Source organism: Schistocerca nitens, chromosome 9 (genome assembly GCF_023898315.1).
Source record: "Schistocerca nitens isolate TAMUIC-IGC-003100 chromosome 9, iqSchNite1.1, whole genome shotgun sequence".
NCBI classification, from domain to species: Eukaryota; Metazoa; Arthropoda; class Insecta; order Orthoptera; family Acrididae; genus Schistocerca; species Schistocerca nitens.
Window position 1 is genome coordinate 10,006,281 of NC_064622.1, and position 144,179 is coordinate 10,150,459.

The following is a 144,179-nucleotide window of genomic DNA, read 5'->3' on the forward strand; positions in this document are numbered from 1 at the left end:
ACAGATGACACCGTCATTGCTGCTAAAGGCAAAACATTTGAAGCAGTGGAAAGAAAACTGACAACTGCTTGAGGATCTAGCTGACTACTATGACGGTATCCACCTCAAGCCAAAACCATCAAAAACCCAGGTCTGCACTTTTCACCTGCACAGTACAGAGGCCAGGAGAAAACTCAACATAACCTGGAGGGGACAGCACCTCTCTCATTGTGACAGGCCAAAATATCTTGGAGTCAAATTCGACCACGCTCACACCTTCAAGGTACCCCATTTGGATACAAAGATGAAAGTGAGTGCCAGGAACATCATCATCCTCAAGATTTCAAATTGTAGATGGGGAGCACAACCCACAGTTCTGACATACATCAGCCCTAGCGGTATGTTTCTCCGGTTTAGAGTACTCAGTACCTGTTTGGCAAAAATCCACCCATGCAAAACAAGTCAATACAGCACTGAATGAGACAGGATGCATCATAACAAGATGCATCCGCCCAACTCCCAGAAACCAGCTGTACCAACTCATGAGTATATCTCCTCCAGACATCAGAAGGAGAACAGAAATCGAGTAAGAAAAACAAGAAACAGATCCCAGGCACCCAATGTTTGGACACTACCCCGATCCTAAAAGACTTAAATCAAGGAATACTTTCTACAAACAAGTGATCTATCACCTTTACCACCTCAAGCACAACGAGAAGAACTGTCGCGAAACTCGGAACACGGGAGAATCTACAGCTGGCTTCGAACTTCCATAACCACGTGGAAAGCGTTGAACAGATTAAGAAAGGTGTATCACTATGCAAAGTAAACGTGGAGGAATGAGGCTATATCAGTATGGAGGAACTCTGCAAATGTGGAGACCTGCAAGACCCACAACATCGACTAGTTTGCAGGAAATTGGACGAATTTTGCGTGATACAGGACCTACTAACAACAAATGAAAGGGCCGTACAAGCTGCAACATACTGAGCTTGGCGTGCTATATAAAGATTTTAATCCCAGACGGAACCATACCAGCACTTTTAAATGAACGGTGTTTTCTGTGTTTTTGTGTTTTACTGTATTTAATCTTCACTTCTCTCACTACCATGTATAATATTGCTTTATGTTTTCTCTTTATTATTATCTTAAATATTTTGTAAAAATGATGTCTTGGATATGATAAATAAATAAATAAAATCAAAACTGGACAAATACGGGCAAAGGTATTGGATGACAGTAGATAAAGGCTCTAAATATATTCTGAATACCTTCCCTTATCTAGGACAGAATGACACTAGGCCGAGTGATGAACAACTTGGCGATTTTGTTGTGAAAAAATTGATGCAACCTTACCTCAATAAAGGAATAAATCTCACATATGACAATTTTTTCACCTGCTTGACTCTCTGAAATTTTGGAAGCATATGCTATAAATCTAATGGGCACCATAAATCTCACACAGAAATTCCGGTCTGTATCAGGGAGGCAAAAGAAGTGCTATACAGCACGGAATTGCTGAAGAAGAATGATACTGCACTGACAGTTTACCAGGGAAAAATCAACAAGAATGTCCCTATTCTCAGCACTATGAATCCTTATGTTAAAATTGAAGATGGTTTGTAAAAGAAGCCAAGTAGAGTTACATTTTATAACGCCTCTAACTATGGAGTGGACATGGTTGACTAAATGGCTCATAAATACTCTGTCAAAGCACCATCGAGATGTTGACCTATTCTCACATTTTACAACTTACTGGATTTGGCTGGACTAAATACCTGGGTACTGTACGATGTTCTAAAGGAGAAAAAGTTGAAACGTAGAGACTTCATACTGCAGCTGAGGTAAGAGATTACTGAGAAGTACGCAGCAACTCGGAAGACTGGTACCTCCATCACACCTTATGACGAAGCAATCTGGGATCTTCTTATTTCCTATCTTGTTTTGCCATCTACCTCCTTAAATTCATTTTTCATTTTTGACTAATTACCATTAACACACATGAGTATAATCTGCATTTCCATAAAACAAAAAGGTTGATCCTCAGTCTTAAAGAATATAGCACTGGGTCTAATTTTGTGCTGAGTTTTGTGTAGGTAATTAATTTACTAATTTATTTTGACTATTCCTGCTTAATATATTTTGTTATAGGGTGAAATCAGTGATTGTTTCGTGACATAGATTCTATTGTTGACTTACAAACAAATATAAATTTTGTATTAATTATAAACATTTGGAAGAAGAACTACTAGCATTCTTTATGTATTTGGCTCTATCCAAAAAAATGTTACCAAAGCCAGCCCTTAATTAATTCCAAAGTAATTACCAGGTTTGTCAAAAGTATTGTTTGCGTAGCTATATCTGTTAATTTCATCATTTAAACAAATAATTTGGCCTAACCTTTGTGGTAGAAGGATTTGTTCAAAAGGAGTATTTTTCTATATATTCAGTTAATTGAATGAGTTACGGTTTAATTGTAATTTCTGTAACTTAATCGTCGAACAACGTATAGTTTCAGCGCCTATTATTCTGAGGATATACAAAGGCTCGATTTTTGGTCCCAAGACAGTCAGTCCATAGCCGATTTTTAGATGAGAAACCGGTATTGCTTAGGTCAACAACAATGCGTGAAATACGTGTAACACAAATAGGCTGTATGTTAAAATGATGAGTGCCTGTTCAATAGTGCCACACATACCGTCTTATTCTGCAAGAACTGTGTGGTTAGGTTTTTATTACTCATAGACGTTCAACAGTAAACTATTGTAGCAGTATGTTGACATTTGCCTGCAAACTACTAATGAGGCTTATCAAAAGTTAGCTAATAGTGAACTGGCCATATTCACTGTGTAATATTGGGGGGTTGTGAACACTGAAAGTAAAGAACCGTGAAGTGCTAAATGGCTCTGAGCGCTATGGGACTTAACTGCTGTGGTCATCAGTCCCCTAGAACTTAGAACTACTTAAACCTAACTAACCTAAGGACATCACACACATCCATGTCCGAGGCAGGATTCGAACCTGCGACCGTATCGGTCACGCGGCTTCAGACTGTAGCGCCTAGAACCGCACGGCCACTCCGGCCGGCCCGTGAAGTGCTACTGTGCAACTGTTGGCTACATCATTTACAGTAGTCAGTGTAGAACTTCCACCCCCCATTTTTCAGCCAGTATAACAACGCAGTACGTCGACACCAAGGACTATCAACGAAGAAATAAAGCAGGCAAACGTCACAACCTGAAACATTCCCGAGAGACAAGAAAAGCGAACACATTGCTCTGTAAAGTCTAACCATGAAGGAGAAAAATCATTTGACAGTAAAGGCACCCATCAAATGTGTGTAAGTTTTGCAAAATAATAAATTATAATTTGTGAAATATACTTTATTTTAGTTGATTTCATAATCAATATTCCAGCACCTCAGATTCACTAGAGGTAACAATATAACCCACTGACACAGGATAATAGAAAGGGAAAGATACGTAGGTCATTCGTGACCCAGCCACGGTTCTAGCTATATCCAAATATCCAAATATCGGCAGTTCTGGTGTTAAGTTCCTGTCAGAATGTTCATCAAACCATCTTCACAATGATTCTCTATTATTCCACTCTCTAACAGCGCCCGGAAAAACTAACACCTATATCCTTCCCTGTTAGCTCTGTTTTCCCTTATTTTGTTACGATGATCGTTTCTTTCTATGTAGGTCAGCGCCAAAAAAATATTTTCGCTTTCCGAGGAGAAAGTTGGTGACTGGAATTTCATGAGAAAATTCCGTCGCAGCGAAATCTGCCTTTGTTTTAATAGTGTCCATCCCAAATCCTCTGCCATGTCCGCGACACTCTCTCTCCTATTTCGAGGTAATACAAAACGTGCTGCTCGTCGTTGAACCTTGTCGATGTACTCCATTAATCCTGTCTGATAAGGACCCCAGACGGCACAGCAGTACTCCAAAAGTGGACGGACAAGCGTAGTGTAGGTAGTCTCACTAGTAGATCTGTTACATTTTCTAAGTGTTCTGCCAATAAAACGGAATCTTTGGTTTGCCTTGCCCACAACATTTTCTATGTGTTCTTTCCAATTTAAATTTTTCGTAATTGTAATTCCTAAGCGTTTAGTTGAATTTATGGCGTTTAGATAAGACTGATTTATTGTGTAACCGAAGATTAATGGATTCCTTTTAACACTCATGTGGATCACCTCACACTCTTCATTATACAGGGTCAACTGCCAATTTTGGCGTCATTCTGATATATTTTCTAAATCGTTTTCCAATTTGTTTTGATCTTCTGATGAGCTTACTAGGCGATAAACGACAGCCTCCTCTGTAAACAACCTAAGACGACTGCTCAGACTGTCTCCTAAATCTTTTATATAGATACGGAACAGCAGAGAGCCTACAGCACTATCTTCGGGAACGACAGAAATTACTTCTGTTTTACTCGATGACTTTCCGTCAATTCACGCCCTGTGTGGCCGAGCGGTTCTAGACGCTTCAGTCTGGAACCGCGCGACCGCTACAGTCGCAGGTTCGAATCCTGCCTCGGGCATGGATGTGTGTGATGTCCTTAGGTTAGTTAGGTTTAAGTAGTTCTAAGTTCTAGGGGACTGATGACCTCAGATGTTAAGTCCCATAGTGCTCAGAGCCATTTGAACCATATTTTTCCGTCAATTACTACGAACTGTGACGCCCCTGGGGGAAAATCACGAATTCAGTCACATGACTCAGAAAATATTCCATAAGCATGCAATTTCACATTAAACCGCTTGTGTGGTACAGTGTCAAAAGCCTTTTGGAATCAACTGAAATCCATTGTCAATAGCACTGAGTGTGCAGAAAGCTAGTTGTGTTTCACAAGAAAGATGTTTTCTAAATCCGTGTTGACTGTCAATAAACCATTCTCTTCGAGGTAAGTCATAATGTTCGAACTCAATATAAATTCCAATATCCTGCTGCATATCGACATTAACGATATGGGCCTGTAATTCAGTGGATCACTCCTATTGCCTTTCTTGAATATTGGCATGACCTGAGCAACTTTGCAGTCTTTGGATACAGATCTGTCGTCGTGCGAGCGGTTGTATATGACTTAAGTATGGTGCTATTGTATCAGCATACTCTGAAACGAACCTAATTGGTATACAGCCGGGACCAGAAGGCGTGGTTTTGTTAAGTGATTAAGTTGCTTCACTACTCCAAGGATATCTACTTCTAAGTTACTCATGTTGGCAGCTGTTCTTGATTCGAATCCTGGAATATTTATTTTGTCTTCTTTGGTGAAGGAATTTCAGAAGGCTGTGCTTCGTAACGCTACTTTAACAGCACTGACGTCGATAGTATTTTTATTGCTAGCTTGCAGAGAAGGCATTGACTGTGGTTTGCCACTAGCATACTTTACTTACGACCTGAATCCTTTGGCTTTCCTGCCAGGTGTCGACACAAAAATTTGTTGTAGATGGTGATCAATCTTGGAGATTTTGTGTTCATTTAAATTTGGCAATCTTTTTTCATTGTTTCTGCAACAGAGTTCTGACCTGTTTTGTGTACTGTCAGGGATCCGCTCAGTAGTTTGTTAATTTATTTGGTACAAACCTCTCAATTGCTTTCGATACTATTTCTCTGAATTCATGCCACACCTGGTCTACAAGACCATTGTTAAATTGTAAGGAGTGGAGATTGTCTCTGAGGAAGGCATCAGGTGAATTTTTATCTGCTTTTTTGAAAAGATACATTGTTTGCTTATTTTTGGAGTGTTTGGGGGTTACAATATTCAGTCTCACTACGAGAACCCTGTATTCACTAATCCCTTGTGTCTGCTTTGATGCTCGTTATTATTAGCTCAGGGTTATTTGCCACTAAGAGGTCAAGTGTGTTTTCACAAGCGTTTTCTATTTGCATGGGGTCATAAACTAACTGCTCGGAACAATTTTCAGAGAATGCATTTAGCACAATTTTGTATGATGTTTTATGCATGCATCTGGGATTAAACATGTATTTTCGCCAACATATCGAGGGTAAATTAAAGTCACCATCAACATAACTGTATGAGTCACATACGTGTTTGAAATTAAACTCAAGTTTTCTTTTAACCTTTCAGAGATTGTACCATCTGAGTTTGGAGGTCGTAAAAAGGATTCAGTTATTATTTTTTTCCAGTTGCGAAGGATGAACTTTGTCCATATTAGCTCACAGGAACTAACTGCTTCAACATCGCTACCAGATAAACTACTTCTAATAGCAACAAACATTCCACCGCCAACTGTGTTTAATTTATAGTTTCAGAACTCCGTTAGGTTCTTCGCAAAAATTTCAGCTGATCTTTTTTCCTCCTTTAGCCTGCTTTCAGTGCCTATGACGATATGAGCTTGAGTGCTTTCTATTAGCGCTTGGAACTCTGGTACTTTCCCAACACAGCTGCGACAATTTCCAACTGTTATACTGAGGGTTCCTGTGTCTGCATTCTTCCTATGTTCGACCTGTGCCCTTTGAGACTGAAGCCATGTCGGTCAACATGTCAGTTTTAGAAAAGATAGCGAACCTGTGACTATCCGTGTTGCTGTTCTTTGTATATACATATTCAACATCCCCTGTTAGTCCTCTCAGCATGGGTTCCACACACCTGAGCAGTGTTCTTGGCTAGGTCATACAAGTATTTTCTAAGCAATCTCCTTCTTAGACTGTATTTGCCTAGTATTCCACTAATGAGCTGAAGTCTGTCACCTGCTTCACCTTTGACTGTGTCGATGTGATCGGCACTTTTGTATCTGTACTGGTTGTTATATCCAAATACTTGTAGAAGTTGACTGTTTCCAACTGTGACTCGTTGAGACTAAAGTCAATTTCATTTTGTGAAGTGCTAAATTTTATATTTCTTAATATTTAATGCAAGCTCCCAATCTTTGAACAACTTTGAATTCTTGTCAAGATCTCATTGAATAGTTGTGTAGCATTTTTAGGTACTATTTCATTATAGACAACTGCATCATCTAAATAAAGTCTTAGGGTACCATTTACATTGTCCACAAGGTCATTAATATACAACATAAACGGCAAGTGGCTCAACATACTTCCTAGTGTACACATGAAGTTACTTGTACATCTGGCGATGACACTCTATCCAAGGTAATGTGCTTTGTCCTTGCTGCCAAGATATCCTCAGTACACTCCAAAATCTCGCTCAGTACTCCATGTGATTGTACTTCCGGTAATAACTGCATGTTTGATACCAGCTTAACTGCTTTTCAGATGTCAAGAAATACTACATCTACCTGGCACTCTTGTTCAAAGCTAACAGGGTGTCATGAATGATTTCAAATGATTGATGTTTTCGACATCCATGCTGGTTGACAAAGAGGAGATCATTTTGTTCGAGATACCTCGATACTTCTAAGGTTTTACCATAAACATATATCAAGGATACTGGATATTAGTTTTGTGGATTGTTTCTGCTGGCCTTCTTTTAAACTGGTGGTACATGTGCTTTCTTCCAGACACTTTTTTGTTCGAGAGATATACATTATATTGTGACTGAAAGAAGGACTATTTCAGCTGCTAATTTGATGTAAAATTTAATCCCATCAAACTCTGGTGCTTTCTTCAGTTTAACGATTTCTGCTGGTTTTCAAAGCCACTGACTCTAATATGTAGCCATGTGGGGTAGCTGTGCAGTCTGAGGTGTCTCACCACAGTTCGTGTGGCTTTCCCCCGTTGGAGGTTCGACTCCTCCCTCGGGCATGGGTGTGTGTGTTGTCATTACCATCTGTTAGTTTAAGTTAGATTAAGTAGTGTGTAAGCCTAGGGACCAATGACCTCAGTAATTTGGTCTCATAGGAGCTTACTAAAAATTTCAAAATTTTACTAATATCTATTTCACCTACCTTTTCAGTGGCACAAGAATTAAATTCGACCTATAATACTAGATTTCTTTCTCAAAGGAACTGTTGCAATAAATACACTAGCAATTCAATAATTAACATATAAAATAACAATAATAATATTCAGTTAGACAGTGGAGTATATCAAACCAACAACATCCATGACTATTGGTAGTCACAAGCTGCTGCTTGTGTTTTCACAGTGATGCCAAACAGGTGGCAGCACTTGTGCATGATGTTAAGATTGAACATTCACAGATGTGTACACAAGGTTTCCATTTATAAAAACATTTCTATTGCAGCTAATACACTCTAAAAATTAATGTACACAATTGTGTCGCAAAGATATATACTATTTAATTTTTTTAAGAAAATGTTATGCATAAATTGCGTAGCACCCAACGATGCAGACTAGGAAAAAGCGAGAGGCTACAAGAAAAACACGATTAATAACAATAACAACTTTTTCAAGATAGGAAAAGAAAGAACATCTATAAATTCTAAATACTGTGCTGTTTTGGGAGATTTGTAAACTACTGGCCACATTAGGGATTTTTTCAAAAACGTTTTTAAAAATTCATGGGAAATGGAAGTACAGCAACTGTAACATTCAAATATTTATTTATAGCAAAAAAGTAGTAATTTGCAGAATACAATACTTTAATGCTTCAAATAAATAAATAAGAAAATTATCAAAAATGACTATGGTGAAAGACCATCACCCAGTATTGGACACTTTACAAACTCATTAATTACACCTGTAATTATAAATTTTTTGGTTAACAAATGATACTTTTTATTTATTTATGTGTCATTCTAAATAAACATAACGTGAAATAGATAAATGGGTAATGATTATGCATGGTAGTTATCACACTTATAATAAAGGAGATTTTCTTGATCCATGCAAGTCACGTGTTCCCACCCCTTGCATGATGTGCACTGAACCCAGTTTTCAATGGTAGGTTCCCAGCAAATAATACACTCTGTGGTGCTGTCTTCTACATTAGTGTCAATTTTAGAACTTCTGTTCTGTGGAATATTTGACTACAAATGCGTTTTCGATTTATTTTCACTTTTTTCTTTCTTTTCCTGATCACTCTTCTTCTCTTTCCTTAGGGCTACATATACAAGCTTCTCTTTGCATTCTTCTAATTTCTTCTCCAGCAAATCTTCATAGGGGCTGTCACTAAATATTTCACTTTCTTCACTACTTCTCTTCCTACTGACAGCTTTCATTCTCGCTTTCTGTGACACTGGAGAAATTTTGTCAGTGACTGTTTGGAATGAGGAAAAAATGTAGCTTCCATGTCCACTGAAGCACCCAGACGTGCTTGGAGGGGAAGTGGGAGCAGAATCTACTGTGCAAAGACTTTCTGATGCAACGAAGGGCAACGGAGAGTATTATGGCATAGCTTCAATCACTGAAACAGAAGAAGTTGCAGTTACAGCGCCTGGTTCTTCTGAAGAAGCTTTTAGGCCTACAGCACTAAAAATCACGGGTCTTGAAAGAGCTGTCAGACTTTCCTCAGACAAGTGAATCGCAGTAGGAATTTTAAATTTGTAAAGATGTCTTTCTTCAATGAGTGAAGCCCAGTGCAGGAAAACCCAGAAGTTGCGAAGTCCATCCTGGAAATAGCCTTGAATGCAGTCCCAACGAAATAGACAATGTCGCTTTGAGTTACTGTAAGAGAGCAATATTGGTTCTTCCATCCAGCACAGACTTCATTGTAAGCCACTTTGAAGGGTCACATTACTGCACAGTCTAACAGAAATATGTGAGGCGGAATGTTTATGATATGCACACTGTCATTCCTGGCACACAAAATCACTTGAATTTCCATCTGTGAGCTATGGACATCTAAAATTATAAGAGCAGCACTTTCCTTTGTTGGGTTCATATGAGCAACAAATATCTTTATCCAGAGCAAAAATTAATTTCCTGTGATCCACCCACTTTGTTCACAACCAAAGATACTCCCCTCTGGTGCATCCTTTTTTAGATCATCAACCATTTTCGTTTTCACAAATACAAATAAAAGTGGTAGGAATACATCACCTGTGGCGTTGGGCAGTCATGTTGCTTCCTCTGTCTCCTGACATGATTTTATTAACTTGTCTTTTGCTTTTTTCGGACAGAACTAATGTGGAGTTTTCATGAACACTGACACACCACGTTTGTTACAGTTGAAGATTTTTGAGGGATCAGACTTGCATTTTGGTAACGTTGCCTCATACTTCTTATAAAACAAGTCAACTTGTTCTTTGTTGAAACCGGCCCTTTGGATACTTGTTGATTGAGATTTTCATAAAGATAGTTCAGTATGGCAGTCTACAACTTCATAGTAAAATTTATCACCTGCCGTTTTTCTCCTTTATTGGATCGGTACAGGATTTTAAATTCCACAGCCATTTCAAATACAAATTTTAAGAATTCTTTTTTATTCATTGGAATCATTCTATTATCTAGATCTACCAAATCCTCAACTAAGCTTGATTCTAATTCTTCTGAAATGACCTGCTTGAAACAACAAAGCAGGGACTTCATTTAAGCATTCCTGTCATGTTTTAAAAGCTCTAGTGTATCTACCAAAGTGCTTTTTGGGACAGAAAAATGAATCGAAGCCTGTCCTATTCTCATTTTGTTGAATAGGACTTGCTCAATAACAATCTTCATGTCATCCTCGGACTGAAGTCCCCTTTTTTCTCTTTATCCACAGAGTGAAACATTCATTGAAAGGGAAAAATGATATTAGCACAGTTTACATTTTTACTAATACTGAGTTTAGATGTCTGGTACTGAACAAGTAACAGGCAAATGAAGCACAGCAAGAATATAAATTTATCATCATGAACTAACTTTTAAAACTGAAGTTCAGTTACCTCTATCTCTTCACAATGATAGGGATGTTATCAAAAAAAATAGTTGAACACATTCTACTTACCTAGTAGGGTGAAACCGTACAACGGGAAGCCGCTCCTTGCACGCAAACACATCTCCCACTCACTACTCAGACAACAGTCGCACGAAGCTGAAGAGAACAGTATTGAGACCTTCAGTGACAAAGAGTTCATCTGCCTGCCATTTATCAGAGTTTTTGAGAGAAACGCTCTGTCCAATACTGAGCAGTGGCCAGTACTATTTACAGGCACTGATGCAACTTCCTAATGGGTATGTGTCAATTGAAATTATACACTTTCAGTTTAGCAATATATTACTTAAAACAATAATTCTTATTATTATTTTGTATGAAACTAAGGAAACAGCCGCCATGGGTCAACGTTTTAGGTATTCTATCTTTAAATATCTGTAAGAGACAATGAAGATGAAAAAGTTTGTTTACCCAGACAACTGTGTGCAGGGGAAACAACTGTAATTGCATGCCACTAGATTTTTGGGCTGGGCTCAGTTAGGCTTAAGATGCTAATTGAAGACCATGTGCATAATGTGGATGATCCTGCCTGTTCTTTAATAGAGAAGAAGATAAATTCTATTCTACAAAGTGGATGTATCTGCTAGACTTCTTCCACTCTCCAGTTCAGTCTGCAAGAAAACTTGAGAACACTTTGTATCAGTAAACTGGGCCATGAGGACTTTTGTAAGTTGAAAGCACTGGCTTGAGACCTAGGTCCCTCAATCGGATATAATTTGAATCCTCACTAACTAAAAACTTCTAGTGTTAAGAGATCTGTCTTTTGTTTTCTATAAATAACCATATCAAAATAGTTTTAAAGAAGCTGTAGTAATAAAAGGGGAGACGAAAATTCTGAGTAGTAAAATCACCAGCTTGTCCTCAGCTTTTAATTCAAAATTAGCAATCTTAAAAACCAATGTAGAGGACTCTCATTGGTGAGTAAGCATTCACTTACAAGGTATTCCATTACAAATCATCTCTTAAAACTCATGAAGTTTGAGACCTTATAGAGATAAAACTTAGATGACAGTTATAAATATGTCGTCTTTTTTTGTTTTTAGTAATAAAAGTAATATGGGTTATATACTGTCTCTTGCAACTGTGCTTAAGCATTATTAAATAAGATTTTTATTATAGTTGCATATAAAGGATGTGGCCCATAATACTATATAGCTATAAAATTTTGTGATGCGATAAAATTTAGCTGAATCTGAAAAAATTATTCAGTTTTATAAAATTAGTTGATGTGGTGGAACTCAGTTGACTGTGATGAAATTACAATATTCTGTTCCTGAATGTGAATTCCAATTCATAATTTTTGTTTTGCTTTTAAATAAAGTTTGTACAAAGATATTTTCTCTGAAATACGTCATATTATGAAGTTCATTTTCAGCCCTTCTAATAATTTATTACCTTTCTATACAAGTATTTGATGTTTGTTTCAACATTTCATTTTCCTCATTGATAATTTTTACGAATTTCTGTCTTTTCCCCACATTCTGAAGCAAATTTTGATAAACTGAAATAAATAAATATATAAATTGTCACCCAATACACAAAATATCAGTAGGGTGTAGCAGACTTATAGCATTGAAACTCACTGTAGGTCAGTACCAGGAGAGAGTAGAAAGAAAAGAGTCTTGTTGTTAGATAGTAGTGGCAGTGGTGTAGGCCAGTAGTACAGTACAAATTAGGGACATTTTACCAGGTCACAAGTACAGTGAAGCCAAGTGCTATTCTTATCCAGGTGACAGAGGACATAGGAAAATGTGCAAAGCTTTTGGCAAAGAGGATCAGGTTATTGTACTTGAAGAGGACTAAACAGCCTGGCTAAGAACAGTAATTACAGCATTAGGGGTGACCTGGATGGATCAGGGATAGCAACCACACAGATAAATATGAGTTTTGTGGAGGTCCTGCAGCATCATGACTAGCCATATGAACACTGAGATGAGCAGGTGATGATCGAATCATCCAGATGCAAGCCATCCCCTTTCACTCTGGTCATCGTTAATCAAGAAATGGTCAAAACAGGGGAAGGAATTCAGCGATCAGTCATAGATCCAATGTGTATTTTATTTCAGATCTGCATTTCATGTTAGTGAACAGCTACCCTGAGTTTGTTTAAACTGAGTCATATAGACTTGTCAATCTAGTGACAACACATGCTACTGAATGAGTTTAACACATACATAGCCAGATTCTAGCTAAATCTGGCTATCTATGTGTTAAAGTTGTATAGTAACATCAGTTGGCATTAGCTTGATGAGTCTTTATGACTCGGTTTAAACACACTTTGTACAGCTTTCAACAGCTGAAATCTATATCTGCAGTAAAATTAAGTTTGGATTTGTAGCTGGTCTGACTGATTATCAGTAATCCTTCCCATTTTTTAAAATATGCACAGTCGCAAAATTCATGTGGAGACTGTGTAGGTCACAGCCTACAGACCCATGCCACAAATGGACCAACACTACAAATATTTCAAAAAATAGTCTTCATTTCAATATGGTGATGTGGGCACTCTTACAACTGTAAAAAGACAGAAACATTTTGTATGTGCTTATTTGGCTAAAATTGTGAGTGGGCACCTGATATGAATTCCTCGCGGCCCTCATTCGGAAATGAGGCATTCCAGTAGGAAAAATCGCTAAGATTTGTAAAAGAATCGTTAAGGTAATTTTGGGCTTTTTAAGTGTGTTCAATTTTGCAGAAAGCCAATGTCTCACACTCCTTATCTCATACAAACCAGAAGCCATAAAACTCTTTTAATTCTCGACAGTAGATGTAGATTTCTAAGTTTTTGAAGCTGGGGGAAATCATTTAAAGATAACTATATTCACTAACAAATACACTGAGACACATAAAAGATCCATAGTGTCTGACAGATAACTTCCTAACTCATGATGTCACAGTAAAGTCATGTGGCCATGATGAGAATTTTAATCAGATATTCAAAAATCAATTTAAGAAGTTTGTTTTGTTAAAAAATACGAACATTTTTTTTTAAAAAAAGCGTATTTTATTCATAGTAGTTGTATTACTACAAATTACTTATGATTCAAATATGTTATTTTGAAAATTGAAATACTGAATTCTAAAAAAATTTAGCAATGGTTATAAATCATGTTGAACACCTTACTGATTTCGAATATTCTCATTTTTGAATCTGATCACCTCATTAAGTCACATAATAGCGCAGAAAATTTTAATACAATTACATAATAAACTTTAAATTCTGCTTTAAGGGCTTTTTGTTCGAATATTGTTCTGAAATGGTATTTTTGGTAGTTAGTTTTCATAACATTTCCGGTGCTAGGCTCATACCACAAGTTCAGCCTAATGATGTGTAAAACCAGTATATGGTACTGTGTGAATCTCCTTTCATTCCCATAAAAGAAGCGATTTTCTCCAAAATTTAGAAGAATATGTCAAGAATTGTAACTCTACTAAGCCGCTTCAGTGCACAGTAATAAGTAATATCACTATTTCCCCTTACAGATGTTGCAAAAAGCCTCTGAAGTAGCCCTAATTGACACTGTGGTGTGTCATAAACTCGTTTTCTCTACCATGAGCTTCATAATGTTGTCATATTGCTTACTTTTTGCCCACACAGACTCCTCATGGAGTGTACTTCAGTAGGGAGGCTGTGGGTGTCCATAGTTTTTAAGGACATTATGTCTGCATCATGAGAGGCCAGGATGTTATGGCCCCCTTCCCTCCCCCTACTCTCCCTTGATTTATGACCCCTCCTGAACCCTCTCTCCCCCTCCTGCTAGGCCAATTTCTTTATCTATAAATGTTGGTTTTACTATCCTATTGGTTGGGTTGCCAGCCTTGAATTTCTTGACACTATGAAATCCAAACATCCCTCATTTTCCCTCCCCCTCTCCCTCTCATTCTAGGCCACTTGGTTGTTATCTGGGGTTTATTTAGAATGAAATATACTACCCATTTACAACAGGCAGTTATCCTATTCATTGGAGAGTAAGCGAGGGTGCTTATTTACGATACAAATTATTACTCAGTTAAGGCAGGCTATGAGTGTTTATTTATCATCCTTATCACCATAATTTATTACCCTGTATATCACCCAAAATGGCTTCCCAAGGATCCCCCCCCCCCAAAAATTAAGTCACAGTGGACATAATCTAGAGTAAAACGACAGGAAAAAATCCAAGTTAGACAACCTGTCTGACAGTTGTACATTGCATGCTCTATTTATTTAAACATTTAAGAATGTTTTTGTGTAATTTAATATAGCACTCCTTTTAAGGACATATGGGTAGCTATCTTTTTTTTTTTTTTTTTTTTAAAGTGTGCCCTTGCTATGAAGCAGCAACATTGTGTAGGTATTGGGTTTCATCTTTTTAAACAAAGTAAACTTTTGTTATGTAACAAGTACACTGTGGAGGTGTTGGGATTCATTTTTTAAACGACATACACTCTTCCTACGTGACAATTACACTGTGAAGTTGCAAGCTTCATTCTTTAAAACAAAATTCTTTAAAACAAATTGCACTGATGGCCTCTGGTTCCATGTATAACAATTACCACAGGCATTTTTACGCAGGTGTCCTGTACCATCCAGTGTAGTAGAAAGCAAGGGAACAATTACAATGTTTCTATTATGTAAACATCCTTGCAGCATGCCTGCCACCAGCACTCAGCAAGCCCAAACACCAGCCATGCTGTCCTCCGTCGTCTTTGCCATACCCTCCTGTGCTCTGTTCGATATGAGTGATGCCACAGGGTTGCAGTGTGAGAGAAGTAATCCAGACAGGGCCAGCACTAGGAACTTTCTCAGTTAGCACCTAACACCCCACGCAAAGGACGCCTTTTTTCGCCCCTGTCACCTGGCAGGCCATGGACTGCAATGATTCTACATGTTGGCGGCACAATGCACAGCTACTTTAATGGTATGAAAAGTTTCAGGTGTTGTCTGTACGAAGACTGCACTGAATATCAGATAACATCCACATGCCACCTTATGGTGTATGGTGGAGAGTACTTCTGCTATTTAACCCCTGTTCCTTCCGTGAGAAACCAATATGCTGACCAACTGTTCACAGAATATAGTCTCTTCGATTTTCAACAACCTGTCCATGATACACAGTGCCTCTCACATACCACCCGCCATCTCCGTAACACTCTGATACATGCTAAATGATCGCATACGTGCTGTCTATGTCGGATCTTGTCTACCTCTTTTGTTAATGTGATCTGAAAACAGTGCGATACTGGTGAGCAATGCTCAAAAATCAAACAAGTGCTTTGTCAGCTACTTCTTTCATTGATGAATTACATTTTCCTAAGATTCCTCCAATTAATCCGAGCCTGTCAATTGCTTTTCCTACATTTTGTTTTATGTATTTGTTCCACTTAAAGTCCCTCTGTGTGGTTACCCTCACATGCTTTATGTTGTTACTGCTTCTAGCAATTTGTTGTCAATAGTGTAATTGTACAGCATTGGATCTCTAGGCCTATTTATGCACTCTACACTACATATTCAGTGTCAACTCTCAGTCCCTAGACCAGTCATCGATTCTCTGCGGATCTTCCTACTATTAGCTACAGTCTTCTGGCATTTATGTCTCCTTACAGACAACTACAACATTGATGATCAACCTCATAGAGCTTCTGATGTTATCCACTGGAACATTTCTTTTCGTGTGGATCTTCACAGGTATGCCACAACCAGTCACGCAACAAGATTTTATCAGTAGTGCCAAAATATGATCCATGTGTATTTTTTTACTGCTGTAGCACAAATACGTTACGACACCAGTAGCACTAGGGAGATGGGGATGGTGATGCAATTTTGATATCAAATTGTTACACAACTTAATTAAATTTAACAATTAATTAACCCCACGCTCCCCCCTCTACCACTCGCACCCCCAACCTCCACCCACCCCCAACCCCAGATGATGTCATGTGATTTCCTAAGCTTGCACATGGGTCCCTGCTTCCTCCCCCCTCATCCACCTATTCTATTGGCGGGAATTTCGAATTTTGGGGGGGATTTCTACACCAAGGGCTGTGATGACATCCCACCAGGGCATTGGCGCTACATTAAATGAGAGGAAGGTTACGTTAGTGTACTTTATTTATTTTGATTGGGAAACTGAAGTAAACATCGCTCCTAACTGTGTAATTAATGATAAAGATCGGTCCTAATTACACAACTGTGTGCATTGTACTACACAAGGAGTGCCTAAAATCACAATACAGCTAAAAAATTAAGGATGTCATACAGTGTTATACCACTGGGAGAAAAATTCACAGTACCGTTCGAAACTAGTGGCAGGCATACTCAAATTCTGCCCTTCACCTACAACCTGGCTGGAAAAGGCTGAAGATACTATTTTTGCTATTCTGTGGGAAATATATTCAACTGAGAAGATGCTGGACAGAGGGCAGTTTAATAAGTAATTACACACAAAAATTGTCCTTAAAAGAAAAACAGCACTCGTAATCAGCCAGGTCATAATGCAACACATGTACTGGGGATTGGGAAAAATCATCAGATAACACAACTACCACAGAAACCGGCCCCAGAAGAATGCAGAGGTGCGACAGTTGCAGCTATGTCCTCCTCGATGGATGGTCACAAACTAACCATCTTAGAGGCAGTCTTACCTTCCCAGCCCCCACCACCCCTCATCCCTCTCTCCCCTCACCGAAGGCTGGGAAGAGGGCTGTTCCATCTTGCCACTGATTGTCCACAAAGAGATCCTTCTGGTGGCATTGATGTACTGTCTCCAGTCTGTAGAAATCAGTCACAGATAGACAAAAGACAAGAACACAAAGCCTCATGCAATCTGTTGAATGTGTTTCTCAGAAAGACAGGGCCACCCTGAAACAACAACCAATTGCCAGAGAACTCTCCAGATCGCTTTTTCAAACAGCCAACTCATACTGCTTCTGCGTGCTATGCCCTGCTTTGCTGCCTACCGACATCCGCCGGTGGACGGATTCGCTGTCGCTGGCCACCTCCAGGCATCGGCTCTTCGCCAGCACAAAAGGATGTAAAGTCAACTAAACGGTATGAGATAAATAGGGCCTCCACAAGCACAACTTATTTGTTTGTGTGAAATGTAGCGACACCATACCGCCCCACACGCCACGCCCTGACCTGCGCACAGCGCCTCCAGGGATCATTTACGCACACACACACACACACACACACACACACACTGGAGCGTCCACCACACCACCCCTGAAAGAGCAAGCCGTTCTGAATGTGAAAACACTTCACTGTAACAACTGTATTTAACGTCAACGCGCGTGCTATAAGCGAGCATCTATTAAAAAGAAAAACACAATTGCGGCGATAATAAATGTCCTCTTTCTATGAAAATAGGTGCATTCTATTTTCTTTTAGTTTTATGAGCAAAGTCGGTATAGTTTTTACGTTCAACTGAAGGATACAATGCACATCTCATTATCTGCGACATCTAACAAGGTGTAAAAAAACTACAGCACCGCCATTGATTATAGATGATCAAATTGCTGAGGCCTATACATTTCCACCCTACATAAAACTAGGAAAAAAACTTTCCCTATTTTGCTGCGAAAGCTACTGATCATCGCAGAATGTCCTCGTTATTTCGAAACCGTCATCAGGGTATAGAAAAACGAGAATTTAAACTCTATGTTAAGCAATTTATTTCAGGTTGACGGGCAAATTACACGACCTGAGAGCGTCTGTCGCATTCAAATCAGTGTCTTTAAATTAACTGTCATGCACGTGTTTATTACAAACATTTCAGACACGTGAAATAACATTTAGAAAACAGCCTTTCACGCCATTTGCTAACATGTTGGAAGAAACACAAGCATTTTACATTCCACAACAACAAGCTATAATTTAAAAGGGCGTTGCTGTTTTGTACACTATGGCAGCTCCCATTTTACCAGTGCCATCCTATATCACACTGGCGTTTGTGAAACAAATCGGAGAGCCTGTCTTGTAGAACTTCCTATAAGAAATTACCGCGTCGCTCTCTCCCTATCGATACATCAAGAACAAATACCATATGTGTGCTTACATTTGACATTTTTTATCCATAACTCCCCTCTGCAGACATGCGTGTAATATTTCTATCATACACCAGACAATCATTCGCAATAACAGCAGATTCTCGCGTTCTAGTTTTGTAAGCAGTTTGATCACCACAGCCTGTTTCACGCATTCTTCTCATAAGTTGGGAAAAATACGATCAAAATGGCTCTGAGCACTATGGGACTTAACTTCTCAGGTCATCAGTCCCCTAGAACTTAGAACTACTTAAACCTAACTAACCTAAGGACATCACACACATCCACGCCCGAGGCAGGATTCGAACCTGCGAGCATAGCGGTCGTGCGGTTCCAGACCTTAGCGCCTAGAACCGCTCGGCCACCCCGGTCGGCAAAAATACGATCATTTCTAGGTTCCACAATGAGCTATAATTCAAGTGGTGTCTACTTTATAAATAGCTGTTATGAAATAGGAAATAACGCACGACGTGCGGTAACAATCTTGACGATAACAATAAAAATGATTTCACGAGAATAGATACAACCGATTTCTGTTAACTTTATGAACAAAATCGGTAAAATGTAAATGCCGTGTGGCTAGGGCCTCCTGTCGGGTAGACCGTTCGCCCGGTGCAAGTCTTTCGAGTTGACCCCACTTCCGCGACTTGAGTGTCGATGAGGATGAAAGGTTGATGATAAGAAACACAACACTCAGTCCCCGCACGGAGAAAATCTCCGACCCAACCGGGAATCGAACCCAGACCGTTAGGTATGACTGTCCGTCGCGCTGACCACTCAGCTACCAAACAAAATCGGTGTATCCAGAATGAGATTTTCACTCTGCAGCGGAGTGTGCGCTGATATGAAACTTCCTGCAGATTAAAACTGTGTGCCCGACCGAGACTCGAACTCTGGACCTTTGCCTTTCGCGGGCAAGTGCTCTACCATCTGAGCTACCGAAGCACGACTCACGCCCGGTACTCACAGCTTTACTTCTGCCAGTATCTCGTCTCCTACATTCCAAACTTTACAGAAGTTCTCCTGCGAACCATGCAGAACTAGCACTCCTGAAAGAAAGGATATTGCGGAGACATGGCTTAGCCACAGCCTGGGGGTTGTTTCCAGAATGAGATTTTCACTCTGCAGCGGAGTGTGTGCTGATATGAAAGACAAAGGTCCCGAGTTCGAGTCTCGGTCGGGCACACAGTTTTAATCTGCCAGGAAGTTTCAAAATCGGTGTAGTTTTGAGATGACTATATGCATCCAAACTTCAACCAATTATACCACTCCTTATAATAGAACCACCTACAAGAATTTACTGTGTCTCTCTCTCTTCTGATAAATCGAAAAACAAATACCATCAGCATGCTGACATCGAGCATATTATGGATACAAGTACCGCTCCATTGGAACCAGTGCCCAGTGGTCGAAGTTGCTTGCACAGACCAGCATAAAGGCGGCCGGAGTGGCAGAGCGGTTCTAGACACTACAGGTTCGAATCCTGCCTCGGGCATGAATGTGTGTGATGTCCTTAGGTTAGTTAGGTTTAAGTAGTTCTAAGCTCTAGGGGACTGATGACCTCAGCAGTTAAGTCCCATAGTGCTCAGAGCCATTTTGAACCAGCATAAAGCTTTGTCGACTGTACTGCAGGAAGACCATATCTAACAGACTGTCAATCACATGAGTGGTTCCCTGTTTTGTTCGTTCATAAGCAGTTGCGTACATTGTTTTTCAGCTGTAACACATCTAAATAGTGTATGACTACAGCTTTTTACACTGTCATACACTTTGCTTTTCTACCACGACTTCAAGGTCTGTGTCACTCCAGATCTCTCCTGCTTCCTGATCTGACTTCCAAAGGACACAAACAATTTATAACTTTCACTAATCAAGAGTGCAATTCTTCCATAAAATTCTGTATCCATGTTCTGTGACATTCAAAATATATGCTCTTAAGAGAATAAAGATATTGTGTAACTGTTTTTATGCTTTTATTGATCTTAGATTTTCTACTTTCTAATTCCTCACTAGCTTTCCCCATTTTACAATTGAATTATGCTATAAATTTTAACTGTTCTGCTCTATAGCTTTCAATATCAACAACTTTCCTGCCTGATGCTTCCATTTCCAACAGAAAACCTACAAACTGACACATATCTACACTTTCAACACCAGTACTGAACTTATTAATCTGTTTGGCTGCCTCTGCTCTGCTGCTGTTCCTGAAAGTGAAATCACAGACACCGTCGAAGCCACTGCTGATGCCAACGCTGAAGGCCTTGGAGTCGCTGCCATGGCCTCTCCATGTCCTAGCTGCTGCCATATGGGTCTCTGCTGCTGGCTGCTGAAATGTCATACTCAGGAACCCATTGTGTTGCCATCTTATTTCTTGCAATTCCGCTCTACAGCTAATTCCCCATGCCTGATTTCTTCAACACATTTTCATCCATGCAATCTTTAGCTCCAAGTTCCTATACAAAACTGCTTATTGTATTTCAGATTCAGTAAGTGGATCACGAAATATTAGTAATCCATTAGAATCACACATGCAATTCTAAAGGATTCAATTTACATCCTGGATGGGAAAAAGCCCAACTGAGACTTACACCAGTACTACTGCTTTTCACTAAATACAGTTCCTGACACAAGATTAAACATTAAAGGCATTTGGGTAATGCATGACTTCATTTAGGATTTTGGCTTGATGCAGTCAAAGGGTCAAGCCGATCATGTCTGTTTTCATGCCCAACAGCTAAATGTGCTGCAAAAATGTTATCTTTCAGTCTAATTCTCCAAGTGTATACATGTAAAGTGGATTTTTAAGTAAAAATATATTTCAATAAAAATAGAATGATAATAACAATGAATGATAATAATAGTGAAGAAACCGTTACATTCTACTACATAAATTATGTAAACAACACCAAAAGATTTGGTTGAATGAACTGGTTTATTAAGTCACTCAAACAAAGAAATTGTTTATGATGGTGCTCCTACAGTAACTCTTTTACACATAAAGTAAAATAATAATAATTTTCAAATGCAGTAAAGCTTGTGTATTTGCACAATTAGAATGGTAAAAGATCCCCAAATACCAGTTAAACGCTACTTGTATCCAAAAAACACAAAATATTTCCTGATCTTAAATACATAAAGTCCACTGTTTTGCTCATCATATTACAACTCATGAAATCATTAGCAGATCCCTGCTCAATATCCAGTATTAATTCCCAAATGCAACCGAAATAAGTTAAAGTTCAAAGTTGCACATCACCCAGCGAAATGTTAAAAATGCCAGCCAACACTCAGATGCTTAATCCCACTTGGTTCAGAATGTTTTTCAGTACAAATGAATGTTAACCTTTTCGTATGGTGACTTGCCGCCAAAATTCTATTTCTTTTGGACCACCAGTCAAAATATAGCAAAGTTACATATACTATGTATATACAGAGTGGTCCATTGATCGTGACTGGGCCATACATCTCACGAAATAAGCGTCAAATGAAAAAACTACAAAGAACTAAACTTGTCCAGCTTGAAGGGGGAAGCCAGATGGCGCTATAGTCGGCCTGATAGATGGCGCTGCCATAAGTCAAACGGATATCAACTGCATTGTTTAAAGTAGGAACACCCATTTTTATTACATATTCGTGCAGTACATAAAGAAATATGAATGTTTTAGTTGGACCACTTTTTTCGCTTTCTGATAGAAACAGTCACAAACATATGGCTCACAATTTTAGATGAAGCGTTGGTAACAGGTAGTTTTTTTAAATTAAAATACTGAACCAAGGTACGTTTGAACATTTTATTTCGGTTCTTCCAATGTGATAAATGTAACTTTGTCAACTTATCATTTCTGAGAACGCATGCTGTTACAGCGTGATTACCTGTAAATATCACACTAATGCAATAAATGCTCAACATGATGTCCGTCAACCTTAATACATTTGGCAATACGTGTAACATTCGCCATCCATAATGATCGCACATGTATTGACAATGCGCTGACGCAAGTTGTCAGGCATTGTCGGTGGATCACGATAGCAAATATCCTTCCACTTTCCCCACAGAAAGAAATCCGGTAACTTCAGATTCGGTGAACGTGCTTTGGTGAACGTGCTTCGACTACTGTGGGGCGGCGGGTGGAATAATTGAATAAATGTTTTGTACTTAGGCTGTTGTTTGCTGTTCTCAACACTGGCTCTCTAACTACAATATTGGCAACCAGAAAGCTTATAGCTCTGAGGAATTAGGAGATTGTCTGGGATTCATAATCAAAAACCATTCTCTCTAAAATGTTCACTATATTCTGAAAGTCACAGACCAAAAAAAATCCACACAATCCAACTACCAGAGCAGTTCAGAGACTAATGCGCTGATGCCACTATAACTGTTCAAATTAAATGTTTAAGTGAATGCTCGCCATAATTTGATGTTAATGTTCATCAAACACCACGCTAATGATGGTAGAATGTCTGTCCTGCGGCGGCACGTGAAAATACGACATACGCAAACTAAAGATAGATCATTAACATCATACCAAAATTAACACTTCACTCGAAAACGATTTCATGGTTACGCGTATCCCGAGTAACTTATTACTGCATCCGAGGCTGTTTATATCAACAATACCGACGCGACTCGACTCCCGGCACAGGTGGTGCGCTAATCAGCGTCTGGAGAGAACTGGGGCCTTTTTCTTCTCATGCAGCGTTCTTACATCTAAAGCCACGGTGCGGACGGCTAAGGGAACGCCTGATCAAATCTGCTCTCCCGACTAGCTGCTGGGCTAGTAATGCACCACTTTAAGTTATCGAATAAATCATTGCTTCCTTTGCTGATGGCCGATGAAGCTCTCAATTTAAATGTGCAATCAGAACACAGGTAAGTAATCAGAATAAAAGTCTGACGTGGCTAAGTCAAATATTTTGGGCGAGATAATTAATTTAATTACACTACACACAGTAGACGAGCTCTGAACTTGCCCTTTGAAGATACGCTATCGCTATAGTTTTATAGTTATTCAGTTGAAACTTCTCACATCTTTATGATTATACCGGATCTCCCTTCTACTTAAATTTAAACATCCTATCTTTATTTATTCGCCTACTTGATCTATCTTGCTCCCTTAATTTTTAAGATAAAAACCAGACAATCATGAATTTCAACTAAAATTTTAATTTGTGAGATCCAGAACACTGTTTCTACTAAATTATTAAGCAAAAGGAATCTAAATATAAATTTTTAAGTTTCTAGCTCTTTTCTGTTGCGCCAATGATTTTTACAGAAAAACGTCCAAATTTCGAAAATGGTTAAAGTTATTGAACTGATATTCAACACATATTGATTTTGTATTACTCCTGACATGCTAGAAACGTTTCAGGTTATTTACTTCATTTTAAAGTATTGCGCAATATTTATGACGTCAGAGCTAGTTACAGCGGACTAGTCTGGCACACAATGGAAAGACTGATGTGAATTTTATAAGGCTTGAGTATGCTGCTTCCCTACATCACCCTCTACTTAATTTTTTGAATGTAAATGAAAAAAAATTAATTACAAAAAGGGAAGCAAGAGTACAGCTTAACTCCCTATGAAAATTAAAATTGAAATGTAAACATATAGAAATATTAAAAGAAAACTTATTACCTACTTCAATTATTTAAATTGCTGGCATGTTCACTGCCTCTTAAGCAACATTATCACTCAAAATTCAAGCAAAATCAATGAAACACTTTGGCATACATATTGCCTTAGACAGACAAACACATAAAAATATGTAAAATTATGAAAATCTTAAATCCATTAAATTGTCTGTAAATATTTTTACATACACAAATTCAAAGAAAATAACGCAGTTATTCATGATACATAAACAGATGATTATATCTTAGCAGTCTTTTCTAAACCTGAAAGAAAATTTCACAAATCATGACAATTTCATTTTTACACACTTGGTTGTAGCTAGCGTTCTACACTTCCATTCACAAGGGTAGAGGAGGGGAAGTTGCTATGGTGTGTGTCCTTCATGTTCACTCTAAATTACATGGGGAAAGGGGAGGCGTCACTGTGAGTTGTGTCCACGTCACTCCACGATTTCACGCAGCTACCAGGCTGCCATTATCTGGTTTGTCCTGTAGAACAAACAAAAAGAGTGCCTCAGACCCTGTTCACTTAATATCCAAGGGTGGGTCACAATGAAATGGGGATATATACATTTTATCTTTCAATATGTTACTGGAACAAAGCTAACAGAACTTTTTCAATTTTACTCTCGCAGTTACTTAACTGTCATAAAATCGGTAAACAAATGGCTCAAAACGCCGTTAGTCATGTACTACAGAAAATCTATGCTCAAGGCATACAATCGTGAATCCTATTTAATTTCGATTTATTATTTCTGGGCCAGAACACTGAACCAATGCTCGGTACATTCCTGACAAATCTGTATTTTATTTACTTAGCTGACTCATCTTCGATTACCTTATTCTTAGAGATAGTAAAAGTATATTTGATTAGTAGTTGTCTTCTCAGCTTCTTTGTACATGTGAGTAACTTGTAGTAATAGTACAGTTCTGAGTGTTCAAAACACTACGTTTAGTTGACTACTAAATCCACTTATTGGTCCTCTGCTGCTGTGTCAGTTCCACATCTGCAATTATGTACTTACTTCATCAAAGTGTATTTATGCTGAGCTATAAATAATGTTTCACATCTGCCATTATGTTACTCAATTATGTTGCTAGTGTATGTTCTTATTTAACACTCACTCTATTAACATTTATCGCATAGGATAGCACACTTATTTCATATCTATAGTGTATTGCAGCTGATCAGTTTGCTCACGTTGCAATCCATTTCCACTTCATTGGATGCTGAAACCACAGGTAGTCTCTCTCGACCTACCACTAAAGTGCATTAAGTAATTATGGCCGAGCGTAATGCTAAATTCCTTAAACCTATAGGACACCATGAGCTGCTCTGTCTCATCTAACATAAGGGTACCTATGGTCGCATTCATGCCTCCAACTCGTAACCTCAATATGTGTAGGTGTGTCCTGTCACACACTACACCAAATAACGGCCAGCTCCAACCTTATAAATATTTCAAGGACGTGTCCTTCACGTCTCAATCACAAACAATGTTCAATTCCATTACACTGTCATTCCTTGCTACACAAGGTGAGTTCATTCTTACAACTTATCTGCATATTTTTCATAACACTAAGCAATCTCTTCTACTATTAATTAGTTAGCTCTACAGCATACAATAGGTTTCACTGCCACTTCAGATCCTGCTTGTACACGAATTTGTATATCTTTTTAAATTACTGTTGGTGGACCATTTCCAATAAAACAACAACTTTGTACTTATAATATTTCCAGGGTTCTATACATACTTGTTACTCAAATACCTTTGCATCTTAATTACATCATACTTCTCTGTTGTTTATATCACTGTTAGGTTTGTCACATTAGGTATTTTCTTCACTAATCGGTGGATAGAATGGTTACAGAACTCATGGCTTGATAGCCATGAAGGAAAATTTTTGTATTGCAAAGAAGGAGTCGAAACTTTGGTGGATAGGAAAGATTAAGAATGAGTGAGACCTGAAAAGGAAAGAAGATCTCACACAGCTGGGACTGCACAGCTGCCACACTGTGTAGAGGTTACAGAACAACCTCCTCCCTACAGAATTCATTAGCTTAATGCTGGCTTGATAGTCATACCAGAAGATTTTAGTATTTGGTATGGCTTCCTGAAAAACACTTGGCCAGGTTTCACCTTTAATTGACATTCACAAACCTTTGACCACGCCAGGTCGATTTGAAAATACCTTATGATGCCTTTTTAAAACCTGTTTCAGTTCTTCCTTCTGATTAGCTGAAATTTTATCGTTTTCCAGCCATTTAGTTTCTATTTTGTCCAAAATAATTGCTTCTTCTTCTGTGTTTAGCTTACTTTTACTAAGATTAACACCTTCGTCCCAATATCTCCTATTTTTCAGAACTCGTATAGACAGCTCCCAAGTTTCATCATTAGTTACTACATGTCTATCAATAAAAGGTACCGTAATTACTCCGGTTATCGGCAAGACCAATTTTAACTGGCTTCTTTCAAAGTTAACAACACTCTGATATTTCGACAAGAAATCTATGCCAATTAAAACCTCAATACTGAGATTGTTTACAATTAAGCATGGATGATCAATTAAATTCCCATTAATATCAAAGGGCAGTAAAGCTTCTTGCTTTACCGTTTTTGACACCTTGCCAGTAGCACCAATTATTCTTAGTCCTGATACCCTCATTACTGTAAGCTTGTCTTTACCAAGTAATGCATCAAAGAAGGACTGAGATATCGCACTCACCTCACTTCCACTGTCTAAGAGACAACATACATTGATACCCAACATATTCACTATTATTATAGGGTGGCTTATTCTAGGTTGTACAGGTGGTTCCTCAAACTCATCCAATAGTTCCTTTTGGATTTGTCTCCAACTAAAGCGATCAACATCTGTCTTCATTACATTTAGGTCAAAGTGTGTAGGGGTTTCCTGAACTACATTTTCAGCTTCCTTTCCAAGTCAGTCTATTAATTTCAAATCGAAACACCGCACGACTTCATTACATTTAGTTTTCTGAACATGACCCAAATTACTGTAGTCTGAGCGATTCGTCGCCTCCAGACTGGGCATAACACTAGTTACAGCTAAACCACTTTCACTATTATCGTCGGGTTCCTTCTCCAGTGACAACTGGTCACAGCTACTGGGTTCATCGACCCCCAACAGGCTATTCTCTACATTCTCATTTACCTCCTGTCCTAAATCTATTAGCACAGTATCAACATCCTGCACAGGCATTTTAGATAAGAGCACATCATCCTCATTGTAAAGATAAGTATGAATTTCTTCTGCTTCTTCACCTGACAATTCAGTATCTTGTAGCTCTTCCCTACCATTACACTGCTGCGCCTTCTCTTTCTCTTCCCACTTAGAAAGCGTCTCTAACATGGTATCTATTAAATACTGTGAGTGATCTAATATTTCTGCTGTATCCTTAGATGCTACCGACCCCTCATCCACATGTTCAGTCTGAGCATTCTGATCTGTCTTACCAATTACTGTAATTACTGGCTTAGGAAAAGTAACCGCCTGGTGAGCGCCAGTGTTCTCATAGACGGGAACTAGTTTTCCTGCCTCGGCCTTCTACTGTTTCCTTTATTTCCATTATAGTTAACTGGGACTGCATTGCTTTCCGCACTGTTGTTTACCTGCATAATTTTGATCAGAACAAAATTACTATCATTTGGATGCCATTGTTGGTTCTGATAATTATTTCTCCAATTCCTACCTCTCTTAGGATGGCGAACACCTACTGTTCTGATGTTTACATTGCCATTCTGTTCGTTCTTAAAATTACTACTAGTGTTATTAGCATTTCTGTTATTACGTGCTTGCTCCTCATTGGCAGCCACAGGATCTACACGTCCCCAATATGAATGAAACGATCCATATTGTCTCTAGGGGCAGGTATAATTCTAGTTTGCCAATACCATGGCAGTTTGGCTTCAAGACCTAGTATTATCATTTCAGGTTTTAGCTTTTCGGCCAAATGTGACAAACGTGAAATCCATGACCTGGCAAACTCTTTAATAGATTCCTTGCCTACATTGAAGCGTTTTCCACTCCAAAATTCTCTCAACACTTCATTTTGCTTATTGCTAGACCAATACTCATTAATGAAAGCTGTTTTAAATTCCGCTAATGTTTTACACTTCAATATAACATCAGCTGACCAACGCATGGCGTCACCTGCTAAATGGCTTCTAATAAATGAGATTTTCTCTCGTTCAGACCAAGTTGATGGAATCACATCTTCAAAATCGTTCCAGAAATCTAGCGGGTGGATATTTTTATCTGGATCGAACCGCAAGAACTGCCAACATCCGATAAATGCGGCGTTTGCAGCTACAACTTGTTGTATACTACCATTACCAGAAGTTACTGAAGCTACTTTACTCTCAATGTTAGCAATGTTAGTACTAATATTTTCTACTCCCATTTCAACATTATCTACTCTTTGCACAATATGAGTAGTATCAGTTTTGACTGCGATTACGTCTGCTTGACATGTGTTTACTTTTATATTAATATCTTTAAACCTATCTGAGCACAGTTCAGATTCCGCCTCGATCTTTTCTGTTAAATTGTGCTCCAGCTTCGCATCTTCCATTTGGAAGTCTTTGCGAACCTCAGCAACTTCGGTTTTTACTATTTTATACATCTCACATAACTGTTGAGCAACCTTTTTCTTAATATCCTCATGGTTGTAATCAATTTTAAATTTAAACTGTCCACATCCTCTTTCAACTTATTGCAGCCAGTCTTGAAGGAAGTTTCTAATTCAGCTTTATTGGATTCTAATTTATTGTCCATTGCCTCAAACCGTTTATTAAAATTTGTTTGGCTGGCGACAATCCTGTTATTTACTTCAATTATATCAGATTTTAACTCAGCTGTCATTCTAGCATTACTGGCTGACATTTTTGCGTTACTGGCAGCTATTGCTTGTAATATTACATTTAAATCAATAGCCCCAGTATCTTTGGGTTGCTCACTAGTTGGCTTTTTGTCACACTCAGGTGACGAAAAACTAGCTCCAACACCAGAATCATCAAAACTAAATGAAACTTCTGATTGATCAGTCATATCTAACTTCCCCTTTTTAAACTCTACCATCTCTGATGACTGTTTCGTTTTTAATTCATCAGAGAAACTATCATCCAATTACTTAACACTTTCTGATTTCTGCTTTACTACAGGGGTCTCTACTATTGAATCGTTGCCCTTTTTCACACTACTGTCAGGAGACACTAGTTCGGATTTCACTTTAACATTACTATTTTCATGCATATTTACACTTGAACCGTTGTCTGGATTTACAGTTCCTTCAACAGACATAGGTTCTGATTTAGGTTAAACTTCTGTTTCTTTTTGCTGTTCCATCGCCGACAGTCTTTTAGTGCAGGTTAGTAAAAGTTTTAACAGCTTTCACTTAACTTAGTTCCTTCTGCACGGCGTATGGCGTTGCTGGCGCGGCGTACCAGGATTACTGATGTGACGCGGCGCATTGAACTGCAGATGGCACCTTGACAACTGCTGTGTTGCGGGCGTAGCCTGCAACAGCAGACGCGGCTCCGGTCGCTCCGACGGATGACCGCGGTGCAGCGAGACTGACTTCTCACGATGCCAGCAGTGCAGTTAGACTCAGCGCCAGCTCCATCAATCCAGATGCGTTGTCAATCCAATTGCGTCGTCCACATGCACACGTAACACTGTCTATCACTGTTCCATTGCTCAGTTGCGTGTCGCATTTCACTTCCGAATCCGAATATTTAAAAATCACTTTCAATTTTACTCAGTTTGTTTCCCGGCCGATTAGAAACATATGCGGGGCGGCGGGTTGAATAATAGAATAGATGTTTTGTACTAATGCTGTTGTTTGCCGTTCTCAACACTAGCTCTCTAATTACAATATTGGCAACCAGAAAGTGATTAGCAAAACTTTAAGCCTGTAATTAGAATTTCTAGTGCCCACTTCATCTGAGAAATACATTTATAGCTACAGCTTATAGCTCTGAGGAATTAGGAGATTGTCTGAGATTCATAATCAAAAACCATTCTCTCTAAAATGTTCACTATATTCTGAAACTCACAGACCAAAAAGAATCCACACAATCCAACTACCAGAGCAGTTCAGAGTCTAATGCGCTGATGCCACTATAACTGTTCAAATTAAATGTTTAAGTGAATGCTCGCCATAATTTGATGCTAATGTTCATCAAACACCACGCTAATAATGGTAGAATGTCTGTCCTGCGGCGGCACGTGAAAATACGACATACGCAAACTAAAGATAGATCATTAACGTCATACCAAAATTAACACTTCACTCGAAAACGATTTCATGGTTACGCGTATCCCGAGTAACTTATTACTGCATCCGAGGCTGTTTATATCAACAATACCGACGCGACGCGACTCCCGGCACAGGTGGTGCGCTAATCAGCGTCTGGAGAGAACTGGGGCCTTTTTCTTCTCACGCAGCGTTCTTACATCTAAGGCCACTGTGCGGACGGCTAAGGGAACGCCTGATCAAATCTGCTCTCCCGACTAGCTGCTGGGCTAGTAATGCACCACTTTAAGTTATCGAATAAATCATTGCTTCCTTTGCTGATGGCCGATGAAGCTCTCAATTTAAATATGCAATCAGAACACAGGTAAGTAATCAGAATAAAAGTCTGACGTGGCTAAGTCAAATATTTTGGGCGAGATAATTAATTTAATTACACTACACACAGTAAACGAGCTCTGAACTTGCCCTTTGAAGATACGCTATCGCTATAGTTTTATAGTTATTCGGTTGAAACTTCTCACATCTTTATGATTATACCGGATCTCCCTTCTACTTAAATTTAAACATCCTATCTTTATTTATTCGCTTACTTGATCTATCTTGCTCCCTTAATTTTTAAGATAAAAACCAGACAATCATGAATTTCAACTAAAATTTTAATTTGTGAGATCCAGAACACTGTTTCTACTAAATTATTAAGCAAAAGGAATCTAAATATAAATTTTTAAGTTTCTAGCTCTTTTCTGTTGCGCCAATGATTTTTACAGAAAAACGTCCAAATTTCGAAAATGGTTAAAGTTATTGAACTGATATTCAACACATATTGATTTTGTATTACTCCTGACATGCTAGAAACGTTTCAGGTTATTTACTTCATTTTAAAGTATTGCGCAATATTTATGACGTCAGAGCTAGTTACAGCGGACTAGTCTGGCACACAATGGAAAGACTGATGTGAAATTTATAAGGCGTGAGTATGCTGCTTCCCCACAGTACCAATCCACCTGTCATGAAATATGCTATTCAATACCACTTCAACTGCACACGAGCTATGTGCTGGACATCCATCTTGGAAGTACATCGCCTTTCTGTCATGCAGTGGTACACCGGTAGAACATTATGTAGGAAATCAGCATACGTTGCATCATTTAGATTGCCATCGATAAAATGGGGGCCAATTATCCTTCCTCCCATAATGCTGCACCATACATTAACCCGCCAATGTCACTGATGTTCCACTTGTCGCAGCCATCGTGAATTTTCCATTGCCCAATAGTGGATATTATGCCTATTTACGTTACCGCTGTTGATGAATGATGCTTCGTCGCTAAATAGAACACGTGCAAAAAAATCTGTCATCGTTCTGTAATTTCTCTTGTGCCCAGTGGCAGAACTGTACACGATGTTCAAAGTTGTCGCCATGCAATTCCTGGTGTATAGAAATATGGTACGGGTGCAATCGATGTTGATGTAGCATTTTCAACACCGACGTTTTTGAGATTCCCGATTCTCGCGCAATTTGTCTGCTACTGATGGGCGGATTAGCCGTGACAGCAGCTAAAACACCTACTTGGGCATCATCATTTGTTGCAGGTCGTGGTTGACGTTTCACATGTGGCTGAACACTTCCTGTTTCCTTAAATAATGTAACTATCCGGCGAACGGTCCGGACATTTGGATGATGTCTTCCAGGATACCGGGCAGCATACACAGCACACACCCGTTGGGCATTTTGATCAAAATAGCCATACATCAACACGATATAGACCTTTTCCGCAATTTGTAAACGGTCCATATTAACATGGGTAATGTATCACGAAGCAAATACCGTCCGCACTGGCGGAATATTACCTGATACCACGTACTTATACGTTTGTGACTATTACAGCGCCATCTATCGCAAAGCGAAAAAAGTGGTCCAACTAAAACATTCATATTTCTTTACGTACTACACGAATATGTAATAAAAATGGGGGTTCCTACTTCAAACAACGCAGTTGATATCCGTTTGACCTACGGCAGCGCCATCTAGCGGGACAATATAGCGCCATCTGGTTTCCCCCTTCAAGCTAGACGAGTTTCATTCATTGTAGTTTTTTCGTTTGATGCTTATTTCGCGAGATATTTGGCCTGGTCACTATCAATGGACCACCCTGTATATTAAATTAAAAGTCCTGCTCTCTTGATCCCCCTCAGTCCATTCTATATCTAAAAGTTAAGCATAACAAATTAAAATTTAAGCTTTGCACATGCACACTTATAACAAATGACAAAGAAATATTTGTTAAAGTATTTTCACTTTCAAATAACAATTGTCTTTAATGTACACTGAATTAATTTTTAATTAAAGACACTAAAACTCAATTGATAGTCAAGCCATATGTTGTATGGTTAAGTAAGGAGAGGTATGGAGAATACTGTGCTGTGTTCATTTGATGTCTAACTGTGGAGACTACAATGATCTGAAACATTTACATAATGAAAAAAGATATTAAAAACGCAATAACTCAATAAATAAAATAATTGTGGCTATCACGGGTGATTGCTAGTGTCCTAAGTTATCATCCCAAACCCTGTTCGTCAAGACAGCATGAAGTTTGCGACGATTATTAACTTTTAATGGATTTTGCAACAGTATTCATTTACTGTGAGTACGTGACTTCTTTAGTTTTCATGACATTGATAAGCACTTAAGCGCTGTGAATATCCTTATGTGATTGATTTTGTGCTATGATGAAACTGTAAATTATTACTAATTTCGAAGTATTTCAAAGTAGCTATATTCTATAAGTTGCAAGTCGCCATTTTGAAATCCATTTACACCGCAGACCATGCTTACTGATGGCGAACTGCTTGCCACAACTCCTGCCACCAGGGGAAACTGCCAATTAACTGTCACTGGGTGCTCGCCTGTATATGCCTGCGTGACTTATCGTGAAAGCCTCAGCCATCAGCGATCATCCTGCCCCCCCTCCCCCCCCCCCCGCCCAAACACTTTAAATTCCATGAATCAAAATTCAACCTGATAAACAGCTTCCCAGTGTATGCACTTCGTTATACCCTGTGTATTGTGTATAATGCTCTGAAAAACTTTAGACTGAGATAGATAAACAACAGCATATAAACAACTCGATGGAAATGAATGAAAGTGCGGAAACATGTGACTAGAGGTCTCCCAGCCGTCCCCAGAAAGCTGGACGTCATATGGCGTGAGGTCAGCGTTTCTATAGAACCAAATGGGGCTGGCTCTGCAATGTGGAAGCAGTTAAGGAACAGAAAAAATAGTTTGTGTCAGCCAACAGCTACAGTGCACTGTGAATGTATTTGTCGTTACAATATGACCCATAGACAACGTTTGGATGATTTCACATGAGGTTAATTTCATTGGGAAACTAGAAGAAAGACTAAGTGTGGTGAGTGTAGGCCAAGAGTTTGGTATTGCTCTGAGCATTGTCTCATGTGCATGAGGAATTTTCTGAATCACAGGAGCTCCTACCCAAAGGAGTGAAATTGGTCGACCATGGTCAGCAATAGAAGCAGATGACCGCTATGTTGTGTGACAGAAGATAAGGGATCCATATCAAACAGTAAGTGCAATTGCAACCATATTTAATAAGACTGCAAGGCAAACAGTCTCATGCTCCACAGTGGCACAACGACTGCATGGGGTGATCTCGTAGCAAAACACCGGTACATTGTGTTCTGTTAACAACTACACATTGGTGGGGCCACTTTTGATGCTGGCAAGAGCATGGGGACTGGACCGATGAGGAGCTGGGTTGTGTATTCTCCCCAGGTGAGAACAGGTTCAGTCTGAGTCGTGATTTTGGATGTCCCCTCGTATGGCTAGAGACGGGAACACATAAGGCACACAGGAACATTGTTGAAGATCACCATGTTGGTTATGATGTGGAAAAACATTATGCTGCATGTGCATACTGACTTCCAAATAGTTCAACAAAGTATGCTCACTAGTCAATGTTATTGTGACACTGTACTCTTTCCCCATAAGCATCTTTTCAGGGGTGCGTTGAGCCTTGACTTCAGTTTTATGGATGACAATGCGCAACTGCATCAAAATGCACAGGTGGACTTGCTCTTGAATGAGATGGTATTTAGCAAATGGATTGGCTTGCCCATTCCTCTGACTTAAATCCTATCAAGTACATGTGGAAAGCGATGTGGAGATGTCTTGCAGGATGTACAAATGCACCAATGATTATCCAGCTGATGTAATCTGCACTGGTGGAGGAATGGAACACCCTATCACAAGATCTACTTACCAACCTTGTGGCTCGCATGGGAGCACATTGAAGAGTATGCATTGCCATCTGTGGTGATCATACACCCTATTAAGGCTCATGTCATGCCTTTTGTGATGTCCAGGGGATTATCATAAATCGCCATGAGGTTAGTGTAATTATTGTCTTTAAATAAAAGTGTCATTTCTGTTTGTCTCATTGTATATTTCTTTCAGTTGCCTTTCGCACTATACTGCAGAGACCTTTTCTAAGTATAGTGCAAGTTTCATCAACCTATGTTACTTGACAATGACATATCATGTAGAAGTTGCTTTCGTTCTTACATTTTGCACACCAGTTTATTAAACTTTGTAGACAAATGTGAAATGTATTAAACCTTTGTACATAAATATGACACATATTAATCTTGCACATAATATGATTTTTGCAGAACTAGTAATTTGATGACTATACAAAGTATATACAGTATAAAAAAATTTAATATCAAATAAAAAACTAAAATGCCCTCTATGTGGAATTCTATTGGGTGACTTATTATTTCATTTTTTTCACTGTCCATATTCTTGGACTGTTTTTATTTCTATTTCTTATCATAATATTAAATTCCTGTCTCTCAGAACAATTAAATCATCATTGGCTTTAACGATTTGAGTTATTTCTTATCCTTTATCGTAAGTTATTTCACTCTCTTCATCATCAACAGAGGGAAGACATATAATCTTGTACTACTATGGTGGGTGATGTTCTGTGCAGTATTTGTTAGATTGACATGATAGATTTGTGCCCCATAAACAGCTATTACAAACAAAAATTGCATTAATAATATACACTCGAACAGACTGGTTGTGTTTTTTCTACATTCTGCATGCATTTGCCAAAACTATAAAGGTACGGATTGTCAATGATTTTCCACTCTGCTCCTTGATGCAGTATCACAGATCATGAGTAACTACTGCATTTCCTGCAGAAATGAGTCTTTTAGCAGAAGGTTCTAGTATTGCCTGGAGGGGGGAGGACAATGGGTAATTTTGAGGGAAGATATCTTATTTCTTGCACATTGAGATGAGCCAGTGAGACCATCAAGACACAGCACTAATATGAACTATTAATAAATTTGCTATCCTATTCTGCCAGATACTAATAATCACTGAAAAATGACTGGGTTTTAATTAAAATATTAGAAAACCGAGTAAGTACTTGTGCTGATTCATTTAGAACAGAAATTAAATAGAGACAACTGATAATAGTCAGAGAAGCTTTTTCTTCCTTAATTAATGACATCTTATACATGATAAAAACTTTGAATGTTATGCTTCCCTGCAGTGTATCTCGTTTTCTTTTCTAAAAGTAATCAAACTAGTTACTCTAGATCATTTTATTTATATTATGGAGAGGTCGTTTGCAATCTTATGTCATCAGTGCAGAAGATAACAGAAGAGCAGACTTTTTCTTGAATTTTAACAAGAATGTGAAATTTTATTATGGACAACAATCTGTATATTTCTATGGATGTGCCTTATTCTCATCATGTTCCATATACATCTCTGATTATTTTATGACTGTTACTTTTACTTTACAATGTTTTATTGTTGTATATAGTTCTAGATGCCATTCTCTATGTTTATGTTGTGCAGCCCTTTTTCACAATTGACATTCTTATGGAATACAGTTCATCTTTACTCTCGTTTTTTCTTGTTGTTACCATTGGCATTCATTGATACAACATAACAGCTTTTACTTAGAAAAAAGGAGTAATTAATATAAAATATAAATTGACCTTTCCAAAACTAATGTCGTTTTTCATTATAACAATACAGGAATGTGTAATGATAGCTGTATAGGAAGGGTAAACAAGGCTGTAGGAGAGAAAATCAGGGGACTTGATTGTTAACAAATACACAGAACATATAAATGAAAAAAAATTTCAACATTTCAGGAAGCAGTATTCAAACTTTAAATGATCAACTTGTGTTATAATAAAAACAAATACCCACAACAGATTTGTTATATAAACTAATTAGATGCATTTATTACATATCAATAGCATTTGTAAAGTGCTTCCTTTAATGTGAAAAAATATTTTAACGGATGTGATACAACTCAGATTTTGTCTATAAATGGCAACTTAAGTGTTCTATTGACAATACTTCTGTCATACAGTTTTATAATTTATCAGATTTGCATATGCAACATTGAATGTAATGTTGTGTATGGTACTAGAAATCTTTGTATGGTGTAGGAAACTATATGCTCTTCTATTTTAATATACTATATATGTTCTGGCAAAATCCATGCAGTATATACAGTATCTTGATAAAGAAACTGCTACTACCTCTACCAGTAGTAGTAGTAGTAGTAGTAGTAAATAAACTGTTACTACTGCTGCTACTACTACTACTACTACTACTACTGCAACTACTACAACTACTAGTACTACTAGCAGTAGTAGTCGCAGAAGAAGAAGAAGTTACACCACTGCCACTAATGCTTATTTAGTTTATCTTTTAGTGCTACAATAATTAAACTGTGGAAGTTCTCCTGGGTTTTCCTTTGTAAAGGAATGTTTCAGAATGGAGTTTAGCATTTCAGCTTTTGTTTTGCTATCCTTTCAGTTCCTGTCTCACTCACTAACTTTGGAGTCACTAAAAGACTTTACATATGACCACAATTTCTTTGGGTTCTGTGAAGATCACTTGACAATATTCTGCTATGGTAGTCATAGAAGGCATCTCGCATTACTCTCCTGACAGCCAAATGTGTTTCATTCAGCATCTCTCTATCTATAGCCCTACGCTTTGTTTTATACCTATTATGCAGTAATCACTGTTTCGGTAGATGTTTATTTATAGTGACTGTATACCATGGAGGACTGTTCTGCTGGGTACTTGTATACCATGGACGTTCCCTCTCATTATGAACTGTTCTACTGAGTACAAATCTATCCAGTGTATGGTCAGCTGTTCTTTTAAACTTGAGCCAGAGTTCCTTTTCGCGGTGAAAGTTTCAAGTTCCTCATTGAGATATGACACTACTAATTTTTCACCTACTTTATTGTATATATCTTTCTGCTTCTTTCAGTTGTCCTTCATATTTTGGTAATCATTGTTGCCACAATTTCATCATGATCACTGATGCCAGTTTCAATGTGAATATTGAAACTGGACACAGGTCTAGTTGTTGCTATTACATCCAGTATATTCCGGTCATGAGTGGGATTTCTAACTTTCTGTTCTAGGTAGTTTTCAGAGGAGGCATTTAGTAAAGCTTCATGGGATGTCTTATCATGCCCACCTGTAACAAAACTGTAATTTTTTCAATTAATTATTGAATGATTAAAATCTGCACTGATGATTACAGTATGATTTGGGTACTTATGCATAAGTGAATTGAGGTTTTCTCTAAAGTTTTTGGTTATATCAGGAGACGAGACTGGCTGGCAATAGAAGGATCCAATTACCATTTTATTCCCACCCCTGATACTGAGTCTTGTCGAAACAATCTCCCATAGAGGTTCAGTTTCTGTCTCAGTGTAACTGAGTTTCTTGACTTCTGCAACAAATACAACACCTCAATTTCTGATTTGTCCACCCTTTTGTTATACACCTTAGTTTTCCCTAAAAATATCACTGCTGCTAATTTCGAGTTTCAACCAGCTTTCTGTACCTAGGTATTATGTGAACTTCACTGCTTTTCATGAATGCTTCAAACTCTGGCGCTTTGTTGCGATTGCTTGGGCAGTTTACCATTAGGATTTTAATAGTCTCACCTGTCAAAAACCTTGTTTTCGTGTAAAAATCAAAAATATGGTGGCCCCTTATTGCACTCCTTTCGGACAAGAGGTAGCTTTAATGATAATTAATACAGAAATATCTTCTAGTCTTGTTCTTGTGAACATCTGTTGCAACATAGCCATAATCAGACCCATTGGCTCCCTTGGGTTGGTAGGTGGAACTCCTTGCTGCTGCACAGCAGCAAGGAGAGCTCCACCTACCAACCCAAGGGAGCCAATGGGTCTGATGATGGTTTTATAGAAAAAACCGAAACCGGTTACTCATTAAAACAGACATAACGTGATCAAGACTGAACTTTAATCTAAATATAGCCATAAATTTGTAACATTTCAATTGACATCACTGCGTATTGTTAATGTACTACATTCGTCATTGTTGTTATTCCACTGATTGTGTATAAATAAATGTGCTATGGGGTTTTTCATCAAAGCTATGAGATTGGCAGAGAATGTTTTGGCTACTCTTCAAAAAACATTAATGACACTTTATTTTATTTCTGTCCCTTTTGCAGAATTATTTGTGACAAATATGAAATCTGTCGAAAATGATCTAATTCTGATTGAAGTATTAATATGAAAGGTCATTCACACAAATAAAGAACAATGGTAAGACTTAGAGTCTGTAGTAATTTTCTCCAAATACATCTTCCTTTCGTATTTACTTTTGACTCTGGTCCAAAGTAGTTATTTGTTTGTGTATTTACTAATTCCAACAATCCAAACTTTAAAATCCACACAGTCAGATGCTTTGGACAGATCATAACGAATACATACCTCTCACTTCTGGCTTCTAATAAGTGGAGTGGAGTGGACAAATTTCGTTTTGACTGGGACAACCTTTCTTGAATCCAAACGCTATCGCTTAAAGTAAATTAGTTCAGTTTATTTTTGTGCATCACTGTCGTTTTTTAATTTTAATGTACAACAAAATTTCATTAATATAACCTAATCACTTCAGATGTCTGTTCAGAAATTCGCCTATGGAGTGGAAGGAATTGTTAAGCAGAAATGATTTCAGTCAGTTTTTAAATTTTTCGTTATTTGCATGAGCATATTTTAGTTCACAAGGAGGGTGGTTAAATTTTTTTTTGGCTGTTGCTCTATAATCGTGTCACTACATTACTATGTCGAAAGTTTAGGGAATAATCTCAGTAACGAACTTAGACCAGTATTATTTACGTCTTGCTTTTACTTTTCATAAGAAGAAGCTTAACTATAGCACATCGGACTGTGTAGCTTCCCGAGGTTTCCGACGTTGACACTGATTGGCTGGAAAAATTTCGTGTGCTAATGACACATTGCATATGTCACTATTCAAGTATCAGCAACTTATATATTAGGAATAACATTTCAGAATCATGTTCGGCATTCATTTGATAGTTTGCGAAGCTTTTTTCTTGCTAATTTTTCTTTGTGTTAATTCAGTCAGGGACCCTCGTATTTAAACCATATTCGGTTTGAATACCATATTGCTTTACTTTCGGAAACTAAATACGAAAAACATTTGTCACATTGCAACATGATGGAAGGAGGAAGTTGTAAAGGAAAAGCGACTTAACTGTGATTGGAGGTAATATATAATCATTTATTCCATTAATCTGATGCGAAAGTATAAATGAGACAACAAACACACTTTAATTTACGATGGCTTTATTATATGAGTTTACCTTCACAAGGTAAATTATTTATCTAATACTTTGTAGTAGTTGTGCCGATGTCAATCCAACGGATTTTGCTGTTTTTTTCTGATTTTGTTATAAGGAAAAAATTGTTGGGGTGAATGCAACGGATGTGCTCATTAACGATGATACGGACTAGAATTCTGTAGATGGACAATTACCTAAATGTTTTGTAAGCTGGACGTTGGAAATTTCTGTAGATTTGCTTGACATAGAAACAAAATAGAAGGGAATGGAATTATAGTCTACGAAGTGACATATTCGTATGTCAATTCGTATAGAAGGCCACGGAATACTAGAAGTGCCTGAAGTTCCCGGTAGAGAGCTCAGTTTGTCGGAAGTTTTGTAGAAACAAAATTCTCATACATGTAGCAGCAACTGCCGGAAGTAAAACTCTGTGGTAGCGCATGCGGCCTTGAGATTACTAAACCTGAGCCATTTTCCAAGGAGTGATTGTTTGCCTCTTTAAATTAAAAGTATTCTCTCATTCATGTCAGAGCCACAGTCAGCTCTTTTATTACGGAAACAACTAGCAGGTAAAGGAAGATAAATTTCTGTATTCCTTATAGTCAGGAAATCTTTATTATTGTCATAGCAAAACCTCTACTTATTTGTGTTGTAGATCGGAGATGTTGCCAGACGAGCCAAATCTATATTTTGACACTCTAACAGCTGACACATTATTAGATTTTCTATAACTCTAAGATATCTAAATGTATTAATGACGAAGTGTGGTGTATCAAAAGTATGGGATTTGAAATTAGTTTTGTTGATAACCTAAAAGTAGACTTATTTGCAAGTCGGTATTATTGTTAGAACACAACGACATACATTTAGGAACTTATTTTAGTCTCGGTCCGTACATAAAACCTATATTAAGCGTATGTGAGCCAAATTAAAGTATGTTAGTAGGAAATGTTAAATCGATCGACTAGTGTTTGACGTACCTAACCTCAAATAGTGGTACTATTTTGGGCTTACTTTGATAGTTAAGTTTTACGTAGCACCAAAATAGTTCTATTAGCCATTTTAATAAAGACATGTTATGAAAACTCGTTAGCTAACTGAAATTTTAATTAGGGACTGCCACCTCGAACGACAGTTTATACTATATTTAATTTTTTTCCCCGTAGAACTTAATAAGAACCCTGTTGAAGGGTTTTCCGCTGGCCTGATTGACGACAATGACATATACAGATGGGAAGTCCTCATCATTGGACCTCCAGACACCTTATAGTAAGTATTATTAGACTGTCATTAATTTAAGTACATGCTTACAGTATATGTTAAATGTTATTTCTCCATATAGTCTGTAACCATTGATAAGTGCATGTGTATTGTATGGGTGTGTAAATGTATGAAATCTTTAGTATGCAAAGACATTAATACATTGTTGAGTTTGACAGCACTAGTGCTTAGAAAGTAAAGATTGTATTTTGCATTATTTTGGAGAATGCAAATTTGTAGTGTTTACGGTATTTCAGTAAAATGTGAGAAAATTGTAGATTGAAGGATGGGACGAGTTTTAATTATCTACTGTATTGTCGAGGAATGGTTGTCAAAATTATCGGATTATATTAGTTTTAATCTCAAAGCAGATTTCTAAAAACCGTAATGATTATAAGAAGTCTTGCTGCTGCCAATAAGTTGTTTTAGGAAATGGATAGCATTGAACAAAATAATGGAGTTACTTGTTTTTATTATTCCACTTTCTTCAAAATGAAATAAACTAAATACAATAAATCCATAAATATCTTTGTATGCAGCATGACAGTTTAGAAGTAAACATTAGTGTTGCAACATTCCACATATTAAAGAAAGACGACATTCAACTTTTATTTTCTGTACAGGGTATTATTTCACACATTCACATTAAATTTCACTGGTTTTCTTACTAATAATATCTGTCTGGGCTTTTTGAGTATGTAATACTTGGTAATCAATGCAGAATGTGCATGTACAACTGCAAGACAAAAACAGAAAAGTATATAGCCACTAATGACAAACTTTTAATTGACAAAACATGTTATAGAGCAAATCTTGGTTCGCTGATTTTTAAACTGAAAGGCAGCGTGCCCTTTTGTGACCATTGTTAAAGAACCAAAAGTATGCCCAATCTGTTTTTGTGCTTAGGCGTGTAGCAGTTGTTTTGAAATTTATTTTGATATTGTGTAAGTAGGCTAATTAGTAGAAGATGATCTGTTGTGAAAAATAAACTTCCTGTAAACTAATGACCAAATCAGTAAAATGACAGGTTCATGATTACAGGATTATGTTGCCCTACATACCAAAGACAGTTGTATGAACCTGAGTAACAAGGTCGGTAATTGCAAATTTTGTGCAGTGCTTATCAAAGACTGATGTTAGCAAAAGAAAGGTCATTCACTGGTAAATGTCATTTGATTTTACTTATTTGCTGTACACTGTCCAACAGTAAGTGCTTTTGTTATTGGATAGTGCACTTTTGCAGTAGACAAAGTCATTGGACTAGAATATTTTCTTTATCCTCAGTTGGTATAGTGGAAGGTCCAAACTTGACACAGTTTGGAACTTATGTCACTTACTTTGTAATTCAGTCACTCTTGCCACAAATCCCTGGGTGCATTAGCCTTTACTTGTTTAGAAGCTTGTGTAAAAGCCATTTGTTCGGACTTGTAACTTGTCTTGGGCCCAAACCTGGAACAAAATATTCTTGTGCCATTGACAGTCGTTTGTTCCAGTGATACACCCAGTCAGAGATTGGATGTAGATTCACAGAAACGAAATTCCAAGAGTAACTCATAACATTCTCTTGAAGTAAAGGTAACAACTCACTGAATGGTAGTGGTGTTGAATAGTGGAAAGTTTTTTAAATAAATGAAAACTGTCTTTAGGAACAAATTCATTTTTAGCAAGAAACCACAAGGACTTAATATTAGCAAACTTATAAATTAGGTAGTCAGATTGCACTGGTATGTTTTGAACTTGATTGGTACCCTCATTTTATTTTTATGTTATGAGGTATCAGACCAGATTGTCATAGAAAATGGCCTTACACACCCCTCCTTGATATTTAACAGATGAGATTGATCTTATTTTTAACATTTCACTTAACTTCCTACAATACCATGGATCAGTGCAATATAATACTAAAATTGTAGAGTTTAACTTTCTAATGTACACAAAACTTTGTCAACAAAGAGCCTTACCTTAACACTTGCCTTTATGAAAATAGTGAAAATTGCTCTCGACACACGTAAGTTTCTTTTCCCACCAAACATAATTGTTTTCAGGACCTTCTAATGTACAGTTTTGCCATGCAGTATTAATAAAATTTCCTGTACTAGAGAGAATGGTTTTACTTTCCTTGTTCTTTAAGAAAACAAGTGTCAGGCTGGAGTACTCCCAAAGAATGGTGCTGCTATCTTAGTTTGAATTATTGTTCTACCTTCCTCTCTCTCTCTCTCTCTCTCTCTCTCTCTCTCCAGAATACTCTTCATTCCTAGTTTAAGAAAAGTTTGAGGTAAATTAAATGCAAGTATTTATTCTGCTTTCAAATGTGAAACAGTACTGATAACTATTCAGCACAGGCTTCATCATCCATTTGTCTTGCAGCTTCATCAAACAGATGAAAAAAACATTTAATCAATATGATCAGCTTGATCATGTGCTGTGTAGAACTTGTTCAGTCTATAGGTAGATTGGTATTGCCTTAATGAAAGCTAAAATACAGTGTGAGCAGCCCTGTAGTAACATTTAAAAGCTAAAATGTTAATATAATGCTCCTCATGACCACATATTTGTACTTAAATGGCATAAAACAGAACAAAGATAAAACTTTTATTCAACAGGGCACACTTAACAGGTTCTCTCTCTGTGGTCATTGATCTGCTGATCTTCTAAAAGCTATTAGCGAACCCAACTATGGTTTGCCATTGCAAAATTTGTGTGGGAATCAGGTATATGTCCAAATCTTGTTGGCCCCATTCTCTCTGCTGTATCCTTCCTCTGCCCTGTCACTATATCCTCCTTCCCCACTCCCTCTCTGCCCGCCTTGTCCTTCCCTTCTCTCTCTCTCTCTCTCTCTCTCTCTCTCTCTCTCTGCCTGGCTCATCCTCCCCCATTAAAAAAAGTAGCCTATACCCATCCCAATGCTCAATAGAGTGTTGTGTAAATATTTGAAGTAAATAGGTCTGAAACTACTTTTCAGGGTTTTTGGTACCAACAGTGTCTTTATATGATCACATAATAATTCATATGTCAGTGTTTAAATTTCATTTAGATACCCTGTAATGCAGTGTCAGTAACATTGTAGTTGTTTGCACTGAATAATTTCGAATAGCATCAATCAAAATAAACATATCTTGTCAGTGAATCTATGTATAGTGTTTATTTTATGGTGTAATATCAGTGAATGATGCCTTTGACAAAAATGTGGAGTAGCGTGATATCCACATATGCAAAATGGCATTAACCTCAACTTTGGCAGACTTGAAGCTCCTGTGTGGTGTAAGACCACTTACATATTCAGATAAGAGATATTGACAGGAAGTGTGACATAAAATTAACTAGCAGTAATTAATCACATTAATGTAAATTACTATTAGGGTAGCAATGCTCGGTTTGCGAAATTGTGAAATTTTATTCGATGATTATTAATGAAATGTAATTTATCATTTACTGGTTCAATCTGAAACACACTCAAATGTAACACAGTATCAACATTGAATTCGAGAGAAGTGGCTTCTCTTTGACAGATGAGAGGGTAGGACACTACTGGGAGACAAGCCACCAGCATATCACAAAGATTTCTCAAGGTGCTGTTTATTTTAATGTGTCCCAAGGAACAAACATTGTATATCTGCTACAATCAATAAAGCTGTACTTGACCACAACTTCAGTGTTGTTGCAGGGATTACATATTAGAAAAATCATTGCTGGCACCCATTATGATAGCCTGAGCAAAGATGTGTGTGGGAACAAATCTGCATCCAGCCTCTTTTCTGAGGTCAATAAGTCACCTCCTGCCATCTGCAGCATACAGTGATCAATCATTTGTAAAGTTCCTTGTCTATTTCAGGTGTGCCGACATTTCATACTCTTACTTGCTATTGCAAAGGGAACCAATGGGCCTGTGTTGGTGGTTCAGTTTGTAACATTAGCATTGACAGTCCTGTCTACAAACTGCTGTAAATTCTACACACAGCTATTGTAGTACAAGCAGTGATACATTTTCCACATCACGTGACAGTGCCACAATGGTGTCAGATAAATTGGAGTTGTTCATGAGGAGTGGGTGTGTTTACTTAGATTGTTCAAGTGGCCCATATTTGATTTACTGAACTGTTTAAGAATAAGACACTGTTCTGCAGGTGTTCAGTCCTACTTTTAATGTCACTACACTGAGGTTGGTTAACCATTAAAGCAAGTGATAGTTTACCTAAGAATTTCGAAAGTATCTCTGTTCCAGTACTGCCAGATCGAAATGGGGAAACTTATATTACTTCATGCATACTGTGTGCGTGGAGGGTACTTCACCACACCATGATGCAGAACCTCTTGTAGCCTCTGCCACTGGAGTTGGCTGACCATCTCTGTGAAGCTTTTGTGCTCACCTGTAACAAAACATGCTGCTCTTCTTTGAATCGTATATTTCGTCTTGTCAGTCCTGTCTGGTAAGAATCTGATTGATTGAACAGTATTCAGACATTGCTCAAAAAAGTGCTAATTCCTTTTTTGGACTAAATTTCCGGAGGTTTTTTCCAGTGAACCTGTCTGACGTCTGTCTTACTCGCAATTTTGTGTGGTTGCTTAACTTCAAATCTGTTTGTAAACATACTCCACAATGTTTACTGGAAGTAAATGCTTCCAGTGATTGTTCTGTTGTCATGTAATTATACAATACAAGATCTTTGTGTGAGTGCATGCTTTCCCGGCATATACAGCTGGTGAAAAGTTCTCAGGCTTCCAGCCAGGTGGCAGTGTCTTTATATCTGCAGCGTGCCCCCCACAACCTGGCAGCGGGAGGCTGGATCCAGAGGAGCCGGTGGCGCTGGGTGGAGGGGGAAGCGGGAGCGCCATTCGTGTCTCCGTCAGAACATTCCAGTCACGTCTCGCGAGCTGGGCGGTTCTTGGTGTGTACACGGCGTATTGGGGCTAATGCTGGATTCCAGGCCACGCTAAGTTGATAACCTTCATCCCTGTCCACAATTGGGAGGCTACTGAGAAAATTGATCATAAATAGTGTCTGACCACTGCAGAAGACGAAAGAGATGCTGGGCTTAGCTAAAGACACACTCAAACTCCACACACCTGGCATATATTGCATTGCCTGTGAGTGTGGTGTAAGTACCTTGGACAAAAACAGCGCTGCCTCTCGAAAAGGTGCGGGGAACACATCAGACACGTCAGACTTGGACGGACAGAGAAATCTGCTATAGCTGAACATAGTATCAAAGATAACCTCACCTTTGATTTCGATAACACCAGGGTGCTGTGCCGTGTTCAGAGCTATTGGGACAGTGTCATTAGAGTCTATAGAAATACCGGTCCACAAGAATGTTATGAACAGGGACAAAGGTTATCAACTTAGCGCGGCCTGGAATCCTGCAGTACGCCATGAACGCACAAAGAACTGTCCAGCTCGCAAGGTGCAACCAGAATGCTCGGACAGACATGAACGGCGCACCCGCTTCCTCCCTCCACGCTGCCTGCCGGCTCCTGGATCCAGCCTCCCGCGGGTGGGTGGTGGGGACACGCTGCAGGTATAAAGGGACTGGCATCCACAGTCTCGGCACTTCGCCAGAAGATGAGTATATCACTTGTCAAAACGTCGCTGTCTGAAGACTCTGCCACCCGGCTGGAAGCCCGAGAACTCTTCACCAGCTGTATATGACACCTCTACAGGGAGGAGATGCTCTGCATCTTCAGTCTGCTGCAGAAAGAATGCAACTGGAAAGCCAAACTTCTCAACTCATTGGTTTTTCTCTAATGTTGGCGAGACAAGAATATCTTGCTATGATTTGCGCAATTAAGACATCCTGTGAAAGCGAAGAAAACTGAAGATATTTTACGGCAAGCAAGAATGGCCATTGTCAGGAAATGCATTCAATACACACAGCAAGAATGCATGCACCCTGATCACATGCCACCTGAAGATGGCAGAAGCATTACCGGCACATACTTGGGAGTGGTTTGACTGCAGATCTCATGCCAACAATGAGGGGCAGAAACAGCATGCTTCTGCACAACAGATTGGCAAATACGACACTTTCTGTAGTTCAGGCAAATAAGACACTTTCTGTAGTTCAGTCGACTCAGAAGGTGACAAATAGCACAAGAGCTATTGTAAATTTGGCAGATAAGGTGCTAGATGCAGCCATAACTTCTGTCCTCATGAAAGGGTTGAACTTTGTACCTGTACCAAAGACATACCGAAATGGGACATTATCAGCGGCATAGGGGAAGAAATTTGGGGCCTACCCAAGGAGGAAGCTGAGCAGATCCGAAGGGAGACCTGCAGGATCATAGACAAGACTCCCGAAAACAAACATTACTGCGCAAGAACGAGAGGCTATCCGCGCACTGAGGGATGATGCTGACACCATGGTCCTCCCAGCAGACAAAGAAAATGAGACGGTGCTGATGTGCACGTCGACTACAACAGAAAATCTGCTCTCTGCTGCAAGACCCAGCTTAAAAAAACTCAACAAGAACAATACCTTGACGATGACCAGAAACACTGTGGTGCTACTGAAGGACTCAGAGCTACCAGAGGCAGTGAAGAAACTGCTGTATCCCCGAGTGCCAACAACACCGCGTCTGTATGGATTGCCCAAGATTCACAAAGATGGGGTACCTCTACGGCCGATTCTGGACACTATCAACTCACACAGTTGTGGACTGGCCAAATACCGGGCGACACTATTAAAGCTACTGGTGGGGACACTGCAGTCACCACATAGAAAACTCTGCAGATTTTGTGAGAATACCGAAGGACATCCGAATACAGAGAGATGACCTACTCATGAGCTTAGACGTCACCACCTTGTTCATGGAAGTACCTCTACAGGATGCCTTGGCACTCCTTAATCAGCACATCTAGCCTTAAACAGTCAATATGCATTTACAACCACCTACTTAAAGTGCAATGGAGAACATTATGAACAAGTGGCTGGAGTCGCCAAGGGATCTCCCCTTGCTCCAGGGATTGCAAATCTGTATATGGAATACTTTGAGGTGGTGGCCCTACAAACTGCTCACTGTAAACCCAGGCACTTCTTCTGCTATGTCGACAGTACTTTCATGATTTGGCGGCGTGGCACAGGCACCGGAGGAGTTTATGGACCATCTAAACAGCATACATGAGAATATCGCCTTCATGATGGAAGTAGAGGAGAATGGCTATATTCCTTTCCTAGACATATTGATTAGGAAGAATGCGGATGGCTTGCTGGGCCATTCAGTGTACAGAAAGGACTCGCATAGAACTGCACCTCCATGCAACCAGTTGCCACCATCCGGCTTAACCCTTTCGTGAGCCATGGGAAACATTCTCCCCACTACAATGAACTTGCTCCTAGTCCCGTGGGATTCACAGTTCCCACCTCTGTACGGTGCTACCACCTTGTGAACAGTGTAGGGTACTACTACCAATCGGAAGTTCCTGCCGTTTTTGCTGTACCTTCGTGCAGAGGCATTGTATAGCTGAGTGTTCCTCTGTAGAGGAGCCTTTCAGTGCTGTTTGCGTGACATTTTGTGATTTTTTTCTTTCTTTTTTTTTTCTTTTCCCCCTCAAAGCTATAGTATAAGGTAAATACTTTTGATTTATCCAAATTTATGAAGGAAAACGTAAAATTGGAACGAGGAGAATTCCAGTTTGAAACAAAAGGAGCCATTGCTGCAGTAAAATAGATGGATAACAGTCCAGTCACTTTCCTGTCCTCAATTCATGACCCATGAGAAACAGCCACAGTGAAAAGGAAAAACAAGGATGGTACTAGTACAGAGATTTCGTGTCCTGAAGTTGTGGCAGAATATAACAAAATAATGGGTGGTGTTGATAAGTTTGATCCATACAAGAAAGGTATGCTATTGGCAGATGTTCTGTAAAATGGTGGCACAGAATATTTTATTTCCTGGTGGACGTTGCTGCAGTGAACAGTTTTATCCTGTGGAAAATAAGTAAAAGAGAAAGTGGACAGCATGATCAGCTCACATACAGGATCCATCTACCCAGACAATTGATTGCTGGCTTCTCATCCCAAAAAGGCATGGATAAAAACCTGTCTTTCTGGCAAAAAGGGGTAAAGTACCTGAAGATTTTCGTCATGTGGTTGTAGAGGAGCAGCAACCCATTTTAGGAGAAACCTACTGTACGTGCCGTCATTGTAGTACCAAAGCTGCGGGAAAGAGCAGTCGCTGTGTTTGTACATATGGTCAAATATCACTTTGCATAGACCCATGTTTCAGAAAATTTCATGGCAAGTACTTGTGAACAATCATTGTAACAAGAGAAGTAAATTTATCAAATAAATATGACATATATTGAAAAAGTTGTTTTTGTCATTTAACTCCAAGCAAGGGCGGTGGGAAAAATACTTCCAACCTTGTTGTGTGACCTCACTTTCACAGTTGGAGCAAATTTGATATTCTGAATGATAAATATACCTATCTGTTAACTACTATCTGCTCTCCATTCATTTAAATAACTACGCGATAATTTTGCCCACGAAAGGGTTAATGCCAGTCAGTACTGACCACCTTTGTACATAGGGCGTGTGTCATTTGCGACAAAAGCCTCTCAGACAAATTACACCACCTAAGACAGGTATTTCGTAAAAATGGGCGTCGACGACAACATGCCTTCCTGGGTATATTTGGGCCCCCTGTCAGCCAAAAGCGGGAGGCTGCTGAGGATATCAAAAATAAATACAGTCTTCCGACCACCACCGAGGACAAAAGAGCTGTTGGTCTCAGCTAAATACCCATTCAAACTCAACACATCTGACATACATAGCATTGCCTGCGAGAGTGGTGTACAGTACGTTGGACAAACGCAGCACTGCATCTTGAAAAGGTGTGGGGAACACATCAGACACGTCCGACTTCGACAGATAGAACAACCTGCTGTAGCTGAACATAGTATCAAAGAAAACACACCTTTGATTTAGAGAACACCAGGGTGCTGTGCCGAGCCGGGAGCTGTTGCGGCAGCATCATTAAAAAATCGATAGAAATACGGGTCTACGAGAATCTTGTGAATAGGGACAAAGGTTATCAACTTAGCATGGCCTGGAATCCCGAAATACGCCGTGAACACACAAAGAACCGTCCAGCTCGCGAGATGTGACTAGAATGCTGTGACGGAGACACGAATGGCGCACCCACTTCCCCCTCCACCCTGCCCGCCAACCCCTCTGGATACAGCCTTCCGCGGCCAGGTGTTGAGGGTGCGCCGCAGGTATAAAGGGACTGGTATTGACGAAGTCTCAGTACTTTGCCAGAAGATGAGTGTGTTACTCGTCGAAACGTCACAGTTTGAAGACACTGCCACCTGGCTGGAATCCCCAGAACTCTTCACCAGATCTTTCGATGTATTCGCAATATGATACATTTATGTTGGGTCGGTTGCTGCCACTCCCTACACAAGTGTCGATACTCAGTGAGTCTTTCTGCATTTTGCTAAAATTTTCCAGTGTTGACTTCTCTGTACAACTTCCTCTGAATTTTCTCTGTTGAGAATAACATGCTTTCACAGAAATGAATTTGGAGAATTTTCAGATAAGATACCTAGTCCACTTGGACTACAAAACCAAGATTATAGTTGTGGTGCACACAATTTGCAGTTGTACTGACAACTCGATTAGCTACATAATTCTGCAACCTATCGGCTGATGCAAATATTTCCAGTGGTTGTTGAATTCAGCCTGCTTGGCTCACTTTGCTCAGTAATTTTGTCAGAACATTCTTGATATGATAAAATGTATTGTGATTACTGTTACATTGAAATGACCTTGAACATGAACGTGACAAGACATATAGATGTCACAGCATACTAAAATTTATCTGCACATATTTATTTTTAAATGAATTAAGCAGAACAAAAAATAACTTTCAAACCACTGAAACTTGCTATGAAAGATACTTTTGAAACAACACTGAAATACTGCAGACCAAGTGACAAACTCCTCACAATAATATGGAATCGAAAGCAAATTATTTCAGTGTTCAGACTGTTTTCTGTCAGCATTAAAATGAGATACCTTCAAAGAAAAGAATACTAGGCTTGTGGCCTGTTGCTATGCAATTGGCTGTTGAGTAAATCTTCCAAAGGAACAAAATTTTATTTAGTTCTTCTAGTCCCTCTCTGTGGCTTCACTCAAGTACATGTTATAAATATTACACACATCTCCTCCCCCTGTGTCCACTTCTACCTCCCATTTCTATCTGTCCATCTCCTCCTCCCAGCTCATTTGCACATGTGTGGGATGCCCAGCAAGCAAGTCTATAAAGTAGGCTGATACTATTCCTATGCAACATACATACATACATACATGCTGCTTTACACACACACACACACACACACACACACACACACACACACACACGGTTCATGTTTGATATTCAGTTATGCCTGAAGGAATATTTGAATAGGCATCCTATCCCCAGTTATTGTGTTCTATGTCTACATCTATACTCTGCAAACCACCATGAGGTGCAAGGGTATACCGCATTGTACCATTTATTAGTGTTCCTTCCTGTTTCATTCACGTGTGGAGCATGGGAAGAATAATTGTTTAAATGCCCCTGTGCATGCAGCAGTTATTCTAATCTTATCCTCACAATCCCTGAGTGAGTGATATGGAGGGGGTTGTAGTATATTCGTAGAGTCATAATTAAAAGGTAGTTCTTGAAACTTTAAGAGTTTTCATCGGGATAGTTTACATCTATCTTAAAGTATCTTTCAGTTCAGTTCCTTCAGGATCTCTGACACTCTCCCATGGGTTAAACAAACCTGCGACTGTTCGTGCTGCTGCCACCCTTTATATATGTGAAATATCCCCTGTTAGTCCTATCAGGTATGGGTCCCACAAGCTTGTGCAATATTCTAGAACTGGTCACATGAGTGATGTGTAAACAATGTCCTTTGTAGACTGATTGTGTTCCCCAGAATTCTACCAATAAACTGAAGTCTGCCACCTGCTTTACCCATAACCGAACCTATGTGATGATTCCATCTCATATCGCTACAAAGTTTTCCACCCAGGTATTTGTATGAGTTGGCTGATTCCAACATTGACTCATCGATACTGCAGTTTCTTTCGTTTGGGGAAGTGCAAAATTTTAAATTTTTAAATAATTAGAGCAAGTTGCCAATTTGTGCACCACATTCTCTCAGTAACGAGTTTACCACATGCAGTCTACTCCAATACACAGCACTGTTACAGGGAAATTGCTGTTATCACTATTCACTGGGGTTTAAAATTGAAAATTACTAGTCACTCTCAAGTGCCAATCTTAGTCTCATGATCCTGGCATTGTCAAGTCAGTCTCGTGATGTTGATTGTCAGAAACAATGATCCAAAACTGCAAAACTGCTGTCTGGTTTTCAACAACTTGCTAATAGTGTGCAGTGACACAAACTGTTATTAGTTTCCTTCTCTGCCTATTGCAACCGACGAGTGTCAAAGGCACTTGAGTACTGCATGGTGTTTGGGTTCACTCTGGCTTGAACCTCCTGCTAATGACACTTCCAGTGACCAAATTCTTTCTCTGTGGCCAGTGATTACACACATCAACACATTTTGGTCACTGCGTGTAGAAGTTATGGGCATTTTCTGATTGTTATTTCACGATGCATTATTTGAGCAGTGAAAAGATAATTGTTCGATCTTTTAGTACTTTGAAAAGCTGTTGGAGGATGATCCTGCTTCCACAAAGTTCCACATGACTTGAAAAACACATTACAGGTATGATCATTTCCTGAACAACCATTGGTCTAGTGATCTTCCACGATTCTCCTGATCGCAAAAGTTTGTTGTAAAGTAGGGGACAGAGCGACTCAACTTCGGTAGCTGCTTGAAGAATTTGGTTCTGAAATTGATGGAGGTGGTTTTAAAATTGACAAAAGTATTTCTGAAATGCCTTTGTCATGCAATAGGATTTCCGGGATTATTCTATGATATTAGGTTGCCTTAATTCTGCAGTTGTGGGTCTGCTGATGCCTGCGCTGTTAACTCCCCACATATGCCAAGGGGTAGATGCCCATCCCCCTGGGGCATCGGGACTCCTGGCAATGACCATCCTGCCAGTTGGCCTTTGCTGTGGCTGGGTGGCACCCCTGGGGAGGGCCCCTGGTTGGAGTGTGTGGCATCAGAGTGGATGACACGCGATGAAGCTTAGTCCATCATCTCTTGCTGGTTGTGAAACACCAGCAGTCTCTAAGTGATAAAGAGCTCAATTCAACACACAGAAGTACGACCCCAAATAATTCCCCTCCCTGGCCACACCATGGGAGGAATGTGAGGCTAAGGATGGCAGTGGATCTTATTCACCCCGGTACCTTGTATGTTAGAGAGCTGATGGGGAATCTTTCATGACGATGAAGCCTCAGTTTCTTGTTGAGCATTTAGAGGACAAGTTTGGGGATGTGGAGGGCTTGTCCAAAATGAGATCTGGGTCAGTCTTGGTCAAAACAGCATCCTTTGCCCAGTCAGGGGAGTTAATCACTTGTGACAAACTGGGGATGTTTCTGTTACTATCACTCCCAATAAGAGCTTAAATATGGTCCAGGGTATCATATTCCACAGGGACCTTCTATTGCAGTCTGACGATGAGCTGCGCACCAATTTAGAGTGCAGAGGTGTAAATTTCGTCCGGCGTGTCCACCAGGGTCTGAGGGATAATCAGGTTGCCACCGACCTTTGAGTGATACATTGCCTGAGAAGGTCAAGGTGGTGGACTATCGCTGTGATGTAAAGCCCTATATCCCTCCCCCAATGTGGTGTTTTAAGTGCTGGTAGTTCGGCCATATGTCTTCCCACTGTACTTCCAGCGTAACATGCAGAGATTGTGGATGCCAATCACATCCCAATATTCCATGTGCCCTGCCTCCCATCTGTGTCAACTGCAGAGAGCACCATTTGCCTTGCTCGCCAGACTGCAGGATTCTCCAGAAAGAAAGGAAAATCGTGGAATAAAAGACCCTGGAGTGACTGGCCTACACTGAGGCTAAGAGAAAATTTGAATGCTTGCATCCTGTGCGCGTATGACATTGTCTTACACCGCCGCTGCAACAGTTCTGGCACCAACCCAAGTCACCTCTGAGTCGGAAGACTACACCTGCCCCATTGATGGTGGGGGGCATTTCCCTCCCTATTGCTCCTGCACTACCTACTTCGGGAGCAACACCCCTTCCCCAACCATCGAGGACGTCCGTCCCCATTTCTAAGCCGGAGAAGCGTAAGTCTTCTTCGGCTTCTCTCGCTAGGAAGGGGTCATTTGGATCAATCCTTTCCCAGGCTTCTGCTAGTGGGAAAGACGATGCCCACCAGTGGCTGAAGAGTCCAAAAGCAGCTGGTCATAGGGCTTCACGCTCACCCTCGGTCCTGGAGACTGAGCCAGTGAAGTCCTCGCAGCCAGTGAGTCCCAGGGAGCAGTGAGAGAAATCCAGAAAGAAAATGCCCAAGACAAAGGAAATTGCGGTGGCACCCACACCACCGCTGCCTACATGCTGTGTCTGAGGATGGGGTGGAGATCTAGGTGTCCACTGAGGACCTAGATCTCGCCGGACCCTCAGACACAATGGATATGGACTGCTCAGGCAAAAAGTCTGTGGCAGCAGGTGACCCTGAGATGTAAACTGCCTCATTGTATGTTCCATGCCTTCCCAATCTTACAATGTCATCCTCCAGTGGAATTGCTGCAGTTTTTTCCACAACCTGGCAGAGCTACAGCAGCTGTTCAGCTTTACACCTGCTTTCTGCATCGCCCTCCAGGAAACGGGGTTCCCGGCAATGTGGACCCCTGCCTTCCACGGCTATAAGGGATATTACAGGAACCGTAGCAACTATAATTGATTGGCAGGGGGAGTTTGCATTAATGTCCTAAACTTCGTCTGTAGTGAAACTGTGCCTCTTCAAACCCCTCTTGAAGATGTGGCTGTCAGGATAAGGGCGACTTGGGAAATACTTGTATGCAATGTATATCTTCCTCCAGATCCTTGAATGTATTAAATGCACTGATTGATAAACTTCCTAAACCTTTCCTACTTTTGGGAGATTTTAACACCCATAACCCTTTCTTGGGTGGCACCATGCTTGCTGGCCAAGGGAGAGATGTCGAAATGTTAGTCTCAGTTCGACCTCTGCCTCTTAAATACTGGGGCTGCCATTCATTTCAGTGTTGGTCATGGTAGTTACTCGGCCATTGATTTTTCAATTTGCAGCCCAGGACTTCTCCCATCTATCCACTGTAGAGCACATGATGACCTGTGTGGTAGTGACCACTTCCCCAACTTCCTGTCACTGCCCCAGTGTCAGGCCCATGGACGCCTGCCCAGATGGGCTTTAAACAAGGCGGACTGGGAAACTTTCACCTCTGGTGTCACCATTGAATCTCTCCCACACGGTAACATCGATGTGGTGGTTGAGCAGGTGACTACAACAATTGTTTCTGCGGCAGAAAACGCGATACCTCACTCTTTAGGGTGTCCGAGGCTTAAGGCAGTCCCTTGGTGGTCGCCGGAAGTCACTAAAGGAATTAAGGAGCTTCGGATAGCTCTACAGCAGCACAAGTGGCACCCTTCCCTGGAGCACCTCATAGCCTTTAAACGGCTCAGTGCCTGTGTTCGCTACCTTACCAAACGAGTGTTGGGACAGATATGTGTCGACCATTGGTTGCCATGCATCACCTTCCCAAGTCTAGGCAAAGATCAAACGTGTTTTCACGTACCAGAGCCCAACAGGTGTCCCTGGTGTTACCATAAATGGCGTGTTATCTACCGATGCAAACACAGTTGCCGAGCACTTTGCTCAAGCCTCTGCTTCAGAGAATTACCCCCCAGCCTTTCGCACACTCAAACGGCGGCTGGAAGGGGACGTTCTCTCATTAACTACACGCCACAGTGAATCCTACAATGCCCAATTTACAGAGTGGGAGCTCCTCAGTGCCCTAGCACATTGCCCAAACACAGCTCCTGGGCCTGATCAGATCAACAGCCAGATGATTAAACATCTCTCATCTGACTAAAAGTGACATCTCCTCGTCATCTTCAACCAGATCTGGTGCGATGGTGTCTTTCTATCGCAATGGCGGAAGAGCACCATCATTCTGGTGCTCAAACCCAATAAAAACCCGCTTGATGTGGATAGCCATCGGCCCATCAGCCTCCTCAACATTCTTTGTAAACTGCTACAACATATGGTATGTTGGCAGTTGGGTTGGGTCCTGGAGTCACGTGGCCTCATCAGGGCAGCTTCCGTCAGGGTCGCTCTACCACTGATAATCTTGTGTCCATCAAGTCTGCCATTCGAGCAGCCTTTCCCAGACAGCAACACCTGGTTGCCATCTTTCTTAACTTATGTAAAGCATATGACACGACCTGGCAGCACCATATCCTTGCCATATTGTATGAGTGGGGTTTCCGGGACCCACTCCCAATTTTTATCCGGAACGTTGTGTCGCTCTGTACTTTCCGTGTCCAAGTTGGTGCCTCCCATAGTTCCATCCATACCCAGGAGAATGGAGTCCTGTAGGGCTCTGTATTAAGTGTCTCTATTTTTAGTGGCCATTAACGGTCTAGCAGCAGCCATCGGGCCCTCTGTCTCACCTTCTCTGTATGTAGACGACTTCTGCATTTCATACTGCTGCTCCAATACTGGTGTTGCTGAGCGGTGCTTACAGGGAGCCATCACAAGATGGTCATGGGCTCTAGCACATGGCTTCCAGTTTTCAGCTGCAAAGTCGTGTGTCGTGCACTTCTGTCGGCATTGTACCATTCATCCGGAACCAGCACTTTACCTAAATGACAATCCACTCACTGTAGTGGAGACATATCGAGTCCTAGGATTGGTTTTTGCCACTCAATTGACTTGGCTTCCTCACCTTCGTCAGCTTAAGCAGAAGTGCTGGCAGCACCTCAATGCCCTCCGTTGCCTGAGCAACACCAATTGGGGTGCAGATTGCTCTACACTGCTGCAGCTCTACGGAGCCCTTGCCCAATCCCAAATTGACTATGGGAGAGTGGTTTGTGGTTCGGCAGCGCCTTCAGTCTTACATTTACTCAACCCTGTGCACCACTATGGGGCTAGTCCCTCCATTGCAGATCAGACGTGTGCAACTGCTCGCCAGTTACGCAGCACACATTCGTAGTTACCCTGAGCATCCGAACTACTGTCTCTTCCCGCCTGCAGCAGACCATCTCCCTTATCGCCAGTGCAGGTCGGGGCTAACAATTGCAGTTTGCGTGCGGTCCCTTCTCTCCGAACGGGAGTCCTACCCTTCACCACCTCTACTTGCGGTCCGTTCATGTACGCCTCGGCCGCAGCTTTGTCTGGACCTTTCACATAGCCCTAAGGACTCAATCCTGCGGCTCTTCACTGTCACTTCCTCTCGATTCTTGACGTGTTCTGGAGCTCTGAAGTGATTTACACCAATGGCTTGATGGCTGATGGTCGCATTGGCTTTGCCTACATGTACGGTGGCCATATTGAAGAGCATTCCTTACTCGATGGCTATTTCTCGTGCACTTCAGTATCTCCGTTCACGCCCTGGGGAGTCTTTTCTTTTATGTACTGACTCCTTGAGCAGCCTGAAAACTAATGTTACCCTCGTCATCCTTTGTTTCACGTCGGAATCCCAGGAAATGAACTTGCTGACAGGCTGGCTGAACTGGCTACATGGAAAACACTTCTGTGCATCCCCACAACTGACCTGTGTTCACTATTACATCACAAGGTTTTTCAGCTTTGGGAGATGGAATGGCAAAATCTCAGCATGCACAACAAAGTGCGAGCCATTAAGGGGACCACGAACATGTGGAAGTCTTTGATGAGGGTGTCTCACAGGAACTCTGTGGTTCTCTGCAGGCTCCGCATTGGCCACGCATGGGGGACCCAAGGCTGTCTCCTGCACCCTGAAGACCCACCTCAGTGTCGGTGTGGTGCCTGATTGACAGTGGCCCACAATCTTCTGCTATGTTCTTCTTTGGCTGCCCTGTGACTTCCTCTATGGTTGCTGGACTCGTTATCATTGATTTTAGCAGACAACGCCTTGCCGGCTGATTTAGTTTTAAGTTTCATCCGTGAGGGTGGGTTTTATCATTCAATCTGAGTTTTAGTGCCTATCCCTTGTCCCTCAGTGTCCTCCACTCTAGTGCTTTTGGGGTGAAGGTTTTAATGTGTTGCAGGTGACTGGCTTTTCCTTTTTGTTTTCGTGCTCGGCCAGCCACTGTAATCTGCTTCCTTGTTTTACTCTCTTGTAACTGTTTTTTGCATCTCTCTGTTGTTCTCTTGTCCTCTTTTGTTCCTTTTAGTGTTTGTTGCCTTTCCTCTGTTCTAGTGGTCTTTCCTTTCTTTCCGTTTTGTGTTATATGTCTGGTCTATTTTATTCTCACACTTGTGGCATTGTTTTATTAGGGACAAGGGACTGATGACCTCGTAGTTTGGTCTTCTTCCCCCTCTTTTAAAGAAACCAACCAACCCTACCAGGTCTTCCCCCCCCCCCCCCCCTCTTGTAGCATTTCATTACACCAAATTGCTATCACCCCACTTATGCCCAGTCTATTACTTGCTCTGTTGATTCACTCATCTCTCCCCCCTGCAGTGGACCCACGGCCCTTCCTTGCCTGTCACAAAAAGCAACTAAAAAGTCTAAGTAGGTCAAGTTTTTTACCTTTGTCTTGTGACTATTCTTCAGAGTTTTGAAGGTTTTTGCTTTTCACTTCTTTAATGCTTTTTCCCCTCACATATTTTGTGTTTTAAATTCTGGTCCCCTTTTTGGGTTTGACCACTTTTCCAAATTTTACCAAAGTGCGGGCCATTTGGGGAAGGACTCCTTACTGTGGTGCGTCACCTCTCCATTGTCTGCTGTTACCTATTGTACCTGCCAATCAAGTGGTCTACCTCTGCATCTGAAATCAACTGCAGTAGACAGTCTGTCATGATGAGGTTGTCATGTATCCTCTCAGTAGCAGCCCCCTGACAACGCAGGGATCGCACTGCAGTGCCTGAGCTGTGACCTTCCTGTGTCAGCCAAGGAGTAGATGCCTGTCCACTTCGGGGTACGGGAACTCAGTGCAAAAGCTACTGTGCCAGGTGGCCTTTGCATTGGGGGGGGGGGGGGGGGGGGGCACAAATGGAAGAGCCTCAGATTAGAGTGAATGGTGTGGGGGTGGATGATCCTCAGCGAAATAAATCAAACCTTATAGTAGCTGTGCCAACATGGCTGTCTCATCAGTCACGAACAGTGATTTTAATGCTGAAGTTTACAATCCTGCAGCATTGACCATACCTCAAGACTAGAGCCAGGCAAGGAGAAATTGCAGGGGACAGTTTGCAGAGTTCTTGGTTTGTTCTCACACTGACGGTGGCTCTTTCACTTCAACAAAGCCAATGTTTTTCATTAAAATATTGAAGATCGGTTTGGGGAAGCTGTGGCGGCAGAGAAGATAAGAAATGGATCTTTGCTAATCAGAACCTCTTTTGCCAACCAATCACAGGCACTTCAGGCATGCATCAAGTTGAGAGATATAGCAATCACCATTTCTCCTCACATCAAGCTCAGTAGAATTGAAGGTGTTACTTTCCATCAGGACCTAATGCTACAAACTGATGAAGAGCTGCGTATAAGTTTGGCACGCTGTGTGGAGTCTATTTTGTTTACCACATCCAGAAGGAACCCAAGGATAATAGTGGACAGTGGAGCTTTTGTTCTAGCCTTCACATCAACATTTTACCTGAGAAAGTTAAGATCATGGTTTATAGGTGTGATGTTGGGCCTTACTTTCGTCCTCCGGTGAAGTGTTTCAAATGCCAAAGTTTCGGACACATGGCCTTCACTTGTTCTTGTGAGGCTATACGTAGGGCACTTGGACGGGTATCCCTTGAGAGCAGCCGTTGTGACCAAGCCCCTCAATGCGTCAACTGTCCAGAACTGCACCCTCCTCGTTCACTACTCTTCTGTGTTAAAGAGGGAGAAGAAAATTAGAGTATAAAACACTTGATCACCTTGTCTTACCAAGAAGCAAGGGAGAAGTTTGAAAGACTTCGTGCAACTATTATGGCCTCCAATTTTGCGACTGTTGTCACATTCCACACCTCACACGATGACAAGGTCTCGCACGACATCTCCTGGCCCTGGTTCTATGCCAGGGTGTGCCCCACCTTTGGGGGAGGAAACATGAGCTCCCTCATCCCCTGCACTTACAGCACCAGTGTTTCTCCCACCATCAGTGCAGCCACAGATGCATAGTCATCCTCTGGCATCATCAGTGAGTACACATGTCAACGTGTGCTCCTCTCAAGACAAGGACCAGCAGCCACAGGCCGCAGGCCAAAGAAAAGTACGGTCATATTCTCTCCCAGAAGATAAAATGGGGAAATCTTCACAGAAATTGAACTCAGTAAGATAAGCTACTATCTGAGGCTTTGGATGTTCTGCTCCCCGGCCCTGCAGCAGTAGAATCTATGCACACAGACAATGGATCACACAATCAGATGGACCACTATCTAGTAGTGGAATAATTACATCCAGATTTTCCATTCGCCACTTTCTCAGACCTGACTCAAACAGCTCCTTCAATGGAATTGTAACAGCTACTATTCCCATTTGATCGAACTCCGCCATTTAATGGCTACTTACTCGGTATAATTGGCGTAGTGATTGAGGAAAAAAGATTTACAGCAACACACCTCCCTGCTCTGAAAAACTGTAAACACTGCTGTACCAATCGTGTTAATGTTGATTGTTTTCAGTGATCAGGTGCCCCTTACCACTGCACTGGAGGCTGTGGCCATTAGTGTCATACCTGTTTGTATGACAATATGTACCCGGGTGGGCCCTTTCATTGTCACAATATGTTAGTAATCAACAAATTGGTATGAGACCCTATTATTCGTGCTGCAGCAGCAAAGCTAAAAAACTCCTCCAGCTCATCCCGATAACCACCCGTGCCATGGTGGCCTGAAGATACAGCCACAGCTATCAAGGAACGCCCCCAGGGTACTTAAACACCACAAGCACCATCCCTGTACACCTACATCTACATACAAACTCCGCAAGCCACAATACGGGTGTGTGGGAGGGCACTTAAATGTGATTTGCAGAGTATCCATGTAAATGTAGATGTACCCTGTACCACTACTTGCCATTTCCCCTCCTGTTCCAATCGCAAATAGAGCGAGGGAAAAATATGTATGTATGCCTCCGTATGAGCCCTAATTTCTTATATTTTATCTTCGTGGTACTTGCATTGCAATGTGTGTTGGCGGCAGTAGAATTGTTTGGCAGTCAGCTTCAAATGCCAGTTCTCTAAATTTTTTCAATAGCGTTTCTTGAAAAGAATGTCGCCGTCCCTCCAGGGATTCCCATTTGAGTAACACTTGCGTATTGTTCGACCCTACCAGCAACAAATCTAGCAGCCTTCCTCTGAATTGCTTCCATGTCTTCCTTCAATCTGACCTGGTATGTATCCCAAACGCTCGATAATACTCGAGAGTAGTCGCATCAATGTCCTATATGTAGTGTCCTTTACAAATGAACCACTCTTTCCTAAAATTATCTCTATAAACCAAACTGACCATTTGCATCCACTGCCACAGTTTTCACATGGTCGTTCCACCTCATTATCGCTTTGCAATGTTAAGCTCAGCTATTTAAATTGCTTGACTGTGTAAAACAGGACATTAGTAATACTGTCTGAACATTACAGGTTTGTTCTTCCTACTCATCCTCATTAACTTACATTTTTCAACATTTAGGGCTAGCTGCCATTCATCACACCAACTGGCAATTTTTTAAAGTCATTTTGTCTCTTCCTACTGTCCTCAACACCTTACCATACATTGTGGCTTCATCAGCAAAAAGCTGCAGATTGCTGCTCACCCTATTTGCCAAATCCCCCCCACCAGGGGCTCACGGTTCTTTGAGTTCGTGTGTGGCACACACAGGGTGCTGAGCTGTTGCAGCCCATTCTTCTTTCTGTGGCTGCATTTCCTTCGCCCTGCTCTCCCTCCCTATCCTCGCACCTTCCCCGTTGCCCCTTCCTTTCTCTCTCGGTGTTCTGATTTATCTTGACCTGCCTGTCCTCCTGGTTCCCTATATTGCTTGAAATTTTGTTTCTTCTGCCTGTTCCTTCATTCTTTTTGGCATTTAGGTCCGTGCTTGAGGTTTGACCTCCACGTGTAAATTTTCTGTTTTTAGTGTTAGCCGTTCAGGGAAGAACTCCTTCCCTTGCATCTGTGGTGTGGATTCCTCTCCCCAATTCCTTCCCCTCTTCCTTTCCCACTGTAGCCCCCTTCCACCCTGCTAGGTCAACAGCACGTGCAGCCATTCCGTGTGTTTGGGCTGTTATGTACCTATCTGGCTGATCCTCCTGAAAACACAGGGATCACACTACTGATACCTGAGCTGTTCCCTCCCCATGTGTGCCAACGAGTGGTTGCTTGTCTTCTTGGAGCATCAGAACTCCCAGCAACATTTGCTGTGCCACGCAGCCCTTGCTTTGGCTTGGTGGTACCCATGGGGAGAGTCTCAGATCGGAGTGGGTGTATCAGGGCAGATGCTTGGTGCATGAAGCGTATCTAACTGCAAAAATTAGCAATTCTTACAGTCACTTTGAATGGTGAAGGATCATTCAGTGCTGCATAATATGACCCAGCAGCCGTACCTTCCCTTGCTACACTATGGCAGGAGGGCCATGCTCGCTGTCTTGGGATGAAACTCTCCCTGCTACCTTGCCTATACTAGGATGGATGGGGACACATTCACCACCACAAAGCCATGGAGAATATTGAGGACTATTTTGGTGAAATGGAGTCACTTAGTAAGAGGTGGTCAGGCTTCCTGCTTCTTCTGTCACCCAACCTGCAGCTCTTCGTGCTTGTGATTGTCTTGACTCTTTACAAGTATCTGAATATGGTTCAGGGAGTGATTTTTTCATAGGTACCTCACCCTGCAAACTGATGAACTCCAGGCTAATCAGGAGTGGCGCAGCATTCATTTTGTTAGACGTGTGCAGAAGGGTCGCAAAGACAACCGCACCAGATACCAGTGCCTTCATTCTGGCTTGAGTGGGACATCCCACCACCCAGGAGGTGCTTTTGGTGCTTGCATTTTGGGCACGTCTTCCTGCTGTATGGTGGACACTCATTTTGGTGACTGGACACCCACTTCATGATGTAAGCCCCTGTGTTCCACCATCTGTGTGTATCAGTTGTTGTGACCGCCATACTGCTCACTCACCAGATTGCCCAGCTTGCAAGAGAGAAAAGAAGGTCCAAGAGTAAAAGTCTGGATCACTGTCTTATGCTGAGGGTCACAAAAAGTCACACTCCATCTAGTGTCAGTATCTTCAACTTTTGTCTGTTACATCATTTCCCTCTCCTACCTATTCCTTACCCCAGCTCAGTCCCCCCTCTCCCCTCCCTCTCTAATTCAGTTCCCACGACCTCCCGTCCGGGAGCCACTCCCCACTCCCCGGCGAAAGAAGTGCTCTTCTTCAGCACCTACCTGTGATGAGGCTCCCCAGGTGGACCCTCTCCCAGGTGTCTTTCAGGGCGGAGGCCTCCAACAACAACTCGGCCATGAGATGCACTGTGTGTGCGCCCCAAGGTCGTCTGCTCTTTCACTTTCGGATCTATCAGATGCCTGTTCTCCCTCTGTGCCCTGACCTTCTCCACCTCTGAAAATAAGAAGAAACGTAAGTCCCACGACAAGGCACCCGGGCATCCTCAGAGGTCCATCTCCCCCCTCTCAACCTGAGTCTTAACATCTTATTTATGGATGTCACTCCATTCTCAGTGACAACCACTGAGTGACATGATCACCTCCTGGCTTCTTTATGTCCAAACTGGACTCTTTCCACACGATCATCCAGTGGAATTGCAAGAGATACTATAGTCACCCATCGAAAATACGTCTTGTCTCCTCCTACTCTGTCTTGCTCTTAAAGCAACGCACTTCTGTGATGACCACTCTCCAACGTTTTGTGGTTATCAGGCATTCTGTTGGAACCATGTTAGTGCCAGGGTAGCATTTTCTGTTCACTCCGATATCATTAGTGACTTGATCCCCCTACGTACCAACCTGGAAGCAGCGGTGGTTAGAGTGCAAACGACTCTGGCAATAACTGTTTGCAATGTCTACCTCCCTCCAGGTGGGCTACTTCCTTATGCTGAACTGTCTACCTTAAGACAGCTACTCCTGCCCCTGTTTCTCCTCCATGGGGACTTCAGTGCCCAGCACCCCCATGCGGGAAGGCCAGTTAAATGCATAGGGGTCTCCTAATTGACTAACTTATTACTGATCTCGATTAGTCTTCAGTGATGGTTCCCCTACTCACTTCAGTGCCGCTCATGGCAACTTTACTGCTATCGATCTCACGATCTCCTCCCCTGTTCATGTGGCTTCCCTGCATTGGTCATCCCATGATGATGACCTTTGTGGCAGTGACCAGTTTCTGGTGATTCCCATGATGGCCTTTGTGGCAGTGACCACTTTCTGGCAATTCTATCATTCCACTGCTGCCTCCAGGCAGACAAGTCCCCTTGTTGGGCATTCCGCAAGTCCAATTGGCCTTTGTATACATGTGCTGTGTTACACCTCCCTCTTGAATTGCATTGATGCGGTCATACAAGGCATCTCTGCCACTATTCTTCATACTGCTGGCACTGCTGTCCCCCTATTCACAGGTCCTCCTCATCGTCGACTGGTACTGTGGTGGACAGAGGATGTAGCAGTTGCTGTTCAGGACTGCCAACAGGCGCTGCAGCGATTTAAACGCCATCCTTCCCAGACCAACCTCACTTTTAAGCTTCTCTGCGTTAAGGCTTATTACAGGGCTTCACAACATACATGCTCGCGGAGCAAGCTGTGAGCAGCAAGGCGCGAGCACGGAGCAGCACGAGCACGCTACCCCCACTACCGGACCAGAGCGGAGAGTGGGGAGAGTCACGTGGGTCACACAACAGCTGCCCGCCAATGTAAATCCACGGCCACCTGCAGGGATATCACTCACGAATTATTACTGCGACAAATGAAACAAATAAAGGAGAATGTACACGTGCCACATAAGTCTATTAGCTTAGTGTATGCCTCTACATTCGTATTAATTTGTGAACTGTTACACAATAAAAGGTGTCACTGAAGTGTGGGATTCTCGATTATCTTGTACTTTTTCCCCCTTACAATTGCGTCTATGTTCGGAGTAATTGTTCTTGTGCATTGTAGGTGCAGTGTGCAGTTTAAATTTCGATCAGACAATGTGTTTCTCAGGCACGTCTTGTTACATTTCATTGCAGAGAACAGTTGTTCACAAACATACGTGGAACCGAACATTGATATTATTGTAGCCGCCAGTTTGTGCAAACGAGGAAATCTATCCTGAGGGAAGTGTCTGTAGAATTCCAAAATGTTTTTCTTGTTCTGAAATTTGTCTCTGTATTCTCTGTCACACTGCAGTCAATAATTTCTAGTTGCAGCTCAGGACGAATCTCATCAATATTCGCTGAATATGGAGAGGAGAACAGATCAAAATCACTGTCTAGTGCTGTCAGATCTTGAAAGCGTTGATCAAATTCTTCCTTAAGGCCGGTATTACACTATCAAATTTCTTTGTCCAATATCTTTGTCAAAGATATTTGATAGTGTAATAGGGACTTTGTCAAATGTCGTCCAATATTTGATCAAATCTAGGGCCTCGCTGTATATTTGATCAAAGAAACCGCTTGTCTTCTGTTCACTGCAATGTGACATGTTACCACATGGAGCGCTAGCATCGCTGCAGTGTTCTGTCGTCTGTAGTGTTTTTATAAACATTGCCGGTAAATACAATTGGTGTGTGCCGACAACTACAAAATTAATAGAGATGTCTGAAGCTGATGAGGCGCTTTACAACGTGAGGCACCCTGAATACAAAAATAGATTAAGAAGATTGGAGACCTAACCTAACCTTCTCCTGTAGCAAGGAATCGGGGTGTTATAGTGAGCCTGTCTTCTGAAGATGTAGCAGTTCTTAAGTGAATATTGTGCTTTGTGATATGAGGATACACTTCATTGAGCACATACAGAAATGTATGCTCATCCATTCTTAAGTAATTGATGTACGACTTGACGTCTTCCACTGTAAGCTCACGTAACAAGTTTTGTTGAATGCTTTTATCGTGTCGTCGTAAAACCCACAGCTTCACCCAGATTAGATTAGTTTTTTGTTCCATAGATCCGTGCTGAGGAGATCCTCGTGGATGTGGAACATGTCGATATTTTTTAAAGCTGAAGTAACAATACTAATAGTATGAATAAATACTACATCATTTGTTTCTATTAAAAATTTTGCCAATGGAGTAGGAGGAGTTGGCCAGTAGTAAGTCTTTCAGGCTCCTTTTAAACTGATCTTTATTTCTAACTAAATTTTTTTTGTTTCCTGGCAAATTATTGAAGAAGAGTGTTCCTGAGTAGTGGACCCCTTTTTGAACTAAAGTAAGTGCTTTTAAGTCCTTGTGCAGATCATTTTTGTTCCTGGTATTGTATGTATCAACTGAGTTGTTTGTTGGAAAAAGATATATTATTTATGACAAATTTCATTAAGTAGTAAATATACTGAGAGGCAGTAGTTAGTATACCCAGTTCTTTGAAGAGGTTTCTGCAGGAGGTCCGTGAATTTACTCCACAAATAATACGTATTACACGCTTTTCGACCTTGAAAACTTTTGTTTGACTTCAAGATTTACCCCAAAATATTATCCCATATGACATTATGGAATGAAAGTATGCAAGCTTTTTCATTTTTATGTTGCCTATGTCTGCTAACACTCGAATTGCAAATACAGATTTGTTAAGGCCTTTCTGCAGTTCTGTGGTGTGCTCCTCCCAACTGAATTTATTATCAAGTTGTAATCCCAGGACTTTAAAGACTGTCAACCTCGTATGTATGGTTCCATTCCCCCCCCCCCCCCCCCCACTTCTTTTCCGCACGTGCACACAATGCAATTGGAGTACGTAGAACTGTTGCGGTTAATAACAAGTTGTTGTCAGCCATCTTGAACTTTGACGAAAAATTTGATGACAGTGTAATACCCCTTGTAGCGCTACGTCAAAGATCTTTGTCAAATATATTGGACGGAATATTGGATCACATCTTTGATCAAATCTTCGACAAAGAAATTTGATAGTGTAATACCGGCCTAAGGGCAATTAAACTATGTGAATAACGTTCAGTCTCTGTGAACATCTTGCACAGATGATAGTTTAGGAAAATGAGCTAGATTTCCTGTTTCCAGCTGACTCACCCAAAGTATCAATTTCATTTTAAAAGTTCGTATTCGATCTATGAAATGAGTAATTAGCAGATCTTTACCTTGTAGTGAAATGTTCAAAGCATTCAGATGGCTAGTTAAATCTTCTAAGAACGCGAGATCACATTTCCATGAAGGCTCTTTCAATTCAGAAACACACATGTTATTTATTTCCATGAACATATTTATCTCATCTAATAGGCAAAAAACTCGATTTAATAATTCGCCACGACTAAGCACGCGGACCTCTCTGTAATAAGGCAGGCTACCATACTGGCTTTCTACATCCTCAAGAAAGCTTTTAAATTGCCTGTGTTGCAGCCCATGCTTCCTTATATAATTGGTTGTACGAACAACACTCATCACATTTTTTACAGTGATACTCTTTGCACATAAGTTTTCCTGGTGGATCACACACTGAACGCCCCTTATTTCATTCGGCACGGTCAGTTTTTGCATTTTCTCCTTCAACAGCGCAACGAAACCTGATTTTTCCCTGTCATCGCTGGTGCACCGTCTGTAGGCAAGAATTCCATGATAATCTTATATTTTCAACACTTTCTTCAACACTACTTAAAATATCACCTCCGGTTGTAGTGTTCTTCATGGCTACTACATCGAGGAGCTCCTCCCTCACCTGAAGATCTCTATTAACACCTCTAATAAATATGGAAAGCTGCGCTGTTCCAGTGATATCAACACTTTCGTCCAGAGCTAGAGAATACGCCATAAAATCTTTACAGATATTTGCAAGCTTCCTCTGGACGTCGTCTGCCATGTCCTGTATGCGACGCATAATGGTCATGTTAGATAATGACACAATCCGAAACTGTTAAACTTGAGATGGACACAAATGTTCCGCTGCAACAACCAAACATTCTTTTATTAAATCGCCATCAGTGAAGGGGCGCAGGGATTTTGCTAAGAGCAAATCAATTTTGTAACTCACTCTGAGAACTACCTCAGTTGATTTTTCTTTGTCGTTCAGATGTTCTTCGGATAGCTTCTTTTTAAGTTTAATAAATTCCTGTGCACGATCTGGACCATCACATTTTCCACTTCCGTAGTCTTTCGCGTGGTACGACATATAATGTCGCTGCAAATTAAATTTCCTAAAAGAATTCGGCGTTTTGTGACATGCTAAACATTTTGCAACACCATCTTTTTCTGTAAACAGATAAAATTCCTCTCAATGGGGGTTGAACTGTGAAAGCATGGTTGGGGTTACACAACGGCAACTTGACATGATTCTTAACCAGCGAAGTGGCTGTTTGAGCTGATCGTAGTACTTTAAACGTTACACAGTCGGCGCGAATTCAATAGGCATGATGCGGCCCTATTCAAACGTGCGCGCGCATTTCCCATCCCCTCCCTCCATACTCCGCGAACTTGCACCTGCTCGTGAGCACGTGCCTGAGCAGACGCGAGTACTCGCGCTCAAAACCGGCCAGTTGATAAGCCCTGGCTTATTACCTTATTAAGCAAAGTAAAAAGCAGTGCTGGGAGTGCTGTTTCCTCCCTGAGGATGTATGCCTTTTCATAGCAGGTTTGGTCAAAGCTCCATAGCCTTCTGGGCCACCAGCAACGGTTTGCTGTCCAGACACAGATAGCATTCGTGTCCTCTTCCTACCCTGCTACCTCTCTCCGGGAGAAACAGAGTTGAACAGATGCCCCTCTGTTTCACCCTGCACAGCGTGGTGCCCTATAATGAACCATTCACTGAATGATAATTCTTACAGGCTCTTACCTCTTCACGAGACATGGCTCCAGACCCAGATTCCATCCACAACCAGATGACCAACACTTAGACATTTCCCAGAGTGGTGGGCTCGAACGTAGTTTTCTGATTTATTGACCTTCTTCCATAGATTGTGAAAATCTTCTTTGGTATAACATTAATGCAAGGGTGCTGATGATATAGCTGTTTAGTGCCCTCCACCATAAATAATATGAAGCAGTGGGTGTCAGGTGTGGAGAATTTTACTTAGAAATTCCCTCCCCCAATCACAAAGTATTGCAATTTAAGATTTGTGTGTCCATTCATAGGAAACCCATTAATTATTTTATTACCATGTGTACTGTCTTGGGAATTATTTAAGACCAATTTAAAGTTCCCACCAGGTTGGAAAAATAATATGAGCCTTTTTCAATGTGTCTGTACTCTTCTGGTAATTGTAAAGTGACAAATACTAACTTTCTTATTGTTCTTTGTAACTTTACTGCTTAACTAATTCATGTCTGTTAAGTATGTGCTTCTCTTAACTTGTGAAAAACTCCAAATCAAAAGCTTCATAAACACCTGAGTTACGGGCATTTATGTAGATAAGTACTATTTTGCATTTACACGCTTGTAGAGCCAGTTATCGGAATATCACTACATTTAAAATTAGATATACAAAAGTTTTAGTCAGAGAAGAAAAAGATTTTGTACAAGTTCTTATGTTAAAAGTACCGGCAAATGTGCAAAGTTTCATAAAAATCTGAGATGAGTGACAAGAAGTGTGTAATTGGAATGGAATGACCCTCTTATAACCCCTGTGTTCATAATTTTCTTGTTGCAGAACTACTGACTTGATTTTACAAAAGTGCTTACAACTGAAAATTAGTTTAATTTGATGGTTCCAGTTCATACACAATTGCAGAGTCGAGGAATAGAACTCTTTCGTGAAGAGCTTAATTTGTAAAACTTTTACAAAAGATCATTGCTGAGAAACAAGAGACCATTGCCAACAAAAATATTAGGTCACAATAATATAATACCAGTAATTTCTGCTGATGACATGGTGGTCAGTCAGTACTGTTGGGCCTTCAGGGCCTCTTCAGGAGTAGTTTTTTTTTAATTGCTGCTGCTGCTTCTGCTTCAGTCCAGACACTAGTTTGCTCTGTGTAACCACACTAGTCTACCTGTTGCATATTTATTTTTTAATTTTAATTTCTTGTTTCTGAATTTAAATTCCTTTTCCAAATTTCTCCTTGATTTCATCTGCAGCTTGCTCTATGTGTAGATTGAATTACAGGGGTCAGGGGAGGTTGGAGCTAGAACTCGTCCTCACTTCCTTCTCTGCTACTGCCTTCCTTTCATGTCCTTACTCATAGCTGTTGTCTGATTTCTGTGCAAGTTGTAGATAACCTTTTGCTCCCTGAATTTTAGCCCTGCTATCTTCAGAATGTCAGTCTATTCCAGTGTACAAAAGCTATAAATGTAAGTTTGACTTTCTTCAGGTTATCTTCGAAGATAAATTGTAGGGTCAGTATGGCCTCACATTTTATGTATGTAATATTTAGAGTGTCCACATCTGCTTCTAGAAAAACTTTGCCATTGAAAACATGGTTTTTAAAATCCTGTCTTACCATTAAACAATCTGACTGAAAAGTTGAATTTCCTCCAGATCATCTTGTATACAACCTCCTTTTAAGATGGAGTATATGGCTCTAAGGTCATTGTGTACAACCTCCTTTTAAGATGAGTATATGGCTCTAGGGTCAGCAGACCAACCAGGGAAGCCTGAAGACTCAATTGTTTCACAATTCTTAGAAGCATTTTCAAGCACTAAATTGTGTCAAAAAGTGAAATTTTTGCAGGTTCCCATTCTGTTTCCTACATTCCATGTTCTCCTACTTTCTTTTCCCAGTGGCAAATTCCAGTACCACATGATAGTTAATTTTAGTCTCATTAAAAGTACTTAAATAGTTCATCTTGTTTATTTTAAAATTAATTTTTATAGTGGTTTTTATCTTTTATTCGATTTTTTCATTTAAAAAATGTATGTTTTGATTTTCAGCGAAGGTGGTTTTTTCAAAGCACACCTTCATTTCCCAAAGGAATATCCACTGCGGCCACCCCGTATGAAATTTATCACAGAAATATGGCATCCAAACAGTGAGTAGCAATTAAAATAAGTTATATATTATCTTGCATGCTCAGTCATTATTGCTAACAAAATTAAAGTACTGGTTTTCAGTTTCTAAAAATTAGTGTTAAATATGCACTCTGAAATCATGAAAATATTTGCCCTCGGTATTGAAGGTACTTCTTCTGTGTTAGGGCAGTATCAGTGTGCATATTTGGACAATATTGTCTGTATCGTTTTCATATGATATACTGTAATACTCCCTTTTTATACTTTTCAGTTGATTGACATAAAAAAGTATTAAATGCAGGAAAGTGTAAAATATAGGAAAACAAATGAAAATAAATTACTTGTACTGTCATTCTCTTTGTGTTGTTCAAAATATGAAATTAAAACAATTTAAATTTTGCCTATTTTTTAAAAAATCTGAACTTGTTTTTATTTCTATCTAATAGCAGTTACCTTTACTTACTCTACACAATATACAAAGCATCAAAACAAATCACTACCACCAGATGCCCTACTAATGTACTGCCTCAGAATGTTGATAGCTTCCATGGCATCTCTGTTGCTTGGCCCAACTGATACTTGATCATCCTCCTCTTCACCAATCATCTTTCTCTTCCCTTCTTCAAAATGTTTGGTAATAAAGCTGTTTGCACCTGTGAAGTGATGACTGAAGCATCAACAAGGCATACTCTTGAAATGTAGATAATGTGCCTATCACAGAAAAATCTGTAGGCTCAGGCAGATCTTCCAGTGGTTCCAGTTTGTTTTCTGTGAACTTAAATCCCGCTGTCATGAAACAGTTAAGAATAATTAAAGGAGTCGTGTCCATCCCTGCTTTGGCTGCACAATACATAGCATCCAAAAGTGATAGTCATTGATTATGTCCATGACATTATCATGCATAAATACAGCCTTCTGGACACGCATTTTATTCCCAGATCTAATGGTCGAAGCTATCATACAATTGGAAGGCAGCATCACTAACTTAATATTTCTGAGATGGAGACTGACAGGGTGTGCTGGACATCTGTCAAGTAGCAGCATTATTTTCCTATTTTTGCTCTCATTTTAGCATCCAGTGCTTGCATGGTGGATGTGAAAATGGATTTGGTCATCCATGCAGTGTTGTTGGAATCATAATCAGTCATTCACATTTTTTAAATGTGTTGGCTTTTTAAGTTTACCAATTACCAAAGGAGGTAATTTTTCACATCTGTCAGCCTTAAGCTCAAGTTAAACAGTTAACCTCAGTTTCCCACTGAGGCATTTATCACCTTTAAGATGTATGATATTACTTGGTTTGTTGTTGTTGTCTTAAGTCCTGAGACTGGTTTGATGCAGCTCTCCATGCTACTCTATCCTGTGCAAGCTTCATCATCTCCCAGTACCTACTGCAACCTACATCCTTCTGAATCTGCTTAGTGTATTGATCTCTTGGTCTCCCTCTATGATTTTTACCCTCCACGCTGCCCTCCAATGCTAAATTTGTGATCCCTTGATGCCTCAAAACATGTCCTACCAACCAATACCTTCTTCTAGTCAAGTTGTGCCACAAACTTCTCTTCTCCCCAATCCTATTCAATACCTCCTCATTAGTTACGTGATCTACCCACCTTATCTTCAGCATTCTTCTGTAGCACCACATTTCGAAAGCTTCTATTCTCTTCTTGTCCAAACTATTTATCGTCCATGTTTCACTTCCATACATGGCTACACTCCATACAAATACTTTCAGAAACGACTTCCTGACACTTAAATCTATACTCGATGTTAACAAATTTCTCTTCTTCAGAAACAATTTCCTTGCCATTGCCAGTCTACATTTTATATCCTCTCTACTTCGACCATCATCAGTTATTTTGCTCCCTAAATAGCAAAACTCCTTTACTACTTTAAGTGTCTCATTTCCTAATCTAATCCCCTCAGCATCACCCGATTTAATTTGACTACATTCCATTATCCTCGTTTTGGTTTTGTTGATGTTCATCTTATATCCTCCTATCAAGACACTGTCCATTCCGTTCAACTGCTCTTCCAAGTCCTTTGCTGTCTCTGACAGAATTACAATGTCATCGGCGAACTTCAAAGTTTTTACTTCTTCTCCATGAATTTTAATACCTACTCCAAATTTTTCTTTTGTTTCCTTTCCTGCTTGCTCAATATACAGATTGAATAACATCGGGGAGAGGCTACAACCCTGTCTCACTCCTTTCCCAACCACTGCTTCCCTTTCATGCCCCTCGACTCTTATAACTGCCATCTGGTTTCTGTACAAATTGTAAATAGCCTTTCGCTCCCTGTATTTTACCCCTGCCACCTTCAGAATTTGAAAGAGAGTATTCCAGTTAACATTGTCAAAAGCTTTCTCTAAGTCTACAAATGCTAGAAACGTAGGTTTGCCTTTTCTTAATCTTTCTTCTAAGATAAGTCGTAAGGTTAGTATTGCCTCACGTGTTCCAACATTTCTACGGAATCCAAACTGATCTTCCCCGAGGTCCACTTCTACCAGTTGGTAGTGTGTTATAAAAAGACCATTTTCGTCTACATTAAAAATATTTTTAGGACATAATCTTTAAAGATATATTGCAGTTTGTTTTTCCATTGGTTCACAATTCCATTATTAACACTTAAACTTTCACCACACAGCTGGCTGTAGACAATGTTCTGTTGAGTTTTAAATAGACTGATCCAACAATTCAATGCTGTGAAGTTTGTGATAACCCATTTTTGCAACAAACTGAACTCCCTTTTCTTTCAGTATGTTGCCATCAAGTGGAGTTCTTGACACTCGTGCTAACAAACCACTCTGCAATGAGTTTGGACAAACCATCATATGCTGATGGCCAAATGTATTCACACTTTTTTGCCATGGAACCAGGCTGCCTCACATTGGCTTTGATATAGGTCCTTCAGTAATTGAACTTGCAATCCAAAATGTGAATCTATCCCGTGGAGAATCACCATTCTTTCTTCCTCAGAAATACATTTATTTTTCTAATCATGACACTTGTAGGCACTGATTCAAGTTACCACAGAATGTGATTCGTACCCTAGTGTTTGCTTATTATTTCAGACATGGTAAAATTTTTTAGAGGTACTGTTAGAATTGCAGCTCCCGTTCTCCATTCAAAGAAACAGATAATATATGTATAATGTAGAATATAAAATTTACTTACTACCGTTAGTGAAAATTTAATGGTGCATTTTGTTTCAGAATTCATAATTAAATACGCAGTAATCATTTCTATTTTTTTAGTGATAAGAAGACTTCTTGCCTAGTTAGTTTCATTACACATTGGCATGATTCAGAACAACTCCTGTCGACTGTCTTCTGTTTTAAATTGTGGCCACGTATACAGTCAGATGGTAATGACTAGAGACTGGATTATATGCATTTGCATATTTGGCTCCTTTTCACTGGTTATTTTATATTTTACCTAAAAACTAGTGACAATCATTTTCCAACCAAAAACGTCGGTTTAACATAGATCTATGTGATGCATTCATTGCAAGCAGTATTCCTCTTCACAAACCCTGTCCTCAAAGGCTTCCTGCGCAAATATTGCATAATTCAAAATATACTAGATAAACAAACATTGCGTAAAAGTTACATACTGCAATTTACGTAAATGTTCTGGAAGAAATAAGCAATGAACTAGATGACAGCACGATCTGTATTTCAGTTGACGAAAGTACATACACTTGTGGCCTTTAAATGGCAAATTTAATTATTGGTGCTTTAAGGGGAGCCTTCTTATTTAGCAACCCACAAAGAACTTGAAAAAGTAAGTCATTCTACGATCGCCACATTAGTGAATGAGGGTATTACAAAAATATTCTGCAGATGAAAGGGTGTTTGTGTTTTAGATGCTGCTCCCTATATGATCAAAGCAGGAAAAGCTTCAATTTGGTTAATGTGATGTGCTTCGTTCATGGAGTACATAGTCTTGCTCAAGAAATACATTGTATGTGTGTGAATGTCAATAAACTGAGTTCATCCACAAAGAAAGGGTTTCTAAAATCTCGTGCTGGCATAAAGACCTACAAAGAAAAACTACCAAATGTGCCTTTACCCCCCAAACCAATGGTAACTCATTGGGTTATGTTGGTCAAAGCTGTGTTTTTACAATGAAAAATGTAAAATGAATTGCAAATGATGCTTTGGCCCAATAGTATTAATTAAAAGTTAATACTGTTAAGATAAATTCATGATTGTTGTTTTTTAAATAAAATATTACGGAGTTTTTGAGTGGGCTCCTTCGTGTGCGATATATATCTCAAACTTGGTCCTGCACATATAGATTGTTTCACTGAGACTCACTCGCATCACATCTGCTTGTTACTGACAACAATAGCAAAGAAGGAAGAATTTGTGAAGCACAGTATGTGTCCCCATTTTGCAAATTTTTAGAAAATACTCCCAGAAAGGCTCCCTTCATAACCTATATCAGAAGTATTGAGAAAATATCAGCATTCTAAGTGTACAGATTTTTCGCATGGCCGGCATTCTTCCTCATAATTGATATCCAGAGGTCAATGTTAAGTATCATGCAAGTGTCAAAGAAAACTTAAAATGTAACACAGAATCACTGGCGGGAAAGTTTTGTATTAGAGAATAGTACTTCTGTGGGGACCAATAAAAATGAACGTAAGTGGGTAAACATGAAATGGGGAGTGGGGGATTAAAACAGATGAGTGAATAACACTAATAACCACCAGGGGAGGAAGGTTTGAGATTGCTTATGGAGTTTGTCCATGTGATTGATGGACTCGGAAAGGATGTCGGAAAGTTTAAATCTGCATAGTTCAGGGAAACCATACTGTTCAGATGGTTTTGGCCCTTCCACTCAGAACTTTCACATTCTGATGTGGAGGTTGATCATCTGCACAAGCATGCTCAGTATATTTTAATCCTACATACACAATAAGCCCCCCTGCGGGTCCGGGGTAAGAATAGGCCCGAGGTATTCCTGCCTGTCGTAAGAGGCGACTAAAAGGAGTCCCTCCCCCTCACGGGGGTAGTTAGCGCCTGCGTCCGGAGACGGACGGTTCCACGACCTCTATTTGCGGTCATTTTGCTTTTTCACTTCTCGTTTCTACCTTCCTTTGGTTGGTTCCTTTCTTTGCTCTTCTCCACCTCACTGTCTTCCTTATTCTTTCCCCTGCATAATCTCCTTGCCTTCTCATTGCCTTCTTCTCCTTGCCTTCTCATTGCCTTCTCATTGCCTTCTTCTCCTTGCCTTCTCTGGTCTCCGCCTCGGCGTTTGAGACACTGTCCTCTCTCTCTCTCTCTCTCTCTCTCTCTCTCTCTCTCTCTCTCTCTCTCTCTCCCTCTCTCCCTCTATCTCTCCTTTTTCCTCTTCTTCCTTCCTCCCTGTGCGCGCCTGAAGGCCGACCCACGCGTTCGCACGCGTAGCCGGTGACGGGGTAACGCGTAATTCCCCGCCCTGGGTAGACATGTAAGGCACGCGCGTACCCCCTGGTACAGGCCAGGCCCGGGGAGGGGTGATTGCCTGAGCTGATACCTTCTGACCATGCCGATTGGTCCCTCCGTCTGTTTCTCGGGAGGTGTGACCTGAGGTGTAACCATTCACCTAAGGCGGGAGTGCCCTCTGAGAGGGTCCCCACAAGGAAGGAGCGCGCCATCGGAGACGCTGGCAATCATGGGGGATTCCTCCGCAATGGATTTCAATCCATCTCTCTCAACTTCTGCCCAAAAACGGAAACGTGACCAGCTACCAGTGACAAAAGTACTACCGCCTGCCCCACAGTTCCTCGTCGTTTCTCGATCTGAGGACGGAAAGGATTTTTCCTCTGTCAACCCTTTCGTTATCCAGAAGGGCGTCGATGCCATAGCCGGATCTGTCAAATCTTGTACCAGGTTGCGCAACGGTACCTTATTACTCGAAACTGAGAGCGCCTTTCAGGCACAAAAACTGCTTCGGGCCACACTCCTGTACACATTCCCTGTCCGGGTGGAGGCTCACCGAACTTTGAACTCGTCTCGTGGTGTGGTCTATACTAGATCCCTCGACGGCTTGACTGACGAGGAGATTCAATCTTTCCTCGCTGAGCAGGGCATGACGGCTGTCCACAGGGTCATGAAAAAGGTCAACAATGACCTTGTACCGACCCGGACACTTTTCTTGACCTTAGATAGTGTTCAGCTGCCATTGCGCATCAAAGCGGGCTACGAGGTTATTTCTGTTTGCCCCTATGTCCCGACACCTACGCGCTGCTACCAGTGTCAGCGTTTCAATCACACTCGCCAGTCTTGTTCCAATGCGGCTAAATGTGTCACTTGTGGCAGGGATGCCCGTGAGGGTGACTGTCCACCTCCGTCTCCTCGTTGTGTGAACTGTCAGGGTGACCATGCCGCATCCTCCCGCGACTGTCCTGTCTATAAGGAAGAACGCTGTATCCAAGAAATTCGGGTCAAAGAGAGAGTGTCCACCTCGGCTGCTCGCAAGCTATTGGCTAGTAGGAAGCCCACGCTGCTCCCAGCGGGGAAATACAGTACTGTCCTCGCCTCTCCTCGGACTACCAGGGAGGTGGCAACCCAGACCTGCGATCTGACCTTCAGCACCACGGTCGTCCGTTCGGCCAGTGCTAAGATCGCGCGGTCGACGTCTCCTCTTCCTCCCATCACCCCACAGACACCAGCCACTTCATCAGCTTCTGCTAAGATGAAGACCCAGAAGTCAGATGCACGGGCCTTCAAGAAGGAACCGTCCCGTGCAGACTTCCTACGTACCTCAACCTCCCAGCCATCGACCAGTACTTCCACCAAACGACCTTCCAAGAAGGCTAATAGGAAGCACAGTTCTCCTTCTCCGCCACGGCGCATTTCTTCTCCTGCGCCACCCAGCGGTTGCCGCCCCAGGCCGTCATCAGTTTCGCCTGGCCGCACCGCTGGTAGCCGAACATCTGGCCGTTCACCAGCGGAGGAAGCTCCCCCTCCCGGCCATCCTCCCAAGATGGCCGATGAACCTATAGACCCAATGGACGCTGACTGTCCGCCTACTGATAGCGGCGGCAGTGCTCGCTCGAAGCCAGGCCCTCAGCGGCCTTCGAGGTGACCCCTTCTTTCATCTTCCCTTTTTTTTTTTTTCTTACGATGGCACTTATTCACTGGAATATTCGCAGCATTCGCTCCAACCGAGAGGACTTGAAGTTGCTGCTCCGCTTGCACCGTCCGCTCGTCGTAGCCCTCCAGGAAACGAAGCTACGCCCATGCGATCAAATTGCCTTGGCACACTACACCTCTGTGCGTTTTGACCTACGCCCTGTGGTAGGTATCCCAGCTTATGGAGGGGTTATGTTGCTGGTCCGGGATGATATTTACTACGATCCCATCATGTTGCACACCGGCCTGCAGGCAGTTGCCATCCGCATTACTCTCCCCACTTTTACATTTTCCATTTGTACCGTTTACACTCCATCGTCTGCCGTTACCAGGGCAGACATGATGCAACTTATTGCTCAGCTACCTGCACCGTTTTTGTTAACTGGAGACTTCAATGCCCACCATCCCCTTTGGGGCTCTCCAGCATCCTGCCCGAGGGGCTCCCTGTTAGCAGACCTTTTCAACCAGCTCAATCTTGTCTGCCTCAATACTGGCGCCCCTACTTTTCTTTCGGACACATCTCACACCTATTCCCATTTAGATCTCTCTATATGTACTCCCCAACTTGCACGCCGGTTCGAGTGGTATGCACTTTCTGATACATATTCGAGCGACCACTTCCCGTGTGTTATCCATCTCCTGCAGCGTACCCCCTCTCCGTGCTCATCTAGTTGGAACATCTCCAAAGCAAACTGGGGGCTCTTCTCTTCCAGGGCGACCTTTCAGGATCAAAGCTGCGATAGTCAGGTCGCACACCTCACGGAAGTCATTCTCACTGCTGCTGAATATTCCATCCCTCACCCTACTTCTTCTCCACGTCGCGTATCGGTCCCCTGGTGGACCGCAGCATGTAGAGACGCTTTACGTGCTCGTCGACGTGCTTTACGCACCTTTAAACGCCACCCTACAGTGGCGAATTGTATCAAGTATAAACGATTACGTGCACAGTGTCGTCGTATTATTAAAGAAAGCAAGAAAGCCAGCTGGGCTGCTTTCACAAGCACCTTCAACAGTTTTACTCCTTCTGTTGTCTGGGGTAGCCTGCGCCGGCTATCTGGCACTAAGGTCCACTCACCAGTTTCTGGCTTGACGGTCGCGAATGACGTCCTTGTGGCCCCTGAGGCTGTCTCCAATGCCTTCGGCCGCTTTTTCGCAGAGGTTTCGAGCTCCGCTCATTACCACCCTGCCTTCCTCCCCCGCAAACAGACAGAGGAGGCTGGGCCACCTAACTTCCGCTCCTCGAATCGTGAAAGTTATAATGCCCTATTCACCATGCGGGAACTCGAAAACGCACTTGGCCGATCACGGTCCTCCGCTCCAGGGCCTGATTCTATTCATATTCAGATGCTGAAGAACCTTTCTCCTGCGGGTAAAGGTTTTCTTCTTCGTACTTACAATCGCATCTGGATTGAGGGACATGTTCCCGCATGCTGGCGCGAGTCTATTGTTGTCCCGATTCCTAAGCCGGGGAAGGACAAGCACTTGCCTTCCAGTTATCGACCCATCTCGCTTACCAGCTGTGTCTGTAAAGTGATGGAGCGAATGGTTAACTCTCGATTGGTATGGCTGCTCGAGTCTCGACGCCTCCTTACCAATGTACAATGTGGATTTCGTAGGCGCCGGTCTGCTTTTGACCATCTGGTTACTTGTCGACCTTCATTATGAATAACTTCTTGCGGAAGCGCCCGACCGCGGCTGTGTTCTTTGATTTGGAGAAGGCTTACGACACCTGTTGGAGGGCGGGCATTCTCCGCACCATGCATACATGGGGCCTTCGCGGTCGCCTCCCACTTTTTATTCGTTCCTTTTTAATGGATCGACAGTTCAGGGTACGTGTGGGTTCTGTCCTGTCACACCTTTCGCCAGGAGAATGGGGTGCCACAGGGCTCAGTTTTGAGTGTCTCTCTCTTCGCCATAGCGATTAATCCAATAATGGATTGCCTCCCAGCAGATGTATCAGGCTCCCTTTTCGTGGACGATTTTACCATCTATTGCAGCGCGCAGCGTACGTGTTTCCTGGAGCGCTGTCTTCAGCGTTCTCTTGACCGTCTTTACTCCTGGAGTGTCGCCAATGGCTTCCGTTTTTCTGCCGAGAAGACGGTCTGTATTAACTTCTGGCGCTACAAGGAGTTTCTCCCACCGTCCTTACGACTCGGTCCCGTTGCTCTCCCATTCGTGGAGACAACAAAATTTTTAGGTCTTACATTTGACAGGAAACTTAGTTGGTCTCCACATGTCTTATTTGGCTGCCCGTTGTACCCGTTCTCTCAATGTCCTCCGTGTTCTCAGTGGTATGTCGTGGGGAGCGGATCGAACCATCCTACTTCGCCTATATCGGTCGATCGTCCACTCCAAGCTGGATTATGGGAGCTTCGTATACTCCTCTGCACGGCCATCCATCTTACGCCGCCTCAACTCCATACAACATCGGGGTTTACGACTTGCGATCGGAGCGTTTTATACTAGTCCCGTCGAGAGTCTTCATGCTGACACTGGTGAGTTGCCACTCCCCTACCGGCGTGATATACTGCTTTGTCGGTATGCCTGTCGGCTACTGGCAATGCCCGACCACCCGTCTTATCGTTCCTTTTTTGATGACTCTCTCGACAGTCAATACGGGTTGTATGTCTCCGCCCTGCTACCCCCTGGAGTTCGCTTTCGTCGCCTCCTTCAACACCTTAATTTTTCACTCCCTGCCACCTTTCGAGTGGGCGAGAGCCACACGCCACCTTGGCTCCAGGCTCAGGTTCGCGTCCACCTTGACCTCTGCTCGCTCCCGAAGGAGGTTACTCCCGGTTCAGTCTACCACTCCCGTTTTGTCGAACTTCGTTCGAAGCTCATTAATATGACCTTCATTTATACAGATGGCTCTAAGACCAATGACGGGGTCGGGTGTTCTTTTATTGTTGGGGCACAAAGTTTCCAATATCGGCTCCATGGCCATTGTTCGGTCTTCACAGCTGAGCTCTTTGCCCTCTACCAGGCTGTCCTTTACATCTGCCGCCACCGACATTCTGCATATGTCATCTGCTCCGATTCCCTGAGCGCTATCCAGAGCCTCGGTGATCCGTACCCGGTTCACCCTTTCGTGCACCGAATCCAACGCTCTCTTCAACAGCTGGTGGACGTCGGTTCTCCGGTTAGCTTTATGTGGGTTCCTGGCCATGTCGGTATCCCTGGGAACGAAGCTGCAGATGCCGCGGCCAAGGCTGAGGTCCTCCAGCCTCGGACAGCTTCTTGTTGTGTCCCTTCGTCAGATTGTAGCAGGGTAATTTGTCGGCGCATTGTATCGCTGTGGCATGCCGATTGGGCTGCACTTCCAGACAACAAGCTTCGGGCCTTGAAAGCTCTTCCCGTGGCTTGGACGTCCTCCTCACACCCTTCTCGGCGGGAGGAGGTAGTTTTGGCCCGGTTGCGAATTGGCCACTGCCGGTTCAGCCATCGCCATCTGCTGACGGCTGTGCCGGCGCCGTTCTGCCCATGTGGGCAATTGCTGACGGTCCGCCACATTTTAACGTCGTGTCCGGATTTTAACACCCTGCGTCTCGATCTTGGCCTGCCATGTACTGTAGAAGCCATTTTAGCGGATGACCCACGAGCAGCTGCTCGCGTTCTTCATTTTATCAATTTGACAACCCTCTCACAGGACATTTGATTATGCTGTTTTCTTTTTTAATCCTATGCCTGTCAGTGTCTTTCATCGTGTTTTCCGTTTCGTTGCTGTTTTAAACTTGTGACTCGCGGTGCATTCCTACAGTAGTCTGGGCGCTAATGACCGTTGACGTTGTGCGCCCTAAAACCACAAAAAAAAAAAAAAAAAAAAAAAAAAAACCATGAATGGTTGATTATTGGAACATACATTTTTAACAACTAAGAGAATTCCATGATGCAAGCATTGGCATTTCGACTAATGCTGAAGAAAGGTTTATTTTTAAGTAGTTTGTAGTGGAAAAGGGTTTTGATTATGATGGCTATTCCAATGTACATGGTCAGTGGCAACCAGTCAGCCAATAGCCATTCCTTCCTTTCGGCCTTGATCATCAGATATGTTTACATTTCATCATAGCTGTCAGAGTACTCAGTGGTAGCTTTTGGATGACTCCTGTATCCACAAATGTTTCTACATCAATAGCACTATAGAGCACCTGGATACTCGTATTTAATCACTGAAGTGTTAAATTTTCCAACATTTAACTCACTTTGTTTCCGGTTCTGGAATAAAATTTTAAATGCACATAGATTACATTCTACATTCAGTGTTGTTGTTGTTAATGTCTTATTTAAATGGCAGGTATTGCATTTTGCTGTGTCATACAGAGGTACCTGGTGATGGCTAGTAGTGTCCTTAAAAGCTAGATACGCATAGTGATCGTAATGATGTGCTTTAGGAAAATGAGACGAAACATTACTTCATGTCCTGTTACTTCATTGCTGTATGTTGTCCTTGGAGCTGTTGTTCGTCATGAAGTTAGCAGGGTTGCCACAAGTTCTGGAAATCAGGGAATTTAACAGGACAGGTAAATCAGAGAAATATTAGGGACATTTGGAAGAAAAAAAAACTGAGAATCTCATTTTTGTCTCAGTAATTGAAATAGTTTGTTTACTGAGGTGTCGGGAATTTGTCATTGACTAGGTGCAGCTTAGTACATGCACCCCTTCCCCACTCCCTCATTACTACTGCTTCATCCCTTCCTACCACCCCATTTAGCTTGAAGTCAGTGCTGGCACAACTTCTTGCTTCTAGCCTAGCAGCTGCTGACAAGAGGCAGGGAAGCATGAGGGATGGTTTGTTTGGATCTGATTCTGAGAGACTGTAGATGCAGTGGCCAATGACGATGGTCATGTGTGCTGCGTGGGTTGTCTAAGTGATTGTGTCAATGTGTGGCATTTTGGTTTTCTGAAGCTATGGCTGAATATTTAGGTGTGTGAGATCTCCTCAACATGGATCTATGGAACAAAAAACTAATCTAATCTAATTCTTTCCTATGTACCTGTCTGCAGCTCAGCAATCGTCTTTACGGTAAGTTGCTACCTATCCTCATTATTATTGATTGTCAGAGTACTTGAACAAGTTATCTTTTGCATCAACTGGATCACTGTGGTCTCATTTCAACATGTTGTCTGTGGCTCATGAATAGCTGGCCACATAAGGTGATTTCTGTGACGGGTCAAAACCACAGGTCGTTTCTGCTTATACCTGTAATGGATCAGGCCTGCCGATCTGGCACCATTTAGTTCCCACTAATGTGCAGGCTCTGCCCGTCGGATCAAGTCTCACCAATCTTCCAGCAGGCCAGGTCTGTTTGTGTCGTAATGCAGCGGATTTTCATGGTTTATCCATGGACCCACAACTGGTGTTCTTCAGCAGGCCAGAGGCCATGGACATTGGATCTCAAGAATTGCGACTGTCTCACCATAAGAACCTTGTACAACATGGTGTGGTGTTTCATAAACATTTTACTTGTTCTAGTACATTTTGGCTCTTAAAAAGTAGTTTATATGTTAGAAAGTATGGGCAGTAAGAAGAAAATTGTCAGTCGCTGGGTTTTGTATTCTATGTACTCGTATATTTCTTGAAAGAAAAATCACAAAATACCTGTAAAATAATGAATATAACACAGTGGGTAATAACTCGCATAATAGAACTAACATTTTATTGGTGGTCACCTACAGTGTTGGCTTACATAATTCTTCCCTGTCGTACACACTTTTCTAGAGGCCTAATTTTTTTCGGGGGTTATTTCTGAAATCAGTGAAGGTATTAAATCTGTCAGGCAACTGCAATGAAATGTGCATTTTTCTCACAAAATATCAGTAATCTTAATGAAATGCATATACTATTTTGTGTTGCTTTCTCCACCTAAAAACAGTTCATTACAAAAGATGTTGATGTTTGTATCTTAATTTACCCTTGATCACTAAATTTGTCAGGGAAAGATGCTAAAAAATGCCTGAAAATCAGGGAAATAGCAGGGAATTTCACTTGGGCAAACTTGTGGTAAGCCTGCTTAGATACCATCAGTTTAGATCAGTGGAAGGTAGAGATCACATGAAATATATTTCAATCTCCAAGTTTTCTTGTGATACTGAATGGTATGATTGATGTACTTTTGCCTATGTAAGCAATTTATATTCTCAGTTATTTTGTGTGCACATTAAAAATATTCCTCTTTAAAGCTTAGTATTGATAAAATGAACTCATTGTCGATTTTCCTGTACCACCCCTTACTCGCAATTGCTGCCATGATTGCCGCCTTGTAAATGGTACACATTTACATCAAAATTAGAACAGTTATATTTAGTATCTCAATGAAAGAAGTGACACAAAGTAGATATTCATATAATCAGAGTTTCAGCTACTGTTTCTGGGCTGGTCAAAATAGTTACGGTAATACGTGGTTTCATCAAAATTCTACCTAATATGAATTAGGTACCTATTCTTACAATCAAATTAACACCCTTCATATATTCGGAAATTGTTTTATAGACTGGTAACAGTGCGTTATTAGAGATGCCATAGTGTGTGCGTTATTAGAGATGCCGTAGTGTCATTTTAAATATTGGATATGTAAACATTATTTCCTCTGGTATCTCCTTGTATGCTGTGATGTCAGTGTTAATATGCTTCTGTGATAGGATGTTGTAAAATATGTTTGATGTGTGATTGCCCTTGCCAGTGGCCTTGCTGCAGTGGTAAAATTGGTTCCTGTCAGATCACCAAAGTTAAGCACTGTCGGCTTGGTTAGCACTTGGATGAGTGACTGTCTGGGCTAGTGAGTGCTATTGGTAAGTAGGGTGCACTCAGCCCTTGTGAGGCTAATTAAGGAGCTAACTTGATAAGTAGCAGCTCCAGTCACAAGAACTGGCAACAGCCAGAGAGCTGTGTGCGTCCACTGACGGCAATAGGCTGAGGATGATACGGTGGTTGGTTAGTACTGTTGGGCCTTCACAGGCCTGTTCAGACAGTATAGGTAGTTTAGTATGATTTCCCACAGATACAGTAGCAGTTCATATTCTTGTTCTGTTGTAATTTGCCTGTTTACAAGAAGTAGGCTCTAATGAAAAGATACGAATAAGCTGGGAACATTCAGAAAACCAAGTCCAGTAAAGTGTAATTTAGGACTCTCTGTATTTGAGGCCACAAATTATTCTTAGAGCTCTTTTCTCCATTCTAAAACCATTAATGCCAAGAGTTGAATGTCCCTAGAAGGTGGTCCCATATTGGAGCAGTAAGTGGAACTGGATATAGTATACCTGCAGTTTTGTTTTGCTTTTATATTCTTAGGCCATAGCATATGGATGAATTGGAAGTGTACACTGTGCAGGAAAGGGTTACATTTTCCACAGAAGTGTAACTAATTGCTGTAATGGGAAAAGAAATTATCATGCTTGGAGTTACACCAAGGTAGAGTGGACTCACTGTATCCTTGTGATGAATGATTATAAATTATTTTTATTGTTGCAAATATCAAACTTAACTGCCAAATTATCCTCTACTTTACAGTGTTCATATCTGAAATAAGTACTGATAGTAAGGAAAAATCCACTGATTCAAAGGTGTTGTGCTATTAAGGAGATCAGAAAATAATAAAATTTCCTAAAAAGTAATTTTTCTCCTGCTTAAACAGGTATAATGTGCCCTTAATGCGTAAATATCAGTAAACCTAAAATCCTTGACTTCATGCAACTATAAACAAATTTTCTCAAATTATTTACCCCAAAAATTATTAATAAAGTACACCATCGCATAAATAGTAAAATAAAATTATAATAGTCACTTGATTTGTATAAGCATAAATATACTATTTCCTTCAGTCATTTTGAGTGTCATTTTCAATTACTGTGCACTTTGTCAGTGAAAGATGGTGACTTGTTGACCATTTACAGGATTCTCTTAAGATCTCCCCCCCCCCCCCTTTTTTTTTTCTTAGACCAGTAGCATTTGTGTAATAGGTCCTGCAAAATTGAGTGTGGAGATCATGTGTTGGATTTAAATAATATGAAAATTTTTCTGTGTGTGTGGTATGCAGCTGTTTTAATGACAGCATCATTGTTTGAGCAGGCAGTTATACCAGAATAATGCATAGTTCTGTATGAATATAAAAACCACTGGCCATCATTACTCTTTTTTTCTGAGACAGGGCTAGGGAAGCACCACGGCTAATAGTTCTGAGATTTCATTAGGTGACACAACACTTGTTTCACTTGTGCTTAAGTTGGGTTATTGAAGCTTGATAATGTATTGCATTTGTTTGTTTTTTTTTAATTCATGCAGGTGCATATTTACGCTGTGTAAAAGTGCTTGGGTATAAGCTACTTAATGTTTCAGCTGCTTGTTACTATGTTCATGCATTTTAGTTAGACATGTCCCTTACATATCGATTTGAGAAGATTTCTGTTTATATAAATATAGCCTAATAATTGTCATACCATTCCATTTACATAATGTCTGATGTAGATAGTGTCAGCAATTTCGTTGAAGAATTAATATTAATGAGGCTACACGCTTCGAAGAGTTAATGTGCAGATTTTCTTAAATCTGTACTTCCTCCTTATTTCTCTGACTAGAAGGTGGTAAGTAATTTCTTTTGTGTGTTATACAAATACTTCAGTGGGGTCATACAAACTTCAAAAATTAATTGAATTTAAACTAACCAACACAGTGAAGAATATAGCTGAAGGGGAAATATTTCACACACAAAATCACTAATAGTTGACACTCTGCATTGTCTGTGGAAGGCAAATTTGTGAACAAAAGGTACTGGACCAAATGTAGAATACGTAGAAGATAAGAGCACACATCCAGATTGAAACTGAACAGAAAATTGGATATAAACTTGGCCAACTGAGTTTGTTTCTACATCCACAAATGTAGAAGTTGACACAATGTTCAGTGCAAAGATTTTATGTACTGTTTCTGATGATTAACATAACCATCGTATTTTGATGATATTGCTGTGTAGTCTGTCGTAAAGTGTTAATTGATGACTTTTGTTCTAGTCGAGAAGAACGGTGATGTTTGTATATCAATCTTACACGAGCCTGGTGACGATAAGTGGGGTTACGAGAAAGCCTCGGAACGATGGCTGCCCGTTCATACCGTAGAAACAATTCTAATATCAGTTATATCGATGTTAGCCGATCCCAACGATGAAAGTCCAGCCAACGTGGATGCTGCGGTAAGAAAGTTACTCTCTGTGCTTGCTAAAGAGGTGGAAAAGAGGGCTGATAGCTGAATTTAATTGCAAATTTCTAATCTTTTCTTTAGAGTTTGAAGTTTATTGTTGTTCATGTGCCTGTTAAGTTTCAGTTAAATGAAATAAAAACATTAACGCTGTATTTGTGAAATGTCCAAAGACAGTGAAAAAAGTAGAGCAAACCTGGTGCTTCATTAAGTGTATAGTTACCACATTTAAAGTGCCAAATGTCTCAGCTGTCAAACTCATCAAAGCAGTAAGATTTTAACCAAAAGAATAATTTATTTCTGTTTGTGAGAGGTTTTGAGGAATTATTTTCATAGTAAATGAGGTGTGATAAAAAAGAAATGGGAATTTTTTAATTTCACAGGCATTATAATCAGATTTTCAACTTTATCTTGTTAAAAGTGTTCCTGATACATGTTGACGTTTTCAGCTGTTTTGAATGTTTAGTTTATTGTCGACAGTTGAAAAGGTTACACATGTTTCCAAGTGCTCGGTGTATTTTTACTTTAGAAAAAGATGTACCAAAGAATTTGCATTAAATTTTGCCTGAAAATGTAATAAAGTGCAGTGCCATTTATGCAATGTTGACTTCAGCTTTGGTGAATCTACTGTAAGATGAGAGTTTGGGTGGTATAAACGGTTCAAAGAGATCTGAGAAGACAATGTGGAAAAGTAAAAATGGTTATGGAAAATCACCAATTGTTCCAATGGAAACTGCCTGAAGGGCCAAGGCCAAAAAAGTTGACATGTTTGTTCGCACATTGAAGTACTTCAGTTTCAGTTTTTTTGGATTACAATGACATACTGCATCATGTGTTCCTGTCTTATGATCGTATGATCAGTAAGGAATACTACCTGGAAGGTAAAAGCAGTTTGCATGAAGCAGTCAGAAGAAACTGACCAGAACTGTCAAAACCACTCTTGGAAATTGCTTCGTGATAATGCTCCCACCAACACCTCAGTGCTTCATGATTTTTTGCAAAAAATTCCTGTTATTTGACATACATGCCCCTCTTGAGACTTCTGTTTATTCTCCAGGCTGAAAAGAACCATGAAAGTAAGTCATTTTGCCATAACTATATCTATCTATATCTGGATCCTGCTCCTGCTCCAGCTACTGCCGGGTCTAGGTACTGATAAGTCCTCTCCATTTGGCTCAGTCCTCCCATCACTTTTCTTCCTCCACTTACTGCCAGGTCACACCTCTCCTTTCGACAGATATTCTCACTCCCGTTTTCCACCATGTTCTTGGGTGCCCTCTAGGTCTTTTCCTATCCGTCTTTAGTTCTTCCATAATTTTGGGGAGTCTCTGCCCACACATCCTCTTGACATGCTCCTATCATCTTAATCTCCATTTTCAATTTCTTCTCCTGTACTTACTTGTTTAAGGTCCTTTCTATATCTACATTACTTAAGCTGTCCATTCTTGTTTTTCCCTTAACTGCTCTGAGAAATATTTCATTTCATTTCCCCTGCCCGCAGGCTGCTCCAGTCCTTTTGTCATTGTCCATGTTTCTCCTCCATAGGTTGACAATAGGGAAGTAATAACCCTTATGTATAAGGAGTTTTGCTTTTTCTGAAACTTCCTTATTCCAAATCAGGTGTTTTATTGTTTGATAGAAATTGCCTTCCTTCTGTAACTTCGTTGGTTATTTTCCATCGCTAGATATTTCACTCCCTAAATAAATGAAACTGTCTACCACTTTGAGGGGTTCTCCGTTCAAAGTGATATTCTCGTTGATCCCTTTATCTCTTCCAAATACCATTAAATCACTCTTATCTTTATTTATTTTTAATCCATACCTTTTCATTATTCCCTTCCACACATAAAGTTGTAACTGTACATCTACCTCTTTATCACCCCATATTACCATATCTACAAAAATCAACTTTCTTTTTCTTTTACTATATCTTTAACTGCCCTATTCATTCCCTCCATTACAACATTAAAAAGTGCAGGAGATAGAATACTTCCTTGTTTAAGTCCGTCTTATTTCGAAGTATTCAGAGTTCCCCAATGGTGTACTAATTCTACTGTTGTGTCCTCTGTACATTGTCTTTATTACATTAATGTATCCATCTTCTATATCTATCTTCATTTCTTCCCAGAGTCTTTCCCTGTTAACTGAGTCATATGCCTTTTCTATGTCTGTAAAAATCATTATCACCCTTTTGTTATACTCCCAACATTTTTCAATCAGTTGACAGATAGAAAATATCAGGTAAATTGTGCGTCTTCCTTTCCTAAGCCCATGCTGTCATTCACTCAGCTCCTTTTTTATTGTTTCACTTATTCGATTTAGTAAAATTCTTTCAAAAACCCCAGCTGTGTGACTCGTAGGGTTATTCCTCTGTAGTTTTTACGAAGGCTTTATTGCCTTTTTTTTTAGTTGGGAACAATGTCTCCTCTTCTCCAGTCATCTGGTATTGTACTATTTCTCCACACTCTTGATAGTACTCTATACAGCCACAACATTCCCACTGGATCTGCTGCTGTTATGTCCACTGATGCTTCAGGTCCTGGGGCTTTCCCCCATTCATCTTCTTCACAGCTATTTCCATTTCATCCTGGGTAATTTGTCCTAGTTCTGCTTCCCAACTGCTCTCAATTTCTCCATTATTTGTTGTTTCCTCGTGTACCTGCTTCTCAGCGTTTGTTTCTTAATACGTTCTTTCCAGAGATCTTTCACATTCCTTGGATCTTCAGTCTCAGTACCATCCTCTGTTCCATCTTTACTGATACTTTAGAAGCCTTCCTTTTATTTTTCATAATTTTATACAACATTTTCTTATTGCTGTTCACATAAAGCTTTTTTGTAAACTCTTCCCATGCCTTTTCCTTTGCTGTTTTCACTGTTTCTTTGCACTTCTTCTTTTCCTCTATATATATTTTATGGCCATCATTTTTAGTTTTCCACCACTTTCTCCATGCTCAATTTTTTCTTCTAACTGCTTGGATTGTGGTATCACCCCACCAACTTGTCTGACTTCATCCTTTCCAGATGTTCTAGCACATACTTTTTGTGCTGCTTCGACTAGTGTCTTTGAATAAACTCCATTCTTTTTCTAGATTGCAGAAAACTTCTTTTGGAAATTTTTGTGTGATTGTCTATACTTGTCAGCACTTTCACTCTCCTTAAGTTTCCAATCCTGTATCCTTATCACTTTCTTTTGTTTTATATTTTTCACACACTGATTCATTTTCCATTGTCCCACCAGTAATACATGGTCTCCATCTGCACTCACACTTAGAATTACCTTCACGTTTGTTGCTTTCTCACCCCATTCCCTCTCTACTAGAATATAATCAGTTACACTCTTGGTTACTCCATCCCAACTGTATTTGGTGATAACATGACTTTCTCTCTTCATAAACCAGCTATTTGCTATTTTCATTCCATTCCTCTGGCACAAATCCAGGAGTCTTTCTCCTTCTTCATTTCTGCCTCCATATCTAAAACATCCCAATACTGGCTCAAATCCCTTTCTGTCTTTCCCTACCTGTGCATTAGAATCTCCTATCACTATATTAGTACTCTCTATATAGTTCTCTAACTCATTTTCAAAGTCCATCTTCTCTTCTTCGCTACATCCCACTTGAGTTGCATAAATCTGGATAACTTTTAGTGTTTCTTTTTGAAATATCAGGTTTAAGATTATGATCCTGTCTGATATATATCTCACACTTTCAATAAGCTTTGTACATTCTTATTCACCATCACTGCCACACCATTTCTTACAAACCTGTTATTCCCACTCCAGTAGTTTTCCTCCTCAAATTATTCTCACCTTTTCCCTTCCACTTCGTTTCGCTTTCTCCCAAAATATCTTTCTCTTAGTACATCTGTCATTTCTTTAGTTTTTCCATTGAGGGTTAATATTTAGGTTATTTTTAGTCCTTTGGTTTCGTCTCCTTTTCATATCATCAGGTCTCCCATCATTCGCACCAGTACTTGAAGAAGCAGTGGAGTCAAATCCTGAGTGGTTTGTTCCAAGGCTCATTTGTGTTTTGAAAGTAATATATGAAGACTTTCCTGCTGGCTTGATAGGCCTAATGCAAGAAAGGATTTTCTGTTGGGGTTGTCGCCCTTAGCCTTAGGAGTTTCTCCTCCACCACAAGGCTGTGGTTCCCTTCTCATTTAATCCCCAGAAAGAAGGGTTGCCTCATCTGCCAGCTATGCTGTTCCGAAGTCTTTCTTCTCCGCCATCGCTGCCATTAAGGTCTTCACCCATAACCCTGGGCATGGGTTCCATGTTATACCCCACGGGATTCCCATCACTGATGAGTTAACAACAGAACATAAGCACTTAATGAATTGAACACAATAACCAAAAGTGAGTTCCAGAACTGCTTCCAAGATGTATTGTATCTGAGGGGCATTACTTTAAAGGAGACAAATGTGATGATGAACAAATAAAGATTCTATAGGAAAAACAAATTGCCATTACTTTCTGATCAAACCGTGTGTGTTGAAAATTAAACTGAAAATTGTGGAAGTTTAATTAAACATGTTGAGTAGAATCACTTGCCTTCTTAAGACAGAAAATAATGCATTGGTCTCCTCTGCCCTTTCTTCTCCTTTCTTGTCTGTCGTATTTCTTTTTAACATTTTAATCCCCTGTTCACAATCTCATTTGTGTTTTGTCCTATCAAGGATATTTGAAATCATACTCTAATCTTCATAGTAGCTGAACAACAGGTTTTGCTTTGCTTGAGCTGTTACTCTCACCAGTCAATTATTTTTTTTGCTATTTCTGAAAAGCTTTACACAATTTTAAAGATTTTCGAAATTGTTCTGACACCCCCACTAAATCATGTGAGAACCTGCAAAAAGACTTTCTACTTTTTCACTGTTCGTGAGATAGGAAATCATTGCCAGGCACAACATTTTAAATTATTACTTCTGTACTACTTACTCTATTTGCAACATATTTTCAGACAGTATCCACTTACACCACTGAATGTACCTGCAAAAATTGTCTTTGACAACACATTGTTCAGGAGATATGTCATCATAAACATTTCAGATGTGTGAAAATCTAGGTTTCGCTTAAAATGGAGTGCAAATTACCCAGACTATACTCATCCAGCATCCAGTGGTTGGTAATGAGAGCACGTAGTGACTGCCAACTAACCTGAAACAATGTCAGACCTTTCCTAAAGTCCTCACTTGCATTAACACATTTGTAATCAGACATCTGACACTGCTTTATATATGGGAGTTAAATTCTTTACAGAATTTGAAGTTGCGGGGTGTACTGGTATTAAATGACACAAGCACATTCTTTTGTTTGTCTGCTTAGATTTCATTTCCGGCAAATAACATCATTTTTATTGCAAAGAGTGTGCTATGCACTTGTATATATTATTTGTGATGTGTGAATAGAGGATCACCTTGTTACCATACATTCTCATGCAAACCTCCCTGCGGGTTGGGGGTTAGAATAGGCCCGAGGTATTCCTGCCTGTCGTAAGAGGCGACTAAAAGGAGTCCCTCTCCCTCAAGGGGGGTAGTTTGCGCCTGCGTCCGGAGATGGACGGTTCCACGACTTACATTTGTGGTCGTTTTGGTTTTTCGCTTATTCTGATTTCTTCCCCTTGCCTTCTTCCCCACCCTATGGTCTGTCCTTTCTCTCCCTCTCCCCTTTATTCCCCTCTTTTTCTTTTCTCCCTGTGCGAGCCTGAAGACCGACCATGTGTTCGCACGCATAGCCGGTAACGGGGTAACGCATAATTCCCCGCCCTGGGTAGACAAGTAAGGCACGCACATACCCCCTGGTAAAGACCAGGCCCAGGGTGGGGCGATTGCCTGAGCTGATACCTTCCGACCATGCCGATTGGTCCCTCCGTCCGTTTCTCGGGAGGTGTGACCTGAGGTGTAAACATTCACCTAAGGCAGAAGTGCCTTCTGAGAGGGTCCCCACAAGGAAGGAGCGCACCATCGGAGATGCTGACAATCATGGGGGATTCCTCCGCAATGGATTTCTCTTCTTCTTCTCCTCCTCCTCCTCTCTAGACTTCTGCCCAAAAACGGAAACTTGACCAGGCACCAATGACAAAGTAGTACTGCCTGCCCCAAAGTTACTCGTAGTTTCTAGATCTGAGGATGGAAAGGATTTTTCATCTGTCAACCCTTTCATTATTCAGAAGGGCATAGATGCCATAGCCAGACCTGTCAAGTCTTGTACCAGGATGTGTAACGGTACCTTGTTGTTAGAAACTGAGAGCGCCTTTCAGGCACACAAACTACTTCGGTCCACACTCCTGTACACGTTCCCTGTCCGGGTGGAGGCTCACCGCACTTTGAATTTGTCGCATGGTGTGGTATATACTAGATCACTTGACAGTTTGACTGACAAGGAGATTCGGTCTTTCCTCGCTGAGCAGGGTGTGACGGCTGTCCATAGGGTCATGAAAAGGGTCGACAATGACCTTGTACCAACCCGGACACTTTTCTTGACTTTTGATAGTGTTCAGCTTCCGTCGCGCATCAAAGCGGGCTACGAGGTTATTTCTGTTCGCCCCTATGTCCCGACACCTACGCGCTGCTACCAGTGTCAGCGTTTTAATCACACCCACCAGTCTTGTTCTAATGTGGCTAAATGCGTCACTTGTGGCAGCGATGGCTAAATGCGTCACTTGTGGCAGCGATGCCCATGAGGGTGACTGTCCACTTCCGTCTCCTCGTTGCGTGAACTGTCAGGGTGACCATGCAGTGTCCTCCCGCAACTGTCCCATCTACAAGGATGAACGCTGTATCCAAGAAATTCGGGTCAAAGAGAAAGTGTCCACCTCGGCTGCTCGCAAGCTATTTGCTAATAAGAAGCCCACACTGCTCCCAGCGGGGAAATACAGTACTGTCCTCGCCTCTCCTCAGCCTACCAGGGATGTGTCGATGCAGACATGCGATCTGACCTTTAGCGCTACGGTCGTCCGTTTGGCCAGTGCCAAGATCGCCCGGTCAACGTCTCCTCCTCCTCCCGTCACCCCTAAGATACAAGCACCTTCGTCAGCTTCTGCCAAGACTAAGACCCAGAAGTCAGATGCCTTCCTTCAAGAAGGAACCGTCCCGTGAAGACTTCCTACGTACCCCGAACTCCCACCCGTCGGCCAGTACTTCGACTAAACAACCTTCCAAGAAGGCTCATAGGAAGCAAAGTTCTCCTCCTCCGCGCGTTTGTTCTCCTGCGCCACCCAGCAGTTGCCGCCCCAGGCCGTCATCCATTTCGCCTGGCCGCACCGCTGGTAGCCGAACATCTGGCTGTTCACCAGTGGAGGAAGCTCCCCCTCCCAGCCATCTTAACATGGTGGCCAACGAACCTCTTGAAAAAATGGACGGTGACACTCCGCCTATTGATAGCGGCAGCAGTGCTCACTCGAAACCAGGCCCTCAGCAGCCTTCGAGGTGACCCCTTCTAACTTCTCCTTTTTCTTTTTCTTCTCACGATGGCACTTCTTCATTGGAATATTCGCAGCATTTGCTCCAACCGAGAGGACTTAAAGTTGCTGCTACGCTTGCACTGTCAGCTCGTAGTAGCTCTGCAGGAAACGAAGCTACGCCCATGCGATCGAATTAACTTGGCACACTATGCCTCTGTGCGTTTTGACCTACCCCCTGTGGCAGGTATTCCGGCTCATGGAGGGGTTACGTTGCTGGTCCGGGATAATATCTACTACGATCCCATCACATTGCACACCGATCTGCAGGCAGTTGTCGTCCGAATTACTCTCCCCACTTTACTGGCGCCCCTACTTTTTTCGGACACAACTCTCACCTATTCCCATTTAGACTTCTCTATATGTACTACCCAACTTGCACGCCGGCTTGAGTGGTAAGCTCTTTCTGATACGTATTCGAGTGACCACTTCCCTTGTGTTATCCATTTCCTGCATCATACCCCATCTCCATGCTCAACTAGTTGGAACATCCCCAAAGCAGACTGGAGGCTCTTCTCTTCCAGGGCAACATTTCAGGATCAAAACTTCGCAAGCTGCGATAGTCAGGTCGCACACCTCACGGAAGTCATTCTCACTGCTGCTGAATATTCCATCCCTCATACTACTTCTTCTCCACGTCGTGTACCGGTCCCCTGATGGACCACAGCATGTAGAGACGCTTTACGTGCTCGTCGACATGCTTTACGCACCTTTAAATGCCACCCTACGATGGCGAATTGTATTAATTATAAACGATTAAGTGCGCAGTGTTGTCGTGTTATTAAAGAAAGCAAGAAAGCCAGCTGGGGTGCTTTCACAAGCTCCTTAAACAGTTTTACTCCCTCTTCTGTTGTCTGGGGTAGCCTGCACCGGCTATCTGGCACTAAGGTCCACTCACCAGTTTCTGGCTTGACGGTCGCGAATGACGTCCTTGTGGCCCCTGAGGATGTCTCCAATGCCTTCGGCCGACTTTTCGCAGAGGTTTCGAGCTCCGCTCATTACCACCCTGCCTTCCTCCCCCGAAAACAGGCTGAGGAGGCAAGATCACATTACTTCCGCTCCTCGAATCGTGAAAGTTACAGTGCCCCATTCACCATACGGGAACTCGAAAATGCAGTTGCCCGGTCACAGTCGTCCGCTCCGGGTCCTGATTCTATTCATATTCAGATTCTGAAGAACCTTTCTCCTGCGGGTAAAGGTTTTCTTCTTCGTACTTATAATCGCATCTGGATTGAGGCGAGAATCTGTTGTCCCGATTCCTAAGCTGGGGAAGGACAAGCACTTGCCTTCCAGTTATCGACCCATTTCCCTTACCAGCTGTGTCTGTAAGGTGATGGAACAAATGGTTAACTCTAGTTTGGTTTGGCTGCTCGAATCTTGACACCTACTTCCCAATGTACAATGTGGATTTCGTAGGTGCCACTCTGCTGTTGACCATCTGGTTACCTTGTCTACCTTCATTATGAATAACTTCTTGTGGAAGTGCCAGACAGTGGCTGTGTTCTTTGATTTGGAGAAGGTGTACAATACCTGTTGGAGGGTGGGCATTCTCCGCACCATGCATACAAGGGGCCTTCGCAGTCACCTCCCTCTTTATTCGTGCATTTTTAAGGGATCGACAGTTCAGGGTACGTGTGGGTTCTGTCGTGTCTGACGCCTTTTGCCAGGAGAATGGGGTGCCACAGGTCTCAGTTTTGAGTGTCGCTCTCTTCGCCATAGTGATCAATTCAATAATGGATTGCCTCCCAGCTGATATATCAGGCTCCCTTTTTGTGGACGATTTTACCATCTACTGCAGTGCACAGCGCTTCCTGGAGCGCTATCTTCAGCGTTGTCTTGACAGTCTTTACTCCTGGAGTGTCACCAATGGCTTACATTTTTCTGCTGAGAAGACGGTCTGTATTAACTTCTGGCACTACAAAGAGTTTCTCCCACTGTCATTACATCTCGGTCCCATTGCTTTCCCATTCGCGGAGACAACAAAATTTTTAGGTCTTGCATTTGACAGGAAACTCAGCTGGTCTCCACATGTCATATTTGGCTGCCCGTTGTACCCATTCCCTAAATGTTCTCAGTGTTCTCAACGGTACATCGTGGGGAGCGGATCGAACCATCCTACTTCGCCTATATCAGTCGATCGTCCGCTCAAAGCTGGATTATGGGAGCTTTGTATACTCCTCTGCACGGCCGTCCATCTTACGCCGCCTCAACTGTATACAACATCGGGGGTTACGTCTTGCGATTGGAGCGTTCTATACTAGTCCCGTCGAGAGTCTTCATGCTGAAGCCGATGAATTGCCACTAACCTACCTTCGCGATATACTGCTGTCGGTATGCCTGTCGGCTATTATCAATGCCCGACCACCCTTCTTATCGTTCCTTTTTTGATGACTCTATATGGGTTGTATGTATCTGCCCTGCTACCCCCCCTGGAGTTCGCTTTAGTCTCCTCCTTCAGCGCCTTGATTTTTCACTCCCTGCAACCTTTAGAGTGGGTGAGAGCCAAACGCCACCTTGGGTCCAGGCTCAGGTTTGCGTTCACCTTGACCTCAGCTCGCTCCCAAAGGAGGTTATCCCAGCTTCGGTATACCGCTCGCAGTTTGTCGAACTTCGTTTGAGGTTCATTCATACGATCTTCATTTATACAAATGGCTCTAAGACCAATGAGTGTCGGGTGTTCTTTTATTGTTGGGGCACATGGTTTCAAATACCGGCTCCATGGCCATTTTTCGGTCTTCACAGCTGAGCTATTTGCCCTCTATCAGGCTTTCTTTACATCCGTTGCCACTGACATTCTGCTTATTTAATCTGCTCTGATTCCCTGAGTGTCATCCAGAGCCTCAGTGATCTGTATCCAGTTCACCCATTCGTGCACCAGATCAACGCTCTCTGCAGCAGTTGGTGGACGACGGTTCTCAGGTTACCTTTATGTGGGTTCCTGGCCATGTTGGTATCCCTGGGAACGAAGCTGCAGATGGCGTGGCCAAGGATGCAGTCCTCCAGCCTCGGACAGCTTCTTGTTGTGTGCCTGTGCCTACATCTGATTTTAGCAGGGTCATCTGTCAGCACATTTTATAGCTGTGGCATGCCGATTGGTCTACACTTACTGAAAACAAGCTTCGGGCCTTGAAACCTCTCCCCACGGCTTGGACGACCTCTTCATGCCCTTCTCGGCAGGAGGAGGTCGTTTTGGCCCAGTTAAGGATTGGACACTGGCGGTTCAGCCATTGCCATCTGCTGACGGCTGCGCCGGCGCCGTTCTGCCCATGTGGGCAATTGCTGATGGTACGCCACATTTTACTGTTCTGTCCGAATTTTAATACACTGTGCATTGATCTTGGCCTGCCATGTACTATGGATGCCATTTTAGCAGGTGACCCAGGAGCAGCTGCTCGTGTTCTTCGTTTTATCCACTTGACAAACCTGTCTAAGGACATTTGATTATGCTGTCTTCTTTTAATCCCTTGCCTGTTAATGTGCCTTTTATAGTGTTATCCCTTTTAGTTGCTGTTTTAACCTTGTGCCTCGCAGTGCATTAATAACTGTCTGGGCACTAATGACCACTGTAGTTGTGCGCCACAAAAAAAACACCTCATGCAAAACACATCCCCTTTTTTATTCTGTTGTTCTGTTTACGCTCTTGACTAATTTGAGTAGCAATGGAATGCAGCAGTTTTCTTTCATATTTTATTCCCACAACTAATTATCTTGATCTTTACTGTCTGAGTCCTAATCATTCTGTACTTACAGATGTATTCAGCCAGTGCTTCAATAAAACTAATTAGTTCTAACTAGTACTAACTAGTTCCTTCCAGTCTTTGAAAAATCACTAGGATTATAGAATTTCTGATACTTATTTAGAAGTAGACAAATGTAGCAACCGTCATTATATGGTTGCTAATCCATATTTTTTTGTTTGTTGTCAGAAGTAGGGAAAGTTGATTATAATGTTATTACCCAGAATTAACATTTAAACATTTCATAGCACTGACAGTTTTTCCACACTTCCCTAAAAGGAACTGTACTTGAGTCAAAGTAATTTATATTGCAAATTTAATCCACTGATCGCAAATTAACATTGCTGTGAAACATTTTCAGACTTATGTTCTACTTCAATAATTCATCCACAGCTTTAATTTGGGATATTGCATTGAAATTATCTGTAACTAATAGTTTGAGTAACTGTCCATTAGTGCATATAATTGGCACAACTCTTTTCTGTTACAGAAAGAATGGAGAGAAAACTACGCAGACTTTAAGAGAAAGGTTGCCAGGTGTGTACGAAGAAGTCAAGAAGAATGTTTGTAGGGCATTTTTATTTCATTTGGGGAGACTTGAGAAAGAGGTGTGTACTTGCAAGACATATCTGATTAATCAGATACATGCACACAATTGCAATGTACTGCTCTTGGACTGAGAAATTAAATTAACTTTGTTACCTTAATTTGTGTGAGTGATCTTTGTGGGCTTTCCATGAAATTGTTTTTTATTTTTTTAGGGGACACCATGATGAGGGCTGGATCTCTGTGGGCAATGAGTGTGATAATTTAAACTTTTCAATTGTGGAATTGTGAAAAATAGTGTGGCCATCACCTGTTTTTGGGAACCGAATATGCACATTAATCAGCTCAGTGAGAAACTGAATTACCATTACTTCCATGCTAGTGCTTGTGGGGGTGGGGAGTAGGTAGGAGAGGTGACGGAAAGAGTCACCTGTGCAGTCGCAGTCCTCCGTCGGCTGCGAGCTGTTTCCACCGCACCGACAGCACTGTGCAGGAGCCCTCGCTCCCGTCACCTGGTGTGCTCCGCAGGAAGACATCGCCTGGGTCTCCCCGGTATTGAGAGGAGAGAGAGGAAAACCTTTTGTGCCAGTGGCACCGTTTTGGTGTGGACATCAGCCAGAAAGTTGCCTTCTTATTGTGTTTTTTTTTTTTTAATCAAAGGGAAACGAAACTATTTCTGGAATGATAGCCTGTGCAGGAAGTGCTTCATTTGTGATCTGGGTGACAGCAGGAAAAAAGAGTATTTAGCTGCCTTCTCACCCCAGCCCCATTTGCTCATTAGGCTCATATGAAATGCAGGTCATTACTGCTGACCATGGAAACTCCACATGCCCACTTTAAGTATGAGGACAATGTGATGGGGGAAAAGGAGTTAGCCTGTGCGCATGTTGAGTGTTTGTTTTACTATAATTTTTACATTGATTTTTCCTGCCTCAGAATCAGATTTTCCGTGACACGCTGTATACTAGCTTTGTCTGACTTGTTTGGCACTGTGGCCTCTTGAGCACAACCTTGCTAGAGGCCTGTACAGATATTGTATATAATGTACACATGGTCCAAATGTGTTTGACTGGCATCTGTACTGTTAAACACTTCATAATGTTTCTCTTACCCTGTGCCCACGCACAGTGTGCAGCGAAAGACTTTTCAGTGAGTGTGGTTTTTTTTTTTAAGTTGAATACTAAAAGATAAATAAATGCATCTAAAGTTTGAGTGTAATTGAGGTTTCATCTGAAGCATACTAATTTCATTCTGTGACAAATGGAGACACAGCTATAAAATTTGCAATACACTTGTCCTGGAAAGTAATGACTACTGTATTCAGGGATAAAATTAGTGTACTGCATGTACTCTTTACCCTCACATTTTTCCTTTTTTTTATGCTCAACAAATTAGATAACATTAGCTTAAGTAAGCATAAAAGACGATGGTAAAAATGGAGGTTGTACATTTAGATTTTGCATTTGTCACTTTCATACTTCTGAATCTGCAGTGTGGTCATTTTTAAATCTGTTTGAAAACAATTTTGTATGCTGTTGTTGCTGTGATTCATTAAGGCAAGACCAGTTTTGTTTGAACTGGTACAGCAACTTATCTGCATGTTTCCCCCAGTTGAAAATTGTTAATTTCAGCTTGTAAATTTGTTTCAAGTAATTGGTGTCTGATGATATGTTTTAACTGCCCCTGAAGTGTAACTTAGGGATTTTTTTTTTTTTTGTTTTAAGCCTATTGCTCCATTTTTCCAATAAAACATGCAAAACTGAAAGGCCAAATGCTGAATGTTATTTTGTTACCTCTGTTCCTCTTGAATTTGGTTTATGTGAAACACGGATTAGTGGGTGCAATGTTTGAAAAGTGCTAAAATAATCTGATGCTTGACACTGAAGAGTGAAATAACAAAATTTTACTGTACTGAGTAAAAATATATAATACACCTACTGTTTGGCTATTACGTTATACCTGTTATTATGTAATGGGTTTCAGTAAACAGATGGATAAAAAACATACATACACATCTAACAGCATGTACTGTGTGCTCCAGAATCAAAAACAGCTAAAATTATTCTGTGATCAAAGTATATAAAACCTGAATGGTGTTAAGATTTTATACCAGTCTTCATGACTAAACCTTCAAAGTTCTAACAAATGTTAGAATAAGTAATGGGGCCCAAAATTTTTGTCATGTGTGGACCAGAGTGACTTGGTAATATTTGGTTGATCTGGCTATGGACGTCAAGGAAGAAATGTTATTTCGCCTCAGTTTTACCATAAATTGTATATTTTTTCATAAAATACAGATATGGCTTATTGTATTTGTCACAATGCTTGTACTGCATGGGTGCTCACCATTTGCCAGTTGAAAATGTTAAGATCCAGTATCTTGGTAGATCACCCCTGAGCACAAGCAGCATTGGCAACTCAACACACTTAATTTTATAGCATAAGGAGAAAGCGTCAGTGCCTGATGAGCTCTGAAAATGTTTATTCCATTATGTTCATATTGCTTTGCCCACTGCCATGTTTTGGCAACAGCCTAACCTCAGTCTGCATGTGCAAAGTGTACTACTGTAGTGGTCTGAGGCAGTATTTATAAGCTAATTACATTGACCATGTGCACATTCTGATGCACACATTAACAGTTGTGGTTCAGGCTTAGAGATAATCTTGCAGGACATTGTTAATAAGATATTTTAAACCTTCACATAATTAAGCTTCTGTTAATCAGTGTTCTATTTCTGCATTCTAAGAGGCACAATTCAACTACTTTAGTTGCCAGGACTCTTTACATTCTGCATAATCTAAAACATATATGCAGTGGTATGTGAATAACACTGAAAAAACGTAAAAGTTGCATCCTTCAAACACTGACAGAAACAATAACTTTCTAATACAGAAAATATTTTTTCTGCTTTCCTAGGAAAATGAGCATTGTTTGAGATGTGTAGAGCATAGTAAAGGTGATTAATGTGTTTTGAGAGAGCCAGAAAGTAAGTTAGTAATTGCAGTAACAATCTAAAATGAATTTGGTGAAATCAGCGTTGTTGGAGTACTGTGCAAGTAAGGATTCTTTCATACAATGTAGTCCAGCCATGGGACGTTGCTTGTAGTGGAAACAGTAAATTTTTCATGCTAAACATGAAATTTGTGGTTTCAGTACAGTAAGGTGCAAAGTGACAAAAATGAAATGTTAAACGTTATTACCTATGTGTTTTCAATTTATTAGACTTTGGAATACTAAAGTAGTTAGTGTTCTTTATACGTTTCCCCTCATTGGGAAGGAAAATACTTCTAGCTGTGGAAGGTTACTGCTGTTTTTCAATCTTCCATTTACTTTTAGGGTCAATCACTTCTCCTTTCATTGGAGCAGAAAATGACAGTGCTGTTTTTATTGGCAGGTGTTAAGTACACTTATACTGTAAGTATTGCTTATATTTCATAGTGTTCGTGAAGAGCAGTTTCAGTACACCACCTCACCTGTCACTGGCTTCTCGTTCATGTTTGGAGATCTTGAAGAGAGGAACATTGGAGATCTCGAAGAGAATTACAGTTGAAACTAGCTTTTGGAATTGTGAATATACTTTCAATGATGCCAGTGTTCTAACTGGCGCCATACTTCAAAGAATCTGAGGAAATGTGATCAGAAAGGAAATAAGTAGGCCTACACCACAGGAAAGATCATGGGATGGGTTATGTTGGAACAAAATGAACAAGAGATAAGAAAAAAAAATGATGAAAGGAATACAAAAGGACAGGGAAATATCAGTACAAATGAAATAAATGCAGATGTATATACAACCTTAGAAATGACATACTGTGGCATTTGCACGCTGAGATAAAGCCAATTGTGTGGTTTCTGCACAGCTGGGCAGATGCCACATGCCATTACAATAAATTGATTATTATACAGGGTGAAAAGTATTTAAACTGACAAACTCTGGGAGGTTGTAGGGGACATCAGAACAAATATTTTTCCCAAATGTCATTTTTTCCTATGAGGATTATTTAAATCGGTGGAGGCCGTATTACGTTCTTCAGTTGTAGGCAACTGCTGTCCACCAGTGTAAGAGTGTATTGTCTCTGTTCACTAATGGAGTGAGTACACTGATATGGTTGGTGCGCTACGTAGTACGGACGAGATGCACAGCGGGTTTAACAATAATAATATCCTGATAACCGTATCCCGCGTCATACGACCTTTGCTGCTGTGTACCAACGTCTGTGAGACACTGGGTCATTTAGATTACCTGGACAGGGACGCCGTCGCATGGTAAGAACGCTGCAATTTGAGGAAGCTGTCTTGCAGCATGTGGAGCGGGATCCTTCAATCGGCATTTGTGCAGTTGCACATAACATGGGGACGAATCAGACGAACATAAGAACAGTTCTTCTAGAGCAATTGTTACGTCCATTTCACTTACAGCATGTCCACAATCTGGAACCAGTTGATTATCCACCCAGAGCACAGTTTTCGCAGTGGTACCTGGAACAGTGTGAAATGCATCCTACATTTCCATCCTCTGTTTTGTTTACCGATGAAGCAACATTCAGGCTTGTTGGAGTCTTCAACATGAACAATTCGCATGTTTGGAGTGAGGATAACTCACATGCCACAGTTGCTAGCGCTCGTAAAGTGCGGTTCTTGGCTAATATGTGGGTCGGTGTTGTTGGGGACTGTTTAATTGGGCCGTATCTGCTACATAGGCCATTAAATGGCAGGCACTATTAAAATTTTCTCGCCAGAATTGCTGGCAGACATCCCGCTCCCTACAAGACAATGCATGTAGTTCCAACATGACAGGGTGCTGGCACATTTCATCGTCATGTGTCGATTCCTGGACAGACGGTTCCCAGAAACGTGGATTGTCAGACGTGGTCCTGTACCAAGTCCTGCTCGATCCCCAGATATGTCCCCTCTGGACTTTCTTGTGTGGGGGAGAGATGTGCAACCTTGTTTATGCAACTCCTGTTGCAACAGCAGAGGATCTGGTTGCCCGGATAGTCTTATAGCAGCAGCAGCTGCAGCAGGAACAATTCAGGATAGTTCTGGGGTTTTTGCCCATATCAGATAGAGCATCATCCAACTGTGTAACATTTGTTTACGTGTCAGTGGAGAAATTTTTGAAAATCTAATGTAATTGAAATTGGGTTGTCAATGTGTTCTCTTGGTCATAAAAAAATGGAAAAGTGTTTGTTGGTTTAGCCAGAGAAATCTTCCTCTACCGGTTTAAATACTCCTCATAGGAAAAAAATGACATTAGGGAAAATATTTGTTTTGATGTCCCCTACAACCTCCCAGAGGTTGTCTGTTTAAATACTTTTCACCCTGTATATGTGGATTTTGTAGTGTGGTTTGGAAAGGGGCACAATTCTGAGTTTGAAGGCATCTGGGGTCCTGCTCCCCCTCACCTCCTCCAATCTACCAGGAGTTTCAAAAAGATTATGAATCCGATTTAACTTCTACATGAATGAAGGTAGACTTGGGTATGCATTGGAATTAAATTTACCTTTGCTTCAGTTCTAAGAAGATTGTTTTTGTGGTTCCCAGTACAGGGGTCTCCCTGATAAGCTGCACTTGCTCAAGTATCTACTGTTGGTCAGTTGGAGGTGGCAATGGAACAGCAACAAAAATCATTTTCCATTACTGTGTCAACATGGCCGAAGGTGATTTTATCAACACAGTCCTTTAACAATAGATAAACTGTAAGAATATGTTGATCTCATATTGCACCGTTGTCCTTAAGAGTTGTGGGATCTTGCATGCTGAAACGATACAGTAACTTCAGATGTGCTCACAAAAGTATGGGACGAGTTTGACTGTAATCGGGCTGTTTGTTGTTTATCCAGTGGAGGGCACATTGGACATGGTGGGATGTAAATGAAAACTTTGGTCCTAGTTTATACTGTAATAGACCACAGGGTGGGATGGTCTAAATCCTCTTCATACTCAGCACATGCTTCACGTTTGTTTGCAATAGCATCTATTCTGCATTGCGATGTATTGGAACACTGGAAAGCCTTTGCAGCATTAGCTTTGTGTCCAAAGGCTGAACTGAATTATATGTAGTAGGTTTTGTGTAAAGTTGTTATCCTTTTCAGAAAATGGGGGGGGGGGGAGACCATTTTAACATAAAAATGTTTTGCAGTAGCCTGATAAATCCCATGATGCTGTGCATCAGTTGCTTCCACGTTCCTCGGCCATTGTGCAGTGTAGTTTTCTCAAGTTGTGGAATCCTTTGTGTTCTTCAGTTGTTGCTGTGGTTTAGTGCTTTTTGTGTTAGTGGTGATTTGGTAGAAGTATGTGTCTCAAGACAAGGTTCGCCCTAAAAGAGGTTATCCAAGAACACAATCATCGGCTTCATACGTATCAAGGGTTGGAGGGGAAATTATAATCCGGGAACAAAATTGCAGATTTGTGTGAAAGTATAAAATCTGACATTCACCTGAGAAAAGTAGACATAGGTTTGGAGAGCTGAGACCACACTGCGAACAGTAGCACCAGTGCATGATGGGAGTGGCGACTGGGTGGGGGGTAAGGAGGAGGCTGGGGCGGGGAGGGATAGTATAGTGGGAGTGGTGGACAGTCAAGTGTTGCAGTTTAGACGGAGGGCAGGAGAGATAGTGCGGAGGGGGTAAGTAGTGGAAAGGAGAGAAATAAAAGAAATTAAAAGACTGGGTGTGGTGGTGAAATGACAGCTGTGTAGTGCTGGAATGGGAACAGGAAGGGGGCCTATTCCGGCTCAGCATCCCCGCTATATGGTGAGTAGCAACTTTCCTTCTCTGGATTGTCCAATATATATAAAACAAAGATGATGTGACTTACCAAACGAAAGCGCTGGCAGGTCGATAGACACACAAACATACACACAAAATTCAAGCTTTCGCAACCAACGGTTGCTTCATCAGGAAAGAGGGAAGGAGAGGGAAAGACGAAAGGATGTGGGTTTTAAGGGAGAGGGTAAGGAGTCATTCCAATCCCGGGAGCGGAAAGACTTTCCTTAGGCGGGGGAAAAAGGACAGGTATACACTTGCGTGCGCGCGCTCACATCCATCCGCCCATACAGACGCAAACAGACTGTGTATGTGCGGATGGATTTTGTGTGCGTGCGTGCGTGCGTGCGTGCGAGTGTATACCTGTCCTTTTTTCCCCCTAAGGTAAGTCTTTCCGCTCCCGGGAAACAGGAAAGATAAATAAAGTGCATTGACATGAAAGATCAGTGGAGACTGCTCAGTTGAAAGAGACTGCTGCACATTTGTAACAAAGGAAGCAGAGAAACATGACTAAAATACTTGAAAGTCTTCTAGGGTGTACTCACTGTGTTAGAGGGGCCTTAAGTGACCCTTGGGTGAAGTGAATTATGACTCTGCAGTCTACTAAGCACTTTGTCAATGCTATTAACAAAATTGTACCTTACCATGGGATTGTATTTTTTGTGCACTCGAGGACCCAACTGTTAGAATGTTCATTACTTATATTGTCAGTTGTGTAACATTAACCAGTATGAGTTCTCACAGTTAACAAAACTGGTGAAGAGTATTTGTATCTCATTAGAGCTGTGGAAAGTAACATGGTTGCACAATTCTTGAAATCATGGTAATGCAACCATCAACATGTGTTACAATGATTAAGAACCGAAATCACCAATGGCTCTTGTCTGTTGGGCATCATTACCGCAGCAATTACGAGTCTGGAATTCTTCAAACATCTTGAGTAGTTTCTTAAACACTGACTGCCATGTAGATGCTGCTGGTCACAGCAGAACCACATGCCTGCTGTCGTGTTGTTGCTGTCTGGCACAGCAGAGCCTCGCACCTGATGCCATGGGCTTAGTCTGGCTGTGAGACATTCATCACTAAGCATGTGACAGTCAATGTGTTAAAGCCCATTTTATTCCAATTCAGTTATCCTACCTCCCCTCACTCCTCTTCTCCTAGAACCATTACAGTAACCAGATTTTGGAAAAAAAAATTGTCTCCAATTAACCGCACAATCCAGTAGCCAGACTACAACCTTGCTTGAAGTTTAAGTTTTTAATAGGTCAGAAATCAATGTAATCATTTGCTGTGTGCCTTGGTAGTAGATAACTGTAGTGTAAGCCAAATATGCAGGTGCATCTGCTGTAAGCACTGTATGAAGAGGAATTATCTGTGACTGTGTATCCAATTTAAGGAGATTCAGAAAGATTTGCTAACAATACCTGACCTGTCTTCAAGAAGCATCCAAAGTGTGCAGGGAACAAATAGTTGAGAGAACAGGCACTTTTCAAAGCGTAAAAGGTCTTAAGTCTCATACTTACCCAGAGTACAATAGCCTTACTTTTCTTGTCACAAGCTGTGGCACAAGTAGTGTGATCATCCTTTTATTCACATTGTGTTCCGTAAATTCCATCATGAACAACTTTCTGGGATGTAAAATGAGTCAAGTTATACATTATCCGTGTGCCTGTCAACATGTTGACTGCTACGAGGTTGCTGGCAGACACAGCAGAGCCTGATGCCTGACACTGTATGTCCACTGGCAACCTTGTGGCAGTCGACATGTTATCGGACAGAAGCATTTCTGTAAAATACACTGACTTTGATCTTAGCAAAATGATAAATATGATAGCAGGATTAATTCACGTGTGGATTTTGGAGGAAAAACAGGCATTTTGAGAAAGAGCCACTGTTCTTCTGCCTGTACTACTTAGCTGCTGTTCTCATCTAATATTTTAAACAAAACATTTACGTAACTTAACACCTGTCTATGTACTGGAGAAGTTAGGATCTATCTGATATTTGTTATGCAGAATTAGCATTCCTGAGCCCAAGTTTTCTGATAAACTGTATGAGGAGTGGCATTGAGGTGTTTTTACTTTCTCCAATCATGGGATTTTCAGTTTGCAGCTTGATGTCAAATGGCAACTTAGTATATACTTTTGCATCAGAAAATAAAACCTCATTGGAATCCTAGAGATGACTCCATTATGGAAACTCTTTCTATTTCTCGTATTGTGATTGTGAATTACCGAGTTCATGTACATTCACAAATACCGTTATAGAGTACTCCTATCTGATTGGAAGTATCCAGACACCTATTAGTGGATGTAATATGGGATATGTTCACCACTGTCCATTATTCTGACTTGAACTCTGCTGGGAATGCTTTTAATGGGGTGTCCGAATGTTTGTGGAGGAATGAAAGGTGAATATCTGAGGGCGCAAGGTCAGGTGAATAAGATGTGTGCAGAATGGCTTCCTGTGAGCTGAAACCAGAGTACGTAATGACGTTGGAGATTGTAGTTGGAGTGAAATTGACATTCTGACTCATCCCAAAGATGTTCTGTTTGGTTCAGGTCGGAACTCTGTGGAGGCCAATCTGTTTCATGAACATCATTGTCCAAAAACCTTTGCCTACAGATGCTTCTTTATAACAGAGTGCATTACTATGCAGCCATTGTCCCCGTATTGTTCCTCTACAGCAGTGTTCTTTCAACCTGTGGGCCGTGACCCCCTGGGAGGTCGCAAAGCCTTGCTCAGCGGGTCGCGGTCGCAGGAGAGAAGAGAGAAAAAGAAGAAGAAACTTGTCCGTTTTATGCTCCCTCAGAGCGAAGACAGTAATCACATCTGTATTTGCTGGCGTACTCTGACAACTGATTGTAGTGACTGAAAACACGCAACTATGCTCCCTCTGATCTCTTCTCACCCTCACGCCTCTACCGCGGCAAACAATATAATTATATCTCTACCCACAGAACACTGCGACCTGTTTTCAGATTGTACTTGCTTTCTCGATCAGTATAGTATCAATATAAAGAAAATTAAATATGTTGGCTTTGAAATCACTGACATACTTTTATTACGGTTCTGGCACTTGCCAGAATATTTTTACTTGGAAAGTGGTCGCATATTCGAAAAGGTTGAAAAACACTGCTGTACAGTATAGGACCCTGTACCCTTTTGTATTTAGTTTTTCCTTAAGGGACCATAATCTAACACGGAAAACACCCTTATACTACATAATCACCCCCTCTGGACTGCACTGTTGGCACTACACATGATGGCAGGTACTGCGCTGACATTCGCTAAACCCAAACCATTGCACTGGATTTTCACAGTGTATGGTGCGATTTATCCCGTTTCCAGGCATCCACTATAGAGTGTCGTCGCTCTTTACACCACCTCAAGTGTCGCTTAGCATCGATTACAGAAATGTGTGGCTTTTGAGGAGCTGCTCGACCATCATAATCTATTCTTTAACTCCCTAGGAACAGTCATTGTGCACTTTGGAACTCGTGAGTGGTTCCTTCCGCTGGTTTCATGCAATTTTTTACAACTATCCTTCGCAGTGCTCTATGGTCCTGACTGTCAGTGCATGAGGTCTGCCGAGTCTTGATTTAGCTATGGTTGTTTTGTCATGTTTCCACTTCACAAACAGTCAACTTGGGCAGCTTTAGAAGATTCGAGATGTTCCCGATAGATGTGTTACTCAGGTGACAGCCAGTGACTAGTCCACATTCAAAGTTACTTAGCTCTCCTGATGGACCCATTCTGTTTTTACTTTTTCTCTGCTGATAACAGAAGACTCCCGACCTCTTTTTATACTGGCAGGTCTGCTGCTCATGAGATCTAGTGATCAGTTCTGCATTATATAGGGGTGTCCACCTACTTTTTATCAGATAGTGTATTGACATAAAAGTATAAGAATCCCTAGGTTCCTGAAGAGGTTTGTACAGAATTCTAGTTGCATGGTCCTGAAGAATAAGTATTAGCTGCAGTGCGCCGGAAGATTATGTCACACAACAGAAGTGAAAGTAACTAGCAATCCTTTCTGCAGGCTGAAACAGTGGGACAGATTTCTGCGTTAAAGCAGGCAGAACTAGCTTTTGATTAATGTAGTCACGTACATCAACTTTTATTTATGAAGATGCCCAGGAACTTTACAATGTAGCCTCTTATGTGTATGGCCATTGATTATGTGGTTTATGTGAACCATTTTTAGTACCAACTCAAAAAAATTTCCACACAAGAATTGGGTTGGCGCACAAGTTTGTAGCTTTTTTTCCGTAAGTTTAATAAATACATCAGATACACACAATAGAAAATTTAGTCATCACTAATACATTCTCCTTCGCGATTTACAACATTCTACCAGTGCTGCGGTAACTTTTCAATTCTATGACTGTAGAAATGTAGTTTTGAGACGAAGTACTTTTGCCCTGATTGGAGCACATTTTCATCCAGAAAAGAATTCCTTGAAGGTCGTTCAATAAAGAGTAGAAAAGATGAAAATCTTGAGGGCGCAAGATCAGGTTAATAAGGTGTGTGCGGAATGGTTTCCCAACCCAGCTCCTGAATAGTGGTTTTTGCCAGTCTAGCAATATGCGTGTGATTACGGAGTAGCATCACTCCTTGTAGACTTCCTGGTTGTTATTCTTGGATTGCATCTGAAAAATGTTGTGGTTGTTAACAATTGTCAGCAGTGATGGTTACACCTTGGGGAAGCAATTCATATTACATCACACTGTCACTGTTCTACCAGATGCACATCATCATTTTTTGTAGATGTGCATCAGTCTTTGTACAGGACGTTGCTGCTTTGTTCGGGCTCAACCATTCCTTTCTTTCCCTTATTTTTGCATAAAGACACCATTTCTCCTCACCAGTGACAATATAGGATAGGAATGGTTAGTGTTGTTCATGAGCCAACTGATGAGGAGCACACAGAGATGATGCACGTAGGGTCACCTGCAGACTTTTGCAAGTTTGGCTGAGAGTATGGGGTACCCATACATCAGATTTTTGAACCTGCATGCGAATGTGGCACAATGGTGGAATGATTACAGTTTACTACAAATTTGCCAGTTCTTGAGTACACTATCTCATTGTGAATTTATGCATTTAAATGATCATCAAACCCTGAGGGTCTTCCTGAACATGGAGAGTCATTAATGTCAAAACAGTCCTCCTTAAAATGAGAAAACAGTTTTCTTGCTGTGCTCTGTCCAGTAGCATTATCCCCATACATGAGGCAATGTTTCTGGTTGCCTCCCCTGCCACCACCCCTCTACTGAACTCAAACAGAAGAATATGTTGGTAATGTTCTGATCTATTTGGCACTCCGTTTTCTAGTGTCCACAGCTCCACTCACTATCTCCAAATGACAATATATAAACTCAAATAGAAAGACTTAACTGAAAATAAAAAATGACAGTTGATAAATAAACCCATAGCAACCAGAATGCCAACAAGCAAAACAAAAATGCCATGAACTTTGCATCAACCTAATAAAAGCAATCACCTCAACATCACATAGCAAAATTCAAAGTCCTGAGCCCTTGCATATGAGTAGCATTTCAGTATTCCCTAGATATTTTCCAGGCTCTAAAACACTAGGTAAATTATTTATCCTTCTCCACATTTTGGAACAAAATTAAAATTATATAGGTGCAACTGTCACCTTAATTAATGAACAGACCTACTGCCAATAGAGTCGCTCTACCCCTTATGCTCTCTAGTGTCATTCAACATCCAAAGGATTCTTACAAGGTAAATTAACAATGTTCTCTCACACAGTAACAGTTAACACTGTTTCCATACCAAATGTTAAACACTATTGGACTGGATACACAACTTTTGGCTTTAAAATATTAGATATTGTAAATTTAACATAATTGGGTAGATAAAAAAATCTTCTCACTAAGCAGTGACAGGAGCAAATTTACAAAATTTAAGGAAATGTTTAAGCTTTTTAGCCAGTGGCTCCTCCTCTTGGCAAAAAGGTTGAAGAGCAAGGAATAGGGATGAAGGAAAAGGCTGGTGACATTTAAGTGGAGAGAGTCACGGAAAAGTTGCCCAGTGTCACCGGAGACTTACTGGACAGCAGGAGCAGGAGGTGCTGACTGTTGAGTGCCAAATGGTAAGTCGCTTGTGTGGAAAAATAATCTTGAACTGACCCTGGGTGAGGGAAGATTGTATGATGCTGCCTGTGAGACTATGTATGGACGGGTGTGCTGTGCTGTGGGAAGGCGAGAAGCAGTGAAGGTAAGAAGACTGTGTAAGTGTGCTTTGGGAGGGGGAGGGGGGTGAGGGAGGGACTGACAGCATGTTTAAGGCTAAAGGGGAAGGAGAGGAGAGAAGAAGCAGCAGAGATTGAAAAAGGGTTGTGTGGGCGCATTTGGCCAATAGAAGGTATTGGGAGGCTGGAATGGGAGCAAGGAGGGACCAACAAAGGTTGTGGTCCTTGAGGATTATGGGACCGAAGGATATGTTGCAGGCAGTGTTCAGAAAAACCAAAGCAGTTCAGAAAAGCTGGTGTTAGTAGCAAGACTCTAGATAGTACAGGTTGTGAAGCAAGGATTTAAAGTCAAGCAAATGGTGGTAGCATGATTTGGTAACTGGATGGGTCAACTCTCTCTCTTGGTCACAGTTTAGTGGTGGCATTTTACGCCGATTGACTGTTGGCAGCCAAATGTACAGCAGATGTCGCACATTGGTTGCAGGTAAGTTGGTAGACAACATGACTCTGCCTTTGACAGGTTAGGAGATGACTGTGATGAGACTGGTGTAGGTGGTAGTGAGAGGATGTGTGGAACAGGTCATGCATCTAAGTCTATTACAGAGGTGGGGCAATGGGTTGGGAGCAAGTGCAGAGTAGAAATGGGTGAGGGTACTGTGTAGGTTGGATGGACTGCAGACTACCGTTGTGGGATGGGTGCGAAGAATATTTGTCACTTCAGGACAAGGCGAATTGTAGTTGAAACCCTGGCAGTGAACAAGATTCAGTTGCTCCAACCCTAGCTGATGTGGAGTACCAAGGGGAACACACCATTGTGGTCGGTCAGGGGGTATATGACCCTCGGCATATTTAGAGGATGACTACTTCTTGTCAACAAACACAGGTGGTTAACCTGTATGAAAGAGACTTCTTGACGGGGAACAGGTGGCAGCTGTTGAAATGGAAGTATTGTTGATGTGGATGGAGATTCTGATGAAGCCATCCAGTCAATTGGAGGTAGTCATAAAGGAAGGTGGCTTGCTGGACTGAGGACTGGGTGAAGGGAGCAGAAGGTATTTGAGGTTTTCCAGAAATGTGAATATGGTATCTAACCCTTTGCAAAACAGGAAGATATCAGTAAATCACAAACAAGTGAGGAGTTTAGGATTCCGAGTTGTTAGGAAGGGCACCTGTAGACCAGTAATTTCAAACTTTTCTGTAATGCGACCCACTAATTTTCTGAAAATACTTTCACAATCTGGTATATACATATGTGTACTCTACCACTATACAGTAGTTAATGGTAATATAAAAATTATATAAAGTTTGAAACTGAACTTCGTATTGTATCAAAAAATGTTTTGCTGAGTACTTTTGAAAATGGTGAAGGGAACATAATTAAAGAAAAGAAACAATATTTTGGCACATAAGAATTGTATTTCACGCAAATTCAATGGTGAACTCAATGAGATTTGTGGTATTGCTTAGTCTTGGTGTTAATGAGACTTCCTATATCTGGATTGAAGCTTGTTTGTTTTAGTTGTAAATTGTTTCCCATGCAAAGCTTTCTATATTTTTTACCCCCTCTCCACAGACCCACGGACCTTGCCGTTGGTGGGGAGGCTTGCGTGCCTCAGCGATACAGATAGCCGTACTGTGGGTGCAACCACAACAGAGGGGTATCTGTTGAGAGGCCAGACAAACGTGTGGTTCCTGAAGAGGGGCAACAGTCTGGATGATTGACTGATCTGGCATTGTAACACTAACCAAAACAGCCTTGCTGTGCTGGTACTGCGAACGGCTGAAAGCAAGGGGAAACTACAGCCGTAATTTTTCCCGAGGGCATGCAGCTTTACTGTATGGTTAAATGATGATGAATGTCAGATCCCTTAATCGGGCAGGTAGGTTAGAAAATTTTAAAAGGGAAATGGATAGCTTAAAGTTGGATATAGTGGGAATTAATGAAGTTCGGTGGCAGGAGGAATTTTTGGTCAGGCGAATACAGGGTTATAAATACAAAATCAAATGGGAGTAATACAGGAGTCGGTTTAATAATGAATAAAAAAAATAGGAGTGTGGGTAAGCTTCTACAAACAGCATAGTGAACGCCTTATTGTGGCCAAGATAGACACGAAGCCCACGCCTACTACAGTAGTACAAGTTTATATGCTGACTAGCTCTGCAGATGACGAAGAAATTGAAGAAATGTAGGAGGAAATAAAAGAAATTAATCAGGTAGTGAAGGGAGACGAAAATTTAATAGTCATGGGTGACTGGAATTCGGTAGTAGGAAAAGGGAGAGAAGGAAACGTAGTAGGTGAATATGGATTGGAGCTAAGAAATGAATGCCTGGTAGAATTTTGCACAGAGCACAACTTAATCATAGCTAACACTTGGTTCAAGAATCATAAAAGAAGGTTGTATACATGGAAGAATCCTGGAGATACTAAAAGGTATCAGATAGATTATATAATGGTAAGACAGAGATTTAGGAACCAGGTTTTAAATTGTTAGACATTTCCAGGGGCAGATGTGGACTCTGACCACAATCTATTGGTTATGAACTGTAGATTAAAACTGAAGAAACTGCAAAAAGGTGGGAATTTAAGGAGATGGGACCTGGATAAACTGACTAAACCACAGGTTGTACAGTGTTTCAGGAAGAGCATAAGGGAAAAATTGACGGGAATGGGGAAAAGAAATACAGTAGAACAACACTGGGTAGCTTTGAGAGATGAAGTAGTGAAGGCAGCAGAGGATCATGTAGGTAAAAAGTTGAGGATTAGTAGAAATCCTTGGGTAACAGAAGAAATATTGAACCTAATTGATGAAAGGAGAAAATATAAAAATGCAGTAAATGAAGCAGGCAAAAAGGAATACAAACGTCTCAAAAATGAGATCGACAGGAAGTGCAAAATGGCTAAGCAGGGATGGCTAGAGGACAAATGTATGGATGTAGAGGCTTATCTCACTAGGGGTAAGATAGATACTGCCTACAGGAAAATTAAAGAGACCTTTGGAGATAAGAGAACCACTTGTATGAACATCAAGAGCTCAGATGGCAACCCAGTTCTAAGCAAAGAAGGGAAGGCAGAAAGGTGGAAGGAGTATATAGAGGGTTTATACAAGGGCGATGTACTTGAGGACAATATTATGGAAATGGAAGAGGATGTAGATGAAGATGAAATGGGAGATAAAATACTGCGTGAAGAGTTTGACAGAGCACTGAAAGACCTGAGTCGAAACAAGGCCCCGGGAGTAGACAACATTCCATTAGAACTACTGATGGCCTTGGGAGAGCCAGTCATGACAAAACTCTACCATCTGGTGAGCAAGATGTATGAGACAGGTGAAATACCCACAGACTTCAAGAAGAATATAATAATTCCAATCCCAAAGAAAGCAGGTGTTGACAAGGCAAGGCAAACCTACGTTTCTAGCATTTGTAGACTTAGAGAAGGCTTTTGACAATGTTGACTGGAATACTCTCTTTCAAATTCTGAAGGTGGCAGGGGTAAAATACAGGGAGCGAAACGCTATTTACAATTTGTACAGAAAGCAGATGGCAGTTATAAGAGTTGAGGGACATGAAAGGGAAGCAGTGGTTGGGAAGGGAGTGAGACAGGGTTGTAGCCTCTCCCCGATGTTATTCAATCTGTATATTGAGCAAGCAGTAAAGGAAACAAAAGAAAAATTTGGAGTAGGAATTAAAATCCATGGAGAAGAAATAAAAACTTTAAGGTTCGCCGATGACACTGTAATTCTGTCAGAGACAGCAAAGGACTTGGAAGAGCAGTTGAACGGAATGGACAGTGTCTTGAAAGGAGGATATAAGATGAACATAAACAAAATAAAAACGAGGATAATGGAATGTAGTCGAATTAAATCGGTGATGCTGAGGGAATTAGATTGGGAAATGAGACACTTAAAGTAGTAAAGGAGTTTTGCTATTTGGGGAGCAAAATAACTGATGATGGTCGAAGTAGAGAGGATAAAATGTAGACTGTTAATGGCAAGGAAAACGTTTCTGAAGAAGAGAAATTTGTTAACATCGAGTATAGATTGAAATGTCAGGAAGTCGTTTCTGAAAGTATTTGTATGGAGTGTAGCCATGTATGGAAGTGAAACATGGGCGATAACTAGTTTGGACAAGAAGAGAATAGAAGCTTTCGAAATGTGGTGCTACAGAAGAATGCTGAAGATTAGATGGGTAGATCATATGAGGAGGTATTGAATAGGATTGGGGAGAAGAGAAGTTTGTGACACAACTTGACTAGAAGAAGGGATCGGTTGGTAGGACATGTTCTGAGGCATCAAGGGATCACCAATTTAGTATTGGAGGGCAACGTGGAGGGTAAAAATTGTAGAGGGAGACTAAGAGATGAATACACTAAACAGATACAGAAGGATGTAGGTTGCAGTAGGTACTGGGAGATGAAGCTTGCACAGGCTAGAGTAGCATGGAGAGCTGCATCAAACCAGTCTCAGGACTGAAGACAACAACAACATATTTTTTAAAGTAAGCTAGAAATACACATTCACATAAGTAGTTGTGAATCCCGTTAGTTCCTTCATAGCTATGTTTGCAAGCACTCGATACTCTCCCTTTAATCCTGTGGCGCATTGCGTCCACTACAGTGGACAGCTGTTGATGGTCGCTTCTTTGGCATTTTCAATCAGTCCTGAGGCTGCAAATGCACACAATTCACTGCAGTGGGCACTCCATACTAGTGTTGTGTCCTGCATGCATTTGCAGCCTCATGACTGAATGAAAACACCATAGAATTGACCATTAAAAATTGTCCATTGCAGTGAAATTCATGTACCACAGGATTAATTTGATCCAAAATGGGATTTGGCTTAATTCTGGAAATAAAGTTTTCAAAGAAGAATCACATAATTGTTCTATCAGGGAGTCTTCTGCAGATGCCAACAGTTTTAACTTTTTTAGGTTGTCCTCTTGAAATTGATTTCTTGTCCATAGCAGTTCATCAGGAATTCTTGGAAAGTAATACCTATATCAAGAAACCAATATTAAGTAACACTCTTGAATAAGCAAACAATTATCAGTGGGATTAACGTGAAACTATCAGATTCTTTTGAGTTCACTACATGGGGACTGTCTAACTATCATTGTGAAAATGGAGGTGGTTGAACTTAATTGTTACTTTTCTGTACTGGGTGAAAAACAATATCATAAAATTATAAACATGTTTAATAAAGAATACTTCAAATCTAAGTGATTACTAGTAAAATTATTTCAGAATGAGTACCTGAAACCAGAGGCCAGTGCTTCAAGATGTTCCTTCATAGCAGCTGCTGCTTTCTCATTAACTGTGATTCCATGTTTCTAAGAAATGAATGAGCATAGAGAATGCATCAAAACAACTCTCTTTCACTTTACTGGACCTTCTTTCAAGTTTTTTAATGGTTGCTTTTATTTTATCTTGAACATAGAACTTGTGCACATCCTTCACTTGCAGTGATAAATTGAGTCTATTAAGAGCACTGAACATGTCCCCCCCCAAATATGAAAGACCTACTAGCCAGTTTTTGTCATGTAACATGTCCAAGAAACTGCTCACAGATTTTGCATCACTTTTGTGTTCTAACAGGAAGATTCTCAGCTCATCTCGAAGCTCGAATAATCTAGATAGCTCTTTCCCTCTTGACAACCAGTGTACTTCACAGTGCAGGAGAAGTGTGTTGTGTTCTCATCGCACAGTATGGCAAACAATCTTGAATTTTTAGGTCTAGATTTAATGAAATTCACAATTTTCATTGCATCATTAATGATTTTCTGTAGGCTTTCAGGCAGACCTGTACATACAAGGGCCTCTCAGTGCAGGCTATAGTGAGTCCACTGAACAGAAGTGGCAACTGCCCCAACTTTGGCAATCGAACCTGAGTTCAACGCCAGACATAGCACAGGCACCATCAGTCATCAGTGCAAAACATTTTTTGCACACTCATTCATTTTCTACCATAAAGCCATCAAGACATTTAAAAATTTCTTCCCCTGTTGTTGTCATTGGCAAAAATTTACAAAAGCGCAGTTCCCCACCTGTACTCTCATCAAACTCAAACCTAACAAAAGCTAAAATAATAGCTTCGCCGGCTGTATCTGTGCTTTCATCAAGATCGAGTGAAAAGTAGTCACTGTGCTTGGAAACTGTGATCATGGACTGTTTTACAAACTCTGACACTTCATCAATCTTTTCTTTACCATTGTGTTTGATAGGGGTATCTTGTCAATTAGTCTTGTGTGCTTTTTGCTAAATAAAGCATCGGATATTATTTTGGCTGCTGGTAAAATTATATCCTCTCCTGCATTGTGAGCTGCCGCTTTTTGGCTATCAATAATGACAGTCGATATGAAGTGATTGTAGCTTGCTTATTTTGTTCCCCAGAAGCAGATTTTGTCATTACTGATTTTCACATTAAAAATTTTTGTTTTTTGTTTTGGAAAAAATCGATTGACTTACTTACATATTCTGGATGTTTCTTTGACAAATGTCTTTTCAGTTTTGAGGGTTTCATACTCCCATTGGCAAGTACTGCAAAGCACACAATACACTGAGGGAGTGGCTCTTGATCTTTGCCACAAAACACAAATCCATATTTCAAATAATCATCATTGTATTTACGAAAGCAAAATTTTGCCTTCTTCTGGAAGGAGTTCAGTTCACTAACACAGCCACCTTTAGGTGTATTACATGATGCACTGGCACCGATTGTGGAAGGTTCATCATAATTACATGAAGTCACTCTTTTATGGCACGATCCTGTTTTAATCCACAGGTCCGTAGTGAAATAAAATGAAACAGGCCACCACGATAAACATGCATGCACACACTATACCAACAAACAAAGCACGCTCTCACAGTCATGAGTCACACTGTCGCAAGCGGTGTTACATTATCACAATTACCGATGTGTCGTGCACCTTCGCTGTTCTCATTTCGCCCAGAGCACGTTATTAAGCCAGAATGATTTTGTATATAACTGTTCAAATTATACAACTTTCCTCTTGAAATAAGATTACATATTTTACTTAGTTATTGTAAAAATTGTCCAGCGACCTACCTGAATAGATCTCGCGGCCCACTAGTGGGTCACGCCCCACAGTTTGGGAAGCACTGCTCTAGATGACCCACGGATAGGTTCGCAGAAAATAGTGCCAAGTGGGTGCCCATTGCAGTATTGCAAATTGATTTGATGGTGATCCTACAAAAGAGAAATAATTGTGAGTGAGGATGAAGTTGGTCACAGTGACTGTGAAGGATGTTGTAAGTTTGGGTCAGTCAGGCATTAAGAAAGTAGTCTTCAATGGAGGCAAGGCCATGGGCATTGGAGATGTTAGTGTAGAGGAAAGTGGCATTGATAGTGACGATACGACCACCAGGGGGTTGGAAAGCGTAAAAAGATAAGATCAAGATACAGTTTGCTATGCTATACGCTCTACATTAGCTATCAGGTGCTAAAAAGAAATTAAGTGTAATCACCTAAAAGTGTGGTGATAGTATACTGACTCATTGTTATGTAGTTCTTGTAATCATCAGGTTTAGTACCTCTGAGACTATGGCTGGAATGTTGCCTTTTGGCAATCCATTTTTTTCGCCCATTTTGTGTGCTTTTTCCTTCAAGAAGTATATCAATACACACAGTGCGGTCTAATGCACTGCTTTCTGGGTGGGAAGGCGTGCTGGTCCCCAGCACGAATCCGCCTGGCGGATTAGTGTTGAGGTCCGGTCTGCCAGCCAGTCCGTAGATGGTTTTTAAGGTGGTTTTCCATCTGCCTCAGCGAATGTGGGCTGGTTCCCCTTATTCCTCCTCAGTTACACTATGTTGTTGATTGCTGCGCAAACACTTTCTCCACGTATACATACACCATAATTACTCTACCATGCAAACATTGGGGTTACACTCGTCTGGTGTGAGACATTCCCGGGAGGTCCACTGGGAGCCGAACTGCACAATAACCCTGGGTTCGGTGTGGGGCGGCGTTGTGGTGAGTGGACTGTTGTAGGGTTGTGTTCCACTGAAGGCTACAGTGGGGATGAAGCCTCTCTGTTGTTCCTAGGTCCCCAGTTCCATACAATACAATACACAACATTCAAACTGCCGGTGACCGCATCTAGTTGGGTTCCTGGCAGCGAGTACATAAACAGCAAAACTTGCAGCACCTAAAGAACACAGCTGCCTAAAGTGGAAGTGACGACGTGGAAGCTCCCCTTTAGTATAACATTGTCTTTGCAATCCTTACGGGAGTGAGGTGGTTGTGCTATCAGGTTCGTGGTGCCCATCTTAAAGTGTCCGACAGTTCAGGTTTATCACCATTTCTGTGATATTCTTCCATAGTCCCAGCTAGAACTATTTGGTATGGGGCCCACACATTTGAGCAATATTCTAGAACAGGTCACAAGAGTGTTTTGTAAGCCATCTCCTTTGTATAATGGTTGCATTTTCCCAGTCTCCTACCAATTAATTGAAGTCAGCCACCTGTTTCACTTAGGACAGAGCCTAATAGCCCAGTCGTGTGTGTGTGTGTGTGTGTGTGTGTGTGTGTGTGTGTGTGTGTGTGTGTGTGTGTGTGTGTGTGTGTGTGTGTGTCCCCTTCCCCCCCCCCCCCCTACGGTAAGTCTTTCCACTCCCGGGATTGGAATGACTCCTTACAACCCACATCCTTTCGTCTTTCCCTCTCCTTCCCTCTTTCCTGATGAAGCAACCTTGGGTTGCGAAAGCTTGAAATTTGTGTGTGTGTGTGTGTGTGTGTGTGTGTGTGTGTGTGTGTGTCTTTTTTATTGTATCTATCAACATACCAGTGCTTTCTCATTCTTACTGTCATTTCTTGTTAACAATATTAGCTTATTCCCAAGAATAAGCAACTTCCACTCACTTAATTATTGGCAGAAATCAAACCTGCAGTTGCATTGGACTTCCTCAACTCTTGTGCAAAAAGGTGTGCAGTATAATGCTGCATCCGTTTTCAATAAGCTACCACTCGAATTTAAAAATCTTGGCCGTAATCCACGTCCTTTCAAATCAAAACTGGAGGGCTTTCTTATGGATCACTCCTTTTATTCTGCCAAGGAGTTCCTTCAAAAATTAAGCTGATTCTCGCTGAATTGTTGATTGCGTTTACTTAAAATTATGGACTGATTTTTTTTTTTTCAGGTTCATAAACATTTATTTTTCTGTTATTACTTTTATGTTGGTAATTTCATGTACTGACACGTTCCGTGACCTTGGAGATTTGCTCCTCAATTTGGTCCTATGGAACTTGACATGTAAATAAATAAAAAAATAAATAAATATAAGAAGAAAAGCCTTAATAACTGGGTAGCAGTCAGAACTGATATAGAACTCTGAGAAGTGATTATCGGGTAACACACACACACACACACACACACAGGCATGTCACGGTTTGACTTTTGAGTCACTAACTCCACAGTTTGCAGACATGCCTGGGGTTGTTTATCGTCCACGAAGTTTGTTGACTTGAGCACGGTATCAATTATTAATAACACTAATCCAAGAAACACATCTGGACAGAATCTATGTAAATCTCTGCACATTGTTCTACACTGCTAGAGGGGATGTGAGTCTTAGACTTCCTATATGGCAGCAATAATGTTCTTCTGGTAAAAGCAACGTCCCCCATCACAAGTGCTGCATGCTTTTCAGCTTACAGACATACTGTACCTCCCCAACAGTTCCTATCCAGTTCTCTCATGTGAGTAGATAAAATAACTTCACTGAGTGTGTGTTTATTAGTGGAGTTCTTTTCAATTTATTAAGTCAACACCTATTTGCAGTTGTTAATCAAGATTTTACGTAAAATATGTTCCCATAAACAATGGCTGAGAAGCACTTAATTTGTGTAATGTTGTCAGTGACGTATGTAATGTTTGAGGGAAAGGGACTAAGTTGGTAAATGTGGCATCCTTATGCTGTCTGTTGTAGACAGCATATTGTACAGCCATGTAACCATGCTGTAGTCACTTGTTGGTGAATTGATGAATGATCAGAAAGTTACTGCACTTTTCTCATCATTAATTGTGTTACTGGTAGACTGCATAAATCACTTCCATTCAGGAATTGCTGACACTTGTAGAGTGGGCTACAATGAGTGTAATCACTTACCACACATCCACAGCATATCTTCCAAGGTGGGTGTCAATACATTTCATGGAATGAGACTGATTATGTTTAAATGTAGAATAGTAATGTGCTGTATGTTCTGCCTTACGTGTGTTGAAATATCTGAGGTCTAGTAATATCAAGGTGACTTACTCTTGCTACAAGGGCAGCTCCTATTTAAGTCTGTGGGCCTCTTAAGATGTTGGGTGATACAATTGATACATTCCAACTATGAAAAGTATTCTAGCCACTGATAGTGGAGACAGTGAAATGGACATTTTCAAAGAAATATTGACAGCATGTAACAGTATTGTGAAAATGAAGTTGCTATTCACCGTATAGTGGAGATAGTCACATACAGGCACAACAAAACTACTATCACAAATACAGCTTTCAGCCAGTAAGGCCTTCGTCAAAATTAGACAACAGACACACACATGCACACTCATGCAAACGCAACTCTCTTACACGACTGCAGTCTCAGGCAACTGAGGCCACTGTTAGAGGGGAATCACGGATTTTCCATTGTTTGAAATATTGGCAGCATGTCACACTTGGGACCGGCTGTTCAGTGTGTTAGACAGTTGACAGCTCCAGCTGTTAAGCATTTTTTTTTACATAATACATAATTTAACTACTGAAAATAACTCCACTATATTTGCACAAGCTCACTGAAGTTATTTTGTCTACTCACATGGGAGAGACGGACAGGAAATCTTTGGGAGGTGTAGTATGTTTGCAAATTGAAAAGCAGCACCAATCATGATAAGGGAAGTTGCCTTTAACAGAAGAACGCAACAGCTACCTTTCAGGATTACTAAGAATTAGTTTCCCACCAGTGGTGCAGAACAGTGTGCGGAGGTTTACATAGATTCAGTCTACATGCTTTTCTTACATTAGTGTTATTAGTAACTTTGTGGAAAATAAACACACCCAGGCACATTGTCACCAGTGAATCAGAAGGCAAGCTGCGGAAGGGTCAGTAAAACTTTGTGAAACATCCTATAGTTGCTTTTTGTGACATAGTGCAGTACAGAGAATAGGGGAATTGATTGCTCATTCTTCATTTTGTTGACACATAAAGGAAGGAAGCGGTTGACGACAATCCAGTGATCTGTCTTTTTACACTTCTAACCTTTACACCCTGCTACACCCTCAGAACACAATTTATCCCTTAATACTGTTCTACTGCACTTATATGTGATACAAAGATTTAATAATTGCCCTTAACCCATTTTACTTAATAATACAAACTAATTCCACACCATTAAAACACTATTTTTAATAATCTGGAATTTTTTTCCATACCATGCAACATGTAAACTGTTAGTGCTGGATAAAAAATGGATAGAACCTATTTTTGTAGTAAGTTTAATATAGTTTAATTTTGTACTGGGAAACATTTTTTCTACAACCTATAGTTTTTAAGATGATGACAAGCAACCTTTAAACATCCCTGGTCACCCAACCCAATCCCCATGCTCACACCCACACCCCAGTGACCAGGATTTTTAGTTTCCTTCCCTCACTCCACCATTGTACAAAAATTTGTGACTACACAAAATACTTTTGTCCGTAGTTATCCTTTGTTGAGCGGACTATTAGTGATTCAACTGCAGATCCTTAAAAATCCATGTATGAGTGGGTCCATTGATATAGTTCTGTGGAGTCCACAGTTTTCTGCACACAATAGTGTGTTGTATGTTGCTCAACTGTCTGATGTTCAAAGCATATAAAATACTATGTGCTTCAAGAACTAAAACCAAAAGTCAAGCCAAAACTGATTTTTTAAGTGGATTTTCAAGCACAGATGGTTGTGGATTATTTTTACACGACTTGTGTTCAATGGTGAAGACACATCTAATTAAAGCAGGCATAGTTTTATATTTTCCTTCAGTGTATATTTGCATGCTGTACTGGAGCTTGAAAAAAATTCTGCAGTGGAATTAATTTTCTGTGATAACTGGTGAGGTCATCCTGGGTACAGATTTACAGTTTACACCATATCTTAATATGGTTACACAGCATTCACGCCATTTACAAAGAGAGTTACCTAAATTAATTACTTTTCAGAACATTACTCCTCCAGAATGACATATTGCAGATACATGATTATCTCAAAAACAGGATTTCTGAGCTTTACTTGGCATAAAGAATTGATGGTATGCTTGTGATGACCTCACTGGTTCTGTGGACCAATGAAATTGGGCAACTGTTAGTTCTTTAGCAGCCCAGGTAGAATCAAGAAAACTGCCTCTTATAGCCGAAGAACATCAGAAAAGTGCTTAGTGTATCTTGTACAGGGTATAAAAAGGAAGTTTTGGAGTGCTGTTGATATTGCTCGTCAATATTTCATAAAGTTTTAATCTTCAGTTACTTATTTTAAAGTCTATTTGAGTTAATATTTGCTGTAAAAGTAACTTATTAGTGGATTTTCATTAATCTCAGTCTTTCTTCCTATGTTATTGACTCGAGTGGTCCGTTATTCTCAAGGGTGTTCGACTAAGCCTCATGCCTCAGTAGTGTGTTTACATTTTGCGGTGTGCAGTGCAGCTGTAGCGGTTATAAAGCTAAGTACTTACAAATTTATTTGTGCACTGTTATACAGTTATTAAATTTAATAGTTTTCAGCGGTGTTTCGTGCTGTTTGTGCCGAAATAACGATTTAATAAACTTTTGGAAATGTTCGCTCGCTGTGGTTTTTAGGATTTTCTGTGTGTTGAAGTCATTTAGTAAATTTCATGCTTTAGTTTCCAGCTGATGTTTCTTATTGTTTCTAGTGAAATATTTCAGTAAAATTTTCATTCAGTGTTCTAACTTCGTCGAGTGTTCCAGTGGCCTTTTGAATTTTTGGTTTTAGATAATAATTTTGTGAAATTTTGTTGGCATTGGTATTAGCTGTGGTGTAGTAGTATTAATACAAGTAGTGGCTTCCTTAGTAGATAGAGAATTTCAAGACCGCTGTTGTTAGTTCTATAAATAGTTCTACTGGTGCAAATGAACTCTGGTAACATTAGAAGTCTTTTTGTTTCCCAGTAGCTGTAAAATTTTACTATGAGTGAGAAGTGTGGGCTCTGTTGTAGGTTTGGGTGTAGTGCGTTACAGTGTGGGATTTGTTCAAAGTATTTTTATTGTGGGGGATTCAGTGAGGAAGCCAGTGGGCATTCTAGCAAGTTTCCTGGGAACGCAGAATCTGTGTTCAGGTGCAGTTACAACACGCAAAGGAGGAACTAGACAGGTTGAATAGGGTGAAGGGTGGTGGGGAATAGGAACTGGCAGTTGGCAAGAAGGCAGCTAGGAAGAGGAGGTATTCAGACAGCTATACTTTGCATATATGCAATAAATTTGACCAACTGTCAGAGTTGAGTGGAGAGGAGCCTGGTATAGCTGTAGATGTAGGGAACATGCAGCAGTCCTCAGCAGTTAGGAGGCCTAGGTCAGTAGCAATGTCTAACAATAAGAAGAAGGTTCTGCTGCTGGGTAGTTTGCACGGTAGAAGTGTGGGCCAGAAGTGGTGGTGGTGGTGGTGGTGGTGGTGGTGGGATCACTCATGAAAAAATTCTTGTAGTAGTTGGTGTTAGAGCTACACCTTTTTTAGATTGAAGTCAGCTGATAGGTATATCTGCTTAAAGAAGTCCCTCTAACTAAGGGCTCACCTTCAGAGGGTGTAATGTTTCCAAGTAGCGAAGGAATTAGCATATTTCATCAAAATATAAGAGGTATTAGACATACAGTTAGTGAACTGCTTATAGATGTTGACTCTGAAATTATTGGTATATCAGGATTAGCTTGCTGTTTTTCAATCATCTCATTGTGGGGTTGGGGAGTGGCTATGTACGTAAAAAACACTATTCCATTTGAGACCGTAGATCCCAGATCACGTAAGAAACAGATTGACCGTCCTTACGGCAGAACAGGCAACCGAAAAAATAGTTTTCCCGTCGGTCAACAGATGTCGCAGGCGATGCTACAATGGTAACTGACCTGTCCATGGCGCGGAATTGGCAACGCTGTATCTTCTGTGACGTGAATGACGCCGATTTGCGTTCGGCTAGAGCGATGCGCGCGAAATGCATTCGTCACACTGCTGACTGTAGTAGCTCATGATCGGCTGTGGTTTTTCCCGAGTTTTCAATCTAAGAATGTAGATTAGCTCCTGTAATTCTACAAACCAAGTTTATTTCTCACAATCATATGCGAAATGAAATAAATGAAACGTAACACACAAACATTTCTCGCGAGTTACTGTTTAAATGCAGACTGTATTGCAGTCACATAGGTTTTACACTCGCCTTCCATGCCGTCTATTTCTTCTTTGCTATACAGCTCGTCTCATACGGATTATGGTGATAAAAAAGATCTCCACGTGCAGGTTAACACTAGAAAGTTTTCAAAATCCGCACTCCGTTATTATGCGAATTAATGCTGGACATATTTCTGTGACAGTCATTTCAAATTTAAATTCTTTTACTTTGCATGTAACTTATCGTAAATGATATAAGAGTGGCACAAAACGATGAGTTTTGGATTGTTGTTGAAAGGGGGCTGCAAACGCGGTAATATACACGTGGAAGCGTGTTTTTCGAGCATATTTTGGCGGCGTCAACTTTGAAGAGGCACAGACGGCTAACCATAATTATGTTAAAAATTTACTTTGTACAGTTTATAGATAACCCGCAAATATTCACAACAGAGGTACGCTTTTATCTGCAACACAGTTATTACTGGGGATATCCGCACTCACGCAGACCTGTTACTATAAGTAGTGTTGTTTTCGAGTGAAAGCTGTGGATGTTACCACACTATGCTTTGCATTTTGTTATCCATATCTTATATTGGTTTCAGTTTTCACATTGCACACAATAATGCCTCTACAGCCAAAATTACAATAGTGCAGTGAATAAACAGTTTAAAAAAGTCCAAATCGCAGCAAAGATTTCATTTAAAAATTGTATGCTATGATTCTTGTACAGGAAGGGCTGCCACGTTATATCAGAATATAAGATCGACAAAATTTAGATAGGATCGAATGCTTAGGGCTCTTTATTAATTGTTACTCGTAACTAATTTATTGATTTATCTGAATTTAAAATCCATTCCCGTAACCTTTCTTTATCTTTGACGGGAAATCTGAACATTTTTAGTTCAGGATTTGTCCGTCTACTCCTTCCACAGTTGATATACTCGCACGCCCTCGACATGATGACTCGATCAACTACCACCGGTATGTCAGAAACAGCTGTACTTCACAGACGCCAAATGGTGGAAAGCTGCATGCGTTCGGACGATGTTGCCACATATTTCACAGAACGGAGTGCCATCTAGTGGTTGGTGCCACAAGTAAGGGTGTGACGCTGTTGCCGCCAGGTGGCTGTTCCCTGACAAGGGTTGCCTGCTAGACCAAGCGATTGGGCAATCTGTTTCTTACGTGATCTGGGCCGTAGATGTATCACGGCACGGCACTGCACTGAACAGATATTTGAATGTTGTGCAGTGGCAGATAGTTGAATTTAGTGAAACTAAGCTTCTAATTGTTGTTGTTTATAGGTCCCCTAACTCTGACTTCAGTGCATTTCTGCTCAAGCTAGAGAGGGTTCTTGATTCACTTCGTAGGAAGCACCAGAAATTAATTATATATGTTGACTTAAATGTAAATTTTGTATGTGTTGGTGCAAAAAAACATGTTGGTAGATCTTATAATTCGTATGATCTGATGCAGACTGTTTTTTCCAACTAGAGTGCACGGGAACAGTAGCAAAGCCATAGACAATATTTTTATTCATTCTTCATTACTAGATGGGCCTTCTGTTAGTAAAAAGGTGAATGTCCTTTGAGACCGTGATGCACAAATTTTAACATTAAAAGGCTTTAGTACTCAAACAAATGTCACATTTAATTACAAACTATGTAGGAAAGTTAATCCAACAGCAGTAGAATGGTTTTTAAACCTTGTCAAGGAACAAGAGTGACAGGATGTTTGTGGTGTCAATAACATAGATGATAAATATAATGCTTTCCATTAGAAACAGGGTACTAGCTGTAATAGGCAGCCTGGGTGGCTGACTAGTGGGATAAGGATATCATGTAGAACAAAGCGGGAATTATATCAAAATGTTAGAAGTAGTCACAAACAAGCTACAATAGCCCATTACAAACAGTATTGTAAGGTGCTTAAAAATGTTATTAGGAAGGCAAAGAGCATGTGGTATGCAAATAGAATAGCTAATTCACAGGATAAAATTAAAACCATATGGTTAGTTGTGAAGAAGTGTCTGGTCAGCAGCACAAGGTCGATGATATACAGTCAGTTTGCAGTAAAACTATTTCTGTTACTCATAAATCAGATATATGGACAATATTTAACAATCATTTTATGAATTAAATAAAAATTTAGTTTCTACAGGGAATCGTGTAAATTTCTTGTCATATGCCTTTCCGAGACTGCTGAAATATTCCTCTGTGATACAGACAAGGGGGAGATTGAGTCAATAATTAAATCACGGAAGACTAAGGACTCTCATAGAGTGCCTATCAAAATATTAAAGTACTGTGTTGCACACGTTAGCACTGATGAAACTGAACTGTTCAAATTTCTAGGTGTTCAGATAGATAGTAAGCTGTTGTGGAAAGCCCACGTTCAGGATCTTGTTCAAAGACTAATGCTGCCATTTTTACTATTTAAACAGTATCTGAAGTTAGTGATCATTCGACACAAAAATTAGTCTACATTGCTTATTTTCATTCGCTTATGTCATATGGTATTATATTTTGGGGTAACTCTTGCCATTCTAAGAGGATATTTTTGGCTTAGAAATGGGCGGTTTGGGCAATAAGTGGTGTAAGTTCGTGAACCTCTTGTCGACCCCTTTTCACGAGTCTGGGTGTTTTGACAGTGACCTAAATACGAGAAAATGCTGGTATGTTGATAGACACAATAAAAAAACACACTAACACACACACAAATTTCAACCCAAGGTTGCTTCATCAGGAAAGAGGGAAGGAGAGGGTATGACGAAAGGATGTGGGTTGTAAGGGAGAGGGTAAGGAGTCATTCCAATCCCGGGAGTGGAAAGACTTATCTTAGGGGGGAAAAAAGGTCAGGTATACATTCTCGCACGCGTGCTCTCTCTCTCTCTCACACACACACACACACACACACACACACACACACTCACTCACTCACTCACTCACTCACTCACTCACTCTGTGTGTGTGTGTGTGTGTGTGTGTGTGTGTGTGTGTGTGTGTGTGTGTGTGTGTGTGTGTGTGTGTGTGTGTGTGTGTGTGTGTGTGCGCGCGCGCGCGCGCGCGCGCGCGCGCGCGCGCGCGCGCGCGCGCGCGCGCGCGCGCGCGCGCGCGCGCGCGCGCGCGCGCGCGCGCGCCCGCGCGCGAGAATGTATACCTGTCCCTTTTTCCCCCCTAAGATAAGTCTTTCCACTCCCGGGATTGGAATGACTCCTTACCCTCTCCCTTAAAACCCACATCCTTTCGTCTTTCCCTCTCCTTCCCTCTTTCCTGATGAAGCAACCTTGGGTTGCGAAAGCTTGAAATTTGTGTGTGTGTGTTTTTTTTATTGTATCTATCAACATACCAGTGCTTTCTCATTCTTGCTGTCATTTCTTGTTAACAATATTAGCTTATTCCCAAGAATAAGCAACTTCCACTCAGTTAATTATTGGCAGAAATCAAACCTGCAGTTGCATTGGACTTCCTCAACTCTTGTGCAAAAAGGTGTGCAGTATAATGCTGCATCCATTTTCAATAAGCTACCACTCGAATTTAAAAATCTTGGTCGTAATCCACGAGCTTTCAAATCAAAACTGGAGGGCTTCCTTATGGATCACTCCTTCTATTCTGCCATGGAGTTCCTTCAAAAATTAAGCTGATTCTCGCTGAATTGTTGATTGTGTTTACTTAAACTTATGGACTGATTTTTTTTTTTTTTTTTTTGCCGGGGGGGGGGGGGGGCGTCATAAACATTTATTTTTCTGTTATTACTTTCATGTTGGTAATTTCATGTACTGACATGTTCCGTGACCTTGGAGATTTTCTCCTCAATTTGGTCCTATGGAACTTGACATGTAAATAAATAAAAAAAATAAATAAATATAAGAAGAAAAGCCTTAAGAAGACAAGAAAATCTTATAACTGGGTAGCAGTCAGAACTGATATAGAACTCTGAGAAGTGATTATCGGGTAACAAGTATTTTTATGACGAATGCAAGGCTCAGCGAATCCGCTTATCATTTAAACTCTATGTTGAAGGATCATGGAAAAGATCAGGTAGTAATAGTAGTGGGTGCTGTCAATAGTTTGACCAATAATGTTAATTATAAAACTGAACATGACGATAGAGACATTGTTGTGAATTCTCACCACAGTAGTGTGAAGATCTTGTCACTCCCTCAGCAGTATCAAAACCATGGTTGAAGAATGCAGTGGGAAAATTTAACACTGAGTATAGAGAATTGCTCAAGGGAGAGAGATGTGCACACCTGGATGTCACAACTACAGCATACACATGGTTTGCATCTAAATGCTTCAGATAAAAATATACTTGCATGGCTAATTTCCAGAAGCACCCACTCAGACTGTAGCAATGTCCATCATATTGTCAATGGAGACTTTAATCTTGATTTGATTTAACTGAGGGCATCTACAGTTGTTGATGCCCAACTTCAAATTATACGCTGCGGAAAAATTCTGTATGAGTACTGAAATGCATAGTGCAACAAGTTAACAATCTGTTTTTAGGCCCAACAACCTACAGTGATTTAATTGTAAAATTATAGTCAACAGTTTATATGACCTTGATGATCAAATGTTAACAGTACAATATACTGACCAATTTGGTGCAGAATTTAGAAAAACAAGCACTGTGTCAAACAACCATCAATAATGACTCGATCATAAAATTTAGAGAGAAATTATGGGAAGAATGCTGGGGAGAAATATATAAAGCAGATAGTGTACATGGAAAATTTAACTTTCTCTTCAAAATATTCTTACAGCATTTTGGGTCTCGTTTTCCCCTAAAACAACAATGATAAAACAGCAGAAGCAATAAGGGATGGATAATTTCTAGAATTAAAGTATATTATGCTATATGGAAGACAGACTATAGTCACAACCAGTACTGTAAAATCCTCCAGCCTGTTAATAGAGGAATAAAATATTTGCACAGTGCACAGGAAATAAAATAGTACCAGACTAAAGCAAAAGCTATTTAAAACATTGACACATTCATTGTCTCACACACACAGTGGTGGATGTTTCGCTGCCAGGTCATAGAATTAGATGCAATACTCTGCTGTGACCACTAGCAGGTCCACAGCATCGAGGTTGAGCCCCTGTTGTGACCGCCAGTGGTCTCGTGGCTAACAATTTAAACAAGAAATAAACAAAAGCAGCATGCAAATGAAGCTGAGCCCCCAGAAAATAGCTGTGGTACAAATTGTCTCACTTTCAAATCATTGGCCATCAAATACAATGATTACTTCCTCACAGTAGCATCAAACACTGCACCCACTAATAAACAACGAAATGCAGAAGCATTACATTTATTTGATACTGCATGCACTACTGACAGACAAAAAATACAACCCATGAGATGATAATTCATCACGTTAATAATTAGTAGTAATTCAGATGGCTGTGATGGATTTTGTAGCAGAATATTAAAACCTTATGCTGAATTGTTAGGATTACTCTTAGATACTATTTGTAATCAATCATTGCCTCTGGGCATATTCCCTAATAAGCTTAAATATGCAATACTAACACCCAACTGTAAAACTGGAGATAAGCAAATGATCTCATATCCCACTCTTTTCAAAAGTGTTTGAGGAAGTGGCATACGATAGAGCACTGACTGATTTAACTGACCAGAACTTGTTAATTGCCTCTCTGTTTGGCTTTTGTACAGGATTCTCTACAGAGGAAGCACTACAAGACATCACAAAGTCCTGAGGGAGCTAAACAAGAAGAATTATTCTACCACCTCGCCAGTGCCTTTATATATGAGGACCCCAATATACTGACTGGAAGACTAAAGTGTCATGGCATTAACGACATCTCTTTTTCATGGATGGAGTCTTACCTTCATAAAAGGAGCAAGATGATCCCATTAAAAAACTATGCCTTGGACATTAAAGTAACCATGGAGTGCCACAAGGATCAGCACAAGGCCCACTCATGTTTCAAACCTGCATAAATGATATTAAAGGGTGATTCAAAAACTATATTCTCTGCTGATGACAGAGGCATGCTATTCTTAGAGCCCACATTTATGTTTAGTTGACACAACTCAAATGATAGTTGAAGACACCTACAAGTGGTTCACTGCTACTGTGTTTGTCTTAATCTCATAAAGACCCATATTATGTTATTTCAACCCAGCAATAATGACTTGTTAACACCAGAAGTAGACATTGATGGAAATACACTCGACAAAATGTACTGTATACAACTCCTTGAGTTTCAGCTAGATAACAAGTTAAACTGGAATTAGAAAAATGGAAACTCCAGGTAGGAATATCAACAATGTAGAAAAAGATAGATTGCTACTTACCATAAAGATAATATGTTAAGTTGTAGACAGGCACACTTAAAAGACAGACAAACTTCCAGCCACAGCCTTCATCAGAAAAAGAGAAAAACACACATTCACTCTCACAGGCAAGAACACCTCATGCACACATGACGTCCAACTCCAGCAGCTCAGGCCAGAATGCCACCAACAACACCTGCATCTCAACAGTTGTCATCTCTTTCACCCAAAAAAAAAAAAAAAAAAAAAAAAAAAACTCCCATACAGCCTGGCCACCCATGGACCACATATCTGCAGTGACAAGGACCCCCTTGCCCAGTATGCTGAGGGTCTCACCAAGACCTTCACAGACAGGCACTATCCAGTCCACAAACAGATCTCCTGTGCCATTCCCCCTCACACCCTCAATCCTCTCACCACCTCCAAGAACAAGCCACAAAGGAGTGGCCCTTTCATCACTCGATACCACCCCAGACTGGAACACCTGAATCACATCCTTCGCCAGGGCTTCATTTACCTGTCGTCATTCCCTGAAATGAAGGACATCCTACCAGAGGTCCTTTCCACCCCTCCTAAAGTGGTGGTCCATCTGCCACCCAACCTCCACAAAATCTTAGTTCATCTCTGTGCCACTCCCAATCCCAACATCCACAATAATCATATTCCTGTGGAAGGCCCAGGTGCAAGAATTGACCAATCCACCTACCCAGCACTTCCTATTCCAGTTCTGTCACATGTTTATCCTACCCCATCAAGGGCCTGGACACCTGTGAAAGCAGCCATGGTATTCACCAGCTCTGCTGCAATCATTGCATAGTGTTTTTATATTGGTATGACTACCAACTAGCTGTCTGCGAGGATGAACAGTCCTCACCAAACTGTGACCATGAACAAAGTAGATCACCCTGTGGCACAGCATGCAGCTGAACATAACATGCTTGAGTTCAATGGCTGTTTCACTAACTGAGCCATCTGGATCCTTCCCTCCACCACCTGCTTTTCTGAACTGCATAGATGAGCTTTATCCTTACAACATATTCTCTGCTCTCGTAATTATCTCGGTCTCAACGTATCATAACATACTGTCCCCACATGCTCCACCCAACAGTTTCCACCCTCTCCGTCCTATCACCTCCTCCCCATTCTCATCTCTCACTCTCTTTGTTTGCTGCTCTCTTCCAATGCACCTGCCCATCATTCCTTGCTCCTCTCCTTTTTCGCTCTTGTTTTCCCCACCTCCCTGCCTCATAACTGCCTGATGCTGCGCCTATTAGCAGTCTAGTCCCTGCACACTCTGCCAGACAGGGCTCCTTTCTACCCTCATTCATACACTGTTATCCCTTCCACTTCTGCGCTCCTCCAGATTGCTGCTTCCATTCCGTGTGACAATTGCATTCTGGTCTGAGCTGCCAGAGTTTGTGGTCATATGTGCATGTGGTGTGCTTGCATGTGTGAATGAATTGTGTGACATTCTGGACCGAGCTTCCAGAGTCAGTGAACATGTGTGCATCAGGTGTGTTTGCTTGTGTTTCACTTTTTCTGACGAAATCTGTGGCTGAAAGCTTATATGTAAGTGTGTCTTAATTGTGCCTGTCTGCAACTTAATCTTTAGAGTACCTAGCAATCTGTCTTTTCCTATGTTGTTAAAATGGAATGAACATATAGATAAACTAATTAATAAGCTGAGTTGAGTGTGTCACACATTTACAAGCATCTCTCATTGTGTTGATCTAAAGACAAGAGTGTTGGCTTATTTTTCATATTTTCACTCCTGTTGGATTATAGAATTATGCAATGCACCTAAAATAAATAAAATGTTTATTTATCAGAAGTGAGCATAAGCATATTGTGTAAAATATATAACTGTATATATGAAGAAGTCTTTTTAAGGGTCTTAGAGTTCTTACACTCACTCCAATACATTTATCAGTTAATGGTCTTTGCTGCTGATAATTAAAATCAGTTTCAGCTGCCTTGTGGCTGATGCAGTCACAATACACAACACAAAAATAATATTCGTGTAGACTTTGTTGCCTTCTGTAGGGATAAAAATGTAGTTTTGCACTCTGTTGGGAAGATTTTCAACAACCTCTCATCTATCATAAAGCAAGAAATTGGTAATCCGTACCAATTGAAAAGAAAATTAAAAACTGTACCTCATTAGCTACTCCTTCTACAAATTATCTGAATAATTAGATTCAGTGATTGAGAAGTTAAATTAGCTGTATAGCAAGCAGCAGAATTTGCTATAAACCTGTATGACAAGTACTAATACTGTAAACTGAACTCTGAAAAACAGCATTTAAATCTAATAAATCTACATCTACCTACATATTTAGCAAGCCACCATGTGGCACGTGACAGAGGATTTCTTGTATCACTACTAGTCATTCCCTTTCCTGTTCTACGATAAATGGAGCAAGAGAAAACAATTGCCTTTATGCTTTCAAATGAACCCTAATTTCCTTTATCTTGTCTTCTTACATGAAATGTATGTTGACGGCAGTAGAATTGATCTGCAGTCAGCTGCAAATGCCTTTCCTCTAAATTTCATGAAAAGAACTTCGTCTGCTCTCCAGGGATTCCCATTTGAGATCACAGAGCATTTCTGTAATAAGTGTAACAAATCTAGCAGTACACCTGTGATTTATTTCGATGTCTTCCTTGTGTAACAAATCTAGCAGTACACCTGTGATTTATTTCGATGTCTTCCTTTAATCCAAACTGATAAGGATCCCAAACACCACAGCAGTGCTCAAGAAAGGGTTGCATCAGTGTTCTTAACATGGTCTCCCCTACATGTGAGTTACACTGTCCTAGCATTCTCCCAATAAAACATTGTCGACTATTCGGCTTCCTTACCACCGACCTTATGTACTTGTTCCATTTCATATCACTTTGAAACATTACGCCTAGCTGTTTAATCAATGTCACTGTGTGAAGCAGCACAACACTAATACTGGATTTGAACATTACAGAATTGTTTTTCCTACTTATTCACATTAACTTAAATTTTTGCACTTTTGGAGCAAGCTGCCAACCATCACGCCAAATAGAAATTCTGTCATCCGGTATCCCCCTTCAGTCACTCAGTGACAACAAATTCCCGTACACTGAAGCATCATCAGCAAACAGTTGCATATTGCTGCTCACCCTATCCACCAATTTGTTTATGTATATAAAGAACAAGAATGATACTGCCACACTTCCCTGCAGCCGCTTCTGACAAGACCTGTATCTCTGATGAACACTTGCTGCCCAGAACAACATACTGGGTTCTATTATTCTCTAGCCACTTACATATCTGAGAACCCATTCTGTATGCTCAGGTATTCATTAACAGTCTGCAGTGGGACACTGTATCAAACGCTTTCCACAAATCTAGGAATATGGAATTTCCCTGTAGCCCTTCATCCCTGGTTTGTCAGATATTGCATGCAAAAAAAAAAAAGAGCAAGCTGAGTTTTGCTTTCTAAGGCCAGGCTGATCTGTGAACAGAAGTTTTCCTTTCTCAAGGAAATTTATTATATTCAAAATTAAGATTATACTCAATAATTCTTCAACAAACCAATTTTAAGGATATTGGTCTGTAATTAGGTGGATCTGTTCTTTTACCTTTCTAACATATGAGTCACTTGTGCTTTTTTCCAGTCACTTGGGACTTTGTGCTGGGTGAGAGATTCACGATAAATTCAAGCTAAGTAAGGGGCCAGTACCAAAAAGTACTCTCTGTAAAACCGAATTGGAATTCTGTCCAGACCTGCCAACTCATTTGTTTTCAACTCTTTCAGTTGCTGGGGATGGCTATTTCTGTGTCCTCCATACATGAATCTGTGAGATGGTCAAATGATGGTATGTCTGTGCAATCCAATGATATTTTAAATGCGAAATTTAAAGCTTCAGGTTTCCTTTGCTGCCTTTTATTGTCACACCAGACTGGTTGACAAATGACTGACTAGAAGACTTCGACCTGGTTAGTGATTTTATGCAGGACCAGAATCTTCTCAGGTTATTGGCAAGATCTTTCACTAACATATGACAGCAAATAGTTGTATGCTTTGTGCATACGTCTTTTTATAGGTGCATGAATTTCTACTAACTTTTGCCTGTCAACATTTGCACATTCTTTTTTGAACAATGAGTGCAACAATCTCTGTGTCTTCAGCATTTTCCGAATTTTGTTATTAAACCGCGATTTGTCTCCCTCATCCTTAATCTACTGATTTGGCACATACTTCTCTAGAATGTGATTTACAATAACAAGGGTCTCCCCCCCCCCCGCCCCCCCCCCCCCCCCAACAGGCTATAAATAAGACAAGTTCATAGAAAACAGTTATTTTTTATTTTATAACCAAAAGTTTTGTTCACTTATGGTTACTTTTCAACATAATCGCCGAAAAGATTGAGACGTTTATCGTATTTGTGGACAAGCTTTGCAATACCCCCTTCAAAAAATGTTGCCGCCAATGATTTCAAATGAGCATTGATGTTGTTTTGAAGATCTCCATTGGTCTGAAAGTGCTGCCCTCCTTGCCATGTCTTCAGGGAAAAGGTGAAAGCCGCTGGGTGCCAGGTCACGACTGTACAGCGGATGATGAGAAACATCCCATTGAAATTGTTCAAGGAGGTGTGGGGTTGTGCCAGCAGTGTGTGGACGAGCATTGTCATGGATCAACACAATTCCTGAAATCAGCAGTCCTCTTCATTTGTTTTGAATGGCTCTCTGCAAATGACGTAAAGTTTCACAATAAGCAGTTGCATTGATAGTGGTTCTGGACTGCATAAACTCTACAAGCAACACATCTTTTTGGTCCCAAAACACAGTAGCCATAACCTTTCTGTCATTAAAGGTTTGTTTGAATTTGTTTGTTTGGTGAATTTGGATGCATCCATTGTTTTGATTGTCACTTTGTTTCCGTTGTGTTGTATTGGATTCAAATTTCATCTCCAGTAACAATTGATTTCAAAAAGTTCTCTCCTTCATCGTGATAATGATAAAGGAAATTCAAAGCTGATGCCATTCGGTGACTTTTGTGGGCGTCCGTCAACATTTTTGGAACCCATGAAAACAAAGTTTTTTGCAGCCTAAATGTTCAGTAATGATAGAGTGTACGACAGATCTTGAAACTTGCAGACAAAGCAGGTATGGTGAACCTATGACTTTCTCTAACCATTCAGTCAACTGGTTCAACAAGGTCAGCTGTAATGACAAAGTTGCGTCCTTGGCCCTCCTTCATTGTGCATGTCATTTCAGCCATCTTTAAACTTTCGGCACCATTCACACACAACACTGTTCGTGATGTTATCACCATACACTCGGCTGATTCTCTGATGAATTTCTGCTGCACTATTCCCTCCTGCTTGCAGAAACTGAATTACACTTCATAATTCACACTTCGTTGGAACAACAATGACGGCAGCCAAGTCTACATGGCTGTAGTGCAACGCAGACTGATGCCTTGAGGTCGGCAATGGCGGAGTGTGTAGTCCACTTTCTGCCACTCACGTAGCTTCTATACTAAGCGATCGGAGGTTGAAAAACACAATGGCCCTCGTAGTCTAAACTTTGCACGCAACTCCCCTACATTCATCATACTGGAACTAAATGACGTCCATTAAATGCTCAAGTAGAATGTTAACAACTTCTTTCTGCACTTTACAGCATAAATATTCTTGTATCCTTTTTGACATATTTACTAACTTCAGTAACCGTCATCATTATGATGACACTGTGGTCACTAATCCCTGTCTCTATATTGGCACTGTTGAGATGTTTGGCTTCTCAGTTAGAGAAAAATACATGTTTCACTGTTTTTGGAAATACAGTCCCTAAGGGTGTGAAACAGAGTGACACTGATTCACTGGCTCATCATGACCCAGCCCAAACTGCTAAGGATAAAACTTGCATTTTGTGGAGGTTGTGGATCTTATACTGTAGATACCATTTAAGAAGGGATTGTCTGAAATACCCCTGAAAATAATAATTACTTAAAGGATTTTTAAGGCCTCATCTGTGACAACTGGTATTTGACTTTTCAATTAGAAATAAAAAAAATACATATTTCAGTGTTTCAGGAAATTCAACACCTAAGGGGATACAAAAGGGGATGAAAATTTTTAAGTAAATATTTCATTACATTAAAAAAATTTAAAGCTTAATTTATGAAATTTGTTATTTTCCTTCTCAGTTAGATATAAAGAAATATTTGTTATGGGATGAAAGTTGCTATGGAAGTATCTCCACAAGAACACAAAAGGCGTGATTAACAGAAACTTTGGACTCCAGCTACCAGCATAATTTTTTGGTCAGAAGCACATTTTGAAAAGACTTTGCGTATATGCCCTTAATTAGCATGAAAAGCTTAGAAGGCTTCGATTAAAAAAAAAGAAAAATAATAATAATAATAATAATAATAATAATAATAATATCTCTGTAGGCCATACAGTCTACACAAGTGAAGCAGCGGGCAGTAAGCTAATAGCAGATAAAAATCAGCTGTATAGTAAAACAGAAAAGGTTTCCTCTTTCTTTCTGATTTACTCAGTTAATTTTATGTAGCATAAATGTGAATAACACTCAGCACTATACTGATAGTTTATTCTCAAAATAGTATACAGAATAATTTTCTTTGATTTCCTTGTCTTTTGTTAATGTATACTTTGTCCTGTTTCACAGCTCCAAAGGTTTTCCTTGATAGGATATGTGAAACACAATGAATGAAATGAATTAATGCTCTTCATTTGTGTGGTGCTACTGCGAGTAGATACTATGTGTCAGGCAGTGTTCGATTTGTGCTTTTACCAGTGGTGGGGGGTGGGGGGGGGGTAATGTCTTAGGGGGTTAGTGTAATTATATATGTTACTAGCTCGGACCGTGACGTTACCTATGGTTAAACAGTTATTTATAAATAGATGTTAATGCCGAAACTCACTATTCACGTGTAAGCACTATCAGAAAAGCTATCCCTTGTTATATCTTTAAAAGTACATTATAGGTATAGCTTATTTACAAAATCATCTACATACAGGTATACGAGGGGAATTCAAAAAGTAAAGGCACATTTGTGAAAAGCTGTACTTATTCTGATGATAGAAAACTACGTAACCTCCCTGGACTTCAATGCAGTTTTCCCGACGTTTTACAAGTTTTTTTATTTAATCAGAAAATACGTTTATCGGTTGCACCTGTAACCAATTTTGCACCGCAGCAATGACGTCTTCATCACTTTCAAATCTTCTTCCCTGTAGTGCTTCCGTTAAGGGTCCAAACATGTGAAAATCGGTTGGAGCCAGGTCTGGACTGTATGGTGGATGTTTCAGCGCCTCGAATCTCAACTCCTTTATTGGGTCAGCTGTCCGTTTGGCAGAATGTGGGCAAGCGTTATCTTGCTGCAGGATGACACCTCTTCACAGTTTTCTACGACGTTTGGATCTGATTGCAGGTTTTAGTTTCGTACGCAACATATCCACCGTACAATACAGACCTCGCTCTAAAGCCTCATTTATGCTGGGGCGACGTCTTGCAACACTGTGGCATGCTATGGAAATGTGGCGTGCATTGTCTTGTCGTTTAGTTCTGAATGTTTTGAAATGCTAACCTACTACATAACACTTTTTCAAAATTAATAAGCAAACATATTAATAGTAAGACTGTATTAAAAACTTTCAGTGTTCGTCTCCACAGATTTAAATTATATGTAAAGTTTTACTCCAGTGCATGGGAAATAAACATCCCAGGTTGGGATGCGTCAACTAAAACCAGAGGAGGGGATGGTCTGATGCAGAGGGGGAGGGGGGGGGAATCCCCCTCATCCCCCCCTGCAAATCGCACACTGGTGTCAGGTGGTGTGTACTGATGTGGTACAAAATACAGTTTTTTCCTGTGTTCTACCAGTATTTTGTCTCAGACTGTAACAGTAAATTTTGTTTCGGTTCTGGTGATGGCTTCTGGCTGAAACTGTTTTCATTTAGTGTAGGAAACAAAACCAATTCTGATTTAGACTTAAGAATGTAATAAAAGCATAATGTATGAGTTTCCTAAAAATACACTGGGAATGGCATAAATTAGACTTACTATGCAGCATGACAACAAGCTCCCAACATCCTTTAGCAATACAATATTATAACCCTGACATTATCTTCATGTGTGAGCAAATCAGCCGACAAACAATGAAGACCGTTGGACAGGCCATTCCTATTAGTCAACACCACTCAGTCTTATGCCGATTAAATACAGAAATTCAATGACAGATCATTCCCTTTCACTGTAGATATAATATTGAAAAAGCTAATTGGTAATAATTTACCTTATCCCTAGATGAATTTGTTGTCCATGCGAGACCTGTACCAAATTCATATGATGAGTTCGTGGAAATTGTGAAATACTGTTTGTGTATTGCAAGTTCCCGAGGCTGCAGAACATAATATATAAAAGACTTATCACCAGGCTTGAAACGGACACACTTCTAAAAACTTTAGGTCATTTAAGCAGGTCGGTCAGGAAACAGTGTTCCTTTGGTGAATGTTGCTGAACCTTCTCTTGAGATACTAAATTAATAAACATTGCTTTTATTACAATAAAGCTTTATTCCTTGGTACTTAAGATACACATTAGTAAAACTTCAGCTCGATAACAACATTCATTTAAAGGAAACACAGTGGACCAAATCCCAGTAATATTAACAATGATGTAAAAGGCAATAAAATACAGGACAGTTTTGTTTAACTGCACGTACATCAAACCACATAAGACATCTTAACATTAACATCTGGTTTGGAGCCGAATGAAAGGCTTAAACCAGAGGCTCAGACGATTCTGCCGAGATCTGGGTTGCAAATTTCTCGACCTCCAATATTGGGCGGAGAAATGTAGGGTCCCCCTGAATAGGTCAGGCGTGCACTACAAGCACGAAGCAGCTACAATGTAGCGAAGTACGTTTGGAGTGCACATGTGGGTTTTTTAGGTTAGAGATTTCCCTCCCTAGGCCCGACAAGACGCCTCCTGAGATGCGATAAGGTATCGGTAGGCAAAACGCAACAGTGAGTGACAATATTAATGTGGTAATAGTAAACTGCAGGAGCATCTATAGAAATGTCCCAGAACTGCTCTCATTAATAAACGGTCACAATGCCCACATAGTACTAGGGACGGAGAGTTGGCTGAAACCAGATGTACACAGTAATGAAATTCTAAACTCAGATTGGAATGTATACCACAGAGACAGGCAGGACAGTGAAGGGGGAGGCGTGCTTATAGCGATAAAAAGTGCAATAGTATCAAAGGAAATTGATGGAGATCCGAAATGTGAAATAATTTGGGTGAAGGTCACAGTTAAAGCAGGCTCAAACATGGTAATTGGATATCTATATAGGCCCACTGGCTCAGCAGCTGTCGTGGCAGAACACCTGAAGGAAAATTTGGAAAATATTTTGAGTAGATTTCCCAACCATGTTATAGGTTTGGGTGGAGATTTTAATTTACCAGATACAGACTGGGAGACTCAAACATTTATAACGGGTGGCAGGGACAAAGAATACAGTGAATTTTTTTAAGTGCATTATCTGAAAACTACCTTGAGCAGTTAAACAGAGAACCAACTCGTGGTGATAACATATGAGACCTTCTGGTGACAAACAGACCCAAACTATTTGAAACAATTCATGCAGAACAGGGAATCAGCTATCATAAAGCGGTTACAGCATTGGTGATTTCAGCCGTAAATATAAATATTAAAAAAGGTAGGAAGATTTTTCTGTTTAGCAAAAGTGACAAAAAGCAGATTTCAGAGTACTTGACAGCTCAACACAAAAGTTTTATCTCAAGTACGGATAGTATTGAGGATCAGTGGACAAAGTTAAAACCATCGTACAATATGCATTAGATGAGTATATGCCAAGCAGGATCATAAGAGATGGAAAAGAACCACTGTGGTACAACAACTGAGCTAGAAAACTGCTACGGAACCAAAGGGAACTTCACAGCAAACATAAACATAGCCAAAGCTTTGCAGACAAACAAAAATTACACGAAGTGAAATGTAGTGTGAGGAGGGCTATGTGAGAGGCGTTCAACGAATTTGAAAATAAAGTTCTATGTACTGATTGGCCGAAAACCCTAAGAAATTTTGGTCTTACGTCAAAGCGATGGGTGGATCAAAACAAAATGTCCAGACACTCTGTGACCAAAATGGTACTGAAACAGAGGATGACAGACTAAAGGCCGAAATACTAAATGTCTTTTTCCAAAGCTGTTTCACAGAGGAAGACTGCACTGTAGTTCCTTCTCTAGATTGTCGCACAGATGACAAAATGGTAGACATCAAAATAGATGACAGAGGGATAGAAAAACAATTAAAATCGCTCAAAAGAGGAAAGGCCACAGGCTCTGATGGGATACCAGTTTGATTTTACACAGAGTACACGAAGGAATTTGCCCCCCTTCTTGCAGTGGTGTACCATAGGTCTCTAGAAGAGTGTAGTGTTCCAAAAGATTGGAAAAGGGCACAGGTCATCCCCATTTTCAAGAAGGGATATCGGACAGATGTGCAGAACTATAGACCTATATCTCTAACGTCAATCAGTTGTTGAATTTTGGAACACGTATTATGTTCGAGTATAATGACTTTTCTGGACACTAGAAATCTACTCCGTAGGAATCAGCA

General features: G+C 40.9%; 1 protein-coding gene across 2 annotated transcripts; it reads left to right on the forward strand.

The window, feature by feature from the left end:
• Positions 1–40,804: 40,804 nt before the first annotated feature.
• On the forward strand, positions 40,805–101,603 carry LOC126203370 (ubiquitin-conjugating enzyme E2 G1). Of its 2 annotated transcripts, XM_049937666.1 has the most exons (6): positions 40,806–40,988; positions 41,586–41,688; positions 71,726–71,823; positions 87,930–88,108; positions 99,798–99,915; positions 100,069–101,603. In XM_049937666.1, exons 1-5 carry the CDS (start codon positions 40,943–40,945, stop codon positions 99,876–99,878), a joined length of 507 nt encoding a protein of 168 aa, XP_049793623.1. In that variant the 5' UTR covers positions 40,806–40,942; the 3' UTR covers positions 99,879–99,915; positions 100,069–101,603. The 2 variants fall into 2 exon arrangements, with proteins under 2 accessions (XP_049793624.1, XP_049793623.1); XM_049937667.1 differs by lacking the exon at positions 100,069–101,603 and having other exon boundaries at positions 40,805–40,988; positions 99,798–100,014.
• The last annotated feature ends 42,576 nt before the right edge of the window (positions 101,604–144,179 follow it).

What these genes read in the sequence shown, in the direction of transcription:
- LOC126203370 (XM_049937667.1), top strand. Translation starts at nt 40,943, where the DNA reads ATGTCAGAGCCACAGTCAGCTCTTTTATTACGGAAACAACTAGCAG. An exon ending in ATTACGGAAACAACTAGCAG is followed by an intron (nt 40,989 to 41,585) that starts GTAAAGGAAGAT and finishes TTTTCCCCGTAG; the next exon opens with AACTTAATAAGAACCCTGTT. An exon ending in GGACCTCCAGACACCTTATA is followed by an intron (nt 41,689 to 71,725) that starts GTAAGTATTATT and finishes TTTGATTTTCAG; the next exon opens with CGAAGGTGGTTTTTTCAAAG.